General features: G+C 43.3%; 6 protein-coding genes across 10 annotated transcripts in view; 4 read left to right on the forward strand and 2 right to left on the reverse strand.

Annotated features, from left to right (window-relative positions):
• The first annotated feature begins 4906 nt into the window (after positions 1–4906).
• Positions 4907–28995, forward strand: FBXO32 (F-box protein 32). The gene is made up of 9 exons (XM_084223049.1): positions 4907–5178; positions 8252–8364; positions 10076–10125; positions 10795–10887; positions 17717–17810; positions 18633–18817; positions 21747–21929; positions 23107–23250; positions 23909–28995. The coding sequence occupies exons 1-9, from the start codon at positions 5063–5065 to the stop codon at positions 23996–23998; spliced, it is 1068 nt and encodes a 355-aa protein (XP_084079175.1). The 5' UTR covers positions 4907–5062; the 3' UTR covers positions 23999–28995.
• Positions 28996–37065: 8070 nt separating this feature from the next.
• NTAQ1 (N-terminal glutamine amidase 1) lies at positions 37066–54144 on the reverse strand. Of its 2 annotated transcripts, XM_084200944.1 has the most exons (7): positions 53868–54144; positions 53591–53690; positions 52877–52927; positions 50768–50916; positions 50311–50435; positions 41969–42103; positions 37066–37202 (listed from the first exon to the last, which is right to left on the reverse strand). In XM_084200944.1, the coding sequence occupies exons 1-6, from the start codon at positions 53939–53941 to the stop codon at positions 41970–41972; spliced, it is 633 nt and encodes a 210-aa protein (XP_084057070.1). In that variant the 5' UTR covers positions 53942–54144; the 3' UTR covers positions 37066–37202; position 41969. The 2 variants fall into 2 exon arrangements, with proteins under 2 accessions (XP_084057070.1, XP_084057069.1); XM_084200943.1 differs by lacking the exon at positions 37066–37202 and having other exon boundaries at positions 41801–42103.
• A 78-nt stretch (positions 54145–54222) lies between these two features.
• Positions 54223–84433, forward strand: ATAD2 (ATPase family AAA domain containing 2). 3 transcript variants are annotated; one of them, XM_084200908.1, is made up of 28 exons: positions 54223–54539; positions 58563–58702; positions 59204–59253; positions 60674–60836; positions 61857–61953; positions 62380–62428; positions 62752–62862; positions 63342–63420; positions 64361–64453; positions 65355–65463; positions 65692–65807; positions 66517–66691; positions 67325–67413; positions 67748–67907; positions 69269–69359; positions 69785–70099; positions 71032–71137; positions 72372–72555; positions 74008–74193; positions 75453–75588; positions 75740–75936; positions 77155–77314; positions 77675–77797; positions 77893–78033; positions 79117–79473; positions 80146–80270; positions 81995–82123; positions 83532–84433. In XM_084200908.1, exons 1-28 carry the CDS (start codon positions 54333–54335, stop codon positions 83568–83570), a joined length of 3927 nt encoding a protein of 1308 aa, XP_084057034.1. In that variant the 5' UTR covers positions 54223–54332; the 3' UTR covers positions 83571–84433. The 3 variants fall into 3 exon arrangements, with proteins under 3 accessions (XP_084057034.1, XP_084057035.1, XP_084057036.1); XM_084200910.1 differs by lacking the exon at positions 54223–54539 and adding an exon at positions 57837–57961; XM_084200909.1 differs by lacking the exon at positions 64361–64453.
• Positions 84434–85518: 1085 nt separating this feature from the next.
• Positions 85519–113179, forward strand: ZHX1 (zinc fingers and homeoboxes 1). Of its 2 annotated transcripts, none has more exons than XM_084220334.1 (3): positions 85519–85802; positions 86603–86708; positions 102515–113179. In XM_084220334.1, the coding sequence occupies exon 3, from the start codon at positions 102752–102754 to the stop codon at positions 105374–105376; it is 2625 nt and encodes an 874-aa protein (XP_084076460.1). In that variant the 5' UTR covers positions 85519–85802; positions 86603–86708; positions 102515–102751; the 3' UTR covers positions 105377–113179. The 2 variants fall into 2 exon arrangements, with proteins under 2 accessions (XP_084076460.1, XP_084076459.1); XM_084220333.1 differs by lacking the exon at positions 85519–85802 and adding an exon at positions 86329–86504.
• Positions 113180–119490: 6311 nt separating this feature from the next.
• Positions 119491–128518, forward strand: LOC311153840 (uncharacterized protein C8orf76). Its single transcript, XM_084205908.1, has 6 exons — positions 119491–119622; positions 120019–120114; positions 122657–122800; positions 123601–124118; positions 127005–127137; positions 128237–128518. Exons 1-6 carry the CDS (start codon positions 119509–119511, stop codon positions 128441–128443), a joined length of 1212 nt encoding a protein of 403 aa, XP_084062034.1. The 5' UTR covers positions 119491–119508; the 3' UTR covers positions 128444–128518.
• An 8567-nt stretch (positions 128519–137085) lies between these two features.
• Positions 137086–141519, reverse strand: part of FAM83A (family with sequence similarity 83 member A) — a gene marked incomplete at both ends in the record, with an annotated part of 10116 nt that continues 5682 nt past the window's right edge. Inside the window, one exon of the mRNA XM_084210279.1 lies at positions 137086–137629. Within this exon, the coding sequence (XP_084066405.1) occupies positions 137086–137629 (544 nt within the window). The remainder of the gene's footprint in view (positions 137630–141519) is intronic.

Below are 141519 nucleotides of genomic sequence, written 5' to 3' on the forward strand. Positions count from 1 at the left end.
GCCCTTCTGCAAACCAGTGCTGCCAGGTTTTGTTCTGCACTGCCCAGTGCAGCATCCTTCACCCCCAGCCTCAGTGCCCATTTTTGCAACCAGAGTTGATTTGCACTGTTAGCTTTCACCTCTGGTATCTGTATGTGCTGACCACGAGTCTATAAAGGTTGATGTTGAGATACTGCTGGAATAAAGTCCTCAGCACCCTCCCATGCAGAGTGGCAGCACCAGGACCGTGTGCACCACCACAGCTGCAACCTGTGGCCACTTTGCAATGCCACCCTGCACCAGCTTGGCCCAAAAAACAGGGGCTTGGGGTTTTTTCTGGAACTGTGGTGTGGGAATTCCCCCTGGCTCCAACCAGCACTGGGCAATGGCAGAGCCACCCTGAGCCATTTCATGTGCCCTGAGATATAAAACTCATTCCTTGGCAAGAGGAGCCCAGCCTTGAAGGGGTTCAAGGTGGAGGAGATGGGTTGTGTGTTGGACTCTAGGAGGGCATGAAGGGGCTGCTTTGAGGTCTGTGCAACACTTGACATCAGCACACACACATGCACAGCAGGCAGCTCATGTAGCTGGCTTCCACAGCTGCCAGCTGTGATGGACATGCTGCAGCAAGGGACCCACACAAGCCACCACACTGGTGTAGGGTGGGATGTTCTTTCACAACTAAACATGCTGCTTTTAATCCCTCTGCTGCCAATTCCCAGGTCTGTAAATACGGAGCCATGATTGGATACAGGTGTACCAGCTTTGGGCAAAAACTGAGGGTGATGCCTCCACCAGTTCCTTTACAAATCCCTGCACCTTCCCAGGAAAGCACATGGGTTTGGCCCTGCTCGCTAACCCCTGCATACCAACAGTCTGTGGAGGACTGAGGGCAGTGTTCGAGCACCTGTGGTAGCTGCTAAGTGAAGGCTGAAGTAAATAAAGGAGGCTGCTGCCCTGCAACACACCAGTGTGGAAGCACGCTGTCAGAGATGCCCTCAAGAAAGCCACCCCTCCATGACCTGCTCCTTGCAGACCATTGCTACTGTGCCCAGCAGGAGGAGGAGCAGAGCAGCTCAGCCATGACAGGATCTATTTTACCCTACAGGAAAAGGGTCTGTGCTCTGGAGCAGTGTCAGAAGCCAAGGGGCTCAGAGACCTTGGCACACAGCCCAAGATGCCTATGACTTTGATTTTGACCCATGCAGCAAATTATCACCTTTATATGAAGAATTACAAGTCAAGAGAGTTTAAGTAGAATAATAGTTTGTTTGTCACAGGGTGAAAAAGCGATTTTTGGGGTTTTAGAATGGAGGAATTTGGGCGTACCCTGTCCTTTCTTCTTCCTAGCCTCCATGTTCTGGGTGATGCTGGCACTTCTGGATTGGTTTAAGGTAGAAACTCATTGTCTAACATAGGTGATAGGTATTGGGAAGTTAATGTAAATAATGTACATGTAGTTTTTAGTATAAAAAGATAACACAGCCCTGAGGGTGGCCAGTGTGCCTCAACCCAACCTGCCAGACAGACCTGCAGTGGGTTGGAGAAAGAATGTTATAGATAACAGCAAATAAACAACCTTGAAAACCAGAACAGAAGAATCCTGACTCCTTCTTCAACTGCCAGGCTGGAAAAAGAGATTTGTACGTATCTCAGAGTCACTCTTACCAGCAGAGATTCTGAGAGAGCAGTATCTCCAGTTTCTTTCTGTGACACCATTTCTACAACATCAGTACCTGCAGTGGGTCCAGCCTGGCCAACTCTGGCTCTGCACCTGTATGTCTGCACAGTGAACTTCACTCTGGGCTTTTTTTGTTGGGTTTTTTCAGCCATAAAAATTTTTACCATTGAGTCAGGCTGCACTACAGTGCCAGTGGTGGCAGCTCTCCTGCCACAGCATGTCCAAATCTCTAAAGGTTTTAACACACCACCTGCTCTGTTGAACCTGTGGCTCTCACTGGGTCCTGGTCTGACACGGTGCTTTCAGTCAGCAGCTGACCACCTGAGCTGACACCCTGGCTGCTCACAAGGGCTGATGGTGTTTGTGGGTTATTCTGACAGATTACAATGGCTTTTTAAAAGACAGGAGAAATTAAACCTTGCATCTGCCTTCCCTAGCACTCATTTCTCTCTTCACCCCCTTCTGCAGAACAGACCCAACTGCACTTCAGAGTTGCCAAGTGATCCACATTTTTTATGATGTGTATTTTCAGTGACAGTGACATGTGACAATATTTTCAGTGACATGGATCTGCCTGGCTGAACCCACTGTCATGGTTTCACCCCAGACAGCAACCAAGCTCCAGGCAGCTGCTCACTACTCCCCCACCAGCCGCATCAGGGAGAGGATTAGAATGGTAAAGAAAATTGTGGATTGAGACAGAGACTATTTAATAAGGAAAGCAAAAGCCAATTACACAAGCAAAGTAAAACCAAGAATTAATTCACTGTTTCCAACAGGCAGCCAGGTGTTCAGCCATCTCCAGGAGAGAAGGAACATGGTTCCACAACAAAAAACAGTTATTTGGGAAAACAAACACCATCACTCTAAACATCTCCCCCTTCCTCCTTCTTCCCTCCACTTTATTTATTCATCATGAGCATATGGTTTGGAATATCCCTTTGGTCAGTTTGGATCACCTGTCCTGGCTGTGTTTCCTCCCAGCTTCCTCACCAGCGTGGCCGTAGGAAAAGTAGGAATGGCCTCAGCTCTAAGTCCTGCTCAGCAATAATAAAAATATCACTACATTATCAACCCTGTGTTCAGCACAAATCCAAAACACAGCCCCAGACCAGCTACTGTGAAGCAAATTAACTCTAGACCGGCCAAGACCAGCACAGTCATTCTGCAGGGCAGGACGTGGTGACAGGTGACCACAGACATTCAGAGACACAAGAGGTGGCCTCACCCCAAGCATCTCCACTGTTGCAGATCTGGTCTCCTCTGGAGTCTCCTGATGTGTGGAGGGTGGTGTCACCTTCAGAGATGCAGTTGAAAGATGCTTAGGGCATTTAAACTGCAGGAGAAAAAAGCCAGAGACGATTTTGCAGCTCAAAGCGCTCTTGCAGCTCAGGTATCTCCTGACACTCAAGAAATAGCTGGCACTGCCTGAAAGAGAAGGTGAGACCACTGCTCTGTAGGAGTGGGTTGGCTGGGCAGAAGGGAGACCTCAGCCCCAGGGCTGTCTTATCTGGATTTTAACTTCCACATGCACTGTGGCTCACCACTGCTCTCAGACACCCTCTGTACCATGGGGCAGCCAGAACCCTTCAGATGTGGCTGCTTTTAGCTGCTGGGTTTTCACTCATCCTACCACTGCCCTCTTTAACACCCACACAGGTGAGCCACAGCAGGACAGGCACACGGGGTGCCCGGGGCAGCAAAGCTCCTGGGGGGAAGCTCCCAGCATCAGCAGATGCAGCCTTCCCCACGCCTCCAGGACCTGTTTTTATTAGGGTTTTTCTGGTTTTTTAGGGTAAACACGTAACACTGTCACACCCGAGCAGCAGATGTTGCCGAAGGCCCCGCAGTGGCGGCAGCACAGCCCAGCAGGACGGGATTAGCAGAGCTTATCCCCCCGCTATCCCCCGCTGCCCTCAGCCAGGCCAGGCCTGTCCCACAGCCACCCAGCCCTTCCCGGGGACCGGGGCTGCTCCAGCCACCCAAACACCCCATGCACTCCGTCCCCGAGTAACACTGACTTGGCAAAACCAAAATATATGTATTGATATGCAGGCACCATAGCACAGGGCAAATAGGGAATAATCCTAATACAAAATGTCCTCCATTCTTAGCTGGGAAGGTACTCCCTCAGCCTGGGCTTGGATGCAAAAAACCCTGCGTTTTTAATATTCAATAAATAACAGTTTTACTAAAAAGTGCTGGTACAGGCAGCAAATAAACTATGTGTAAACAGCATGTATATTTCACATATAATACTGTCATATATATTTATATAGCTTTCAGTCATACATATTTCTCTATAAAATATGAAAATAAATAGCACTGAATGTAAAACCATAGTACATATAAGCCCACGCGAATATATAAAACAGATACATAAAATGTTATATATACATGAACCATTAAAAGTATAATAAAAATACATATTAAGTGTTCATTATATGCTTTTAAATATACATTTAGAAAACATTCCCTAATATAATTTTTTATATAGCGTTCTCTATATAGAACCAATATATAACATTATATTTATTCTGTTTGTTTTCACAACGTTCTAAATTGATGTCTTTGAAAAGAGACAGGAGAAATTCTATGTCTGCCTTCCCTAGCAGTTCTATCTCTCTTTATCTGCTCCTGCAGATCGAACCCAACTGTGCTGCAGAGCTGCCGAGTGATCCTCATTAAAAGGATGACGGTATTTTCAGTGACATGGATCTGCCTGGCTTAACCCCCTTTGCAGAGCAGGACTTCGATTCCGTGTGCTTCCATAAAGATAACTTTCCAATACATATATTACACTAAGATATATACCATTATACGGTGCAATATTGCAACACGTAAATACCTAAAGCATATTTATGAGCCTAGGGAAGCAGGCCTGCATAAATATTTATATCTTTTTTACCAATAACTCGAATATGGGAGCCATATATGGCATTCAGATACGCATAAAACACTGTTTTTACGTTTGTTTGTATTCCGCTCTCAACGCTGTCCACACACAACGCCGACAGCGCGAAGGCGCCGCGCACGCGCGCGAGGCTCGGGGGCGCGCTCAGCCGGGCACGCGCAGCGCCGCTGGCCCCGCCCCCACCCGCCCCGCCCCCACCCCGCGGGCGGGGCCTGCCCCGATAAACACGGCCACGTGCGGGGGGGCGGGGCCTGCCCGCGCTTCCGGCAACACGCGCCCGCCGCCGCCACATAAATAGCGCTGGAGCGCGCCCGCAGCCACTGCACCGCTCCAGCCGCCGCTCCGGGTTCTGCCCTGCCCTGGTCTGCCCCGCGCTGCTCCGGGTACTGCCCTGCTCTGCCCCACACCGGGTTCTGCCCAGGCCTGCACCGCTCCAGTCGCCGCCGCCGCTCCCAGTCCCGGTGCTGGTCCCGCTCTGTGCCGTCGCCATGCCGTTCCTGGGGCAGGACTGGCGCTCCCCCGGGCAGAGCTGGGTGAAGACGGCCGACGGCTGGACGCGCTTCCTGGACGAGAAGAGCGGCGGCTTCGTGGGCGACATCAGCAGGTAGCGGCGGCGGCGCGGTCCGGCCCCGCTGCCGGGCGGTGCCGCCAGGGGGCGCGGTGCCGGGGCGGGGGGAGCTGTGAGGGGCGGACGGGGCCCCTCGCCCCAGGCCGGCTCAGCGCCCGCCCCGGTGCCGGCGGAGCGGGGTCGTTGTCCGAGTGACCCCGGCCCTGCCGGCTGAAGGGCTCGGCGGCCCCTCCGGGCCTATAGGAAGCTCCGAACGGGGGTCACTCAGCCCCCGGCGGGGTCCCCACGTCCCTACGGAGGCTGTTCCTCCCCAGGTGGCCGGGCCGTCCTTATGGCTGCGGATTGTGGCGAAAAATCGAGGAGAAGATGAAACATTCACCTGGCCCGCGGCCAGAGGGCTGTGCCCCCGGGGAGCCCCGCCGGGCGTCTCCTGGGAGCCCTGGGGGTGGCTGCCCACCCTCTCCCCCAAAACAACCTTTCTTGGGGCTTCTCGGGCTCTGAAGGATGATGTATCTGAAGCCATAAATCCTCCCCGGGCCATGAGTAATGTACCTTACGTGCTGCTTGACTAATCTGGCTGCAAAACATCAACAATCCCCCAAGATGGTGCGGGCAGGAAGCTTTGCAGTGCGTGGGTGTCATGGGCTCCGGCAAGATCGCTTCTGTCAAAAGCAAACTTTTCTCACAGAGCTCCATCTTCTCCTCAGCTGTGTGCTGCCAGGGTTGGGGTTGCTGCCACCTTCCCACTGCTAGGAAAGGATCAGGAATGCCCATGACAAGGGGACTGGGAGTAGGAAGGAATTTGCTATGAGCTGCTCCTGAGATGTTATTGTGCAAGGAGGCTTATGTAGCAGGTATCTCCTGCTTTCTTTCATGTCAGCTCTAAGTAAAAATCAAGTTTAGGTTTGTAATTTGTAAATGGACATAAAAATGCCTGGCTGATCGTAGTGTGTTGGGAATACTGAATTTAGCATGGGTTTATACATCCCTTTTCCCAATTAAAAGTGAGGAGGTAGCATATTGACCCCGGGCTGAGGTCCTTGCAGTGCTAGGTCCAGGTACCCAACTGCTTAACCTGTCAAGATGCCGGGGAGAATTGTGTGGAAACCTGGCAGTACATAAACAGGGTAATAATCTGCCTCCCATGCTGGAGTTCGTCCACTGCTGCTGTTATGGTGGTTTCAGATTACAGAGTCATTCAGTAGGAAGTCAACAGGCAAGCGTGTGCTGTTGACATGTGAGATTTAAAGCAGATCCATCTTGTGCTCTTGGGCTCAGATTCTGCCACTGCATGGAGCATGTTAACCTGACCCCGTATTGATTTTGTGCATCCCTGATAAAGTATGAGCTTGGATATTCCAAAACAGCTTCTTCCTTGCTGCCATATTCTCTGCTCAGGTTTTGGTCCCCCCAGCAGGAAGCAGCATGGATGGGGTACCTGAGCAGCTGAGATGTTCTGCTCTCAGGTTTAGGTGGTTCTGAGCAAGCAACAACTGGCAGAAGTGTCTGGTTCCTCAAATTGTTGTTTCTGTGAATATTGTTCACCTTCAATGCTGCTGCTCTTCCCCTTCTGCAGTGCTGGGGTGGAGCCCATGGCAGTGGTGCCTTCTCCACAGCTCGGATGCCCTGCAAGAGGCATGCAGAGTAGGAAGGGGGAGCCGAGGGTCAGGGTGTTCTGAAACTGGGAGAGGTTTCTTCTACCTCTGGGGCCATGTGCAGGTGCCAAACCAGAACACCCATCTGGATCATGCCACAGGGGATGTGGGTCCCTTCTGGGGCTGAAACTCTCACTTGACTTTGGCATATACTGGTGGTGGGATCATGCGGACAGTCAGTGAACAGTGGAAACAAGAAGTCTTGTCACACAGGATTCATTCCTTTGCAGGAGACTGTGCTGAATAGCTATCAGAGGTGTGTTTGGTATGGTGCTTTTGTTTGAGACTAAGCAGTGTAAACACATGGCCTGTACAGGAAGCTTCCTGGCTGTGTAAGGGTCCTTGTGGGTGTCTCAGAGGAAGCTTGCCTGGGGCTGTAAGCAGCAGCAGCATGTTTTGGCACCTGTCAGAGGTCCAGGGCTGTTTGAGCCACAGTAGCTGAGAGGTGCAGTGGGGTGCCTGGGACCCTTCTTTGAGTTTAGGCCTGCAGACAGCCACGCTTCATCCCTTGCGAGCTGCTAGAGCAGTGGAGATGGCTCTGTTTTGTTATCTGGGATGCATGGCCTGTCTTTTCCTTGGCACCTATGAGGCACCCTGCAGGTCTGGGCAGCAGGCTGTGTGCTGGGCCTCTGCTGAGAGTGCCTGGAGGTGCTGCCCTCCCCTGCCACCCCCAAGGACCTCTGCAGCAGTGCCGTGGCTGCCCAGGGGCTTTCTAGTTTCGAGTTGTGGCTCTGACCTGCTGATTTGCAGGTCTGCAGTATGTGGGGATGTTGATGCACAGCCTCTTTATAGCTAGCCTTTCATTGCCCTAGAAGGAAATAAGGGGTTATAGCTCCCTTTGCTAATAATACAGTTACAGCAGAGCTCCAGCAGAAGCAGGCAATGGGCAGTCTTGGACAAGAGATCCTAGCTGTTAACTTGTGTAGTCACTACTATGTGGGGTCTGGAAAACCATCAGATAAGTCTGAACCTCAGCTAAGCTTTTCCTGTAAGCTTGAAATAGTATTTTCTGGGAAGTCTTTTGTTAATAAATATTTTGAGTACATCTATATGTCTTCAGGGTTGTCTAAATATGTCCTTCTGTAGCAGTCTGACTGGCTCAGAGCAATCTGCTACCTACACTAGGAGGATATGGTGTTACTTAAGGATAGAAATAGGTTAAACAGTGGAAGAGAACATTGCTCAGCAGTGTCCCAGCATGAACTGTGTAATCTCTGTTACCTGCTCCTGTCATGAGTATCTTGGCTAGCCCAGAATTGAGGCATCAAAGGTCCCTTTAAAAATACCAATACTGGATGCTAAAACTGTGTGCAGACTACTTCGCAGAGGCAGCCCTGCAAGAAGGCAGCTTTGGAGGCCCCAATAAAAACCTATCTGTTTTTTCTCCTTGCAGGAAACATAGTGTTCAACAGAATGCAGAAATAAACAGAATCCTTGCTTTGTGTCATTCACAGCTTTTGTAAAAAAGATGATCACAACAAGGAGAATCTCTTCAACAGCATAAACTATGATGTTGCTGCCAAGAAGAGAAAAAAAGATCTGCTGAATAACAAAGCCAAGACTCAATGTAAGACATCTTTTTGGACTCCTTTTTAAACAAAAGTTGCTGCAGAAGAATGGAAAATGCTTCATATCTATGTTTTTTGCACAGCGCATGAAGAGCCTTCTAGAGCCTTGAAGGGCTTTGCGCCCATGTTTGACCTAAGTAGAGAACTTGGATACAGTTTAATGTGAAGATTTATGCCCCTGTTAGTAATCCCTGCTCTGAGGAGTTGTGCTTGTTGTGTTCAGATTTTTGTCATTTGTTTGTCAGGAGGGTAATTTTTTCCTATGGTACATTCAAATGAACCAATTCCAGTCTTTTCCCCCCGTAGACTTCCTTGTGCACAACAGGCTAAATTTATTCTTCCTTCCATATGCATGTTGAGCACTAATCTACATTACTGGAGGCTACAAGCCTGAATGTAAGCTTTGATCCTATCTCTGTGTGCGGAGTGCATGAAAAATGAAATAAGATTTCAGCTCATTCAAAACAATAGAAGGCTTGAAATCTCTCTGTGTGCACAGCGAGCAGCCGGGGTCTCGGATGGGGCCCTGGGGGAGCAGCCGGGGGAGCCTGCAGGGACAGCACGGCCTGTGTTGGGCTGACTGCAAGATAGGTACTGGAGTTACATGTGAAGGCTACAAATGTAAACATACCCAGAGGAAGCGACTTACAATTCCCACACTGCTATTAACTCATTGTGCATCCCTCAGGATTTTGGAAACTGTTGCCAAAAGTTGGCCCCTATGTGTATTCAGTTCTCAGAACAAACAAATGTTACCATGACATTTTTTGGCTGGATTCTGCTGTGACCTACCATTGAAAAGGGCTTGCTGCAGGGTGAGCATGCCTGTAACTGAGACTGAGTCTGTCCTTGGACTTACAGTACTAGGCAGGAGTACATTCCATAGCTTCAGTTCATTAATTTACAGGTTGCTTTAGGAGTTCAATATTTTCTTTATGGAAAGGAGCCCAGCAGGGTGGGGAGGAGAATTTTTTTATACTAGCAGGTAAATTGCCAGTGTGTAGTGGAAGTAGTGTCAAAGGCCTGTGTGAAAATGAGGTAGGAGAAGGACTGAGCAGCATAACTGCTTATAGTACAGGCTCTTCTGCAAACAGATCTAGCAGTGTGTGCTGGGTATTGGGAAGTTATTTTGGGGAATGGATGGGACAACTCCCATTCTGAGGGAAGGGAGGGGCAATTAGAAATAGGAAAATTTTGGTCCCACATAGTTTTTTCTTTTTTAGCAAGTTAGCTGCAAGCATAAGCATGCTCCTCTGAGCTTGACCTCACTGCTAAAAGCTCTCTCTTACATGCCTGGTGTCTCATGACATTTTTGCTCAACTTCAAATTTGACATACAATCCCAAGCCTGTAACCAAGGTAATAAATAGTTAATAAAATCAATAACAACAAAACCTGGCTGTCAGCCACACTTACTGTCTGGGACCAAAGAGGCGGTGCTATGGTATATCTGTGGCTGGCAGATTAAACATTTACAGTCTTGAGCTGTGTCAATGAAACAGAAGCCTTTTCTGAGGCTTAGAGCTACAGTCTCAAATGAAACTGTATAGAAATAAAGCAGCTCAGCAAGTTGCTAGATTTGGTTTCAAGTGTGGTGGTGTAAACAAAATAACTTAATTTATAGTAAAAGACAGTGAATGTTATGAGCAGAACAGAGATACAGCTCTCTGAGGTGGAAGATTAACTGAGTGAAATGTCTTTGTCCAAACAGATTTCCACCAGGAGAAGTGGATTTATGTTCACAAAGGAAGCACAAAAGAGGTGAGTGCCTCTACAGGTTCTTTGTTCTCTTTTCTACTCATTCTTACAAGCAGTGGAAGATCCTGTGCTGATATAAATCAGCAGAAGCTCTTAAGAGATAAGTGGAAGATCTGGCTTGTGGCTGGAATTTCAGTAATGATTTTAAGCCCCTATCAGGGAGCCAGAGCTTGCTGTACAAGGCTTTGTACATGTGTTTAAAATATGACTTGTTTGCTTCCCTCATTTAAAAAAATCCAGCCATTTGCAGGCCAAGCCATAATACTGTTCTTGGCTTTCACCCAGTACAGTCCTAACATGGAAAATCATTGGAATTTATCACAAGGGCTCGCTTGCACTCATGGAGAGAAGTGGTTGTAGGAGACTGATCTGAACTCACAGTGTATATTGAACCCCAGGAATGTATGGCTCATTCTCACACGTAAATTCATGGGTCATGAGCAGAGCATGGATCTCTCTTGGGAAACTACCATAATCTACATTGGGCCATGCCCACTCTTGATGTCAGTAAGTGCAGCTCAGCAGGAGCCAAGCCTGCCTCCTCTGGCTGTGATTTCTCCCATGATTTGTACCCATCAGCTTGCTAAATTGAGTTGCTCTGGGTCAGGTCTACGTGGTGCTGTCTGGACTCAAGTCTGCCAAAACATGACCCAGAGTGTTTTTTCTTCTCAGCGCCATGGTTACTGCACCTTGGGAGAAGCCTTCAACCGCCTTGACTTTTCCAGTGCTATCCTGGATTCCAGGCGATTCAACTACGTTGTCAGGGTGAGTCAAAGTCCAAGGTGTATTTTGATGTGATGGTGGTGGAGGAGGCTCTGAACTGAGACCCAGTTGGGTAATGGGAAGCACTGGCAAAGAGTTGTCTGAGTGTGCAAGTGGATGTATTAGGCTTTTCTGCATGAAGTAATTTGTGGAAGTTTTGTGTGTGGATAGATGCCCAAATCTTGTCTTTAGTTTATTAAAATGGAAAGAAAATGGTGATAATGTGGAAGATGAGCTCTCCTTAGCTTAGAATTCCTACTACTTTTCAGTTGTCATTCACTTTTGAAACCCAGAAAGCTTGGCTTCTAATTCCTGAGTTTTCAGTTCAGCTCCTGAAAAAGAACATGGACTGTCTGCAGATGCCACAGGGCACTGGAGACCTCTTTGCTCCAGAAGCTCCCGTCCAAGGTCTGTGGAGCTTTATCTCCATTAATGTGATACAGGAGAGACTCAGGAGAGCTAAGCATTTTGGCAATCAGGGGATGGGCTGAACCTCTTGGTGGCACTGATCTTCTCTGTTAAGGATCACGGTTGCTCTTAATCCTTTGTGACTGGCAGTGGTTTCAGTGGGTTTGTTTAGTCCTGACAACATTAGTTAATAAAGAAGGAGTCATCTGCTTCAAGTTTCCCATGCTCTGGCATTGCATAATAGGTCACAGCTTGGCATGGAGGTGGTAGTGGTTGGGGGACCTACTGTCCTGGGAGCTGTGGACACTTGTATGTTGATCTGCAAATTGATCTTGAATTTCAGAATGCTTAGGAAGATAGGGAATTCAGTAAGGTTTTTAAAAAAGTTATTAACTTGAGGCTGTTTATGAACAGCTTCTTTTCATGCCTTGTGAGCAGCTGATCGTTGGTGAGGGAACAGCTGTTCAGGTGTTAAATTCTGGAGCAAGCAGCAGTGGTATTGCTTTCCCTTTGAGTGAAGTGTCATGAAAAGTGTCTAAGGAAGAAATTATCTGAGCAGGCTCACCTTGATTTGTTCACCTAGGTTGTCAAGGTGACAAGTCACCTGTGGAAACTTCTGTCACCCTGGGAAGGTACAGGCATTGGGGGTGATGACCCACTGGCTGTATAGGAAGGGCAATCACTTGGTTGTCCCACAACAGGAGTGGTAGCAGGCAGTGGGGACTCTGGGGGAGGCAAAGCAGAATCCAAGTCATGTAAACTCAGGCTGTCCTAGCTCTGCTGATCTTGGGACAACTTGTTTTCCTGCCTGTTCAGAAGTGATCACCACTGCTGAGGTAGTCGGTGTTTCCTGATGTTGGAGATATATATACACACACAGCCGTGTCATCTTCAGGGGGATTACTGGAGAAGGAACAGTTCATGCCAAGGCCATAACCCTTTAGTCAAATATAAAGAAGGAATGTAAAATAAAACTTGTTCAGTGCTGCAGATATCCCTTTGGCAGGCTTTGTTATGACAGTGAAGAACTACAAAGACCTCTGCTAAGCACGGCCTCGGGTCATGCTGTGCCACATGGGCTTCTGCTGCTTGGCCCAATGTGATAGATGTCTCAAATGGGACTGCAAAGGTGGAACAGAAGTCCCACTAAATTTTTTGAAGAGCAAATTTAAATTTTCAGTTAAATCACTGGGGTCTGGTAGGGGAGCTCAGGCTGACCTTCTCTCTTTTTCTCATGAGGACTTCATACGCAGCACATTTAGGATGCTTTTATCAAAAACAACAGTTTTGAAAGCTATGGAAGCTGACATGTGTCTTTGTTTTTACAAATTATCTCTCTTCTGAGCTTTTAAGAGTAGCTTTCCCCCAGTAGTTTTATAGATATAGTGCTACTGAGAAGTATGAAGGTTTCTAATTGAGGTTGACTTGTGGTTTGGCAGTTTAAAGAAGATATTAAACCTGGTACCATGGATTAAACTGTAAAATTGACTTCTTAAAATGAAAGGCTTGTATCAGCCAAGTCTCCAGAGGATAGTAGCTCATAAAATGCCTTATAAGCCAGATTTACTCATGAAAAGCTCTGCCTAGATGTGGATCATGTTATGGTCCTTTGCAAGTCGCAGACCTCCTAAAGCACATGGATGGGCCATCTGTCACATGGAAAATGCCTTGAATATTGGCAGGCAAAACATTTTTCCCTTCCTTCCCTCTCCTTGTTCTCTCTAGTTCCACTCCTTCCTCAGGGTACCTGATCCTAATGTCATGCTACTTAATTCATCAAGCACATGCTTTTCAAGGAGGGGAATTTGGAATTGGAGGCTGGGAAAGAATATGACAATGTCTGTAGGGAAAGAAAGGAGAACAGCTGCAGGTTTGAGGTTCTGCTGGCTACACCCAAGCTTGCTCTATAGAGACGTAAGCTGCATCACTTGCTGGTAGCAAAATGGGCTCTCAGGCTTAACATGAACTTACCTTTCTGAATTTCTCCAAACTTAAATGAACAGTCTTTAAGTGTTTTCAGTGCCTGCTTTCTTGTCACTGAAGTTTCTGCTCTAGATACACCCAAGCTAAGTACTTGGTGTTTCTAATGGTGCACAGATTAAATGGGCACCTCCTTCACATGGGGTGGAGGTATGAGCTGCAAGAAGCTTGGCAAGTATTTTTCATGGGCAAATACCATCAGCTGGAGCCAGTAAGTCCATGTAAGTGAAGCAGAATAAATTTTCTTCTAACATCAATCTTATCTTGATGGTCTGCTGGTACAGCTCAGCTCTTGCAGTGCCAAGTTATAGGTATTGGTGTCATGACTTGGTCCTTGCTGATCCTTCAAATTAGTGCATCTGCTTACATGTTACAGAACAGTCAGTGCTCCCTTTTTAGGGCTAATAAGGAAGTGTGTGATTGACCCAGAGGATCCAAACTGTTGTTGGTCTGAAGCAGCCCTGGTTTCTCTGGTCTTAGAGATTTAATGAAAAGACTGGAAGCATTCTGTAGGCATAATTAATGGAAGCAGAAACAAAGGTGCCTGCAGCCCAGAAGTTGGTTTTCCTTCAGGAACACTGTGTTCAAATGACAGGTTCTGCTTCTTCAGAAAGGGATTTCTCATATGATGGTTGTGTAGTCTCAAAGGGAGGTGCTATTTCTGGTCATAAAAGCCTAGGCCATGTTAAGCAACCTAAGCACAACTCTTGTAAAATAACATGATCTAGGTTGTGTGCAGCCTTCTAAAGTAGTCTCTTAAATTTGCTTCTTAAGTTATAATAGAAGTTAGCTGGGAGTCCTGGATTTATGCTGTCCTAAAAGAATATCAGCTAGATGCTGTCTCATGGACATCTGTCAGCACCTGCACTGTAAATCATAATAACTCGCCTTGCTCTGGCTCCACCTGTCAGCTGACAGCCAATGTGACGTTTCAGCCGCCAAAAGTGAAGGGCTGTGAGAGCAAGGTGGGGCTAGAGGAGGAATTTTTCATTTCTCATTTTTTCTAAGCAGTCCAGATGTGAGGAGTCACATCCCCAACCATCAGGAACTTATGGATCCCCACAAGCAGTCCAGCTTTCATATAGCTGGCTTGAGGTATTCAGTGGGGAATTTACACTTCAGTAGTTTGAGACTTGTGATTTTAATCACTACAGAGCTTTTCCCTTTTTAAGTCAAGGTTGTAGTCTCCTGCTCAGCACAGCAGGATTTTTTGGCTCTTTGTGCTGTAAGCCCCAGCAGTGGTTATTTGGGGTGTGGATTGCCTGCACCCCCCTAGGTTGAACCAAGACTGTGGCCAAAGTGCCATCTGGCTGTAGCAGGTCTAAGCAATGCTGCACAGTAGTCATGGGTGCACAGCAGTGTTTTCATGGCCCTGAAACAGGGGCCCTAGTTCCCTGCCACATGGCACTGTTCTGTTTGCTTTTTTTTTTAATCTTGTGCTCATGGGAGGAGAAGGATCTGCTCTGCTGCTGAAGCTGAGAGACTTTATTGTGCTGCTGCTCCAGACGGATGGCTGGTGGGTTTGAGCAGGAGCCCCACTGCACTCAGGGGAAGTGAGCAGGTTACTGCCATGCTGGGTAGGCTCTGGGGTAGCCTACTGCATCTCTTGCCTTTTCTCTATAGTTCTGGCAAATAAAATAGGAAAGGACTTTTTTAGTGGAGCTACCAGGTCAACTTTCTCAAATTCTGAGGAGCTGGAAGAGTGAATTTGGATCTAATGTCCTGTTTTCCAGAGGTATTGCAGACTTCCCAGCTCCAGTTAAAACTGGCTGGAATGCAATTACTTAGTGTATTTGAAAAGCAGACCTTTTAAAATTGCTCTTAACCTTTCCCTGTGCACTCTCTCCTACCATCTGTCCCTCTCAGTTGAGCGTGGGCTGGACTTAATGCAGCCACATCATAACACAGGCTTGCAGCTCTCTGGTCTTTTTACCCTACTCAGCATTAATCTGAATTCATCTGTCTGCTTTAGTCTGTATTATACAAGTGGCAACATTAGTTTTTTTTTAATACTGGTGTAGACTGCAATTTGGCAATCCATTAACTGAGATCATACTTGGGGCCTGTGCCAACACTAAGACCCCCAATGCACTGGAGCATGTGGGGCACAGATGAACTGTATTCCTTACCTGGTTTTTGTGTATTATATGAGCCCAGGAGAATAAAATATCTTTTGATTTGGAGGACTAGCTAGTTGCTTCAGTCAGTGGTCCCTGGGGAGTGGAGTAGCCCTAGAAGTATTCACAACATAGTTTTCATATGGAATTTCATCCTGTGTTTATTGCTGTAGGAGAAGGGAGGTGACACATGATATCTGAGCTGGTTCACTGAACATAAATTGAACCTTGGTAAACACAGACAGGGCAAATTTGAATCTGTTCCTTTGGCTAAATTAATTTTGTACCAATTTAGTGTTCTTCAAGGAACTGAGATTTTTATCCTCATTGTTCTAAAAGAGCAGCCCTGGTGTCCAACTCCTCTGGTATTACATTTCATGATGCTTATCGCTGCATGCATTTTGGTGTTTTTAGTAAGGGGCACAATATTGCTAACACCCAGCCTGGAGGAAACTGTCTCTGTGCCAGCTCCAGAACAGTGCAGTCTGGAGACAGCAGTTGTTTGTGCACAGACAAGCTGATCTGGGTGCATGTGTGGCCAGTGTACAGATGGAGTCTGGTAAATTGATCACTATAATCAAAGGTCTGAAGGCTAAACAGTTTAGGGTAACAGAGTATTACAGACTGCTGTGGGACATTGGTTGGGTTTTTTTCCTACTTATTTGTCCAGTATTCCAAAAAATAAAGACATTTTATAAGCTTTTCAAACATCTTGCAAGCTGCCTTGTATTTAGTTATTGTGGTCTCATTTAGCTGATATAGCCAGAAAATCCGCTCATGCTTGTGCACCAAATATTACCCAACTCTCCTGCATCTCTTGTTTCCTCCAAACAAGCCAAGAAAACAAGCAGCCTGCCCTTGACAGGAGTTAGTGCAGGCCTTTTTTTCATCTTAGGGGTTGGGGGTTTTTTTTTCGGTCATGTGAGGTGCAAGATATTAATAGAATGTAAACTCAAAGCCATCTGATGGTGGTGTTGGCCTGGATATTAAACAGAAGAAGAGATTGGTCACTGAGGCGACTTCACTGCTCCTAAGTGGCAGTCACATGCCAGTGCCCCAGATGAGCAGAGCAGGCTGCAGTAATACCTCTCCCTCAGCTCCTGCTTCATGGCAAGCTGCCGGTGACTTTTTGGATACATTCCTGTCATTCTTGTAGCAGGGCAAACAGTTCAGCTCATGACTTATCAAGTCTAGTCAAAAGCCATCTTAGTTACTTGACACAAGTAGTTGCACCTTCTCTGGACTCTCTGTGGTGCCAGCAATAGGATACTGGAGCTGCAGATGATAAAGGATTAATAAGCTGGTCATGTGGCAATGTGTTGATTGATTTGTAGCATAAAAGGTTTTTCCTTTCCTTTCTAAATTAAAACAGAAGTCTACGTACGGCCAAAACAAATGGACTGACACGTGGGCAGTCTGTACGTTTATATAATGTTGGGGGAAGGGAGAAAGGCTTGTAAGATCACAGGCCACATGTTCTGCAGGGCATGTTCCATCGGAAATTTCCCCAGCTGTTCTTGTGGCACAGAAATGGGGAAGAGAGAGCATCCTTCCCTGTGGGAAATGCTTCCGTTAACAACTGCAGCCCAAATTCACTGCTCAGTTGCTCAAGAGTCAGGAGGTCAATGATGGGAAGTAAATTCTAATTGAAAGTAAAAGATTTTCGTTAGGGGAGGTTAACAAGTAAACAGGGCAGACAGGGAAAGGCAGTTTGTTATTGTCGCTGTTAGAGCTAAACAGGGAAGGAAACTTTGGGAGGGAAGGGGTTTGTTGTAGGGAGGATTTTTGTTCTTCCTACAGTACTTAACCTTTCTGTCGTGGCGACAGCGCTCTGACAAAGCCCAGGCAACCCAGGAGTTGACGTAAATTGTGGAGTCTGATTCTCATTAATGGTCTGTCAATAATATCCCCATGCACACAGGCATTTGCTCGTGCTCCCTTATGACACTGCTTGTTTGTGCCCCAGTGCGGGATGGTGACGCTGGCCGATTGCTGCTCCCTTGGTGTGAGGAGCGGCTGTCAGTCCAAGCACCACTGTGGTTTCTCTGCATCTCTGAACCATGAAATCAAGTTCCCTCTCCCCCCACAGTGCAGATAATGAAAATGCCTTTTTCCCCCCCCCCCCCCACCTCTTTTGATGTGAGTTTAATTATTTGGCCTCTGCTCTCCTTCCCTTTTGTGTTACTTTGCTCTGTTGCTCTGTCTCCTTTTTATTTTCAAGCAGCAAACAAGTCTCTGGACTGTTTTGCTGTGTCATGTGACTAGGAGTCAAGATTAGAAAGGTATCTCTGTGCTCGAAGGCTTGCAACTTCTATTTTTATCCACAGCTGTTGGAGCTGATAGCAAAGTCTCAGCTGACGTCACTGAGTGGCATTGCCCAGAAAAACTACATGAACATCTTGGAAAAAGTGGTTCAGAAAGGTAAGAAATGAAAATGGTGAGGGGGAGTCTGATTTAATCTGATGTACTTTTGTGAACCACATCCTTAACAATAGTCAGGCAATGCAAAATGGGTGAAGAGGGGCTCCACTGTTTATTTCTGTAGTGCAGTTCTGCTTTCTTTTCCCTCAATGAGGGACTTGGTGGGAGGGGAAGGAATGTCTGTAGTCTGGTAGGTATCTGAGAGGTGACTCCTCCTTTCCCAGCTTTGCTCACTACCACCCCTTTGGCATCCTACTGAGTCCTATTTCTGACTGCAGAAGATGTGGCTGCTCATGCCCTCAGCCAGGCATATCTGCAGTCCCTGCTGCTGCCTTGCTGGCATTGTGCTGTACCTACTGCTCCCACTGCTCTGGAGGGGTGTCTTCACCTATTCAGGGGAATGAATTGTGGTTGAGATGTGGCACTTCCCTCATGGATGTTTAGGTGCCCCAGAAGCCTGGGCATTGACAGCAGCCTGTTATATGTAATGAGAAATGTGCATTAGCTGGGGTAGATGGGGAAGAGGTGCACATAGATAAACTCTTGCATAGTATCAGAGGGTAAAACTGGCTGGCTGCCAGTGGCTGGAAATGGGAAGTGCAGCAGATCTCATCTGCTTATCCTGGGAGGCTCTCTTTCCTTTCCATCTGCTGTCTAACCTGCTGTGACTGGCTAACATTTAAGTGCTTTCCTCTAAAAAGAAAAGCACGGGCTGGCTCTCTTGGCCTGTGAAATTACAGCAAATAACTTGCCTGAGAAACATGCAGATTCAGAGAAGGATTTTGACAATTCCCATTTTTAACCTTTCCTGTTCTTCCAAAGTTCTTGAAGATCAGCAGAACATCAGGCTAATAAGGGAATTGCTGCAGACCCTCTATACATCCCTCTGCACGCTAGTTCAACGGGTTGGGAAGTCTGTCCTGGTTGGAAACATCAACATGTGGGTGCACAGGATGGAGAGCATTCTTCACTGGCAGCAGCAACTGAACAACATTCAGATCACCAGGGTAAGCACAAATCCTGAAAGCTAAAAATACTGTCTCCATCATGAAACTTTTTCTTGTCAACGGCTCTCATTTGGGTGACTGCTTCCCACTCTACTCCTAGTGCAAGCTTGGAAGAACCTGGAGCTGCCAAAATAACTGGATGCTTTCCTAGCATTACTTGATTCCCTTAATTCAAACTCAGTGTACATAACCCAGGATCATGCTTGAGGTTAATGGTCACAAACTGTGGCTTGACTCTATAATGGCTATGAAGTGCTGTGTGAACAGAGCTGGACAAAAAACCCTCTCCCCCTCTTCATTCCTTAGAGGCCAGGCCTCAGTGTGAAAAGTCAACTCAGGCTTTCTCAAATTGAGCAATTGCCTTCAAAACTTGTTCATCAGACAGCTGAGGCTTTTAGATTTGTTTAAGCTGTAAATTAAATGCTAATTTTCAAATTGCTGCATAACTTCATGCTTCCTGGCTGAAAATACCAATGAGTCTTCCAGTAGTCTGGAGTTACCTGTTCCAGCTGGATGAGTCCTGCTTTTACAACATCTGTTTTTTCAACAGCATCTGTGGGGATGGGAAGGATGTTTTAGATGATAAATTTCTAGACTGGCTTTACATGGGAATTAAGTCTGAACTTTTTTCATGTCACACAACCACAGCAGGTTTGGTGTTGGACTAGACCTCTGGAGGTCATCTGGTCAAACCCCCTCTGCTCAAGCAGGGATACAAACAATAAGTTGCCCAGGACTATATATACAGCTTTCCCCCCAAGCTGACATGTGTTGGTGTTCTCCTTGTAATCTTGAAGAACTCTGCCTATTCAGACAAAAGTGCATCAAAATATTGCTTGTGAAAGGAACTGCCTCTTATACATACTTGTGTAGGTTTGCAGACACTTTTTCTAAAGTAAATAAAATGTGTAGAGCATGCAAAAAAAATCATACCACTGAAGATAACTTCAGTTCAAGCTGGAAAAAAACCAAATTAATTCAGAGAAAGTAAGAAGCCCAGCTCTGTGCAGCCAGTTACTTATGGTGCAGTGAACCTGTGGTGTTTCTAAAGGGGGAAATGTTTTACAACACCCAAGACCTAAATCATTAAAAAAAAAAAAAAACCCAGAAAACCTAAAACCAACCTTGAAAAATGTTGTGTGTGCTATAGCTGCTTCAAAAAAAAAGACAAACTTCTGCCCAGAAAATGACAGCTTACTTATCTGTTCTGGTCTAATCTGTGTTCTTTCTGCAAAAAAAAAGGAATGCTTGAAAAGTTCTGGAAAAGAGTACTGAGGGAAAACTAGCAGCAGATAAGCTTTCGGCCTGAGCCAGAAAAGGATCCAAAAGAGGATTTGCTTGAGTCACATAAGTTTTTGGTTTTTTTCAGAAAAAGATATACAAGTGTGAGATTTGTTTGGGATTTTTTTTTTTTTTGACCCAAGAGTCTCTTGCCTGTTGTGCCCTAGCAAAGCTTATATGTAGACATAGTTCAGAAGAATGCAAAATGCAGCCTGGCAGGGAAGAGCAGCGGGACATGATCCAGGGATCCAGTGCATTCGTCCTCCCCCAAAATATGCACCAAGCTGTCATGGAAAGGAATGTCCTCCAGACACTGTAGAGACAGTTCACTCCTCCTGGAGTGATTGTGTCAGGTCTGCCTGGCAGGTGGTGCTGCAGAAATGGATGTTTTGGTTGAGAAGCTCAGGTCCTTGCAGGTACCGGGCAGTGTCGCTGCTCTGAGCGCGCTGGCACTGAGGGAAGGCAGGAGCTGCTGCTGTGCAGACGTACTTATTGTTCCTTAGAGTCTCCCATGCCGTGGGATGGCTGGGGATGGGACCACATGATTAAAAGCAGCCTCATGCAGTGTTTCCTTGCTGCTGGTGGGCTGTGTGCTGGTTGTTTGAAACAGTTAATAGCTCTGCCAAAGATGAGGCGGGTGCTGTGACTCTGCAACTTAAAATAGCAGCATCTCTGTGCAGGGTAAAGGATGAACTTGGCACATCTGTCTAACATTGTTTCTTTGTTGGAGCCTAATCCTAGAAGCTGCTGTTTGCCTTAATAAGGCTGGGGCTGGTTTTGAAGCTGCAGCTGGTGCCCAGGTTGTGGTCCTTGCTGATGCCTTGCTCCTGTGTATAGCTTGGATTTCCCCTGAGTGCAGGACATGCAGATCTCTTGTGGTCAGTTTAGAGCTGTACCCCAGGTGGACTTGCAAAATAATCCTGCACCCTGTGGAGGCTAAGCAGAAGTGGGTGGGGGTGTCTTTTGTATCTTTAGGCTAGGATCTGCTTTTGTATGGATAGCTTGGAAAACCAGGCCTGAACAGCCTGGAAAACCAGGGTTGCAGCCTGTGGGAAAGGGGCAGGTCCTTCAAGTGTTCCCAGAGGAAAAGCTAGCCCTGCCAGCAGTGACCTGGGAACCCATGCTGTGAGTACTCACCAGCCACTGCTGTGGTTGCAGCAAGATCCTGTGATGATATAAGCTAAAACATATGTCAGAAGAGCATGGGATTCCCAGCAGTGCATGTAACCAGAGCTGCACTTGAGAAGTAATGCCCATCTGCCTGGTGGTGGAGAGATCTAGATGAACAATAGCTGATACCACAATACAGCCAATGTCCTGCTATAGTGAAAGCTGATGGTGATACTTCAGGGAGCAGAGTCTCACAAGCATGGATGTAGGGTGGACAAAAAGGAGAGAAGGAGGCTTGGACTGCAACTCTCCTAATTATTGTATTACAGGTACATGTCCTCTTCCTTGAGGTTATCTCAAACAGTTATGGGGCAGAAGGTCCAATATTTGCATGTAAAATGTCTCCTTTATTTGGAAGAGGGAACTGCTGCTTTGTTTTCTGTGTGAAGAAGTTTTAAAAAAGCAGTAGTTATGCTGCAAGCTAGGATTTCTTAGGTTTCCAGCTTCCTGGGAGCTCAGTTCTGTCTGTCTCTTCCAGCCTGCCTTTAAAGGAACCACTCTCACCGACCTGCCATTGTGTTTACAATTGAACATCATGCAGCGACTGAGCGATGGGAGGGACCTGGTTAGCCTGGGTCAGGTGGCTCCTGACCTCCAAGTGCTCAGTGAAGACAGGCTGCTGTGGAAAAAACTGTGCCAGTACCACTTCACAGACAGACAGGTATGAGGAGAGGTGCAAACTGCCATCAGTTTTTGGTGTACCCCCTCCCCAGAAAGAGTGTCTGCCCTGCATGTTCTCTTACTTGGCTGTCTCTTGGATATGAGGACAGTGCAGCAAGCTGATAATATAAGCTGGCATGGATATGGCTGTGAAGATGATTTATATAGAGGGTTTTACATGCCACAGCAATGATTCCTGAAATAGGAGCTTGAGGAATTAATCATCCACTGAATTTCAATCCTAATCCAGGTGGGAACAACTGCATGACTTGCAGTTGCTCCTTGCCCCACGTGTGCAGGGAAAACGTGCAGGCAAGCTCTAGCAATCACCCTGATGTCCCAGGGACTGACAGCCTTGCAGAGTATCTTTGTGGATGTGGTCCATGAGCTGTTCTCCCTTGCCCTTTAGAGCAAGAAATCCCCTCTGAGCTGTTCTGTGAGTGATGGGATGATATGTGGAAAACAGCCCTGCTGCTGCCCACTTTGTACCTGTGTAAACATCTCTGGCAGGCTGGGAATCATTTGGGATCATCTAAACTTAAAAGCAAACAAAAATCCCTCTCTGTTTATAGGTGAATGTCTGGGGTGTTTGTACTAGACCTCTGCACTTCAGGAACCATGTGCCAGATTTCTCTGCTGACCTGGCTTTATTTACTCACTCTGAATCTGACTTTGGAAGTGACTCTGGAGGAGTTATTTCTTTTATTAAGTAAATTCAAATCCAGTCTCTGCAACTAATGAACCCTAAAAGAGAAATGGGTGTGATATGATATGATAAATCACTGTTTCTTAGAGAAAAATACCTCAACTTTTACAGCTGTTAAATGCAACTCTACTTGCTGCCTGCCAGAAACAGTGGTCAAAGTAGTATGAGAGAGCTCCCAGGGTTTCAGGCTTCCTACAGTGAAGCTGATGAAGGTGGAACAGACCCTCATAATGGTATTGAGTGAGGCTGTTCCCATCAGGAAAATGCTTATAGCTTTTTCAGCTATAAGTAGAAAGTAAGAGCTTCTTAGCTCAAAAAAGCTGAGAAGTTTTCAAAGTAAGAGCTTTCTCAGTGTTGCAAGGGAACTGTTATGGCACTGGCAAGGTTGACATGCGAGGGAGAGAACACCATGAGCTGAACAGAACAAATCAGTTTTTTGACCTGCTATAATTGGGTGCATCTTTTCTTTAAGATTCGCAAACGTCTGATCTTATCTGACAAAGGACAGCTGGATTGGAAAAAGATGTACTTCAAGCTCATAAGGTGTTACCCACGGAAGGAGCAGTATGGTGACACGCTGCAACTGTGCAGGCACTGCCACATCCTTTCCTGGAAGGTGAGGTGCTGGTGGGACAGACTTGATTGGGGCAGGAGTCATGGGGCATACAGCGCTTCCTCCTATTGCAGCTGGCTTAGGGTGTTGCACTTCATTTGCCTGCATAGCCCAGTGAATTCCTGCATCATAATTCTTCCTTTCTTCTCTGTGCTTCAGAGATCCCAGCTTTATCTTGAACATGAGTAGCGTCCATTGGGGCCAGAGGGTTGGAAAATGGGCATGTTTTAGGGCTGCCTGCAAGAAATCATTTTTGCACTGCCAGCAGCTTCCTCTACCCATTATATGCAAGTGGAGGTCTTGGCAACAGGACTAGCTGGAATGAAAGCTGATGGCTGCAAAACAGCTCAGGACAAAAATCTGCTGACCACTGTGGTGATATGCAAGGCATGTCTCTGGAGTTAAACTCCAGTAGCTGATGATAGGCTCTAGCCTCTCTTTGCTCAGAAGAGGTGAACAGAATTAATTGGATCCTTGCTGCTTCTTTTTTCGATGACTTGCCCCTAAGATATTAATTCCAGTTCTGAGCTGTCTCTTATTCTGGGCTCTGCTCTACCTATTTGCACATGGGATGTCTGGCAGAGGGGCAGTGCTAAGCTGGCTGATGCTTTGGCAGCCTTTCTGCAGCCTCTCTAAATAGAATTGTTTTCTCCTTTCCCAGGGTACTGATCACCCCTGCACAGCCAACAATCCAGAGACTTGCTCCACCTCTCTTTCACCACAAGAGTTTATCAACTTGTTCAGGTTCTGAACTTGGGTCAGCGCAGCTTATGCAATTCCTACAGGACACTGTCACAGAGCTTGGACACTCCATTTGTAAATAGTGTAAATATTCATGTTAGCTTGAAGCTCCTGAGTCAAGGAACAGGAGGATCTCGGAGAAGAAAGGTGAAGTTGCTCACTGACAAGCAGCACTTAAGGAATACAGACTTCCATAGGAATGGTGTATAAATACAGCATGTTGTACAGAGTCCCTTTTTTATCATCAGAGTACAAGATACAGGGCAAAAAGACCTTCATTGCTTGTTTTTAGAAGTTAAAAATGAATTTGCCCCGCATCCATTTGAGAACTCTTTTGGTTTGTTTCTAATAGAGAGAAAGCAATATGAGGCTAGGACTGTTGAACTGTTCCTCCATCTGGTTTTATTTAGCATACATATTTATAAGTATGACATTTTAGAAATATTTATGAAAAATATCCCTGTGACAAGTTTAATAATACTTTTGTGTTTTTAAAAGGACACATTCTGAAATACTTAGGATAGAAATCTAGCCTACTTGTGAGACAGAATCGTAACATACCACTTTCTACCTCCAACAGATTGAGTACCTTTCAAACAAAAATCCAGTGTACAATGTGAACTTTTGTATTTTGTACAATGATTTAAAGGGAAATGTTTGTGATAGTAAGCATCTTTTCTTGTATTAATGCTTACCTCTTTACATTAGTTTTCTTGCTCTACTCAGTGCTTGAATGCCTAGATGATAGGCACCATACCAATACCTAAGAATTTACTCCATCCTCTTTTAATTTGTTGGTTTTATGAAAGACCATGCAAATGTGAAAAGAGAAGACAGAAGGATGAGCATTATCTATAAGGGAGGAAGTTCTATGATAGGGAAACAAAGGACTGGATTTAATCTCACAAGGTAAATTCTTATCTGCTTCATTAGGTTAATTGCACTAGTTGAAATCCTAGGTGAGGTTAGAATCTGTTTTTTCAAGCCCATGTTTTCCAACATATACACTGCTCTGTATTCCCACTGCTGTCAAGTGAATTCAGTCATCTTGGAGCTGGTAAAATATAGGGGGAACTGGGCCACTGAATCTCATTAAATGATGCGGTTTTTATTCACTGGAAGACTGGCAGCAAATGTTTTGTTTCAGAGCCCTGGAGCTTAGGGAGTGATTAGCACTTAGCAGTCAGGGCTTGGGGAAGCAAGGGATTTCCAACATACTGATATCTTTGGTTCTTTCTCCATGCCAGGGGTCAAGACCCAAGGACCCTAGTCCCTTCTGCTTCCAGTGCTGAGCTGTTTTATGGGATCTTCTGACCCTAACCCAGAGCTAAATTTTCAGTCCTACAGAGTGAGTGGCCACTTCACCATGGCTGTGATCTGGTTCACTGTCTCCTCTGTTGCGTGCAATGCTTCACTTTTCTCTACAGTGGAGCTTGAAGAAGCCAGCTCATACATAGCAGTCTGAAAACCTGCAGTGGAAAGTTTTTGCTGTTTGCTAGTAGATTTCCTGTATAGCACTTTCTCTGTGTATGATGTAAGCAGGATACCTCGTAAGGATAAATATTTAGTGGGTTGTGTGTGACTATGTACAAAAATTTTGAGGAAAAGGAGTACTCAGGACAATTCAGGAAGAACTACTTGAGTTAATTATTGTTAAATATGCTGTTCCTTTTTTTACATTTTTATAACTGACTTTGAACACTTTTCTGCAGCTGTTTGTATTTTAAAATGACAGTATTTGCATTTTTGCAAACTAAATCACTTTGCATATTCTTGGAAGAGATGTGAAAAGGGAAAAAAACTGCCTCTAGATGGAGCAGTGGGAAGAGGGGAAGAAAATGTGGAAAATGCTGTCAAGACATGCCCTTCTCCAGCCGCCTAACAGCAAATCCTGAGTTTTTGCTCTTCCAGAGAGTTCTGTGAGCCTGCACCACCCTTACCCATGGCCCAGAGCTTGTCACTCTCCAGAGATGAGGGGAAAACACATGCAGGATAACAAGCTTTATCTTGGTGTTGATGCCCCATTCATCAGTTTGACTGCTGGTGGAAAGCATAAGCCTCCTGATCCATACCCATGTCAACTGAAAGTGATTTAAAAACTGCTACCTTGGAAAAGCACACTTGTGCATGTTTGGGGGATGTTTGTGAGTAAAGGAGGCCAGTTTCTGTTTTCCTTCCTGCGTTGATGGCAGCGGGTAGGCAAGGCTGAAATCTGGCTTCGTGAGTTGAGGACATTAAGGAGTGAAACTTGCAAGTGAAGTGAGTGAAGCATTGCCACTGAATTTGGAGAGTCCTGTAGCTCCTTTTTCCAGCAGTGAGAAGACCTGTTCCTTTGGCATCTTTTGTTTCCAGCTCTGACTTGGGGTTGGTTTGTTCTGTAGGTTTGCCTATGCCACCCGTGGTGAGCCAGCCTGTTGTGATGGGGAGGCAACAATATTTTGGTATGAAATGCTGCAGCATTCTGCCTACTCTGCATCTGTGCTTAGCACTTGCCCTCTGTGAGGTTGTGACACTAAGTGAATTTTAAGCTCAGATTTGAATCTGGCCTACTGCGTTCCTTGCATAAGAAGATGGAAATTCTCAACGTTGAGCTGTGATTTGGGAGGGTCTTGGCTCCAGCCATTGCCTCTATCAACCCTTCACTGGCCTCCTCTACCCACCCAGTGACCATGGGTCATACTGACAACAGATTGAATGTGCAACTGAGGCTCCTATTTCTAAAACTTCAATTACTGTGTATTTTATTTCTTAGCACTGTAAGGGTCAAAGTGCTGAAGATGATTTGTTATACATAGACACTTGTCTGTTGCTTGTGTGAGGTCTTGGGATATTGCTGTCAGTGTCCAAACTAGCAGCAAACCAAGCAACTACTGTACAGAACAAAACAGACTATACAAAAAGAAATAGAATAAGCCTTATTCAGTTACTGCCTCAGTCATTACCCTCCTGCTGCAGCAATTGTCAAAGATGGCCTTGGTCTCTTTGGGGACCCATTGTTTGAGTGGCTGGTACAGGGAGATGTTGCAGTGAATTCAATACTCTTGGTTTGTATTTAAAACAAAATACTGTTGCATCCAAATACCTCACTCATTTACAAACAAAGCAATCGGTATTTTAGGGGTGCAAAGGCATCTGCTTGGCTGAGGGTGGCAGAGTAACAAAACTGACAGTGATATCAGGGGTTTCCAGGCAGGATGGTCTAAGGTTGCTCTCAGGCAAAAAGGACTTCTTTATTTTAAGACAATTGTGGCAAAGCTGTTGTGAAGGGAAAAACAGACTTTTGCTTGTGTTTTGGAAATAGAACGTTCTTTTCAAATGACATTTCACTTTCCAGTTAGTTGATGCATTTCCATTAGATGTGCATCAGTTCTTATACTAGGAAAGGAGAGTTTTTCCTCTCTTTGGGGTTTTCTCTTGCCAACATATCCAGGGAAATCTCATTGTCTTTAGAGGATGTATTAACTAGTGCAACAGCATAGAACATGGTGCTGTGAAGAGGAAAAATAATAGATCCGTGCAAGAGAGGAGGCTTAGGAAGGGAGAGATCCTGGAGATCTCTGTTTCAGCTTTCTAGAAGAGGCCAGTTTTTGATGTGGTGGCCATTTCAAGAGGCGCAATTTCAGCTGTACATACCTTAAGCCATTTATACTAACTATGGTATGCTGAAGTTTGATCATAAAGTGTGTGTACCTCCTCTTACGTTTTTTGGGTTTCTTTTTTTTTAACTGTGGGAGTTGCTAGATCCTTAATTATGTAAAGTGATTAGGAAAATGTGTATTGCTCTGAAGACATTGCTTTGTATGTAAACATTTAATTGCACCCTGACACTTTCTGTATATGGGAATATATTTTATATTGTTTTTCTTTGCCCCAGGTTTTAAACTGTTTGTATTCCCATTTCTGTTTGACTTCAATTATTTTTGGGAAGTTATCACCTTATAGAACATACACAGGTACTAAACCAGCTTTTCTTACCCAGAAAATTCCTTGTCCCTTAGTTGCTAGAATTTCATTTAGAGCAGGAACATTTCAAATCCTATTGTGTAGCAAACAAATCAGATGTGCTTTTCACATCTGATCTCCTGCTTGGTACAGCAAAGCAGCATTGTCCTCTGCGGTTGTCCTTACAAACGTGTTGCACATCTTCCCTGTAGATCAGCACCTTGCCAAAAAGACATAGCTTTAAATTGAAATGCCCCTCTTTGTAGCTGGCCTGTTTGCACAAGCACAGGCCCTGTGGAGCTGATGGCTGATCAGGCTGCTGTAGACTCACTCCCTCCTTCAAGGGACTCTGGTGTTCTGCTTGTGCTGCTTTCTCAGCTCTTTGCTTGTAGTGATGCTGGTTCCAGGCTCTGAAGCTGTGGTCAGCCATTCCACACCGCTGTCAGCCTGTGGCTGCTGGGCTCTGAGTCTTTACCAGCACCTGGTTTCTATCCAGTGTCTTCCTCCAATGATTTTGTTGGTAGCAAATCAGCTTTGCAGGATCTGGCCCTAGGAGAACAAATCCATCTCGCCCTTGACACATGCAGTCTCAAGTATATAGATACTCTTGACACCAGAGAAATTCCCTCTCTGTTGACCAAGTGTTGCTGCTTCTCCTCCTGGGAGGGCAACTGAGGGTGGAATTTGCCTTTCTTTAGCCATCCTGTGCTGCACAGAATGCTGACATGTCAGCTACCAAGAGAACATTTTAATTTGAAATAGAAAATATGCTTATCTTTAGGAACTAATCTACAGTAATTATAAACACTTATATATGGAAGAGAGAGTGTGTTGTTTTATTTTTCCTTGAAGTTTTAACTAGAGATGATATGAAGTGAAAGGCATCCCTTATATAAGACTTCTGTTTAATATTATTGTGTGGTTAAAATCCTTCCATTATAAATTTGCACACTTTTTTCCTCTTTCCTTGCATGTTCAACTGATTTTTATAGCTGTTCTGTGCAGACAGTATTTTTGTAAAACTTTTTTGACACTGAATTGCAATAAATGTTCAAACAATGTGAACCACAGAGTTGGTTGTCTCATTGCTTCCAAGGTGGTGACCTTATCAGCCTTGAGCTCCTGATGACTGTAAGCAAAGACTGTTCTGCAGGAACATCCAGACCTTGGCTTGGTGTCACAGTAGAACACCCCAGATAGAGCTATTGCTTCATCATATCTCAAAGGGAAATGAGCCCTGGCTTCCAAGGAGAACCTGTGCTCATGAACCTTGCCCACAGCACAGGAGTGATTGCTGCCCCAAAGGAGATCACCAGTGCCCACACTGATCTGAGGCCTTCAGCTCCAACTTATGGCTTATAAAATACTGGGTTTTTTTTCTATTCATATTGCCTGAGTGATTATTTTTTAATCTTTTTTTGGGGTGGGGAATGATTGTATCTTGTTATTGTCAGAACTGCCAACAGTCTGACCCAGGCTCTTGCTCAGAGGGAATGTGAGTAGGAGCCCACTGAAATGATTCCTAATAAACTGGGGGAAAGCAGTTGAGAAGGCGAATGAAATGTGCCTCTGGTTGGAACAGAAGTTATCATGATAAAACAGGATTAATTGTCTTGTGAAAGCTATGCCAGCTATGGAAATAAGCACAAAATGCAGATGTTTTGTTTTCAGTCTCATTTGCACTGTCATATAAGGTATGTTTGAGTGGTTTCCTAAGTCTCTGTAGTTATGCTGTGGCTCGGATCTGCAGTTAGAGGGTTGCCCCCCCCAGACACAAGTCTCTGGAAACACAGTAAGGAACAGGATCACAAAGCCTTTTAAACAAGAGAAAGCTGTTGTTAAGACATATTTCTTATTCAAAAAAATTTTCAATAGCAAGCTCTACTTATTTTAATAGACTAAATGTGCAAAGACTAAATCCTTAAAGGGGAATAGTGGACCTTTTTAGGAGTATGTTGGGCCCCATTTTAATGTTATTGCTGCTACCACCTCCACCCTTTTAAGTGCAGTCAGGGATAGAGGGAGAGGCATCCTGAAACATGGATGAGGGCCTGCCTTGATCAATGGTAGCAAGTCATCCTGTACACTTCCTTGGAGTGCCCTCACTGTCTTAGAGCCTAATAAAAGAAGTACAGTTTGGCCAAAAAACATTTTGAAAACCTCTTACACAATGAATATTAAAATTGTGACTCTGCTTTGCCCCCCCTTCCCTAATCCTCATTTCTGCTTCTCTGCTTTACAGAGGGGAACCCCAGTGAGCCATATAATGGATTGCTTTATTTTTGACAAAACCTGAGCTGTTCCTGTGATCAAAATTGCAGAAATTGGAAAGAGCTGTTTTCTAAAAGTCTCTATAAATAACTCATGTGGGTTCAAAGGCCTTCCCTAAGCTGGAAGGACTCCAGTTCACTCCTCACCATTCTTGATGCACGGTATACTGCATTTTTTAGTTGAAAACAAGCAAATGTCTTTTTAATATGTTTTCCTTGGGTAATTTCAGTTCTGGTCAGAACACACCTTGAATACGGACAGCAGCACACACAGGTTTGCAGCTGAGGTGCCAGGTCCAGTCCAGAGCTCCTGATGGTTCTGCTGTTTTCATGCAGTGGCTGGAGGTGGGTGGTGGGACAGGAAAGACACCCACTCCCAACTTCACAGGATAAACACACAAACCACCCCACGGGATTTGTGTTTGTAGACAGAGAAACGCAGGCAGTGCAGGAAATGCAAGTTCCTCCTTGTCACAACACACCGGGAATTTTGACTTACTTTAGCAGGGTTTTTAAGCATTGAGTTAAGCTAATTCTTAGGAGCATTTATTTTTATTCTTGAAGTTCATAAAACATGATGTCTCTGTGGGTAATCTTTGATGTGAAAGGTGTGTGTAATAAACTGTCAGCCAAGAAGCTGCCTCACTCCCTGTCTGCACCCTGTGCCAAGCTGGGGTGGGCTACAGTGTTGTTTTTTCTTGGTTCCCCTCCACAAGCAAAACTCACTTTTGTGAGGGATTTAGCTCATGTTCCAAGCCAGAAACCTCTTTCTCTCCTTCCTCCCACTCCAGTGTGGCAGCCCAGCTGGTGGGAAGTGTCAGAGGAGGCTGCACACCCACGGGGGGCAATTGCCTGGCTCAGCCTGGGGCCAGCCTCCAGCCCGAGCTGATGGAGCCCCTCTGGCTCTGCTCATGGCTGCAGGCATTGCAGTGCTGTGCCAGGCTGGCACCCTGCACTCTGTGGCCTTGCCTTCCCAGCACCAGCTGTCTCGTGGTACCATGGCCATCACTTTTTCCCCTGGAGTTTGGGGCACATTTTGTCTGTGGGTCTCCCACCAGAAGCTGACCAAGGTTTTCAACACTGGTCCTCTCTTAATTTACTTTCTCCCAATCTTTTTATAGCTCTCCGACTGAAGTGGAATTTATTCTTTCTTTTTTTAATATAGCTGGAGGTGTAAATCCAGACAAATATAACTCCTGAGGGGGAATCAACCTGTCCATGCCACAACTCAGCAGGGCCTGTGTTACTGCTGGTATATATAAAGCAACCAGGAGCCTTTTTAAACCTCTGAAACTGAAGTAATTTTTTTTGTTACTTACAGCTAATTAAATGGTTCTCATTCAAAAGCACTGTCTCTTGGTGGTAGGTAGAAACCTACAATCTTACTTTTACCACACCCTTTTTATATTTAAAGCCTCTATTTTTAACCCAATGGTGGGATTCAGGGTTAATGCTCGTTAGATCTGTGTCTAGACAGTTGTGAAAAACAGGAAATGAATTACATTATAGTACGAAAGGAGAATTTAACCTTTTCTCTCCTCACTAACACATGTGACTGAGGAAAATATGTTACAGCAGAGTATTTTGGAAAGTTTAAGGAAGTAGAAAAATGAGAAGAAAAAAAAAAAAAGCTGGGTTTCCACAGGGCCTCATGGGAATTATTTCACAGAAAATAATGTGCCAGACTCTGTCCTCAGCTACCCAGGCAGTAATTTGTTTCCTCTGGTCCCTGTGGAAAAATTGCATTTTATTATTCCCTGCTTATGCTGAACATTCAGAAGAAGGAAAAGCCAAGTTAGCCCATTTCACACACATGCACCAGCACGGGCGGCAGCTGCAAGAGAGCAGCCACTACACAACATCCTGCACACCCTGAGCCAGGCAGAGAGCTCTGAACACCCCTGGGCATAACAGCACCTTGCACCCCTTCTCCTCAGGCTGCCCAAGGCCTCACGGTATTTTTAAAATATTTACAAAGTTATTTTTTCTTCTTTTGGATTAGACACTGAAAAACTGCAAAATTCTCTCGCTTGGCCCTTGAGGAAAGTAAGAGCCCAAAGGCTCACTGGCCCCAAGCAGCAGCACAGGGATATTGCTGTGGCTGAGCATGAACAGGGTACGGCTTTAAAAAATTGCTGTAATGAACCCAGAGCATGAATTAAGGCTGAACCAGTGCGAACAGCCGAACAGCCGGGGGTGCTCTTTACCCCCTTATTGTCCCCATTCCCTGCAAATTGGCCGCTGTTCTGATGCAAAACACACCGCGGTCAAGATCGGTGCTGCCAGCATCTTCCAGATGCTCTGGGCGCTTTCCCGGCCCCCTCATGTACCCCCAGTGGTTTCTTAACCCTCCCGGGAGCCCGGGAGGCTGCAGAAGCATCGAGCAAGTGCCCGCTCCGCTGCAGAAGCGCTGTCCCTCCCTTGGTGGCATCCCCCTGTGCCCTGCCCGTGCAGAAGCGCTGTCCCTCCCTTGGTGGCATCTCCCTGTGCCCCTGCCCGTGCAGAAGTGCTGTCCCTGCCGGACGGCATCTCCCTGTGCCCCTGCCCGTGCCCGCTTCTCCCCGCGGGCGCTGCGGGCCGTGGCCAGCCGGACCTGCCGCAGGGACCCTTCTCATCGTGTGCACAGCTTTGCCTCCCTCGTCCATCGCTTTGCTGGAGCCAAATGTTTACGTTCGCTGACATGCTGTCAGCTGGCCAGGAACATGAATATCCCTACAGCAGAGCAACAAAGCCTTCCCAAGGTTCCTCCGTGCCGCTCAGCCCGAGCGCTGCCATTCCTGCCCTCCTGGGATCCTCTGCCTTTGGTGGCTGCTGAGAGCGTGGAGGAAAGGGATTAGCCCTCTCCAGGCTATTTATTTGCTTAGTTTTATCATGATTCCTTTTAATTTTGAAAGCACATAAACGTGCTGTGTACAAATCACTGGAATAATAGTGTAGTTAATTTTATGGCGTCTTTAGCACTGTCCAAAGTGGAAAAAAAAATACCAACCCAACCAACAAACAACTGTCCCCGCAATGGAGCAATCTAAATAAAGTTCTTTAAGCAATACAATATTTCCCTGTATAGCTGTCAATGTTTCCACTGCTAGTTTGTCTTCATAGAGGAACCCAGCTTTGGCACAGCTTATATCAGAAAAAAACATCTTTAAGTGTTTCCAAGGGGGTGTGGGATAAGGGGGATTATGGAAGTTAAACTCGCTAGAAGAGCTGTAGAATGTTGGCCTAAGGGTCTCAGAAAGGAAAGAGCCTCCATTTATCCAGATTTACTTGCCCAGGCTTGTGCCAGGGAGGGAGGGAGTGGAGCAGGAGGCCTTGCAGCATTTGCACCTGACCAGGCAGCAGCAGCCGAGGTGTGGATCCTCCTCAAGAAGAGCCAGCTGCTAAGGGGAGTGTTGAGGAAATAATTCAATGTTGCCCATTGCTAATGCCAAAGTAAGCTCAGGAGCCAGCAGCCTAAATGAGCTGCTGTGGAAGGAGCTGTCTGTACCTCTGTATCCCTGGGGAGGCCCAGGGGCACGTGCATGCAGATGGACACACAGAGTAAAAGCTGCCTTTCAGAAGTCCTGCTCTGCAGCGTAAGGAAGGTCAATAACTTTCCTGTCAGCAGCAGCTTTGCTTGAAGGAGAGGCTTTAGAGCACAGCTCATCCTGGGGTGGGGGGTGGGAGTTTCTGCATTGATCACTAATGTCTTTTCTGTTTTTTTTTCATTAGCATCTTCTGCTTGATGTCAGTGTAGCCTGCTTGACAGTCTACTGCTGCCAGAAATGGTGTTTGATTTACAGAAGAGGTGGAAAGCTAAATAGAAGAGGATACAGGTATTCCAAGGATCCTCACTTTGGTGTCTCTCCATCTCACTCCTGAGGTCTCCTGGCACTGAAGACTGATGGAGAAACCCCAAAGCTCCTCTTGCTGGCCAGGATGGGTTGCTGTAGTGCCCTCTCAGGCATCTAGGAAGGCACATTTACCTCAGCCCATCCTCAGATTACCACATGAACTGCATGCACTGAGATCCTGCATCCCACTTAATATTTAATCACCCTTTGCCCTCATTTTCTTAAGTGGGCAGTGAAACCCTAGCTAGACTGTGTGCCCCAGCAGCATGGTATTTTATTACAGAAAACTCAAAACAAAGCTTCCATTTGCTAATCCAGCCATGCCAGCGGCCATAGCACTGGAGGTCCATGGATCCTCTCCCAATGGCATTAAGCAGCAGCAGGGAGCAGTTCTAACAGTATTTGGGAGCAGGCTCTTTTCCACTGTGCAGGCCAGGCAGATGACCTTACTGTGAGACACAACAATGCCGGCTCAGATGAGACCAAGTGTCAGTGAAGATGGTGACACCTCTTTTGCACCCCACACGTGTACTTCTGTCACGTGTCAGGCTTCAGAGCTCCTCAGCACTGGGCAGTCTCCATGTGTGATTTGTTTTTGGACTCCACATGCTAAGCCAGGGCATTTACTCTTTGAATGACCACAAATAATCCCCATTTCTGAAGATGTCTGTAAACCAAGCAAGCATCCTTACCAGATTGGATGGGGGTCTGAGCAACCTGGTCTAGTGGAAGGTGTCTCTCCCACAGCAGGGGGGTTGGAATTAGATGACTTAAGGTCCCTTCCAACCCAAAGCATTCTATGATTCTATGATCATGAGTGGGGTGAAAGTGTCCTGCAACCTCCACTGTCTGCCTTGCCCCTGCAGGCAGTGAGCAGAGGGGACCCCATGGTCCCTGGCAAGGGCTGGGGACCTGCACCCATGTGGCCAGGACCAGGCTGAGCCATTCCACAGCCCTGGATGTCCACAGCAGCTCAAGGCAGTAGGGCCACAGAGAACACTGGCAGAAAGATTTCATCAGGCTCTATGCCTTGGAAAGAGTGCCCCTGCTCACACAGCACCAGCTCAGAGGAGGCTGGAGCTTTGTCTCTGTGCATGGACCTGACCTCCATGCACCATGGGAGCATGGAAAGGCTGGCAAGCAGGAGATGCAGGGAACGTGAGTGGCAACTTTGCTGGCAACAAAGTCCCTCACTTAGTCTTTCAGATCTCAAAAGCACCTAACCTGGGGTGTTTTATTTAATAAGTACCAAATAAGTTAAATGAGAATGACAAGTAAACAATCTACCCTGGAAAGGATCTCAGACAAATATGGCAGGCAGGGCACTGCAAATCTCCCTTGCTGGGAGCAAGGCAGGGGGAGCACCCTGCTGGTGACACCAGCAAGGAGAACAGCTGGACCCCACAGCACTGGTTATTTTGCATCTCAGGACCGAGCGTATCGATCTCTGTTTACTTTATGGGAACTCCATGGACAATGCATTTGAAAACAACTCCTGGCCAGACACAGACCGTAGCATATTAAAAGGTATTTTTAGTACTTCTGGCAAAGCAGATTGAACTCTGCTTTTAGCTGTACTAAGACAGCTCCATGGAGTTTGCTGGCAGCCCTGCATATTTGTACCGAGGTAGCAACTGGTAGAGGTTACTTGACTAAATAGTTGCATTTCCTTCATGCAAGACAAAAACACAAGTGCAGATAAATACTGTTGGGTTCCTGACTTACAGTGGGCTGTATTTTCTTCCTATTTTCTGCCCAAAAGAAGTTTGAATTGCTGAAGAAACAGCGTCACATAGCAAGGAAAAATTACTCTGAATGTCGCCGCCTCGATTTGTGACGACTTTGTTTTTGTACTGGTATAAATATAACTGTGACCATTTCATACAGCAAAGTGCTCTGTGATGAGTACAGTATAAATAGTGGAACTGATTACACTTACTGTAAACAAGGACTGGCAAGCCTTGCTTCACCCCAGCAGTTAGAATGGTGGAAGCAGCGGGAGCTTTACAGCTAAATGGTTAAAAGCCACAGCAGAACATTTTCTCGGGATGGCTCCAAGCGTGGAGCTGGTGCGCTGCCATTTCAGCAGCCAAGCTGAGACAGGGGGAAGCACGCCACCACAATTGCATACTAAAAAGAAGGGAAGGCTGAGATAACTACCATCTTCTTACTGTGTAGGCTGTTTGAAAAAAAATAACATATAATGATTCCTGCCTTATTGCAGTGTTTGGGTTCCAGATATAGCCTTGCATGGGAAGGCTGGTATGATGCTGAACCAAGCAAAATGAGCATTTCCTGCTTTTAAGTAATATAATGTCAGGAATCCAGCTCACTGGAAACATCCCGCTCATCTTCCAGAGCAGGAAGCAGACATTCGTCGCAAGTATCAGGTGAATAATGTCACTTCATTTGGACATTGTGAGTGGCCGTTCACAGCCCAGGTCCTTAATGCTTATTTTTATGACTATAAAATGAAGCTTGGTACACCTCATGCCTAGGAAGTGGCTTAGCTCACTCAGAAACTCAGGGACTTGCCAGAAGCCTTAGATAACTAAGATTTGTTTTAACTGCCCTCAGTATCCAAGGTATTTCCTACTGTAAGTATAAGGAAACATTGAGGATACTTAAACAACCATATTTGTTTATCTTAGGTCAAACTGAAGAGATTTTCCAGAACCACTACTGCAGCTGCATTTAACTGGCTGAAAGGCTGCATTTGTATAGAGTGCTTCACTTCTGACTCCGTGATCATAAACGAAGAGGTGAACTCCACAGGGAAACGCGCACAAACCTGGGCAGATGTCTCCAGACACTCCTTCCTCGGGTGTGCTCCATTAACCTCGGCCTCAACTGGGCCAAGTCCTGCATAAGGAGGAAGCCAGAAGGCAGAAGAAAATCACCAGCATTCTCTCCCTCAAATTTCTGAGAAGGTAATTACCTGAAGAGAGACAGATGTCCAGGCAGGTTTCACCTTGAGAGGAGATGAGATTCTCCAAGCCTGAGAATCCAAAGTGTCATAGGAGGGCAAGCTCACCAAACCTGGAGCCATCTGCTCTGCTGGGTGACACATGAAGTGATGCTCTGCAGGTCCTTCCCTCCACAGTGTGGCTCATGCCAGGTGTGGGGGACAGCCACCACCTGGGTCAGGGACAGTGTCTCAGTAATGGTTCTGCAAGACACCCAGTGCAAGGTAACTGGGATTACTGAAGGGACATGGTGGTATTTTCACACCTCATTCTTACTCCTTGGTACAGTTTTCTCAAGTAATTTAGTCTACAACCCTTATTTCCTAAAAAGGTAGGGGAAAGAAATGTGAAAAATGAGAAAATTTGTATCAAAGGAATTCTAACAAGGAAAACCTGACCAACCAGAGATGGCCATTTTACAGCAGAAGCTTGGAGAGCAATGGTGCTTCAGAGCCTGCATGAGGCTCTGGCTGGACAATGAGGGTATGAGGAGAGGAGGCCACATATATCAAAATGCCCTGACCAAGGCTCTCATCTTGGAATTTGATTCATACGAATTCATTGCCTCTTTGCTTCCTGAATTGCCCAGATCAGATTGCAGCATCCCCAGTTATCTAAATATAAACTGATAGCAAACCAATTGGTCTGACACCCTAAGGTGTCACAGGCCTGTTTTGGCAGGAACCGTGACCAGATATATTTGGGGGATCTGCCGACCAGATCCCCCAAACTGGTACGTGGTGTGACAATGCTGCCATATAGCCCCTGGTGTGCAGGATGGGCTTGCACTGACGTGACAGGCTCAGGCAGTTGAGGGCAATACCTCAGCCTTCAGCTACAACCTTGCAAGATACAAATCACCTCTGCAATGATGTCAGAACGACTCATTTCTAACTGTAACAACTGGCAGGGCTGAGTGTGCAGAGGACCACCTCTGTCCATGTCCCAACCTGCACCTCCACTGAATGCTGACTGCTCTCTCTGCTGGCCAACCAAGAAATGGGATTTTCTCAAGACAGACCCGGTCACATACAAGTTTGCAAAAATGCACTGACCTAATAAATGTGTGCCAGAAAAAAGTGTATATTTTTCTAAAGCCACAAAGAGCTGAATAAAAGAGGTTGTTTATCAAATAAGCTATATTCTTAGGTAAAAAGCAGCAGAAAAGAAAAGAAAAAGGCAGGAGAGATGTGGGTGCTCCATCTTGTGCTGCAGCTTACTGCTGCAATTGCCTGCTGGAGATGGGAGGAAGCACTTGTGACATGGGATATGCCCCCAGTATAAGACTATCAGAGTCTCACCCTATGATGTCTAGAAATAAAAGGCTTGGAGAATTTCCAGCGATCAACAGAATGCAGAAGTTGGGAGACAGTAGGATTGTGAGTAATTGACCTGAGAGCAGGAGGGTTTCTCCTTGCTTTCTTCAATGCCTTACTCAAGGACCACCTAGTCCAAAAAGCCACCACTTAGGGGTTCTAAGCTCATAAAAACTGTAATAACTGGACAAAAGAAAGACAACACTATGGAAAAGGACAAGGTAAAGAAGGCTGAAAGGGATTGGCAAGCTAAGATGCACTAGGATATCATTGTACTGAAAGTGCATAAGCAGCACATCTTTGTCCTGGACACAGTGGGAAAGCATCTGGACACAGCAAAGATTAAAAGCCTCAAGGGCTACGGAGAGCATGGAGTGTTAGTGAGCACAGGCTGATCCTGTTGTGCCAGTGCACCCCAGACAATCAGCCATCAATGCTTTCCTGTTATTTCCTATCTCTCAGCGGCATGAGCCCAGTTCCCCTGCATCAAGGAGTGAGGCTCTCCCTCAGCACCACTTCAGCTGGGTGGTTGCACTGGAGCTGCACCTGAGGAGCAGCAGTTGTGCTCTGCCATACAATGTACCCCACATATGTACCTATCACTGTGGTAGGAACTTGTTTGAATCTGAGTTGTTTAAATACATCACTGGTCACAGAGCTGACAATTAGTGATGTCTGGCAATGAAGTTGCCTCCTTACCATCAGATTTACAGTGGAAGGTCTTTGCTTGTACTTCTACAGGTACATGGTAAAGTGGCTCTCAGCAAACTGCTTTTTTGTCTGCAACTTACTGTGGTGTTCAGTGGGGAAACCACACTGGTGGGGCCACCTCATGCATCAAATATGGGTTGACAGCAGAGGTTAAACACAGCAAGTTCCACAAAATAGTAAGGACTAGGGTTACCTGGAGAAAGGATCAAAGAGGGGAGGGAAGTCACTTAGTCCCTCTGATGGGATACTAGGACTAATCAGCACCAGAAAAGAGCTAGTTTCTGATAATTACAGTGAAGTGATACAGTGAAAAATTACAGTGAAGCTTTTCTTTATATTTTGGGCCCTAAATAAGCACTTGATATATTCCTGAATTCTCTCCTTCTGATACCATGCCCACCTGAAAGGTGATGAAATGACCCCAGACTTGATGGGCTAGAGAGACAGCACCACACTATCACCATCCTCAGCACTGAGTTAAATAATTCTCTGGCTTCTACTGATCCCTCTGGAACGACAACTTTTTACAAGAGCCATGGTTAATTATAGAAAAGCTATAATCACAAACACACAGCCTGCTACATGTAAAATTAAGCACCTGTTCAAAATGATTACAGAGGAAAAGGACTAACTCTTCACGTTGGGTTTTTTTTTTAACTTGCATAGTCTGAATAATGGTTGTGACTGTTCTTCTTTACAGCCTTGATGCTGAAACTAGATTAAACCAGGCTGACTCTTGTGTCTTGACCCCCACTAAAGGGAGTGTGTCACAGATTTCATGCACCGGAAACCAGCTGAGGTTAAATCAAATGACATACTCAAGTAGGGAGGAATGAGAACCTCATGTTCTGTAACAACTTAAAGGGTCTGTTGAGCAATGCACAGGAACTCTGTATCTATGAGACTCAACCACTTGAAGGGTAAGAAGTGCTTAACACAACGTTCATCTGAAACGTGGATCTTTGCATTCTCACCTCTGCTGTGTCTAACCCAGTGCACTGGCAGCTACAGGGAGCTGAGCAGGCAAACTGCTGCTGCCCTGTACTGTCACAGCCAGCCTTAACATCACTCACAACCAGTCTGTACCAACATCTTCATTCCCTCAGAGCGTGCCTGCTACATCAGCATCAAGAGCTGCCATTTCATCCAAACATGGATACATCAGACCTTTTACACAGGAGTATCTGGTTAAATCCAGCTGTCCCCTCTCCGGAGGGTTCGCGCACCAGTTTATCACAAATCCCGAGTTCCATCGCAGTTTCTTCTGGTGATGCTGATTCAGAGTGACAGAAACTGCAGATCAACTGTCCCACTCCAGAGGGGAGTGTCCCAACAACTGGGCTTCTAACCAGTCCATGCTGGCACTCAGGGAATATGTGTAGTAGCAGCCTATCTGCACAGGCAACCAACTGTGCTGCATCTGGCAATACAAAGTTTAAGCTCCTATGTTCAGCAGCCCTTATGATAAGGACAGAGATGTCTGGATGAAGTGAATCAATCCCACAGTTGTTCAATTGGCTGTCTCTGCTGTTAACATGCTGAGTCAATTCTCTAGAACTAATGAGAGATACAGTAATACACTACATATGTAACAATAAACCTAGGTAACACATACAAGATTCTTACAAGTTTTGATAGTTTTCTTTACTTACAAATAAAATGATCCCTTAATATTTAAAATCTTTACTGTGCTTTTCTTCACAGGAATGAAATATATCACAAATGTTTATTGTAGTCTCAATCCCAGTAGGTTTCCAAGGCCTGACTGGCTAAAGCCCTGAGCAGCCTGGTCTGAGCTGATTTGAACAGGAGGTTGGACCAGGGACTGCCTGACCCTTCTAACCCGTGTTCTTCTAGCACATCATAGTCTGTGAGTCTATGATGTGCTAGGGTATAAAGTAGAACAGGTCCAAAGCTGAGAATTAAAGACCTCATTTTAGCCTGTTTCTGCAATTCCATGTTTAGGAATTGCACTCTTCTAAGTGTGAGACTGTTCCAAACCCTCAGTCAGTGTGATGGCATTCCTGGGATGCCCTGCAGGGATGCAGCTTGGTATCATCTCTAAGCATATTCAGCAGCAGACAACCCTGAACGGGGAGGCTTTCTCACTCCCTTCCCCCCAGCCATATGGCCCTGCTGATTCCCTTACACCAGCAGGAGCAGCTGTCTGACCTCAAGGCAGGCCAGCTCAAGGAACCAAGAAGCAGGAAAAAAAAAACCTCAACAAAACTTCCTGCTTTCTCTCAGAATTACCCTAAATTACCACAAGGCCAAACAAACACCAAGTGCAAGAAGATGGGAGCAGGTGAGAATGCACAGCCAGCATGAGAAGCAAAAATAGCAACTACTGCTAGGAACTGTCAGCACTAGAACATGTCACTGAAATGGCAGGACTTAACTCTCCCCTGGTACAGCACAGAAACCTGGATACTTACCTGGTTTTACATAGTGCATAGGAGTTCACAACTGAACTACAAAATCAATTTTCCTTTTACACTTCTGCTAAATAAGGACTAATCAGTAAATCTAGTCAGGAAACTGAGATGCACTGTCTGTTTACATATAATTGACAGCAATCACAACATGAAGAAAACCATATCTCACTTTTAAAATGTGACAACATGTAGCAATTTAGGCTACAATATTCAGTATTTTATGCATATATTTTTCCAAAAGCTTTTTTTGCAGCTCTATTCAGTTTCAACACAGTAGCTGGAAAAGCAATATGCCTATGGTGGCATGTCTGCCTTTGATTTGACATTAAAAACCAAGTGCATCCTTACATTATTAAAATAAAGGTTTTTATTCAGTTCATGATATTTCTGTCTGGGTGTTCTATTTTTCCAAATATCTATTGCATGTACAGAAATGTAAACCATAAATACAATCTAAGAGCAGCAAAACAAAACACATCCATTCAGAACCAGAGGAACTTTGCTCACTTTACTGTCCTTCCAAGGAATAGCTGTAATCAGTCTGACTGCCAAATCGATGCACAAAGTCTGAAAGGGAGAACACTGAGCCCCATCCCACTTCGGGATTCATACTGATGAAATCATCCAAGTTCATCCTGGAATCTAAGAAAGACCAGAAAAGGGAAATATTTAAGTTCCTGATGCAGGTTCTGTAGCACAGGTATACATCTTTCAAGAAAACATTCCAAACCCCTCTTCAACAGTTCCGCTCACTCCAGCAAGATTCTGCAAATTGTAAAGTGGTACAGAAACATCTATTTCCAGTCTCTGAAACTTTGCTTTGGCCCCCATTCCCCTCTCTGCCCAAGGCAATAATCACATTACAGGATCAGTAAGCATCCAGTAAGTCACTAGAAACTAGCATGTGTGGGTAAGATTTTTCCCTACAACAGCAGCCTAGAAGGGTTGAGAGTAGTGTCAGAGAACTGGAGGGCAAATAACAACCAACACAGGGAAGAGCAATGCAGTCTTCCTGCATTCACACAAATGGGTTGACTCAAAAGAGGAGATATTATTCACCCATTTAAGTTCTGAACCAAAGTAAATGGAGTCAACTTTTGCACTGAGCACAGAGGAACAGGCTCACATCAGCAATCAGAACTGCAAGTTGCTCATTGTCTCTCAGAAGTGATTCACCCCTTGGCAAACCTGCAGTTTGTTACTCTCCAGATTACAGTATTTGTTTTCCCTCCAGCCCTGAACTTTTTCCTTGCTGAACACGGGCCCACTGCAGGGCCAGAACATGCAGAAGGGAGGAGATGTGTGACCTAACCCAGTCCCCAGCCTAGAGGGATGTTCAGGTGAAGAGGAGCACAAACTAGGCTGGGGGAAAATACTTATTTTTTGTGAATCCTGAATGACAGAATTAAGTCAGGGGAAAAGTTTAACTGACACGGATTCAAGAGAAACATAACCATGACTGCTCTTTGCCCGTATTTAATTTGCTCTGTTCCCTGCAGGAGGGGTAGAAACCATTCTGTCCCATTTGTGGATCCCAGAGAGCTCACTGAGAAAGTGCTGCTGTGCAGTTTTGGATTTAGGTGCCTTATACATCCTTTTTCCGGAGCTGGCCTGGTACAAGCTTTGCTGACTCAGAACCATGCTGATCAGAGGTTCAGTTCTGATGACAAACATCTGTGGGCTTGTTGTTTTGACTTCTTACCAATGATGTGCACAAATAATCTTTTTAAATGACCATTACAAGAAAACTGGCTGAGAATGAGTTTAAGGAACAGAGTGGTAAAGCCACTGTTACAGTTTTACTTTACAGATTTACTGTTAACAGCTCTTCCACTATATTAAGTATTTACTTTACCAGGGATGATTCATGTGTGCATTTAAGGATTAAGAATCAAACAAGAGGCGGCACTAATAAATAGGTTATAAAATCCAAAGGATGGAATTTGCTTCAGCTGCAAAATGCTTGTGTAACTAGGCTTACCAATATGGACAGTGTAAGCAAGGAAAGGAAGATGATATTCAGGAACCCCAGACCCAGGAGCACCAGGCATAATCCAGCCCCTGAAGGCTTCTGTTTGCACCAGGTCTACTCTACAGCACAGCTTTGTGATTTGCCTAATCCCAGCTCTCACCCTTTAGAGATCTCACCCCTAAATCTTTTCTTGTTAACCTGTTTGAATTCTGTATATGGAAAATCCTTACGTCCAGCCAAGCATGGTCCTACTGAAGTGAGTCTGGCAGAACAGAGATCATTTCTGCCTGTGTGGGAATTTAAAACAGCACAAGCTCAGCAATTCACTGTCATAGCTCAAGAACAAATTAGTAGTGGGTAACAGCTCTTGCTTGCTCGTGGACTGTTAAGTCTGTTTTCCAGTTTCAAACTGCTCTTTTCCTCCCAGATGCTTTTTCAAAATTAATGCGATTCTTCATATAAGTTAAGATTAAATAAATAATTGATAATTCTCTGCTTTATGTGCATTAAGCATACTAAAATAATTCATAAAACTGTTCTGTGAATGGGAAAGCAGTCCAAAGGAGATTGTTCCAGTAGTTACAAACACAACTGCTGTTCGCAACTTGGAAGTTGCTGCCACAATGCCTGCAGGAAATGAAATTTTTTTCTAACTTCGGAAGGATTGTAGCAGATTGCTTTACCAAAGCAAACAAGTCCATTCCTGTGAAGAGCGATGGCCTAAGAACCTGACGGTAGATGGCACTGGAGCAGCACGGGAGGTATCCGTAGGGAAAAACTTAGTGAGACCTCTCCCGTTTTATTCCTGTAATAACAGCCCCTCTATGCTGCTCTTTCCTCCTGGGCTGTATCTGAAGGCCGTGCATGTCGTGTTAGACCTTACAGCGTTAGGAAACATCTCGGCAAAAATGCATGAGAATACCACAAAGTCCTCTTCCCGAAGCAGGTAAGCGTGACAAACATCAGACTTTTAAAAAGATATACCCAGACGCTACAGCTGGCAAACCAAGATGGAGATGATCTCTCCACAAAAGCACGGAGTATGTATCCTACAACATTTTTACAAGACCAATAGTAGCAGAATTATTTTATTTTAAGATTTACATTACCCTTGCAGTCCCCCTCAGGTGCAGTGACTGTTACACTAGCTTGCATTTGTGCAATGCCTAGAGCTCATCTTCCTCTTTGACCAAACTTTGTTACACACCCCACCCCCACCCAAATGAGACCTATCTGGCCCGTTCTGGGATTCCTGCATTACTTTATTTTTGTTTAAATCAAGTCTGTCACTTTTACCCCAAGCATGGATGAAATAAAAGGCCACTCACTATCTCAGGCATTGTTAGCCACGATACTTGTGGCTTCTGCCAACAGTAGTTAGAAAGCAGAGTTTAAGCCAAGCCTCAGCTTGGCTCACAGACCTTGGACTAACTCGGTGTAACAACAGCTGCCCAAGGGCTGCTGGAAGCAGGGAAGTCTGGAACAAACCCTCCAAGATCAGTTCTGCTAATGCCTAAAAGCTCAGGGACAAGCAGAAGAAAGTTGGACTCTTCACAGACTTGTGTAGGTGTTTACAGCTCTCTTCAGATCCTCCTCCCTCGTCTGAGCAGGGAGATAAGGCAGAGGAACTCTTCCCACTCTCAGCTGGGGGGCTGCTGTCTCCACCCCTGAGATATAACTGACTGTGCAAACCATCCTGGCTGATCCCAACGTAAAACACAGCTCACCACTTTAAATTATATTTTACAGAAAGTGGTGTAACTTCAACAAGCCACTCTGACAATTTAAATGCTTTTTAATTGTGTCTTTATTGTATCTATCTGACTTATTACTTCCACAAAAGCTTATGAAGTAAGGACCTAACTTTACAGACTGGGGTTTTATTCTCAAATGAGAACAGCAGAAGGTTCCCATGGAGTGCATAGGAGCTATTTGTATCCCTATCAGTGCCTTTTTACTTTCACTAGGATCCTGCTGCCCCTTCAGAGAGGAGATACAGAAAGCAACTGCAGACATCTGCTGGGTCTCTGTCTAACAGACTTCCTGTCACATGTATGTTTAATACACAGTGTCTCCAGAATTTCTCAGCTGTCCTATTCATGCTCTTCAAAATAAATTTAACAAAAACCCCAAGTAAAACTCCATTATTATTGACTACCAGGGATTTTATTAATAGTAAAAAGAACAACAAGCTTTTACAAATCAATCCAGTAAGTGTGTTACTGAACACCTTGGGAGAACTGAAATTCAAACCAGTGCTTTTCAGTGTTAGAGCTGCTGCTAACACTTGCACATAAGCCACCCAACTATCTGTTTGGAGTAATTTTGAAATGCACTGTGCAAGCTGCATTTTACACAGGCTTGCAGTAAGGAGGCCTGATCTCATCCTAAGTCATAAACTAAACAGAATCAGACCTCATTAATTTGTGAAAAGAAGATTTAAAAGAAAACCAAAGGTTGGGCTCACCAGCTCTAGAATAATGAATCTACTCACCAAATCTCATTTTTTATTATTTGAACAAAATACCCTGTTTTCTTTCAACAGGAAAGAAAGGTCACTGACAAACAGGTGGGACCAGGGGAATGTGCTGCAGCTCAGGTATGTTTATTCCAGCAGAGCAGCTTTGAGGACAGGGCAGGGTGAGAAAGCACTGTGCAGCCAGTTAACCTGGCCAGCCTCTCCTGCAATCCATGGCAGCAGAGCAGAACAGAGGCCAGAGCAATGCCAGTAAAAGACACAGAGGCCTAACTCTGGGAAACAGCTAGAGCAGAGCAGATCCAAGAGACTAATGCCTAGCATGTAAGTTCTGATGAGATACTGATGAGTCTAAGAGGCTTTTTGGGTTTTTTTGTTTGTTTGTTTGTTTTTTATTGTTGTTTTATTGGTTGGACTGGAGTTGTTTGTCTTTTAGAAAAATGTTTTTTAAAATCACCTTGTGCCAGCTTTAATTTTTTTAGGCATAGACTGGAATTTATGACTCCATGTAAGCTTATTTTTGATTATTTATTTCGCAACCCCACGAGCAGGACAAATACAGTTTAAGATTTATTCTCTTTGAGTTACTAGTAGGAGAAAAATGCCAAATTTGCTAATGATCAAGACGGCTCAATTCGATTCCAAAAGGTTTTGGTAGCAGGGGAGGATTGTAGGGCTGGCTCCTCTAGAAGCTTCCCCCCTGTCCAACACAGCCAGTGCGAGCCAGCTCCAGGATGGACTCAACTCTGGCAAATGCTGAACCCACCAGTGATTGTTGTAACATCTCTTCCTTTAAGAAATTTTTAAAAGCCATTGCACTGAAGTAATTGTGGCCAGGGAGGAGTGAGAATATGTGGGAGAAACAACTCTGCAGACACCAAAGTCAGTGAAGAGAATAAGGGGCAGGAGGTGCTCCAGGCACCAGAGCAGGTATTCCCCTGCAGCCCATGGTGAAGATCATGGTGAGGCAGCTGTGCCCCTGCAGCCCATGAAGGAGCCTCAGGCTGGAGCAGGTAGATGCCTGAAAGGAGGCTGTGACCCCTATGGGAAGCCCATGCTGGAGCAGGCTGCTGGCAGGGACCTGCAGACCTGTGGAGAGAGGAGCCCAGGCTGGAGCAGGGTTGGTGGCAGGATTTGTGACCCCGTAGGGGATCCATGCAGGAACAGCCTGCTCCTGAAGGACTGCACCCTGTGGAAAGGGAGCCACACTGGAGCACTTAAGGAAGATCTGCAGCCCATGGGATGGACTCACACTGGAGAAGTTCATGAAGAACTGCATGAGAGGAGCCCACACTGGAGCAAGGGAAGGACTCCTGTCCCTGAGCAGCAGTGGCAGAAACAACCTGTGATGACTGTGACCCCCATTCCCCGCTGAGGGGGGAGGGAGGAGGCAGATAATTGGGAATAAAGCTAAAACTGGTAAAGAGGGAGGGGTGGAGGAAAGGTGTTTATAGGATTTGTTTTGCTCCTCATTATCCTGCTCTGATTTTGATTGGTAATAAATTCAACTAATTTCCCTAAATCAAGTCAGTTTTGCCCATGACAGTAATTGGTAAGTAATCTCTCCCCATCCTTATCTCAACTCATGAGTTTTCATTGCATTTTCTCTCCTCTGTACAGCTGTGGTTGGGAGTGACTAAGCAGCTTTGGTGGGCACCTGGCACCCAGGCAGAGTCAAACATCAAAGAAGACATATAGAAAACAGAAGGAATATAAAACCTTGCATCTTCTCAAAAGCTTAGAAATTTGGCTACTCTAAATGAAAAGGGAAAAAAATCCAAAAAACAAAACAAACCTACTCTGATAGAAATGTGCCTCACAAATAAATTGGTATTAAAACAATATGGGGTCAGTTCTGTCAGCCATTATATTGCAGTCACCTATAATATGAAATATATAAGTAAATTAATCTTATGCAAACACAAACCAACATGGAAAGCAGAATGTTCTATCTAAGTGAAACTGCAGGGAGAAAAAAGTTATCTGCAATGGAGTTTGGCACGGACATGAACATTAACACCCCAGGCTCTTTTATGATAACAAAAGGTCTGCCACCCAGTTTTACATCAAGTTAAAAATAAGGCAGCTTTATGCCTGATAAAACTGTGCTGAGACATTACAGCTGGAGCCAGACTCCTCACAGACTCACAGCACTGTGCACATTGAAGCACACATCATTACAAAGTATCTCAGTGAATACAAAGGGAAGACAAAGTAAAGCTGGAGGAACTGGTACTAAATGAACCAAAACTTGAACTGGACATCCTAGATCTGAGCCAATCTAGTCCTGTTCTGACTCAGACCTTGAAGCTCCCTAGTGAATGACTTTTCACTTTCAGTGCGTGCAGAGTAACAAGTTTCTTTCAGTCAACTGATCAGGAGATGAGAGCACATCAGCACAGTGCTGCAATACTGTGTCCTTTTGGAGCTCCTCAGCACAAAAAAAACCCCAAAAAAACCCAGAACATGGACATACTGGAGTAGGCCCAGAAGAAGAAAATCAAGTTGTTTGGTGCAGGACAACATTTATTCAAGGAGAGTCTCAGATTACTGGGTCTCTTCAGTCTTAGGAAGAAAAGATGAGGGGGAGACATTATTACTCCCTACATCTACCTGATCAGAGGTAGGACAATGGAGCCAGAGTCTTCTTGGAGGAGCGTGGCAGCAGGACAAGAAATGAAAAATGCAAGTTGGAACATCTGAAATTCAGATTATATGCTAGGATTTTTTAATTAATTGCTTGCTTGCCATGACAGTAGTCAAACATTGGAACACTGTCCAGAAAGTGGTGGAATCACCATCTCTGGAGGTGTTCAAGAGCAGACTGGACAGAGCCCTGAGGAATACCCGTTTTGGGAAGATGTTGGACTGGATGACCTATGGACATTTCATTCAGCATGGCAAGGTACAGAGCAAAGAATGAAAGCATAAGAGGAAGTAAGAGATACATATCCTTCACTATCTACCAGCATCACTGGATCTGAGGCTGACTGAGGCCTGTGGCTGCTGCTCACCAGTGAGGTAAAGCTCAACCAGACACAACAGGCAAGGGGAGAATTACAAGGTTTGCAGCTATGGAGTCATGCACTCCAGGTAGAGATACATGTACACATCTGCAACTGAGTCATTATGTAGCTTACTACCCACAAGTAATGTTTTTTACTCTTTTGAATTTTTTGCTTCCCTGGTCTGACCTCATCTATATTCCTAAGACTTTCATTACCTCTCAGCTATCAAAACAACAAGGTTTCCATAGACAAAAAAGTTCTCAGCACCTACAAGGCTCCAGCTAACAGTGAACCATTCACTGTAGTTCATGAATCCTACAGTCCCTACAATACCTTTGCCTAAAACTCTGCTGAAAATAATAACCAAGAGTTAGAATTCAAGGTGCTTCATAACCCGGATTGTCTAGAAAACACCTAGAGCCTCATAACAAAGACTACATCTTTGTTCCTGCTCACTCTTATAATTCATTTCTACTCTCATGTGAAACACCAAGCTTCCTTAGAAGCCAAAGCAAAGACTGAGAATTAACTTCCCAGCTTAAAACCACTTGGAACTAAAGACAGAACCATGTTTCTTTGGTTCTCTAATCCTTCTCTAACATAAACACTTAGCAGTACTGCATTATTAAAAATCAAAAAAAACAAACATGCAGAGCAATAACATGAAAACTCTTTCAAAGTCTTTCAAAGCAAAACATCACCATGCTTTCCTTGGAAGAAAATGAGAGAACAAACAAACACTCATGGCAAATGTTACTCAGCTTGCAAAACAGATAATTAGAATAAGGTGAAATGCTGTGTGATAAGAATGCTTTAAGCAGCTCTACAGAATAGACGGCAAATCTACGTCTCTCTGACTGGCCCAGAGTCTATCAGCTAGGCTATCATTTACACAAGGCTTAAAGCTTAGGGAAGAACTTGCCAACTTGCCAGTGACCTAAAACATCCTGGGTTCCATTCACCTGGTACAGAAACCTCAAACATTTCATGCAGGCAAACCCACCACACTGAGCAGAGTGAAACTTTCTCCTGCAACACTACTTTGCCAGAATAGGATCTGTGTGCTAGAGTGTGGTATAATCACTGTGTGAAAAATTTTGTGATCCCTAAGCAAGTTATTTGGCCTGTCTGCTTCAGTTCCCTGCTGTAACAGTATTACTTACCTCTCACTCTCTGCTCAGTCTATGAATATCAGTAACTAATGTTTGATACCAGTTAATGCCAGAAGGCATGTTGGACTGCGTGTTCAAAAAAGAGTGCCAAATGCTTCATAGCTCTATTTTTTCCCATATGAAGTAATAAGCTGTCTGGACAAATATTACATAAGTTAATTATGTGCATCCTGGACTACTTCATTCAGCACTGTAAGCAGGCAGGAGTTCTGGGAGCTCACCTGCAGTTTCAATGCAAGGGTATGGAGGAGGAGGTTTCTGCCATTTTCCATTGGCATCCTTCATGTGAGATCTGTCTGAAGCAAATGTCTTCAAGTACAAATCTGCTCGAATCATTCTGATTTTCCTAAAAAAAATTGCAAAACTGTATAAAAAGATACATGTACACAATACTGCACTAATCACTCAGAAGTGCTCAGAGAGCACTTTCCTCTCATCAAGGAGCACTAATGTTTTAAAGTACACAAACCAGCAATGTTGGGCCGAGTTGTTAACATAAAGCTAACGTAGGAAAGAAAAGGGCTTCTGATGACTAAGGCAAAGAGCTTTAGAAAAGTAACACTGCATTCATTTTACTGGAGTATAGTAAAGAAACCTCTGTCACTATGCATATACAAAGAGAACTTCAACTTTGATTTCATGAAATAACATCCATAGTCTTACATTTCATGTCATTACCTGTGAAACTCTGGACGAAGGCTGTCATCCAACCTGAAGGCCTCCACACTGTACACATCGAAAGGACAGGGAAATGGCAGTACTGTGTCAAGATCATAAATGAAGTTCTGCTCCCCACTGGAAAGATGAAGTAGAATAACATGGTAGTCCTGGGAAGAAGGGGAATTGCCATTAGTTCAACAGCAATTAATAAGAAACTGGTAAAGAGAGTGGAAAAAAAAAAGATCTTCCTAAAAGCATAAGTTCAGATCCATTTTTTAAAGCCTGCTTGCTGTCCTTGACTATTAAGCCTGTGGCATTTCTGGCAATAGGAGAGAGATTTCCTAATGTCCATCTTGCCCGTCTGCTCTTCCAGAAACCTTGCTATTCTCCCCATTTCTTTGCAGCCTCCTTTGATTTAAGCCAAAACAGCAAACTAAAGTGTACGCTACTCCTAAGAAAGCAGATAATCTCTCTCATGTTCCACACCAAACCACAAAATTGTTTGGTTAAGCATTTTTTATTAGACTCAGTCATAAATAAACTCATGAGATAAACTGATAGGTTAACATGAAATTTACCTAGTGATCTCTTCTAATAAGAGATTTTGTACCTGTTGCAGTAACACGGTCTGTGAATTTGAGTGTCGAGTGTTCAGCTGCCAGAAGCACCTGAAAAACCAGCACACCACTGAAAAACCAGCAAACAGCTCAGATCAAGAGGACCACAGGAGTGAGACAATTTCCTCTAGCAGCTCTTGAAGCTGGGAAAAAATATCTACATCACACTTTTTCAAGGCAACTATTTTATCAAGACTTTTGGGTTATGCAATGCAGTTTTACTCCTTACCTTGTAAGAAACACAGGAGGAGATTTGATGACACTGCAATTACTGACATTACATATCAGGTATGTGCACTGCTGTTTTCCAAAATTAAATTGAAATTAGCCCTTAACAACTTTAATTTACATTGAATCCACTCACAAAAAGGGTTGAGCACTGTCTTTTGACACTTTCAATATTAAAACCCCAAAGAAATTTGAATGAAAAAGATTTGGGCAATCTACTTCACCAGACCAATATACACACACAACTGTATTCAACATTATTTAGAAAATCCTATTAGAGAGTATAAGAAAAATTAGTTTACAAGCTTCATACAGCCTATGATCCATTGAAATGTCAAAGTTAAAAGACTTTTGAATCCATGAATTCTTATGAGGAATCCACATTCTGCCATGGCCTTTCCTGACTCTGCTATTCCCCTTTCAGGTTTCTCTGCAGCACTCGGATACCTTTTCAAACCAAACTCTTTTTTTTTTTTTTTTGGTACTGTAAAGCTACAAATATTTTGGAAGAAAGTGATTGGAAGAATGATTCAGAAATCTTCACAAGTTTGCAGATTACTCTGCAGAATTTCAGAAACAGAAATTGCCACAAGAAATAGGAAATACTTTTTTCTGTGCCAGATAACTGAAAGGAGTCTATAATGATACCAAGGAATTCTGCAGCAGCAATTACTGAACTACGTTAACTGATCAAATGACACTTCAAAGCCACTGTTTATGGGTCAGTTTAACTGCTGACACCTGAATACACATATAACTTACACTCTTCTATCATCTGGCAGGCCTACATAAATATATTCATTCATCTACTTCTTACAAATACAGTCATCTCCCTACAACACTACAGAGCTGGCAGCCTCAATATCCAGATAATTTTCACAAATCTGTTATGCATTCTCACTATAATTAATACTTGTCACCTATGGGTTTTACTGCTATTAATTTATGCTATTAATTTATGAGGGACAGTGCAAAGGAACACCACATTTAGGCTATATATGAATCTATTGTAAAAGAATTATAAATATGAATGCAAAACTATGTAGTGTGTGCAGTTAGAAGGGACTTCAAAAGGTCATCTGCTCCAATCTGTTGCTCAATGAGACTCTCCTAAAGCCAACTGTCCAGGACTGTGGATAGCTTCTAAAAATCTCCAAGGATGGAGATTCCACAACCTCTCTGGGCAACCTGCTCCAGTGCTCCATCACCCTCAGAGTAGAAAGTGTTCCTTTATGCTACAGAGGTACACACTCAAAATTACTGAGAGTAATGAATGCCTTACCCAGACAACAGGCTCATCTCCATGTCCAGATTTCTGCTTCCAGAGTGGAATCTGAAAGTTATAAATGAACCTGAAGTGAATAATATCTTTCAGATTAATACAGATTAAGTTCAGGTAAACTGGTTAGTTCTTTGCTAACCTATCAATTTCCACAGCTTACATCTGTGCTGCAGTAAGAAAGTTTTTTCTAGTTTTTGTCTCAGGAGGATGAAATTGGAGATACTATTCTGGGCCACGTTAAAAAGAAGCGTGATGGAATCACCATCCCTGGAAACAATCAAAAGACTTAAGGATATGGTTTAGTAGTGAACATAGTGGTGTCAGGTTAACGGTTGGATTTGATGGTCTTAGAGGTCTTCTCCAACCTTACGGTTATTAATGGTTCTATGATTTTATAAAGACAACTATTTTCCCAAATTGACAGATTACAGACAGAGTTACTCCCACAGCTCACAGGACACCATGCCTCATTTCACTGTCCTAAATGCAGAGCACAATTAAAAGATCTCACGTGGTGTGGTTGGCACACCTCTGAGCCAAAGTGAGCTACAGGACGGGTTTGGACGGTGTCTCACCGACAGGCTGGGCTAAAGGCTGGCTTCCCAACACTGGGCTGCGGTCGAAATCGCTGGGACCATTCTCACCTACACTGGGCTGCGGTCTGAAGGCCCGAGCCTTTCCACAGCTGTCGCTGATCACATCCCATTGACTCACCATCCTCCTATCATTGGATATGAAAACAGCATAAAATTCTTCTAAAGGGTATCGATCCTGACTCCTGATGTAGTCACAAAGCTTCCACACATTTTCTTCGCTGCAAAACACAAAATCAGATATTTATTTTGTTTTCCTCCAACTTCATTTTCCGTGACGAGAGACGAGCCCAGGAGTGTGACCAGCCCTCAGCCGCGCTACTCCCGCGGTGCCTCCGGCGGTCCCGGCGCCTCACAGCCGTACGAGGGGCAGCGGCTCGCCCGGCCTTCTCCCTTACCAGTAGCAGCTGGTGTAGGTGCAGGCGGGGCGGGGCGGCACCGCCGCCTCATAACCAGCCTCGGGCCGCGCCATGGCCGGTCAGAACGGGGCTAAGGGCGGCGCAGGAAGCGCTGGGCCCGGCGGGAGCAGCCGCTACACTGTCCCCAAGGAAAGGGCGGCCATCCCGGCTCGGCGCGGGCACTCCGCGGGTTCGGCCGGAGCGGCGGCGAGAGCCGCAGGTACCCTCAGGCGGGCGGGACAGGACGAGGCGGGGCCTCGAGGCAGCCCCGCCCCGCGCCGCCGGCGCAGCGCTCCGAGTTTTCGGCGCCAAACGTCTGCGGCGCGGGGAGCCGCAGTGCGCCGCGTGCCCTTCCGCCGTGCGCGCGGGCCGGGAGTAGCGGCCGCAGGGAGCGGGAGGGAGCGCGGCGGAAGGATCCGGGCGGCGCGCACGGCCGGCGGGCGCGGGGCCGCGTCCCCCCTCGCCATGGTAGTCCTGCGGAGCAGCGCTGCCCGCCCGCCCCGCATGGCTGCCCGCGACAGCCGCTGTCGGCGGCCCCCCTTCGACCTCCTGGACTCTAGCTCCGAGTTCATTTCCTTGGAGGCCCCCGCGCTCAGAAGTCACCGCGTATGGACGCGCTCCGGGTCCGCCAGGGCCGCGGTATCCAGGGGCGCCAGGAGAGCCGAGGAGGCCGTGAGTGGCGGGTGGGGGTGGGGTGAGCACGGCAGCACTCGGCTGTGGGCCCGGAGAGGCGGCGGGGGGAGCCGGTGCTGGGCGGGAGCTGCTGGGAGGAGCGGAGACAGCGCTGCGGAGTGGTGTTCCGTGGAAGAGAAAAGAGGGGAGAACCAAGTGTTTGGGGCAGGCGGCTGCGGTTGGGGTCTGTGAAGAAGCAGCCGGCCCGCCCTCCGTTCCCGGGCCCCCCCGCTAAAGGGGGCTCGGCACAAGCCCTGGTCCGGGGGCCGCGGCAGCGACCTGAGAGCCGGCCTTTGGAGATACAAACCTTCATGGCCTCACTGTTTGCTGTGTTTTATATCATTCCCCATCCCCGTTTATTTTGGTTCAGTTCCTTATCTGAAAAAGTTACCTTGAGAAGATCTTAGAAAGCTCTTTGCTTTAGTTGCAGTAATGCTTATGGAGCGCTCTCGGTTTAGATGACAGAAATGCATCAAAACCGGCGCGACACGAAATATATGGGACCTCTGAGGGCGTTCTGGTTTGCCCGAAGGGCCTGCTAAATACTCCTTAGTCAAGTGTATCCAGATAGTACTTTGGGTGCTCTAAAAAAAAATGTGTAGAAATCAGGGTTTATTTGTACTTAATTAAAGTGCATAACCTAAACCGGTGAAAATATTACTTGAGCTTTCTGGCCCTGCCCTGCTAGAAGAGAGACAACTTGCAGTATTTTAAAGGATATCAAGTGGCCTGTGCTCTCTGCATCTCAGCATTGCAGATACAATAAGTGAATCATTTCACTTTCCATTGTTTTTAATATAGCTTTCAAAAAACTAAAACTTTCCTCTGCTATTTCCAAGTCAGGCTCCACTCTGCAGGCTGTCCTGCATTTCTGTGACAAATAAAGGCAGACCAGATCCGACTTGGAAGTGGTCTGCTCTTCAGGGGAGCCCTGCCTTGGAATGATGCTTCTCAAAGATTCTCTTTCCTTCCAGCAGAAGTCTTTTAGGAGTCTCAGTTGTATGAATTAATTTTATATTTTTATATTTTGTGCTATTTTTCACCCCACTTAAAAAGAGCCATGGAATCTTTCTAAAGATCACTGCTTTTTTTTTTTGCAGTCTCCACTAGAAATGGTTGTTGGGGGCTTGTTCAGCCTTTGCACAGGAGGGAAGGCTGTGAAGTGTTAGGCAGATAATCCTGTTGGCATGTGTTCTCAGTGTGGAAAACAGGAATGAGGAAGCTAAATGTAAAATTATTCCTGAAACTAAAGCAGAATCATTGTTATGAAAACAGTTGCAAGGTTGTTCTTTAGTTTGGGGTTGTTTTTTCTTTGGGTTTTTTTCCCCTTCCTTTTTGTAGACCTTTCCTTTACTTTGAGCATGAAGCCATCACCCCATTTGTAGGATGCTGGGCTCTGCTGGGGGTTTTAATTGTAGAGATAATGTAGAAGTGCTCCATCTGACAGAGATCATGAGAACTGGTGCTAGCTTCATGTTCAAGCCCTGGTGCCTCTTTCCTGTCTTGTTGATGTGCAAGGACCTGGTGGTGGCAGCTCTTGGTTTTTTTTTCTGATATCAGCATATGGTTTATCTTTAGTTATACAGCTCATTTCATCCGTAGACAGTAGGAACCATACAGCAGGAGATCTAAGGTAAACAGATATCCACTGGGTTTATTCTCTTCCAGGTTTCCAGTCCCAGTAAATTTCATGCGTGAGTCTCCCAGTGAGATCCAAAGTGGCTGCTATCCCTTTGGAGGCCATGTATCCCCAGGTCCATAACCCTAGTTATAGGGTTATAATTCCCAAAGCTGAACAAGTTTGTTCTTGTGGCCTGTATTTGAAGGCAGTGTGCTCCAGAGTTCCCTTTTTGTCTGGGCATTCTCACAAAATTCTGATTTCTGGGTGTCAGAAGCAATGTGGCCAGGAGGACCAGGGAAGTGATTGCTATGCTCAGCAATGGTGAGGCCACACCTTGAATCTTGTATCTGGTTCTGACCTCTCCTGACAAGAAGACATTGAGGTGTTAGAGTGGTTCCTGAGAAAGACAGCAGAGCTGGGAAAGGTCTAGGAAGTAATGTGAGGAGCAGGTGAGAGGGCTGGGGGTGTTTTACCCTGGAGAACAGGAGACTTAGGGAAGACCTTATCACCCTTAACAGCTACTTGAAAGGAGGTTGTAGGTCATCCTCTTCTCTCAGGTAACCTGTGACGGGCCAAGAGGACATAGCCTCTGGCTGCCCCAGGGAAGGTTCAGGTTGGACATTAGGAAGAAATTTTTCACAAAAAGGGTGGTTAAGTCTTGAACAGGCTATGCAGGGAAGTGTAGAGTCATCACCCCTGGAAGTGTTCAAGAAATAACTGGATGTGGTGCTTAGTGCTGTGGTTTTGTTCACAAAGTGATGATCATTCAAAAGTTAGACTCAATCTTGGAGGTCTTTTCCAACCTTAACGATTCTATGAAAGTGACTTGGCAAGCTCCTCTGCCAGCTCCCTCTGTGCCCTTGGGTGGGATCCCACTGGGGCCTGTAGAAGTGTGGGTGTCCGAGTGGTGTAGCAGGTCACCGACTGTTTCCTCCTGGGTTATGGGGGCTTCATTCTGCTCTCTGTCCCTGTCTGGGCACCATGAGGACTGCTGGTCTCCCTGTTAAAGACTGAGACTGCCTTTTCCTTTTCCATTGCCATATGTTTGCCTGTGCATCAAGTGAAGGATGGTGATTCTCTTTAGTCTTCCTTTTCCTGCTGAGGTATTTGTAAAAATGTTTTGTGTCATCTTTTATGGCAGTAGTCAGATTAAATTCTGTTTGGGCTGTAGCCCTTGTAATTTTCTCCCTGCCTAACCTCTCGACATCCTTGTGGTCCTTATTCACTCATCATCTCCATCAATCAGTGGAATTACCTCTTGGTAACATTAGTGTGAGAAGTAAAATAATGTGGTCTGGTTTCTGCCCTTCTTAGTATAAGATTTAATTTGGCATACCCACAGTGAGACTTTGGGTTGTAAATGGAACAAGTGCTTCCTGTGGTCATTGCAGCTTTCCTCACACAGTAAAAGTCAATAGCATCCTCCTTGCAGAAACACCAATGTGAACAAGATCAACATCCATGAAGAACTGTATCCTGAGTTCCCTTTGGTTTTCTGTGGATAAATGCTCCCGTCTGGAAGGAAGTCTTTTTATATCCCTCTGAATGCCATTATAAATGGAACAGAGAGAGGAGGAAAACTCTTCCAAAAAGATTTTAATCCCAGTACTAGGAATTTTTCTGTTGCATTAAATATATAGAAATCTAACAGAAAATGAACCCCCTTAGGTTCCAGATGCTCCTCAGAGATCAGAAGAGCTGGGTGCAGCTGGGCCTCAGTTCTGATTATAGCCCATTGGACATTATCTGCCTGACTGAGTTCTGTAGGAACTTATAGGATCCGGATTCACAAATAGTGCAGGTAACTGAAGTGACAGGAGAGCAGATTCTCAATTGCTGGTGGCAAATGCACCAGCTGCAGAGTGTTAGTATGTGCTGTTACCGAAGGAATAGTGACAGACATCGATGAGCAGTAGATCTAAGTAAATATTCCCAGGTCTGTTCCAAGACAGTTGGGAGACACAAAGCTCACCTAAAGGTGTCCCTTCAGGGACAAGGAGTGACACAGTCCATCAGCTGATCTAAAGCAAGTAGAGGGGCTTTCCTCTCACTCTATTGTTTTGCTTGTTTGTTTGGTTGTTGTTGTTTTGGGTTTTTTTTTTCTCCAAACTCCCAAAGCAGTGTAATTTTTGTCTCTTCCCAAAGGGCTGGAACAATTGAATGTTATAGGTGAGATTTTGATTACTGGGGTCACTGAGCCAATTTTGAAATAAAAGATTTTGGGTTTTTTCTTTGAAATCTGGTGTGGTTTTTTTCATCAGAGCTACTTCTTGGTGCAGAAGTGGTTTGAGGCTTCCCTGCCATTGGTTGCAACTCTCTTGAATTAGGAGTGTAACAGACTAAACTTAATCAAATGAGGCAATAGGTGGTTCAGATAAATACATTCTTCCTTCTTTTCCTAGAAATTTTCCTCTGGCAACATTGAATGTTTCAATGGACACTGTTTAAGATCGATGAGAAAAAACATACCGCGCTGCTCAGAGTCTAGCTTTGACAAAAGCATGGAAATATTAAGTGAAAATGTCAATCGACACTTTTCGAGGTATTGTATTTCTAGGTGTTCAATCTCCGTTTAAGTCATAGAATGAAAAGCAAAAGTGAAAGCATGCACAGTGAGTCGCATCATGATAAATCTACAGCTAAAAACCCACAAGGGAATGTGACTATGTGCCAGTGTCTTAGAACTAGAAACACTCTTCTTAGTAAAAGTGTTGCGCTTCTAGAAAAGGCATGTATCTCTTCCCAGGTCCTTTGAGATCTCTCCTTCACTTTTACTGAGATATTACCTGCCCTGTTGAGACATCAAGATGAGCATACTGGGAAATATCTGTCCTTAGAGAGCTGCGTGCATATGGTACACAGCAGACTCGAGATCCAAATCTTCCCTGGAGTCTACAGGCTTTTCTTTGCATGACATGGAGCAGCAGATTCAAGTTCCCCAGTGCTGAGGGGGAAATGTGCAATGCAATGTGATTCAATACTTGTGTACAATACCTCTAATACAAGTCTGTTCTCCTTTCTTCCCTTCTCTTTCTTAATGTAGGCAGTTGGCAAAGCCAAAATCAGGCCCAAAAAAGGAAGACTATAAAGAAGGTAAGTAGTGATAATTCCTTAGGAATCCTTTTTAGACAGATTTCTGAGAAGGATTGCATTTGTCACTTTGTCCATTTAACTTGGCCCCAAAAACTTCTGAACTCATCAGCTAAAATCACCTGAAGTTGTGAGAATAGATACAACAAAGAAAGGAATTTCCAGTGAGTTTTAAGTAAAGAGGTCGGTGCATATAGGAGGAGATGCTATTAATTCCTTTCAGGCTTGGGAAGAATACATTCCTGAATATTCCTGAATATTTAGGCCTTAAAGAGTCTGTTCCTTAGCTCATGTTTCTTTATGTCAGTGATTTTCTGGGGTCTGCAGAGCTGGTTAACTTTCCAGGTTAACTGTAAATCGGTCTTTCGGGTAGGAGGGGATATTGCAGTACTGTTCACAAGTCAGTTATAAACTAATTCAGTCATGAGATGCACACTGGCATGGGAAAGGTGTCCCTGAAGTTGACCATTTCACCTTTGAACCAACTTGTCTTGCTGAGTACACAAGCAGGCTTGGTGCTGTGAGGCCACTTTGTGGCAGCTGAGAAAATCCTTTAGCTCCAGGCAGCATTGTGCCAGCTACAGGCTGAACCTGGGAAGGGACCCAAAATGCACTTTGTATGTAGTAACTTAAGTTCCTCTTGGGCAATGTAAATTATTATTTACTGAGCTCAAAGTTAGTTTTGTAGTTGGTGGTGATGAGCTCAAACCTACCTATGTTTAAAATTACATGGTGATACATCTGTTACTCTCTCGCTGACCTCTCTTAACAGTTGTAATGAACCCAGAGCAAAGGATGCTGTCTGGTAAATATTGGGCAGATCTCTTTTAAAGCAGCGAAGTTCTTGCTTTAAAAGTTCATGTGTTTTTGAGTTCTTTATATTCAGGAGTTTATCTTGAGGCATTCCTTGCCTTCTAGGGTTTTTGTGTCATGCTGCAGAAAATGAAAATGATGCTTAGACAGTGTACCAAAACCAGGCATCTTTAGAACAGACCTCTCACACAAGCAGTTTTTAGAAAAAAACTATTAGATGCAATTTTACTTGACTTGACAGAAAACACCTTAGAGGTAGGCATTGGTTGTTTTCATTTTACCAGAGAGGGCTAACTGGAATAAATTTGCCTCCTACATGGAACAAAAGCTGAGTGTTTGTTTTCATCAGCTTGGCTTTCCAGTCTGCTAAAAAGCTGCTATACAGATCAGACTTTTAAATATGTAGTTTAAATAGAAGTACTTGAAGTTGAATGCTGTGATCACAAAAATAACTTTAAATATTTAAATGTTTAAATCACAAAAATAACTTTCAGTATTTAAATGTTTAAAATAAAAGGTGAGGGGTTTTTTATTTTCCTAGAGCAAGAGTGAAATAAAGGGACTGACATGTTTTCCATCACAGAAAGTTTTACATATTATTGCATTTTAGTGTCCAGAACACTGAAGACCAGAGCTGATGCAAAAGCTGCAGAGCAAGTCCATGAGGAAAACGGGGATCTGGAGGTTCGCCGCAGCTGCAGACTTCAGCAAAGCCGACAAAGCCGTTATGCCACTACAAATGAATCTGTTTTGTTTGACAAACTTATAACAAAGTAAGGAGGTTTTTCTCATTATCTTGCAAAGCTACTACTCATAAGCCTGATTAGCAACCCTTTGTACTATGGCAAAATATTGGCTAGGGACTCTCTCCTTCTTTTGACAACAGGAAAAGGTATTGTTTTTCCTGGCAGCAAGAGCTATTTGCATTAATTGGTCAGGCTGAGACTTCCTATGAGCTGCTATGTATGTGCTATATCTGAGTGATCAGATGTTAGGAAGAGATTATTTCCTGTGAGGGTGCTAAGGCACTTAAATAGGTTGCCTGGAGTAGCTGTGAATGCCCCCTCCCTGGAAGTGTTCAAGGTCAGGTTGGGGCTTTGAGCCACCTAATCTGGTATGTATGGGCTGGGTAGGTTTGTATGTTGTGAACCAAAACAATTAGTTATGTTGGACTTTTAGTAGATTTAACTTAAGATACTAAGGAAAGTTGGATACTGGCAATGTAAAGCAATCCAAGTGTTTCTGCTTGTCTGTGGCTTAATTCCCTTTGTGAAGCCCAAGCTCAAATTTGTTTTCTGAAAGATTTGCAAAGTGTAACAGCAGTAAGATGTTGTGTCTAGCATACGTAGTCATTGAAAATCAATGTGAAATTTAAATAGCAGTGTAGAGAAGCAATCTGTTGTCTGAAGAAGGCTGTGAACCAAGTGACTCAATGCTATTATGCAGAGCAACCTAAGTGCTATGAAAAACTGCCATAATTTCTTTGTTACTTTATTGTAATCTTCAGAATTCTTTTTTCCTACTAAAATAATTGGGGTTTTGTACTGTGTTCATCAAGATGGGGAAAATAAACCTAAAAACAGTTTATGTTTGCTTATACATTTGTTCTTAATTCTCTCTATAAAAAGGTAAACATATGACCTAATTTTTAAGTAGCATTGAAAATTTGGCTAAGTGTCAATGCTTTGCATTGTGCACACTTTATTAAAATATGATGATTATGTGTGCTCTCCTAAATGGGCTTTTTCTGTACTTGCCTATTTTTGCTTTCATATGTCAACTTTGTATTTTAGTACTGCAGAAGCAGTCTTGCAAAAAATGGATGACATGGAGAAGATGCGTAGACGGCGAAGGATGGGAGACCTGGAGGAGTTCCATGACACAGAAGAAGTAGATACTAATTTATTTTGCTGGTTTTGTATAAGTAGGGTATTTAACATAGGGAGATGATTTCCCTTCCCCAAGAGGAGCTTGTGGTTAAATAATAGACAACAATCATTTTTCTTCTCTTTTAGTTTTGTTTTATTAAATGAAGTTAGTCCACTGTCACTTTGTTTCCTAAACATTGTCATAGCCTGCTTTCATAGGTTTTTTTTGTTTGGATCTGCATTCCTATTTTAGAGTGGAAACCCTTATTGATCTTATTAATCCTGGGTTCCAGAATGATGTTCCTGTTCTCTCTTGCTGTACAATAATTAAATCTTCTGTGTATATGGAGTGCCTTGATAATGATACTGTATAGGCACCAAATATGCCCACAGGTTTTCTGCTTATTTGTGATTGGTCTTTTTTTTTTTTTTTCTTTTTTTTTTTAAGGAAAGCCTCGATATGGAAAGAACTGATGAAGAAATAGCTGATAATCAAGGTAGCATTGTTCAATAAGTCTGTTTTACGTTTTCATGACTATGTTCTAGCCAAAAGCTTTGTCTTAAATAATTGAGATGGGATGAACTACTGGGTATTTTTCATCTATTGAAAAGAATTTGCGATGCTACTGACATTACAAGCCGCAGTCACAGACTCTAGGGCTGTACTATGGTGAGCTCAAAACAGGTTTTCCGAGGCAAAGAGGAGCTCTTACAGAAGGAAAGGTTGTGGACTGGTGGAAATACATGTCACATAGTGCATTTTGAATTTAATATAATTTGCAACAGTACTTAAGCAGTGCAATGTAATGTTGATATACAGGGGGTTCCTCAGAAGAAAGTGAAGCCAAAGAAGACGATGGTGAAGACAATCGAAAGCGTTACTCCTTTCGTCAGAGGAAAACTGTTGAGCGCTATCAAGCTCCATTGCAAAGTAGGTTATAGGCACAACTTCTCTGAAGAACTAATTTCTTGCATGGAAGTTAGTGTGTTATGGGCTTTTTTAAGAATGAAAATACGTACACGCTCAACTTCTATTCAAATATCTTACCTGCAGTTTTGTTGAATTCATATATCCTCTGCACACTCTATTTCTTTGCTTTCTAGCATCTTTACTGTTATTTTTCAATAAAAATACAACCTATGTAGTATTGAAATACTGTCCTTGAAATAATAGTAAGTAAACAGACTTGATGACCTTACTCTTGTGGTTATCAGTTCTTAAAACTCTGGTGTGTATGTTTTTGCTTTTATTGTGCACTGATTTTAAAAAACAACCTCTTCCTCCCCACCCTTGAAACTTCCCTAGAATTTCAAGATGGATGATACACGTCCCATTCTCTGCCTCTTTTAGTATCCTGCTTTCTCTTAAACTTGTTTGTAACATTGTTCCAATTTTTTTACTTTGAACAGAACCAAGACAACGTAAGATGTATTTTTCAGACCGGTCTTCACCTGTCAGACAGAGAGATTCATGCAAGGGAACTAACAGGTATGAATTTGGTTAGTGATAATTCTTTCTCAGTAGTGCTGTCAGTCACATGACTGAATACTGCTTTCAAGGGTTTTTGAACTCTCGGTAATTAGATATTAACAGTATGGTTATTGCTGTGATAGTCTGAGGAAATAAAGAAAGCAAATATTGGAGGAAAGCCCATCTGTTTCGTTGGCCATTAGATTTTATTAGAAAATGCAGTTTTTTGTGGTGGTGAGAGTTACGGCTGAGATTGTATAACTGAATTAATTTGTTCTGGAATTGAAGCCAAAATCTCCCTCTGAAAATCTCAGACTGTTTTATCTTGAAGGATGCAAATAATTTTCTTAAAACTAAAACCAGTTTAATTAGAGAGTATGGAAATTTTAATGAATTTTTTTTTAGTCACTCAGGTACTGATTCTGGTTTCAGTTCCAGTTTCTGTATGAAACTACACTTACAGCAAGAAAAATGATAAGTGAAATTCTAAATTACAAATTTCAATAGTAATGCCAAATAGGTTTAGCATCCTGCAAGTGTTGAATGCCATTCCTTGCTTGATAGGAGTGCTTTATTTAGCATCCTTGAAATTAGGCAGTTATGGAAGGAGGGAGTTATGAAACCAAATTCTGAAATTAAGAGGCTGGTGTTTCACAGAGTGGATACATAATGCTAAGTGAAACTTGATTTGTGGGTGAGAGCACGTGGACAAAAAGTTAACTTAACTTGGTTAAGAAATTTCTTTGCACACTGGTTGAACATTTTACCTTCCTAATAGAAATGAAATTTTGCTGTCACTGGGAAAATCACATAATGTAGTTTGAAATCAGATTCATAAGGATTACAATAATTGGAAATTTACTAGATCTCAAAGTCAACTGAGACACTGTTCACTTCAATTCTGATATTACTTACTGTTTATTTTAATTTTTAAAATTGTTTGTTTGAATGTTTGCAGACGGAGACACACAGTCCCCAGCAGTGATTCCTCTTCCTCATCTGATGATGAAGAGGATTTTGAGAGGCAGAGGAAGAACAGAAATTTAAGAAGGTTAATGCAGTTGGAGAACAGGGGAAGGAGGAGACTACTTGGGAGGACTTTACATCTTCCCAACTGTGCAGTGCTACCATCTTCATCTTGTTCAGTTTCTAAATTCTGGCAATCCTATCTGTTGATACAACTGTAACTGGACTCTCTACAATTGGATTTTTAGAATGAATTTTAATAAGCAGTTTGATTTCTAGGTGGGAAGAGGTGATAACAACACTGATGAAATTTCGTAATGTAAAATTCTGCTGCTCCTGTGCTTTACAGTAGCTGATTCAGACAGAAAGCCACTATAACAGGGGATGTTATAAATAGAGGAAATGACAGGGATTTGGTTTATTAACAAATGCTTTAGAAAAACTATTTTAGTAACAGTTTAACAGCCTGATGTCTCAGATGTCTTTCAGAGTAGTCTATTGGCACACAGGTTCCAGGGCCTTGGGAAGGATTGGCAGTAATAGGCAGCCTTTAAAATGTTAAAACCAACTGAAATAAGTACTGGCTTGGGCTGTGACTTTTTGAATATAGGAGTTAAAAGTATTTGAAAAGTATCAGTTTGTTTGGGGTTCAGGAGGGGCAGTTTTCTTCCTCACATGAATCATTGCCAAGGTCTGCAAATAAGGAATATCTTTTAAGCTTCTGTTCCTACGTATGATCTGTTGACTGGCATGTATAAGTGCTAAGAGCTGTTAAAATAATTAACTCAGTTTAATATCTGGAGTGACCATTTTCCTTTCTTTACTCATGGACATTAAACATAAAACAGCTGGAACGAATATTTAACAATTCAGGAAGTTTACACTCATTTTTAAGGTCTTCTGCATTCACTTTCTATTATTAGAAAATGAAAAATCCACATTGTAAGTTAGAAAGCACCTTTCTTTTTCTCCTTAATTCAAATCAGGTCTCTTCCCGTCAACTTTCGGAAAAGTGACTTAAAGGGAGTTCACAAAGATCGCATGAAAATCGGAGCGAGTCTGGCTGATGTTGATCCAGTGCAAATAGATTGTTCAGTAAGTATTTTTACTTCATTGTGTCACTGAAACATCTTCAGTAATTATGAAACCTTATAGACAGCACAGTAATGTACTGCCTGTAACTTCCTTGGCTTACAGTTTTGTTTCAAGCAGTTTGAAAATTGGCATGAATGTTTCCTTTGTGCTGACATCTAATTTCTGATGGAACTTTATCAAGGTTGCAGCTTTAACATCTAAAATGTGTTCTGTTGTCTCCATCTTTAGGTACGTTTTGATGGCATTGGTGGTCTTGCTGACCACATTTCTGCTTTAAAAGAGATGGTTGTTTTTCCATTGCTTTATCCAGAAGTCTTTGAGAGGTTCAAAATTCAACCTCCAAGGTAATGGTTGCCATTTAAAACTGTAAATTGTAATTCACCTATTTTCAGGAAAATATTCAACTCTGATGTATTATGTTTCCGTGCTTCAGAATTTTAAGTGTTGATGCTTTGGGGTTCTTTTAGCGTAGAAAAAAGTAACTTTTTTAAAAAGGACAGAATCCAGCATACACGTAGGTTCAAAGATTTACGGTATGTGAGACCATGTCTTAAAAGTGTCTTGCCTTCAAAAAGGGGATGGTGGGGAGGTTTTGAGTTCTACATGCAAGTGGACTTGATCAGCCTGTAAGTGGTAGTCAACTGCAGTTTTGTTTTGGGGAAATCCAATTGTCTGTCCCACCAACTCTTTTTTTCAAGAGTTCCAGTATCACCTTTACAGTTGTGTAGACTGTGGACTTGTAACTAAAACCTTGCAGTACTGGCTGTGCTTGGGCTAAAAATGCACCTGTCCACTTCTTACACAGCTGAATGGGTTCTGTGTTATAAAATGAAATTATTAGAGATTTAATTGTTAGATTTATATATTCTAGGCCATCAACACTCAGTAATATTGAAATAGGACTTCAGATTCTTTGTTTTCAGTAACTTTTAAAATATAACAAACAATGAAGAAAGCTTTGTTTGAGAGAATAGTTTTGTGCTTCAGGGATGAGGGTGGTCACAGGTACTTTTCTATGATATTTTTCTTATGTGAATTTTTTTTTAATTGCAGAGGCTGTCTATTCTATGGCCCACCAGGGACTGGAAAGACATTGGTTGCTCGTGCACTTGCTAATGAATGTAGCCAAGGTGACAGGAGAGTAGCCTTTTTTATGAGAAAAGGTGCTGACTGCCTGAGTAAATGGGTTGGGGAATCGGAACGACAGCTTCGTTTGTTATTTGATCAGGTACAGTTGAAACATGCATTATGTTCTGTCTGAGTAGTAATTAACTTTCTGTGGTCAAGGGGTATTTTTGTTTTTTCTCAACTCCTTCCATTGAAGTGGGATTGTCAGTGTTTCATTTTTCAGTAACATTTTTAGAGGCTGGAAGTCTTGAGAGCAATTAGGAAAAATTAGTAAAGCAGTCAAGAGAACCTTGCAAAGCAACACACACCACTAACTCCTTGCCTCAGGAAAGAAAAATCCAAACAGCTGCAAAAAAGGTTTCAAGAGGTGGTGACTTCTGATCAGAGGGAAACAAATGCGGGCTGAAAGCATGGTTATTTTAAAATTGGTAACAAAGGTTGCTTGCAGAGCCTGTAATACGGTTAAGTCCAGGCTCAGTTCTTGGTGGTTGCCAAACAGCTGTTAAAACCAGTGATGTGATTTGTTTCCTGTCACCCATCTCAGTGGGTTGACCTATGTTCCTGCCTTCTGTTACTCACAACATTTCACTACTTGAGATCGATAAGTAGAAATCCCTGATGATGGTCTGAAAAATCTACTTCCAGTGACTTTGCAACCACAGTGTTGTTTGTGCATTTCTCCTCCAAACACTGCTGTTTTCCTGATATCAATATTCCTGTGTTTTCACTGTAGGCCTACCAGATGCGACCTTCAATTATTTTCTTTGATGAGATTGATGGTCTTGCTCCTGTACGGTCGAGTAAACAAGACCAAGTTCATAGGTAGGGCATGTTTTCTATCAACATGGAAGCTGCTTGATCTTTGTGAAGACCACAACCTATTTGACTTAATGTGACACATTCATTTATCCTGAAAACTAGTAATTCAGTACTGCTTAATTTCAGATAATCTTTAAATAGTAATTAAAAACAATTCACTAAACTTGATACCAGCACAAGGTCTGTGTTACCTTATCTATTTTGTTATATCTTAAAATTATTTGTCTTTTTCTAGTCAGCATTTTATCAATAAGAGCTTGTCCTTTGATTGAGCATTGGTGATGATGTAGAACTGAAGAAAATTAACTGCTGAGTAAAAACTGTATTCTTCTCTTAGCTCTGTTGTATCAACACTTCTGGCACTTATGGATGGCTTAGACAGCAGAGGTGAGGTTGTGGTAATTGGAGCCACCAACAGGCTGGATTCTATAGATCCTGCTTTACGAAGACCGGGACGCTTTGATCGAGAGTTTCTTTTCAGCTTGCCAAACAAAGAGGTCAGAACTTCAACTCAACCTCAGTGCTTAATGTGGCAGAGTCCATCTTTGTAACAAATCCCTGCAACACAGCAGGATTGTGGAGCAGTGAAAGTCTCCTCAGTATTGTACTGCTTGGACAAAAGAGGGCTCATTGGAGAGACTGTGCTGTACTGTGGAGGGCAGACCTAGCAATGAATATATATCATTAAGGTGATTGTAATAGTCCTCTAAGTGTTAGTTTTGGTTTCTCTGCAACCAGTGAAGAAAATGGGGTGCTGCTACTCACCAAAATGTTTAAAAATTACTTTATGAATTAGTTAAGAAGAACTGCTGTAGCATTGTGAAATTGAAAGAAATGGTGTGCAGACAAGAATTCTTTTTTAGTAACAAAAGCTTTGATCCAGGCTGGTGCTGGAACCAATTAAGTATGTTAGGAACTAGTGTTCTTACTGGTACTCAGTAACAGGGAATTGGATAAAAATGTGAAGTCACTGCACAGGTGCAGGGCTAGGGAAGCTTCTAGTTTAATGACAATAGGCAATGAAAAAAATATTGTAGGTGGGGGTAGCAAGCAAAACTGGAATGCAGGTTTTGTGTTTTCTTTCTGGCTGTTGCTGTTTTTTTTCTTAGCACTTTCTGGAGAGTGCTGAATTGAATGCTGGTAAAAGTGCGCTGAACAGTGCATTTAACACAAACCTTTTTCTCCAGTTTTTATCTGCTGTCAGGAACAGGAGAGGAGGTGCCATGAAAAACAGATCTAATACACACTTCTCACTGTGGAAGAATTTTAGAAATCTGCCATAGTTAGTCTTGTGTGCCACAAAATAATGCCATGAAAGTCCCGCTAAGATCAGAGATGGGGATAGGCAACATTTTACATTTTCTGGATGAGTGACAGTAATTTGAGTCATAATTATTTTTCTACTTGATAGTAACAGCAGCAACTGGGAATGGAGTGCTAGGACTGTTTTCCTTGCATGAGCTGTCAGAAGAGCAAATTTGGTGGACTAATGAGACTGCAACCATGAAATCTTGCTGAATTTGAGAGAATTTTCTGTAAAAATCTGTTTGGAGTTAAGTTTAGGGTTTTTTACTACAGTGTTTTCTTCTGGATCTCACACTTGTGAAGACTCACTTTTTAATAGAAGATGTAAATGCCTTGTACTTCATTGCAGCACCCAGCAAGATTTTAATGTAACAAATTTAGAACTAGGAAATTTCCTGCTTAAAAAAACGGCATTTCAACTGACCCTTAAAATACTTCAGAGTTTAGCAGATAAGAAAAGTATTTGTATTAGTGTGAGGTTTTGGGGGTTTTGTGTTGTGGTTGTTTTAAGAGAAAATTTAGGGCAAATTAAATGCAAGTGTTTTGTTTTCAGGCAAGAAAAGAGATTTTCAAAATTCATACACGAGACTGGACCCTGAAGCCATTGGACAAATTTCTGGAAGAGCTGGCTGAGAAATGTGTTGGTGAGTTTGAAAACACTGTACATTGCTGCATGGCTGAGTCATGGGGACCTGGAGCTTGTTCCAGGCAGTACTTGACTCTTGTGCCTTGATGTAGAGCAAGGCAGTGATGCTTCTGGCATGTCTTGGGAGCAAACCAACACAGATGCTGCTTTCAGTTTTCTTTTTTCTCAGAACACTGAAGGGGTTTAGGCCCTCTTTCCCAGGAGTAAAGTTTTGACTAGGGGGCTGCTTCCTTAGTGCAAGCTATCAGGCTGTGAGGCACATGTCAAAACTTCTCTGCCGTGCAGTAATTCTTTAAATTACCTCTTACTCTGTTAATTTTTGGCTGCATGCAAAGTCTTTCATTGTTGCACTTTAGAATTCTTGGCCTTAACTTTGGTGTTGCCTGATCAGACATAACATTTGATTCTTGTTTTGTTCATTAGGGTACTGTGGTGCTGATATTAAAGCCTTATGTGCTGAAGCTGCTCTCTGTGCTTTGCGCCGCCGCTATCCTCAGATATATGAAAGGAGTGAGAAGCTGCAGTTAGACATCTCTTCAATTAAAATAACAGCAAAGGATTTTGTCATGGCCATGCAGAAGACTGTTCCAGCTTCGCAGAGGGCTGTGGCTTCACCTGGGCGAGCACTATCACCCATTTTAAAACCACTGTTAGAAAACACGTTGGAAAGAATTTTACGTGCCTTACAGAGAGTATTTCCTCACGCAGAGCTTGCACTGAAGAAGGACCAACAGCAAGGTATAACAAACATCCACGTGTTTAAAATTCTGCCAGAGCAAAAGCTTCTGATACACAATAACACACATAAACCCCTCAGCCATAATGACAGTTGAGTTTTATAACCTGGATGTGCAGAGTGCTGTGAGTGACTTGCAATACCCAGTGTTAGTTGTTGTACTTTAGGGCTTGGCTTCCATAGCATGGGTGAGCTCATGCTCCTCACTGCATTGGCCTTGATCAGGTTTAGTTTGACAGTTGGTGAGAACAAATCAATATTGATACTCTCTCTTGATTAATGGAGGTCTGAATAGTTACTGTGCTAATCTCTGGAGAGTGTTCTCCCAGTATCACTCCTGGTAGAGTTGGGATTGTTTGCACTGATGAAACAGAGGCAGAGACCCACTTACACAGTGAAAGCACTGGGGCTGGGAGATGGATAATTGCACCCCCTCTCTGTTGTCCACCTCCCATTATCCCCCCTTTTGTGAGCTTCAAGAAGCCTCGCTTAGAAGTTGTGTGGGTCTTCATACTCTGACTAGTTCTCGACAAATGGAAATCTGTGGTCATTACATGCACTTAATTTCCTCACATCTGGTGGGAGAACTGTTTCAAAAAGCAGTGGCCTCATTAGATTTTTCAGGTGTCTAGGAAGTACAGAAGTGGTTCCTAATGAAATTTATTCAAGGGAAAAAAAACTCCCAAGTTTTTGTCAATGGAGAAACCTGATGGAAATTGTGGGACATTGCACAGTTTATACAAAGCTGTCCTATCTCCTTACATCTGTGGTAGAATGAACCCTTCAGAAAATAGCATTCAGTTTATGCCTTCAAAAAAAATACAAGAGAATGGTTTCCTGCACTGATTTCAAAGGTGTATTAATGCAAGAGAGAGATTTGAAGATTTGAACTATTAAGGAAAGTCAAAGCTCTCATCTTTGAATCCTATTTTAGGAAATTATGTGATTGACAGTGAAGAGGAATCGCCATCAATCTTTGAAGAGAATCCAACTCACAAAGTACCTGATCGTGAAAAGTCAGAATTCCTCACTTTAAACAGGTTTCATTTGTCCCTTTTATGTTTACATTTTTAAGATGGTTTGGTCTGTAAACTGTTCTGTTGTGAGGGGTGCTGGATGAAGGAGTGATGGGTGTGTGGGGGTTGATCAATATTTGCAAGAAGTAAGTGTGAAGATCCACCTGGGTACTAATGTTCTAACCAAATAAACTGCCCTGGCCCATCAAACGGACTGGCCCTGCCCTATTTGCCTGAGTCAGTGGTCCACAGATTATCAGAACATGTTGATTTAATCCAAAGGTTTAAGACCCAAAAGATGTGCTGTCTGCCCTTTTAGCTTAAAAGAACCCTAAGGATTTGTGTAGCCTTCTTCTTCCCTTCTGCCTTCTGATTGTTAAATCAGAAATAAATTGAGAAATAACTTGTTAAAACTGTGAGAAAAATAATGTCTGCATTTTGTACCTTAGCCCACAGAGTTTGTTAAGCTTCTGATGTTTTATTGCGGAAGTTTTAGAAATCAACAGCTGAAGCAGTAGATTATTGTTGTCACTGTTGGGTCAGTTATTCTTCTAAGATCTTTGACTTCAGCAAGTGAAGGTACAACAGTCTTGAGGTAGAAAAACTCACAAACCTCTTCACAAATGTTTCAAGCTCATAAAACAAGATGATTAGGAAATTAATAGACAATTCAGAGAGGAAACCATAGAAGTAATTTAGCCAATCCAATTGTGTGCTTCTTCAGATACAGTTAATGTGTTTCAGTGCCCACATTAATTTTTTTCCTAGAAATGTTGGTATGCTTCTTCCTTACCACCATCTCCAGGCACTGCATGCAAATTTTAGCTAAACTTGGAAGGTGTAGAGATCTCAGTTACCTTAAGACCCATTGAAAATAGTGAACATGGGGTGAAAAGACACAGATTGGTTTGTGCTTAGAAAATAAAGAGTTGCTGTTCTGCACCATATCAGGTCACTGACCAGTTTTGTGTGTGTATTTGGCTGGACAGCTTCCCTGAAGGATTTAAGAGCTCTTACTTAACCCAGCTAAAGGAATGGCAGACATGCTGGGGCCTGGCAGGATTTCTTAGTGGAGGCATGGTACCAGTTCTTAAGAAAATAGGCTTTGATAGTCTTCCTGATCAGTCTAGCTTATTATTTCATGGAACATGGGGTATATTTACAAAAAAAAAAAGAAAAAGGATATAGGAAAAAACTTCAACATCTGCGGGCCTATTAATCACTTGTTTTTAAACTTGTTTTCTTCTTACTGTTGTAGAAATCCTCGTTGCCAGCCAACATCTTTCAGGCCACGGTTCTTATTAGTTGAAGATCCAGGGTGTGGGCAGGCTTTTCATCTGGCACCTGCAGTAATCCATGCCCTGGAGAAGTTTCCTGTTTATACACTAGACCTGCCTGCTTTGTTTGTTAGCATCACATCCCCAGAAGAAACGTGTGCACAGGTATCTTTTTTCTCATTAATCTGGTATGACTCATAAACTGAATAGAAACTGTATGTAAATTTGTGAAGTAAGCAAAATTCATTGTTAATGGAGGATGCCTGGCTGGAATAGGCTTTTATGTTTACTTCTGTCTGGAAATCCACGTTTTTTCTAGATGGAATGATACTGTATAAGGATGGTATACATAGTCATGTTTTCCTTTTGAAAGGAAGCAGTGAGAGTGTTGCTAGCAGCTCTGGAAGATGGGAGGTGCTGCTAATAAAGCATTCTCTGTGGCAAAAAATCTTGCTGGTCTGTGTTGGATCCAGGAAATTTTCATTGCTTCTTAAGGCCCTGTGCTCTCAGTAGATGGCTCTGCATCAGCCTGATGGCATCATGCACTTTCTGAAGCCCTGTTTATTATTATAGTCATAGGACAGTCAAGGTTTGGGGGAAAAGGGTTTCTTCTTTTACATAGACAGCTTGCAGCACTGCAGTACATGCAGTAAAGGAATTAAAATTCATATAACACTAAGATGGTTACACTGGTGTGCTTTCCTTCACTAGGAAAATTAAATGTAACCACATTAGTGCTGGTTTCCTTCTTTTTTAGTTTTAGGCAGGGAATACATGTTGTTGGCATTTCTGTATTAAAATATTTTTACCTTCACAGAATTTAGTAGCAACATTGGAGAACTGTAGGAGTCAGGACAGACACATTCCATGGCTCATTTGTCACATAGGAGGAGCAATTTTCTTTTTGTTATGTGATGGCTACATCTGTGGATGAGTGACTGCCTGGATATACCATGTGTGCTTCCCCACCTTTTGACAGGAACTCTCTGAATATTGTTAATCTGAGAAGGCACATAGAGAAATTTGTCACTTCCCTCTGGCAGTAGATGCATTTTGTCTCCTGTCATTGAGGTGCCATCTGTAAGCAGTGGCTTGTGCTCTTCCAAAGCATATCATCTACTCTGATGTGTCCTTTGGTAGTAAGATGTTGTGAATTAGCTCTTCAGGCAGACAAAAGAATGGTCACCTCTTATAAAATGTGCTTGAAATTATGCATTGTAAGCAGGCTTCTCACATAGGTCTTTGAGTCTGTGTGTGCTCTGAACTGAAACGGGTGTAGTTGCACTTGTGTGGCAATTTCTTCAGGCTAATACATCTTGCTGAAGGACTGGTTGTGTTTTTTTGGGTGCACCACCAGATTGGTTGAGGGCTGAGGCTCTTTAGGAGTTCTATTACACATAAGAAGTTTTGAAATTGGGCAGAGATTCAAGTCTGTTTCGGTCTGTGTTTGAATCAAAGTGAAAATTTTACCTTATTGTTAAGGAGTAGTAAATTTGTTGGTTTGTCTTGATGTTTTAGCTTCAGGTACTCCCATTTCATAAGACAGTTTGATGTGTAGTTATTTAGTATCCTGTTATACACGATGTAGTTTTCTTATCTGAGCTTTCATTTTGCCAGTTGATGCGAGAAGCTCAAAGAACAGCACCAAGTATCATATATGTCCCACAAATCCCCTTGTGGTGGGACACTGTTGGACCTACAGTGAAAGCTGTTTTTACAACACTACTGCAGAACATTCCAACGTTTGCTCCAGTCCTGCTCCTTGCAACAACTGATGTAAAACATGGAGATCTCCCAGAAGAGGTATTTATCAATAGTGTTTTTACTCTTCCTTTTTTGTTTGTTAGTTTATAACTCCTTTAAGCATGGGAATGCTACACCACACTAAAGCAAATTCATGCTGTTACTATTTAGGCACCCAAACACTCTTAAAAGTCTCCTAAAATTTGCTTAGACAAAACAATGGTGTGAAAACATTTGTCTAAAGTGTTTTTTGAGTAGAAAGATTGACTTTAACCCAACTCTCTCACCCTTCTCACACACTGATGCTTATTAGACAGATGTACAAATTTGCTTCAGGCAATCATTTTGGTGACTGCAAGATGGTGAGGTGTGTGCTTAGTGAAGAATATACAGTGCTTGAGATAGGAAAAAGATTGTTTTACTGAAAAGTGAAAGTTTTTTTACTGAAAAAGTACAGTGGTCACACTGTTATTGATGGAATGTAATTTTAAATTTAAATAATTTCATTATTAGTTCAATTTCTTTTTACATCTGGTAGGTGAAAACTTGACATACTAGAAAAATAAAGTCCAACTTCCATTTAAGTAACTTGGAAATCAAATTTTAGTTGTATTCCTTCACAAAATTCAGTAAGACTACCTGCTGAGCTTTCTAGACATTTGTGGTGGTAAAATTACCTCCCCAGTCCTCTCAAGCTGCACTGGGATTTCAGAAACAACGTCAGAGAGTGTTAAAGGAAGGTGTTCAAAATGTGAATATGATGCTCTAATTATTTTGTCTTGGTAGCAAAACTTATTGTGATGTTGTTAAATGCTTTCTAAAATAAGGAATGAAATTACTTCCATACCCTTTGGTAATAGAGATGGAAAAACTGAGTACAACCTGGAAATATGCATCTTTAGACACTTCATTTAAATTAATTTAAAAGTCACCTTAACAAAAAGCTGGCACTTGTATGTTGAACCTTGCCCATTCCCTCCATAGCCATAAAGATTTGAGCTGAAGAACAGAAAGGCAAGTAAATACAAAATAACCAACCTTGGAAGTGGTGACTGTCAACTCGGTGGTTTATCTCATCTTTTTTTCATGGAGCCTAAACTTTAGAGGGTATTATTCCTCAGAGCATGTGCTATAATTTGCCATGCTATGAAAATTTAGCCTTTCAAAGCCAAGAAGATGACTTTACGTAGCTTATCTTACTCAGATGAGTATTTAGTTTAGTTTAGAAAGGTACTCAGCTTTTTGGAATAGAATATAATAAAATTTAAAAAAATATGTGTGGCCTTATATCTGAAATATCTTTTCTCCTCATGCTTTAGATAAAAGCTTTATTTAATAATGATTGTGAAGAAGTTTTCAAAATCCAGTGGCCTACCTCTGCTGAAAGAAGAAGTTTTTTTGAGGACTTAGTTATGAAGCAAGCTGCCGAACCTCCTGCATCAAAAAACAACTCAGGTGAGGATATTCAAAACATAAAACTTTGCTAGCAGTAAGTTAACAGCTAATACAATACAGTGTTTCCTTTGGGGTCGTTTTCTATCAATTATTTTTCATGTGTTTGTATTTGAGTACCATTAATTGACTAAAATGTTCCAAATAATTTAAGCTCGGCAACCACTGGAAGTTCTGCCTGTAGCACCACCCCCAAAGCCTCGACAGCTGTCAGAGGAAGAAATCAAACAGCTGGAGGAGCAGGAGGAGGACACGCTGCGGGAACTGAGGATTTACTTACGGGACGTGACTCACAGACTTGTCATTGACAGACGTTTCAGGGCATTCACAAAGCCTGTTGACCCACAGGAGGTAAATTTAGTGTTGATCTGCAATATCATTATACCTGTGTGTATTTACAATTTCTCTGTGTTTGTGTGTTCCTTCTAGGAAGGTTTATCTTTGTCTTTAGGATCATAGTGTAATGAATCTCGAGGATATGGGAAGTGAAGTTTTGCTTTTACTTTTTTTGACTCTGGGTCACTTAAATGTCTGTTATTTGTTTGCTGAAGTCCCTGTGTTTCTTATAAAACCTCTTTAAAACTTGAGATTATTTCCATTAGAAGGGTCATCCAACAGGGATCATTAGTCCAAGTGCCAGTCATATCAAATGCCAACACAGTTTGCTTGTGAAAAGGCTTTGATATATAGGTGTATTACAGCACTAAAAGGGAGATCTCTCTGTTTCTCTGTAATTATAAACGGTACTTCCAGGGCTGTTTTAATAAAGCATGAAGCACTTTAATTGTCTGTCCATAGTTTCTGCAAGAACAGGAGTAGAAGCAGCAGTTTGTCAGATTTTCAGATTCTGTTCTCAGAGGGCTTTCCCTGCTATAAGATCAACCATAAAGGATGTGTGATTTTTTTTTTCTTCCTCCCATATGCTTCTCATTTAATTCATTAAATAAGTGTAGGCTGGGGCACATACTTCCAAGTCAGCTGGAAATTTGAGATAGTTTTGCATTTCCACAAGGTCCTGTTTCCCCACATGTCCACTGACTTCTTTCCTTTACTTGTAATTTCTAGATCTGAATAATCTAAACAAACATAGATGTCCTCATCTGAAATTAGTCATTAGGCTCCTTCTATTGTCAGAATAAACAAATTGTCACCTCTGGGTCCAGCTATCTCATTCTAGGTGCCCAGGACAGGTACTTCAAAGGTGCAATTCCTGCATCCTTTTTCTTGCTGCCAAAACCAAAGAGAATTTCAAGTGACTTTACTGAGAAATGGTTTTTTGCAGTTATTTTCTGAAAGGAAGTGAAACAAGTTCCACTCTGGATGCTGGTTCCCTTCTCTGCCCCACACATTCTTCTCACCTCCCTGCTTCTTTGTTTTCCCCTCTGCTAGCCTGTCTCTTCAAAGCCAGCTGAAATAGCCTTTCTGTTTTCAAGAAGCTAACTGAGTAATTTCTGCATCTTTGAATCTGTCATACTGGATTTTTAACAAGTCCTCTATTTGACTTTATGAAAGTAATTATTTTTGGTGGCTGCTATGTTAAATCTCTGAGCATGTATATTTCCTTTGTAGGTACCTGATTACAGTGCTGTTATTAAACAACCCATGGACCTCTCCACAGTTTTGTCCAAGATTGACATGCACCAGTACCCAACTGCAAGAGACTTTCTAAAAGATATTGATCTAATCTGTAGCAATGCTTTAGAGTACAACCCAGCTAAAGATCCTGGAGGTGAGGAAGTGGTTTTAATTTACTAATTTGTAAAAATTTTAAATGTACAAGTTGATAAATGTCATTTGTGTACAGTAGATGTGGGATTAGATCATTTAGAAGATCCCCAGAGAGCATTTCTGGCCAGGTTGTGAATGTTGCAGTATCAAATAAACTTATTTTGGCATGAAGTTGTGATAGATATGTTGATTGGAAGCTACTGCTTTTGCTTTAAGAATTAACTTATCAGTTGGCATGCTGAAAAGATTGACTGAGAACCTTTCAGAACCTGCCTATGACAAAAGAAAAAACTTTAAGTAAACAAAATAAAGGGATTCATTGGCTGGTAGCAAGTACTCAATTCTGACTGTAAAATTTCAGATCGTCTCCTCAGGCACAGAGCCTGTGCTTTGAGAGACACTGCCTATTCCATAGTGAGGGAGGAAATGGATGAAGATTTCGAACGCCGCTGCCAAGAAATCAAAGAATCTCGTAAGCAGAGAGGTATGTTTTTTAGCACTGAGAAATTAAAGACTTATCTTAGTATTTGTAACCAGCCATGCAAGACACCCTTCTTTTGCTCTCTTCTTTCTTGTAAGGTTCAGACTGTGCTTCCTCTTACTTCTGTGTAATGCCAAAGGAGGACTTTGTTCCTGGGTGTAAGAAAACTGATCCAAAGTGTAATGAAAAACTGAAGATCCTAGGAGCGCCTGTGGATGTCAGTACCCCCTGCTCTAAAGGCAAGTTGTGTTTTACTCAGGCTTTCCTGGAGAAGGTGCTGAAGCCTCTGTTCTTGTGACTTAACAGGTTCCTGTGATCCCTGGTCCTTCATGCCAGAGGCATTACATTTTTTAATATGCTACAAAACATGGGATAAATCCAGAGGTCATTCATTCAGTATGGTTGTAAAGTCTAAGTACAGTGGCTGGTTGACATTGTAAGACTGCCCTTGGTGGCCCAACTGCTATTTAATGGCTCCTACATTGCTACCTAAAGTCAAAAAAGTTGTACAAGGCAGTTTCTGAATGCTTACCTAGTTTTTAGTTATATGCAACAGTGTTTTCCCCTTCCCTGCCCTCAAACATTAAACTCTATCCCTGTGATTTCCAATTGAAGGGGAAAGGGTTAAAAAAAAAGGGAGCAATAATCATAGACATGTAAAGGAAAGATCATTATTCAGTTTTACCATGAATAGGACCTGGTGGGGAAAAAAGGGCTTAAAACACATGACATGATGTGACATTTCCTGGTCTTGCTGGCATGTCTGGGAATTTTGCCACTGACTTGACCCATAGGCCTTGTGTGGTACTCAGTGAGTACAAAGGATGGTGGGATTCTCTGAAAGGGAAAATTACAAGTTTGTATTGAATCAGAAAGCTTGAGGTATAAATCTCTATGGAGGATTTTTTTCTCCAGCAAATACTCCCTTAAAAGTGCCCCTTCTGTTCTTCCAGTGTGTGTCTAACTTTTTTGAAGTTTACAGATTCTGAGGGTTCATCTCCAAATATGTTTCTGTTCACATGTATTAGATGACTAAGTCACTTAATCTTGCTTTGCAGTAAGACTTCCTGTCTAAAGTAAGACTTCTGTTTTCATAACCTCTTGAAGCTGTTGGTTTTGTGAATTAAATTCTGTAGCTGGATCTTTTAAAATCTAGTAGCTAACTGACCCCAATAAATTCCACCTTTTTCTCTAGACATGTCTGGGGAGATGGGCAGTGGTATTTAAGCTCATTTGGTCATTTTCCTTGTCAGACAAGTAAGATGAGCATGCTTCTTGTTTTGGTAATGTTTTGGATTACTTTTGCTTGTATTTCTTCGTAGAGAAGTCAAAAAGAAAACGCAGAAGGAATAGAGAGTCTTCAAGTATTGCAGCAAAGAAGAGGAATGTTCAGTTCAATAAAGAGAATAAAATTCCCGAAGACCAAAATGAAGTGGAGAGCAATGAAGAGTCTAACACAGATTGCACTGAATTTGCATCCTCTCAGGATACTCCTGTCGAGGAACATGAAAATGTACTTCAAGAACGACAGAAAAATGGGACAGAAAATGAAAGAGAGAGAGTTCTCCATGTGGGTAAATCTCCTCCTGGAAAAAGGAGAGAACATTCAGACCTTAGAGAGCAGAGTGAGATGCCAGACTGTCAGAAAGCTGGAACTTCTGAAGATGGACGTTCAGATGGTAAGTGAGAGATCAAACAGGTCATTCACCCCCTTATTCTTCCTGAGGAGGGTTACACTACCTACCAGGTTTTAGCCTTCCTGATTTCTGTTCTCATTTGTCTCTCACATTGGTGCAGTTTCTTGGGTAATGGTGCTGCCCCTCAAGTTGTGCCAGCCAAAGTTGTGTATTTCTGCAGCTGCTGAGTTTCTGATTCTGCAGTTTATTTTTCAAATGGTGCCTAACTGAAAAACAAACATTGGCTTTCTTTTATTGCATGTGGATCTTGCCAGCAATAAGAAGCATAAGTTAAAAAGCTATACTTCAAACAGTGTGCACCCAGGGTCATGTGTGGAATAGCAGAGTTATGTCCTAGTGTAAGATGTGTTTTCTAACCTAACTTTGGAGTTTTACAGCGCAGTACTGTAATGGCAACAGTATTTTTTTCCTCTGGTTTTCCCCTGCCTTTTTGTCTAGTGTTGGGGTTTTTTTTTGTGTTCAAGTCTCTAGTTTTCATGGAGCAGAGATTTTTGCCAAAAAGGAGGTAAAAGTGTCGAGCGTTTATCAGTGAAAAAGGGTAACAGTTGTCTCTGTTGTTGTGGAGAGGTTCTCTTCTCAAAGTACAGGGTACTTCACTCACACTGTGTTTCAGAGAAAGAGAAATCCTGACTTCAAAAATTTGTGTCGTTCCAGATTTGTGGGTACACCGTATGACTCGTGCAAGATCTTCTCAGGTGGAAGAGAAACAGCTGGGATGTGTTGGGAAGGCAATGAAAATTGGCACACAGAGAGTGTTTGTGGATTACTGTGAGCTCAAAGTAAGTTTAAATTTTAATTTTGTTAATACTGAAGTAGGACATTTTCTTGCTACATACAGAGTTGTAAATTAAGTCAGTTGTTAACCAGTGCCAATTCAGACAAAGTATGGGAGGGATATATAGCTGGTGAAATAATTCAACCTATAATGGACTATGACTGTTGTTTCCACAGCTACTGTAGACTGCTGTTCTTGCTTTTGGTGAACTAAATTTCAGGAGACTGGATTATCTCCTATTGTTAATGTAAAAGGGCTTGTTAGATTTTGAAACAGCCCACTGACAAACTGGTAGTGCTGTTGGTTATTAGTGTCTAGGCAGTTTTTATGATGGACTGGGAGGTTGTTTTGGCTTGCTGTTTGCATGTTTTCATTTATTTGGAACTGAAAGAGTACCTTGGTTTTTAGCAGAGATTACTTTTAAGACTTTGAAGTTAGCAGGTTGACTTAAAGGTCATTCTGGATAAAATACTAATATCTGCTCTTCTCAAACACTTTCAGAATCCAGTGATAGAATTTTACATTCATATAGGTACAGTGTTACAAGGTTTTTCCAGTCCCCTATAGGAGAGAAGTTGTTATACTACAATACAGTTTGTGAAAGGGTCAAAAATGTGCCTAGTTGCAGGGGGTCAAAGAAGTTCCTTTGCATGAATTGGAGAGGGTAGATGGACCTGGCCTTTTCCTGGAGATGTTGCAGTGAGGAGAATTCAGGAAATTGCCAGGTTGAGGTCCTGGAGGTGGGTCAAACCAGAGGGGGCTCTGTTTAACTGCCATGATAAATGAAGTGAGAAGAGAGAAATTAACTTTTCAAGACAGGCTTCCTAAGCAAGCAAATTTTATGGGGTTGTGTTCAGAGAATGATAGAATACCCTGAGTTGGAAGGGACCTAGAAGGATAGAGTCCAACTCCTAGCCCTGCATAGGGCACCTCCAACCATCCTGCCATGAACTTGAGAACATTGTCTAAATGTTTCTTGAGCTCTGTCAAGCTTGGTGCTGCAGCCATTTTCCTGAGGAGCCTCTTCTACTGCCTGACTGCCCCCTGGGTGAAGAACTTCTTCCTTATATCCAGCCTAAATTCCCCCTGACATAGCTTCTTGCTGTTCCCTCGGGTCCTGTCAGTGGTCACCAAGGAGTAGAGATGGATCAGGGCCTGCCTGTCCACTTCCCCTTTGTCTTGTGTTGTTCATGTCTGTGTAGGCAATCCACATGGGTTTCTCTAGAGTCAGGCTGTCAGCAGCATGGGCTCTGAAGGTACTGCCCACTGGAGAGATGATACCATGGAGCCCTTACAGAGGTCTCAGCTGTGAGGACAGAGCTACAGTCATGAAATGCATCTTTTGGAAAACTTGATTCCTTAACAGGGTTGCCACTGGAACTTGGCTGCTTGTGTTGGAGAGCCTCTTTGGAATTCACTTGCAGACAATAAGCTGGGTGACCCTCCAAACTGTAGCTGCTTGGTTTTGTTTGGGCTGTTTGGTTTTTGGTGGGGTTTTTTTGTTGTTTTTTTGGGGTTTTTTTTGTTTGGGTTTTTTGGCTTTTTCGTTTATTTACTTGATAATAGGCCTAGAAGTCAATGAACACATGCAAGAGTGTGCAGTCACTTCTGTGGCAGCAATTAAAAAGTTTCACATGGGAAGTTGGCCATACACCTGTCCTACCTCTTCTGTTTGCAGCTTATCTTGTGCTGTTCTGAACTCTGGTTTCCATTTTTTTTTTTCTTCAGCAAGTGCTGCATTCTATTGCCGTGGTAACTGAGAACGTCAGTATATTTCGCATGGAAAAGCTATATGCTGTCCTTAGCCAGTGCATTTACCAACACCGGGAAGATGGTGACAAAAACGAATTAGTGAAGGTAATTTTTTTTGTCGTGTAGCACTTTCTGTCATTATTACAGGTGTGTGTGTTATGCATATGCACGTGTGCCCTGTGAATGTCGTGGTTATTTAGTATTACTCATTGCTGCTTAGTTGCCTGTGTTACAAGATTTGTTCATTACAGTCTGGAAGACATTTCTCCATATTGCAAAACTATTGTTGCGTTTGGCTTAGCTGTTGGCAGTTTCAGCAGGAAAAGGTTTGAAGACGATGGGTCCCCCCCAGAGCCCTCTAAAGGCAGTCTGTCACCACTCCTGCTCCAGTACCTTTTCAGCACTGGGGGGGCTGTGACAGGAGGGTGCTTTTCTCAGTCTGTCACTTCCTCATTCTCCTCTTATGGGCAGTCACACATGGTAACACTTGTATAGCAGTCATTCCATTCCTGAAAAGAAACTAAGTATGAGGCATAACAAGAAGATACTTCAGTCTCACCAGACTTCCTTTTTAGCTAGAATGGCTCAAGCATCTTTCATTTCATTTATGGGAGCTTCCTGCCTATGAAGGTTTAATGCTAACGAGTTGAATTCTGTAATCTCTCCTTCTAAGAGAGGATTTCAGAACTTGGCAGAAGTACTCCACAGGATCCCATGGTCCCAGTCTGACATTTGCAGTTTTGAGATGGTTTAGATAGGTTGGATATTCAGTCTTCAGCTTCCCTTGAATCCATTTGTCCTCCAGGTGGTCATGCATAAGAATAGATAAATTTTTTTATGCATCTCAGTCTTCCTTAAGAAAGCCAGGAAGCCTGTTCTCTTGGGTCCTGGTCATCTTGATCTCTTCTTCAACATCTGATAGAGAGTCAGATGTTCTTGCTCTGATTGTGCAACAGTGAGGATTACTTGGATGCAGGGGTGCCATTCCTGAAAAATGCACCCTGCTTTCATAGTGCCATGATTTATCATGTTTGTTATCCTGGTACTTGTGAGCTTTTGTGACAGAACTTGATTTCTTTGTTTTCTGCTTCTTTGACCTTTGACCAAAGAATATTTCCTATCCAGAGGGATTGCACAAGTCAGTCCAGGAGTAAGTTCTACTGTACAAAAACAGAGACTTTAACAAGTATTTATTCAGAGTGCAGAAAAGAGCAGTTCAGCTTTTAGCTGTGGCTCTTTGGGAACTGTCTCCTCTCTAATTGCTGAAAGCACCATTGATCCACAGTCCCTTGATACAGATCCCTGCAGTTTTCCCAGCCTACTCTCTATTTTGGGTGCATAAGGATGTGTTGGAGCCACTGAGTACAGAACAGTGATGGTGGTAGCACATGTATTGGCTAAATCATTACTAACAATTGTGTGCAGGCATTCTTGCTTCTTCTGATGAAGTAGTAACCATGGTTCTTAAGTTTGTATTCACACTGACTCCTAATTTGTCTTTTTTTCTTCTTAGGCAATGAAGAAGGAAATTACAGCTTTCAGTTATCCATGATACTTGATTTCAACATACTTGACACACTCTGTAATGTTTTCATTTTATTGCATGCTATTTTTTCTTTGCATTGTTCAATAAATACTAGGTCTACATATATATTTATACAAATATATCTTAAAATTTATTAAGAAAGCTCAAATAAAGTCATTTAATGACTTTGATATTTCCTGTCTAGATATGTATATTTTAATGTGACATATTGCTGTGATTGCCTTTTGAACTCAGCAGGTCTGAATAATTTCAGTACCTCTCTTTAAAAGAAAACCTAACTTGAAACACAGCAAGATTGACTACTGTAACTTTCTAAGGTAAACTTTATCATGCTTGTAATAATGACAATCTTAATATTGGAGAAAAGCATTTTAACACAAATCGTTAGTTCATCAGATGGCTTGTAGTTGAATTCAGTTGTAAATAGTTTTCTAGCTACCTGGGAAGAATAATATCTGTTTATTACATAAAGTGAATATATTGTTGGTGATAAATATAATGAAGTAAAAGCAAAGCAGTACCCTGTTTTGAAGAAGTATTTCTCTTCAAACCAGCAGAGAAAATTTATGTTAATTTGATAGTTATTTAAAAAAAAAAGATAGATTTAACTATGAAAATAAAATTTTATATAAATCATGATAAAATATGTGGCATGACCCTTCACTCTTCTGTTCTGTCACCTCACATACACAATGTGTGGTGATACTGAATGCCAAACTGTGCAATCCTTCTTTGTGTTTGGTTTCTTACCTCTGTCAGTAGTGTTCTCTTTTTGTGTCCTTCTGCTGTGTTTGTTCAAACATTGGTGTGCTGTGTCGATTTTTTTCTCTGTATTCTTTGGTGGGTATTAATAAATTCATCTCTTTTTAGTGGTGGGTTGTCTGCTCTATTTTAATCACAGAACAATTTTGATCATTGATAATCTTGCATTTAAGACACAAGGACAAATACTATGATTATAAAATAAGAACTGCATGTGATCAGCTTCTTCTCCACTCCGTGTATGGATTATACAGCAAAGACAAGCTCAGGAGAAAAAAAAACTGCATTAAAATGTAGATTTTCAATTTATGACATTGGCAATGTAATAAATGAACTAAAGCCCTTAACTTGATCTCCTTCTTGGCTGCCATTGCGAATTTCAGTGTGACTCGGGGCAGGCGGCTTGTTGAGTGCATCTCCTAAGAGCACTATTTCAAAAACTGACTGTGGAATTCAGGAACCAGAAACATTCCTGGGATCAAAACTTCTGCTTTGAGCACTGTCACTAGGCTCGACAGGATCCTGTACCTAAGCAGATTTTAAAACTTCCCAACTGTGTAAATCTTCTATCTTCTGTGTCCACCTGTGAACAGTTAAGGGTTCCCCATATATTTCTTTTTTTTTCTTGAGGAAAGTGTCACATTTTACTGTCAGACCCAAAATAGCACACAGTGATGAGAAAAATAGTGTAGGGAAACAACGTTTTTGAGAACTGAGCAGTGAAACCCAAATATTGATTAAAATATTTTGTACGTAGTAAAGGGAGAGAGGTCTCCGTTCTCAAAGTTGTCTAGCTAACAAAAAAACCCTAACAACTCAAGATGTGGGAAACGTCTTTTTCGTTAGAGCCGCTCCTTCTGTCTTCACTCGCCCAGGTTTGGGACCCGGGACCCTGCGGCCGCGCCCTCCCTCGGCGGCAGCTCCGGGCGGGAGCGGCAGGAAAGCCCTTCCCGAGCTGGGGGCGACGCTGTCCCTAAGCCCGTCCCGGCTGCGGCGGGAGGGCCGAGCGCGGAGCCGAAGTTTGCCAGCGGGGGCGCGGCTGCCGCCCGGGAGCTCCCACCCCGCCACCCCCGCTCCTGCCCGGGCCGCCGAGGAGCCGCCGGTGTCCCCGGGCTGCGGCGCTGCGGTGCCGGGGCAGCCCCCGCGCCCGGTGTCCGCCGCCTGACGGGCGGGGCGGCGGGAGCGGCTCCGCCCCCGCTCGCTGCCAGGGCGGCTGAGGCAGCGGCCGCGCCGTCCGCGCTCGCCGCGCTCCCGCTCCGGGGCAGCGCCGCGCCGGGAGGATGCGAGTGGGCGCCGCGGGGCGAGGCGAGGGCGCGGGCGGCCGCGGCGTTGGGAGCTCCCGGCCCATCCGCCGCCCCCCCGCCCCGAAAGAAGTGCAGTAGTTTGTGAAGCGCAAGATGGCGGCGCGGCCGTGAGCGCAGGCGGCGGGCGGGCGGCGGCGCGGGCTGAGGGGGCGAGGCGGAGCGGCGCCGGCAGGTAGGGACTCGCTCGGGGGGCTCTCGGCGCCGGGAGGCGGGAGGGTGACCCCGCTGCCCGAGGAGGCGCGCCCTGCGCCCGCCCCCGCTTCCCCCGGGAGCGGGCCGGGCGCTCCTCCGGTAGGGACGGGACAGCGCTGCCGCCCCGGGGCGGGGGCGGCTCCCGGCCAGGGGCCGGGCGGGGCCCGACGGGGACGGCGCCCGCGGGGTGGGCGCGGTGGGGCGGCCGCGCCCTCCCTCCTCCCCATTGTCTGGCGGAGGCGCTGCCCCCGCGGCCGGGGGTCATCGCCCGTCGGGGGCGGCGGGCTCCGGGAGGCAGAGCCGGGGCGTCCCTTGGAAGCGGACTGTGCGTGCCCCCCACCCCCGACCCGCCTCGCAGTGGGGTCAAACCCCTCCGAGGACGAGCTCCTCTCCCCTTTCTTCCTTCCTCCACCCCGTACCGGGAGCCTGCACGGGGCTTTGCTCGCCTCAGGGCGGAGGAGAATCCGTCTGACTCGTCAGTCAGAAAGGAGAATCAAGAAGTTCAATCCCGGTGCGCCCAGAGGAGCCGGCGAGTTCCTGCCCGCTGTCACCGCTGGCGTTCCGGAGGACGGACGGACTGACTGACTGACGGCAGGCAGCGAGCCATGAAGTTCTGGCTCCAGAGTTATCTTGCATCCCGTGGCGTTGCGGTGCGGGGGCGAGCATGAAGGAGCAGTACAGTGTATGTGCAGGCAAAGTTGGGGAAGATGTCTGGTTTACTCCTCTGGGGGTGCCTGGGTTTTGGGGTGCGTTCTGATGCTCAACTCTCCCCTATACCAGGATGTACAGCACTGGAAACCAGCACCAACTTCAATAAACCTTGTAATGGAGGCAGTTCTGGATCTCTGAAAGGGCTCAGAGTATCTGCAGTAGTGATTATTATCTGGTAGGTACTTGCACTTTATTTCTGAGCTGCTTGGTAGGTTAAATAGTTAATGGAAAGATGGGGAAGTTTACTGTGTAGAAAGTGTCACGTAAAATAGCAAAGGCTGAGATGTCTTGGTTTGCAAGCTGGCATAGGTGCCATTTACTCTTAAAATAAGACATACAGAGAGTATATTGAGCATTTCAAAGTGCATATAAGCATTGTGTAAATAAAAAGTGGATTTTGTTATGAAACTTGGTACATGAAAACAAATATTCCCTCGAACATAGGAATGAGAAGGGAATTTTAAAAGCTGTGCTGTTGGTTTTCACCAGCGGTCTGTTTTTTGTTTTTATTCAGAAGGATTTCATGCCAAAAAAAAGAAAGCTTGTGAGTGCTTACAGAAACCCTGTTTAAAACAACCTGTGTGATGTAGACTAGAGGACTGCCCTAAATTAAGACCTCTTGGAGCAAAAATGCATAATTTAGAAACCCTTTTGTTACTTTCTTTAAACATTGCCAGCAAGGCAGTCAGTTCCGCTGGTGGTGTTAAATGAATTCCCCTGAGCGGATTAGAAGTAGATGCCATTTTGTATAACTGAAATTATTTGCTTTTAAATTTAGGCTAGTGGTTCTTGTTTCTTGGCTAGACAGAAAAGCCCTCTGCTCTGATATTTGGATAATGCTTACTATGATTGTCCCCAAACTTGGCTGGGGGAGACATAGTACTTCGAGGTAGAGGTTTCCCTTTTGAGGCTTACTTTCCTACTTTCCTAACGTTTCTTATGGCTCTGTTCTGGATTATTTTGTCTCTTGCAGCAGCTCTCTTGATGTGAGTGCTTTAGCTGGATCCAGTGTCCTGATACCTAGCCTTAACTGCTGTTGTTTGTAACTTGTTTATTACAGGAATAGACAATATTTATCACAAAGTTTGTCACGATACCTACCTTTGGAGACTTAGAGCTATGTGTTGGACGGTTCTCCTTTTGTAGATTCTCCACACTGAAGAATCTGTCAAATAATGGACTTTGTAATAGTGCTAGGATTCCTTTTGTTCCTAGTGTACCCAGAAGGCTGTTTCTTGTGTCTTTTGCTTCACTGGGCCGTCTGTAGCATTTCAGTTAAGCTTATTGCTGTGGCTGAGATTTTCCCCTGGGTTTCCCACGATTTGTTTATAAGTAGTCTGAGGGAAAGGTTTAAATTTTGGGTTAACTTTCTCATCTAGTTGTGATTGGTGACCCGTTTGTTTGTATGTAACTTTAGAAGAGTCCTGTTTGAAAAACAGTCGTTCATCTTTGAAGTCAGATTCTTTCCTTGAGTCTGAATTCAGGATTTTTTGCAGCTTTATAAAGCTGGAATTTTTAAAGAACCAAGTATACATTACCTGTGGGTTTTTTGTTTGTGAATAATAAATACAACTGAGGGACAATCACTTGCAGCTAAGCTATGGCTAACCTTTATTTTGGGGATCAGTTTCTCTTTACCATCAAGCTGAGGTCCTAGTAAAGATTTCACAGTATCAAATTCAGAATTTTTATGTTTCTAATTTTTATAAATCCTGAGCTTGCTGTAAATTTTTCAGAATGATCCGTTAAAATCCTGTCTGATAACAGTTATGGAGTGATGGCGTGAGGGAGTGTTCTGGATGTTTTTAGCTGAGTGCATGGACATGCTGTTCTCTTCTGTATGAAAATGGTCAATATTCCTTCTCCTTGTGCTTTAGATGCAGGGTCATTGATCCATAAATGTCCAAGATGGTTTGCTTCTGAGTTGTCAGGGACTTGTAAACAAGTGATGCAATTTCAGTTTAGTCCCATTTTCCCTTTTGTTTTCTTCCTATTTCCTAAATAGGCAGCAGTAGTGAGTGTAGTGTTCTACTTGTGTAGCTCTCCACTACCTGTCAGTCTTGTCACCTTTGCTGAATATACACCTCTAAGAATGCAGTTTTCTGTTATTATTTAAGTTTCTAATATTGTCAAATTAGGCATTAAAGGGATATGACTACTTATGTTTTCAGCAGTATTAGTTCTATTAATTCGAATTTAGTGTCTTCTATTCTTTTATTCCAATTCATCTTTTCTCTTTTTTCTCTCTTTTCTCTTTTTTCTCTTTTTTTTTTTTTTAATTTTCATGGCTAGTTGAGGACTTTCCCAAATAGTCAAGCCATTTTGCTGCATAAACAGTTCTTTATTTTTCTGTGGAGGTGGAAGCCACCAAAATGATACATTTCCTTATCCTGTACCAACCAGATGGCATTTCATAATTCTATGCCTTGCACCACTTTCACTGGTGGTTCATTTCCAGTTCTGTGGTCTTTCTGTCAAGGAACTGGTTGGCACTTCAGGGGGTCCACTCAGGTCTTTATGATATCCTTCAGAGTTCAGTGAACTGTAATGTATTTCTTAGAACAGTGCCTGTACTATCAGTGGATTCTTTCTAACCAGCTTGAGATCAGCTCAAACTGAGCAAAAGTTGGCTATTGTCATTTGTTAGAAGGTGTGTACCACTGTTTTATCCTTAAGAGCTTTGAGATCATAGGAAGTGTTACAGTTCAGTATAATCTAGAGGGGCAGAACATAACCTACATTTATTGTACCATTAAGATTATAAGGCACATTGTCATGCTAAAGCACAGAAGACAGGAAAATTGCTGAGGACTAAAGGAGGAGCAGATGTAGCGTGATTGGAGAACCTTCAGGAAAAATTGTAAAGAGCTGTCAATATTGCTGCTGTTTGCACTTTTAAAAGATCTAAAAGGTAGCAAAGAACTTAACGTTGCAAACATTCTTTGGCATAATCTCTGCTTGTGCCTGACAGGTCTAAAGGAACTTTATGTATTGTACTTCAAAAGAACAGCTTCTGCATGATGTTTGGAGCCATTTAAGAAAGTGATTTTGGTATTCTGGGCTCACTGCATGCAACTTGGCCTTCTCTAGTGGCGTTTTGCAGTGTGCTGCTCACCTTCCTTGTCTAATGGTCTCACTAGGATTTGGAGGAACTTCACATGCCTTGAGGGCACCCACAGTTTGAAAGCATTGCTCAAGCAAGGCTTGAAGGCTGCCGGTTCTGTTGAAAGAGTGGGCAGACAGAGCTGTGTAATGAGGCGCGTGTAACGCCAGCCCTCGTGTAACGCCAGCCCTCGCTGCTTGGCAGAGCCAGCATCGTTCTGTCAGCACCAAATGCACCTCACCAGACAGAAGGACACAAATGAGCTTTTGAACTTTCTAATGGTTATGGTAAAAGCTCCACATGTTTAGTACTCTGAATCTTCAAAGGATCTTCAAACCACGTTTATTAGATGGAAAATAGCTGTTAGCTCACAATGAATTCTGTGAATGGGTAAGCATAGAGATTTTAGGGCTTGAATCATTGTTTATAGGTTAGGACTGGGATTATTTTAACATTGTTTTAGTTTAGAAAGGTGCTCAGAACTTCATAGATGCAAGTGCATGTTTGTATAGTCCAAGGCAATCTTGGTAGAGGTCTCTAATCTTGCCTTTCTTAAAGCTACGAAATTGATTAACATACACAAAATACGGTACTAATGTGATTACTTTCCTCCCTGTGTTACAATGGAGGAACTTGGTTTGTATGTCAAAATACTGTTGATTTTAAAACTCTCTTATTGGCTCTGTGCATGGGTGTAAGGCTCTGTCTTGGTAATTAGATTAGTTGAGGTCTAGGAATGTTGCGTGTCTGAAAAAGAGTAAAGGGGAAACAGTGGGGATGGAGTCAGGAGAGAACAATTTCTGACTACCTGAGTGTAGAAGGCTGGAAGTAAAATGGTAGTTACAGCTGTAGGCTTCCTCAAAGACTCCAGATTGCTAGTCAATCTTTAGAATATCTTCAAAGTAGAAATATACTGCCTTTTTATACATGGATCAGATGCCCTCAGCAAATCAGTGGAAGTTGAAATCCAACTTGTATGAAGAGGAGTTGGGCCCTTGGCAGCAATTGCCAAGTGAATTAGATGGAGCAGGCATGAAAGCTCAGGAGTTTCTGTTACACAGCAGGATTTCATTTGTAGATGCAGTAAAATTTTTGGAGGGTTCAGCACTGCGCAATGTTCAGCCTTGTTTGCTATGTTGAATACTTAATAGTTCTCTGTCCTCCACACTTCTCAGGGGGATCTGGTCTCACAAAAGGTTCACCACACTTGGAGTGTCATGTGAGTTTGGGTTTTTTGTTCATGGGTCAGTTTGAGGAATTGATGCCCATACAAGGTCCCTGCTGGCATTGTAGGTGTCTGCTTAAATATGATGCAAACACACACTGCTTCACTACTTGTAGCTTATTAGCGTTTTTCAGATTTTACTTATTAATACATTTTACTTAAATTTTTTTGAGAAATTAGTTGGTGAAAAGAGAACTAATTTTTTTTATTGCATTTAAAGTAGTAATTTAGCATGAAAGAGACTACTTTTGGTGAGGTTTTTTGTGAGATGCCTACAACTTTGGGTGTTTATCAGTCCAAAACCATTCATTTTAACTCTGATTCTTGACAAGTAGCTTTTTTTTTTTTAAACTCTTTATTTCCTTGGTTCCTCCATGGGAAATATAAGGCCTTGCTAATATCAGCTGTTCGTTTCTTTAGGGGGAAAGGAGGGAAGAGATGGGAGAAAAAGAGTGGTATTGAAGAAGAGTAAGTTTACTCTTTCTACCCATAGTAAAGAATTAATCACAAGCACACACCCTTAGAAAGATATATTAATCATTGTACATAAAGTCCAGAGAGGGAAAAATTTTACACCACTTTGTAAACTGAAATTCAGATTCCTTTGTTTTGAAAGCTTTCCACTATTGGTATTTGCATGGATGATGACAGTGTGAGCACCATTCCCTGATGTCACACTCACTGACAAAGAGTGAATACTTAGACTGCAGTTTAAACCAGATGCATATGGGCACAAGGTAGTTCTAAGTTTAGAATTTGCAGCTATATGCTGCTTTCTGTGAGTGACTATCCTATTTCCAGATGTAATGCTCAATTACAGATGTAATTACTATCTGTGAATTACTGAACAGGAGCCCTCTTCTTCACCAGGCAACGTTTAAGCCCTGTTGCTGCAGAGAGCTGGCAAGAGAGAGAGGCTGAGGGTGAGAGCTCACTGGAGGGTTAGGACTGAAGATTGCTTTGCACCGGAGCAGCTTCTTCAGCACTACTTTGTGTGGAAAGATTCAGTCATTTCCATCCAAAGCAGTGAAATAAAAAGCTCAGTCAGCCATTTCATCTTGAGATACCCCGCCCTCCAAAACAAATATTAAAAAGAAAATGTAGGTTTTGGTCCATGCATATCCAGTGATTTCCAGTTATTAAGTTGATGCTTGTAATTGGGGTCTAGACAGGCTCTGTTTTGCAAAATATAAGTATCTTTTTAAAATTTCTTTAGAGAGAGTTACAAGATTTATGTAATCCCTTTGATATTATATTTAACCCAATAACAGCTTGAAAAGGAATCTGATTAGCTTACCTTTGTCCTAGATTCAGTTTTAGTATCTAATGTTTAAATGGAGGGGGGATTGATCTTTATTCTTAATGATTCGTGCAGCCTCAAAGCACAGTGGTTTCTAGTTGTGTGCTGCCTTTCCCACTGGGGGATGCAAACAAAAGAACAATAATTTCAGACTCCTCCTTCAGTTTCCAAGAGAACCTTAGCTGCTCAGGGATAGCTTTGAATTTTAAAAGCATCTTTCTTCCAAATTATGTATTGATTGCACACAAAATAGCAGTGCTCTAATATGCAATTTAAAACAAATGCATGATGGTGCTCATTTGTTTTTAATGCTGCTTTTTCCAGCAGAAAAACAAAAAGAGGGTTCTATTCCCATAAACCAGTCTTGCAAAATCCTTACAAACATTTATTAGTCTAGACACAAAATATTCTCACCCAGCCTCAGCTTGATGATGACAAAAAAAAACGCAAGCTAATATTGTACTTGGCTGTCAAAAAAGGAAAAGAGGGAAAAAAAGAAAAAGCTTGCCCCAGGCTAGTGAACCAGTAACATTTTTCTGGGGCTGCTTACAACAACAGATGCATCTTATTCCCATGGGGTTCCCAGGCCTGCCTATTTTCTATGCTAAACTTGGACACTCTTATAAACATTCTCTTTGAGTACCACACCCCATTTGTATCCTGGGTTCTTCTGATTTGGTTGATTTACTAATGATAGCAGACATGTTCATCTTACCTCTCCTGACCTGTCTTTGTATTTCCCTCTCTTGCCCAGCTATCATTTAACTAATGCATTCATTCAAAACCAGTCCTAATATATGGAACCCAGAATAATGGGAGTAGGTGATTTGATCGTAGCTTGAATCTGAACCTTCACCTTACAAACAATTCCTCCTAATTTTGATTTGAATTTATGCTTTCGATACCTTTCGTAAATAGCAAGTGATTCTCATTGTTTGATATCGTGGTAGTTTGCAAAGGTTTTTTTGTAAAGGGATAAATTATATCAGGGATTGTTACTTTATCTCAACATACACTCAGATTATTATTTTTACTTCTGTCCTTTTCCTAGAAAACAGTGAATTATGTTCACTTATATCTTGTTTTTCAGTTAATGAGTAGTTCCTGTTTTTCTAAATTTATGTCTAAAATACATTTGATTTGGAAATTAAAATTTAACTTAATATGCACCTAAATGGCATAACGTCAGTATTATTAAACTACTGTAAATATGTAGCTTATCTAAGAGTACATTTATTTAAACATGACTTTTTCTTTTAAAACTACTGATTTGAGAGACAAATTATGATACCTTTTTAGTACTCCCTAGAGTAAATTTATTGTTTCTATGATGATGTACCCATGTCTGTTAAGATTTTAGCCCTGGCAGAGTTTATCCTTAAACCTGAATTGGAGGTCTTCTACAGAAAAAAAACCTGTCCTGCTTTTTAAAGTTTGAGGCAGGAACTTCTGTCATTCAGGAAATAATTTCTACCTTCACTCAGTGCAGATGTCTACATAGTGAATTTCTGTGTATAAAGTTAGTTGTTAAATGCCAATAATTCAGTGTTTTCACAGAGAATTTCCACCTTAGTTAAGTAAAAAAGTAATGACATAAACTAAAACTATCTGTTATAATACTGATTTTTTTATTCCATTATTAAAAACTTAGCTGTTTGCTACTATAACAGAACTTCCAGCAGTAACTGGTGCTTTTAATGATTATGTCTGGTTTGATGTCAGTAAATAAGATAGGTGTTTCTCCTGTGAGGGACTGTGTTCAGTGTGTTCTTGAAACATTAATGTAAATTAACAAAATCTTTCTGTTTAAAACTTACAGTCTAAATAATAGGTGGTTTAAACATAATACTGATTCTTCTCTTCCTTCCCCCCTCCCCCAGCTGTCATGCTGTTTTGTGCTGTGTAATGTTTTTTAGGCTTTTCTGTTACCTCTTACATATGTTATCAACACATACGGTATTCCTTTAAAAGTTTTACTGCTCATTCTCATTTAAATCAGTGAGAGTATGATTTTGACCCTAGGATATTTAGGCAGCTTTAAGCTACCTATATTTTTTAAAACAGAACTAATCTGTTTTTCCTGTGGTGTTTAAATCTAATGCAAAAAAGAAAAGAGCAGCTCCACAGCTACTAAGGTACACTGTTTTAGTTAATTCCGTATTTTCCACTTAAATCATGTTGTGCTAATTTTCCACCCTTATACTTGAGAGACACAAAGTGAAAGAGGGCAGTCTGTTTTCGGTGACCATCTCTCTTACTTCCCTGCCAGGACTGAACATGGGAGGTTTGTGTTTCTCCTGCAGGGGTGACTCACATGACAGGCAGCTCCAGCAGAGCAGGGCAAAAGGTGCAGCCTCCAGCTTTCCTCAGCCAGTGGCTCCCAAACTGGGGATTGTCCTCTCCAAGGCGCTGAGCAGTGACGAGAGGGGTCACGTGTCTGGCACAGAGTAAGTCACAGAGGTCAGGTTCACAGTCAAAGTTTAAGAATTTAGCCTGGGAAACAGTGGAACAGGGAGCCAGCCCGGTGAAAGACTTGTTGATTTTTGCTGCTGCATTGAAGGCCTTTGTTCAGGTGAGCTGGGAGCAGCGTGGGACTGCTGGGTGCCAGGTCCAGCAGTGCCTGTGAAATGCTGTAACTGCAAACCTCCTGTTCCCTGTGCCACCGGCCGAGACGCTTGTTCTGATCTACTGACTCTTCATTACCCCATGGTAACCTGAGTACACAGTCACCTCTCAGACTTCTGCAGTGACTGTACTTGAGATTCATCTTTCCAATCCACACATTGTACTTGAAAGCCTCTGCAGTCCCCTGTCTTTTACTTTTTTTGTCACTGGACTGATAGGCAGTAAACAATGTTTATCCACTCTCTGGATGAATGATGGGGGCATGGGGTGGGGGTGAGGGAATTGGTCTTGTCACACATAGAATAAGACATTATCTCCCACTGAAATCAGCAGGAGTATCTAAGGAGTACAGTACAGTACTCAGCAGGGGTGTGGAGTCACGTCACTGTTGCAAATAAAAATGCTTTGCTTTTCACAAAGGTTAACTTGGTACACAGTGGTATTTTACTAGATAATTGAGACCTGCAGAGAGTGTTTATGCAGGCAGCTTGGACTATCCTCTTTTTTCTTTGTTATATGATTGAACGCCTCAAAATCCTGAGGAGAAACATTAGAGTAGAAGGTACTTTTGAAGATCGTCTAGTTAAGCATCCTGCTCAAAGCAAGTTATCTGTGATGGTAGGGTTGTTCAGGGTCTTGCCAAGTTTTAAAACTTGCAAGGATGGAACTTCCTTAAAAATCCCAAGCAGATTATTACAAACTCTCCAGACAACTGGTTGCAGTTCCTCACCAGTGCTGAAGTGCTGTTGCTCCACCATCACTATGCCCCTAAAATGTTCTGCAGCAGTCACAGAGTATGTTGGTGTTGCGAGGAAAGACAAGCCTGAGCGAACTTGATAGTCTCATCCTGGTCCTGGCAGTAGTTTAGTGCTGCACTGAGACTACTTACACTTATACCAAGTACTCTGAATACAGAGACAGGAACTTGCATGTTGTATTTTGACTTGTGAATGTGGTGTTCCATGACCAGCATTGCTTGGATCAGGTCAGAGGACAGCATCCTGGAGAACTTCTATAAGATCAGCTGTACTTGCAAGCATGGACATAAAATTCTTCTGCATTTTTCCACTATGGAGGAGTCTGCCAGTAGGTAATAGGTCAATTCTTTGTTGTGTCTGTTCTTACTGATTCAGTTCACAGTTATAAAGCTGGAAACATTATACTGCAAACATTCTGCAGCACCTTAAAAAGAACCTTATAAAATACCAGATCCGAAGTAAAAATTTTTGCATCCAAAGTGGAAATGCAAATCATATGCCATTGAACGTAAAGGACTTCTCATGCACTCTGCACTCCTTGGCTTTCTCACAAAGTGGAAGCAGACCTGCAAGGCTGGGGGAGGCTTTAAGGAGCACATGGGGTAGGAAGCAAGCAGGTGAATCCAAGGCACACAGGAAAGGTTCTGAGCAAGCACATTTGAGCAAAAGTTCATAGTGGACCAAGTGGTAGAGAAGATTCTAAAGAGCAGTTGAAACCTTGAAAATGTGCCTTGCAGTCTTCACCTTAACATGGGATTACTTAGGTTCATGCAGTAGAATTGATCTTTCTGGCTTTTCAATTGACACTCCCAAGTCCTTGTTTTTTCCTCATTCATAAAACACTGGCTCATACAAACACTGTGTTTATACCTTTGTTTGAAGTATTTTGGGATCCTTTACAAGTTGTTTAAATCACAGGTCTGTGTTCTGGTGTATGCATGTGTGGAGCACGTAGCAGTATGTATTAGTGTCACCTGGTCAGTTCACTCCAAGTCCATTTTCAGTTTCTTACAATAGATGGAATGAGAAATTTTCACATTGTTTCTGTCTTGAGGCTGCTATTATTCCCTGTTCATTGAGTTTTGGGGGAACATAAGCTGGTTCTTGAGTAAAATTAACAGAGTGAGGAGGGAGGCAGGGAGAGGAAGACAGGCAATCTCCATATAAAAGCTGTATTATCTTTCTTTTTCTGGGCAGCTCTGTGCCTCAGGGGTTTGACATGGGAACTTGAAATTTGGTATGGATCTGGCCTTGAGGTCTGAGAAATGCATTCCACTGTTAAAAAAAGAAAGGTAGAATTACGAATCACAATGTATCACTACCTTTTTGTATCCATGGTAGAATTTGCAGGATGTTTTATCACCTGCTCTTGATCATACTTTTATTCCTGTCGTGCACATCTGCAGACTGCTTTCAACCACCTGTATTTAATGGATCCTCCTTCTCTGTCTATCTAGGTTTTGTATTGTCATGCACCAGGGTAGGTCTTAACCTGCTGCAGCTCTTTGGGCTTCTGCAAATACCACTGGCCTAGCAGAAGGTACAAAAGCATTGGGAGCTGTACGCCCTGAGACCCAGTCCTACTTTTTAAGGGTAAAGTGCTACTAATACTCTTACTTGCTGTTGAGAAGTACCATTTTGAGTGGTGACAGCCAAATATTAATGAAAGCAGAAAGCAGCCAATGTGAAATCTGGTTTCCAGTGTGATGAGGGCTCGTGCAGTTGGTCAGAATCGGTAGAGAGGGGGAGAGGAGAACGAGACAATCTGTGCTGGGCTGTGAAGTAACCTCGAAATCGTGGGGGTTCCTGCTCAGCACCAGCGATGACTCGGGGATGAGCTGGGCTGTCTGGTGAGGAGACCATCTGCAGGGCTGCAGCTTGGGTCTCTGGAGGAGCTGAGGGCTGTCAGGGGACATGAACTCCAGGAAGTCGAAGGAAGGGCTTGTACTTGCAGCACTGGACTAAGGCCTGGGAAAAGGACTGGCTCTAGAAATTTTTCATCTGGAAGAAAAAAAAAAAATGCAGAATGAAGTTGAAAGGAGCATTTTGTGGAGTTGAATGTGTGCCAGATCATTTCTTTTTAAAGAAGGAAATCTCATGATAATAAAACCTTTTGTTTTGGTGTTTTAAGGAGAAACTTTTTTGATAAAGTTTTTTAAATTAATAATTTCTTACTGTTCTACTTTTTTAAAGCCAACATGAAACATTTGGAGGGTTGAATTAAATGTTTATTCAATGCAGAACACATTAAAATTTGTCTTCATGTCAGTAATTTATTTCTTCATCCTTTCTGTTTTGTATGTAACAGCACAGCAATTAAAATAAAATAGAGCTGTAACTGTGCAAAGAAAAAAAATTCACTGACTCTGCTGCCATTTTATTTGGTATGATAAGCATTTACACAAGTCTGATACTTTCAGAAACAGTCGAGCAGAGATGTCTGAAATTAGAAGGACTGAGTGCTCACAGTTTGAGTTGGGCACTTCAGTCAATAAAATAAAGGTCTGCCAAGGTGCTTGTATCACACAGAAAATACCTGCCTGTGTGACTGAGGAGCAGAGACAGGCACCATTCCTGCTCTTGGTCAGTGTACCCCTGGTTTTTGAGATGTTTGGTCATTAGCTTTATATGGTCAGACACAGAACCTGGTTATGGCTTTTTATATCAAAAGTGGGGGCACAAGTTCCTGTGCTCTCTGCAGAGGTACCTGGCGAATGTGCTGCAACAGAGAACGATCCTGTCGGTCACCAAGCGGTCGCATCTGGCACGGAATTCTGACATTTACTTTGATGGAGCTGTTTGTTACCCATTAAAACCAGCACTGAGAGGAAGTAACTGGGAAAGCCCAGTCACATGTCCTGTGGCAGGCTCCCTTCAGCCACTGCTGGGCTTTGTGTCAGCTTTCCAGTGCTCCATCACGGGTCTGGCTTTGGCACAGCCTGGAGCTCTGCATGGGCACTATAGTAGCTTTTGGTACTTGCCTCCCTCATTACCAGTCTAATGCACAAGGACCCTAAGTGAGCCTTGTCTTTGTAATACGGGAGGACTTCTGCTGAAATCTGTTTGATAAGTTTCATTCCCACGTTGGATTAGACCTTATTTTAAAAGAGGAATCAAATGTAAATATTGCAGGATTAACAGAGATGTGGCTTTATTTTGTAGTCATAAGCAGTAAGGCTCTCTGAACTTTGCAGATAAGGAAGAAGTGAAGAAAATGGCACTGCAACAAAGTCTTTCACCTTTCTCACTGAGAGGCGGCACAGATCAGAGTGTATTAGCCTACACTGAGCTCTGCAGAATAGTTTCTGCCATAGATAAATCTACTCTGAATAAAGGGTCATAGAAGGAGGCTAAACAAAGGATCAACAACTGCATATTGTCATGGGTTCTAAGAAGGCAGCATTTTCTGTGTGAAGTGCTAGGCAGTTCGTAATCTAGGTGGATTTAAAAGTTAGAAGCAGGTTCTATTGCTTCATCTTCTCCTGAGCTGCTCTCTGCATATCCCTAAAATCACATCACATGGGGCTGGATTTTTTTTGGCATGCTTTTCCTGCACACTGGATGGAAGTGTCATACAGCAGACAGGGAGCAGTGCCTTTTCAGAAAGCATACACCCTGAACACACAGTGAATGTTTTATGTAAACTCATTTATTTTTCTTGCTGCATCAGGTACTCCTGTTTGGGGGAGGGAAGGAGGAAGTGAGTAAAAATTTTTTTCTGGAAGCAGGTTCTTTCATGTGTGTTTTCTGTTATCAACTCTATGTCTTTTCCTTCTCAAACTGTAATCAAATGGGCAGAAGGTTTCTGCCTCCGTTTAGAAAATACTTATATAAGTCTTCATACAAATCTGCTATCAAGACAACTTTTAATGCTGAATTCCACTCTGCAATGAATCTGTCTTAATATAATTATTAATTAATTGGGATTGCTAACTGCTCATGTTTTTAAAGAACACTGGCCTGAGAAATTGCCTGCTGAAAGATAAAATATCAGATTCTGGACTTTCAGAAAGTATGCTTGCACTTGCTGGTTTATGTTCCTAGAAAAACATCTGTTTTGTGGGCTGATTTGCTAGGAATGTCAATTCTGTTAAAATCTGAGGTGAAATTACAGAAGGGGATGCAGTGTAAATAAAGTTTTCCTTCAGATTCCTTTATTAAAAAATGCTGCTTTTGACATAAACACCTGGCTTGTTTAATTGCAAACCAAATTACACAATACAATGTCTATATTCACAAGGAGGGATAAAAAGAGAAAATCTTTCACAATATTTTGTCATATATTTGACTTTAAGGTGTGTAAGGGACAAGCAGAACCTTTCACTGAAGTGATGACCTTTCGGAATTCATGGAACATGAGGGAGGTCTCAGTGCCCTAAAGACAGGCAAGCACAAGACTGGGCACAAGACTGCCCAGTCTTAACCAAGGGAAATGCTTGAGCAGAGGAGAACATATTGAGTCTCAGGTCAGTTAGAGGGTTCTTCATTTCCAGCTCCATACCGGAAGAACTTACTAAAAGGAACAGTCTATAAGAGCCTCGAGAATTGTAACAAGGCCCCTAGAATGGTGGATTTGGCAAAACCACACTGTTACTTCATTTTTTTGGAGTTGTGGTGCAGAATGTTGCAGACCTTACTGAAGTCAAGCTATGTGGCAAGGTCCCACACATTCTTGTAAGCAGAACAGGAGAGGTATTTTAGAGGAAATGAAGAGTCCAAGGATGATGCATAATTGGCTGGATAAACTGCTCAAATGTGAGTTTTAATAATCCCCTGTTTAATTGAGAGAACATGTCAAGCAGTATTGCTACAGGTGGAATAATCACATTAGCTCCAGGCAGGAGGGAATGGAGGTTTCTCTAAAGTCTGTAGAGGAAAGAAGGCTGGGAAGGGTTGCAGGCATCTCACTCTCTTGAGATTTTACTGAATGATGTTACAGTCTTCATAGCCATGAATTAAACAGGGTTTTGACATCACAACATCGTTTAAAAAGAAAAAAATTACACAGTATAGTCAGAAGAAGAGAGAAGCAGCTTTTTTTTACTGAGACCTGTTTGCATCAAAGAAAAGTGTGGCTATCTTGGTAAACAGAGGAGGGACACAATAACCTGCTTATGCACCATAAGCAAAACTGAAGCACAGCAGAGATGTGATAGAGATTTAGCTAAAAGCCTGCAGGTGCTGCAATTGCACATAGACCTGTTGGCTTACAGGCACTGTGAACGCTGTTGGGTGCACGAGGAGACTGGAGAAGAACATTTGTTGATTTGTTGAACAGGTTTTCCATTTTATTCCTTATCTCCAGCCTTTCCTTCAGCATGCTTCAATATTGCATGTCAGATCAAATGTTGCTTTTACTTGCAGTCCAGGCCATCCCAGAATGGGACCCTTGGCAAGCACCTAAGCTCGCTCAGACTGCCCTGTGTATAGATCTATGTGCTGTGCTGGGGATGAGGTAGTGCAGAGTACCACGATCACTTCTCAAAACACAACTTCAGCCAGAAAAACTAGCTGTTAAATTGCTTTTTAAAATAGGCATTTCTGACATTTCTGAAATTTTACTCAAAATCACAGAAACATTAGGTAATACCACCCAGCTCTTCCCCCAGAGCATTGCTCAACGTTGTCTTGGCAGTTGTCTTCCCTTTTGTCAAGAGCCCTCCAGCCCCACAGAGAAGCAGCACAGTTAATAATGCTCTACCTCTTGTCCCTTGGGACACTGAGACAAATGGATCTGGTTATCTTTGCTTCATGGTTCCCTCGCTGCAAAGAGAAATGAGGTGGCCTGCAATAGGTACTTGGTACATACATGAAAATAAATATCTTTTGCACTTCTGTGCTCAGTTTTATAGACTGCAGCTATTAACTTGTGGAAGAAAGATATCTTTCTACTCCAGTATCATTAAATAATTGTAACCCTGGAATGATGATTACCCAAGATTAATTGAGCATTTTCAGTGTCCTTAATGCCATGTAACCATATCCTTGGCTTAAAAAGCATATCATGTGAGGCTCTGCACTTTGGATGTAGTCACAGATGTAGTGCAGAGGGTGGCTGTTTAGAACATTCAAGGAGGATATTTATGAAGCAGTAGGTGACACACAGTTTCAAAAACAGAGCTTACAAGCAGCACTGGGTGAACTGGGATGAACACTTTCATCTTTTGCCTAAAGAAAAAATGTGAAGCTAAGGCTTCTGCTTGGGATATCAGTCTTTAATGTTTTTTCTCTCTCTGTTACAGATTACATAATCAGTCATGTCTCTGTTAATGCATAGTGGCATGAAATAGTTAATTGCCAAGTGCTAGCAATCACCTTTTATTGGTTTGGGGTTGGTCTTCAATTGGAGAATGACATTTGGGAAACTAGGAAGAAAGGATAGTTGTCTTTTGTCTGTCAGAGTGTCTTAAAAAGACATTGTTTTGCCTGTTTTCAGACGTGGAAGAAAGGTCTTGCACATGGTTGTGCTTGCATGTATAATGCAATAGAAAAATACTGTAAACCTGCCTTTTCTGGGACACTTCACAGCCTGTGACATGAAAGACATGACAGCCAGTAGTGGAGATTTCATACTGGGCTCAAGTAAGTGATAGGAAGGACTTGAGCTCACAGAACGGTCGAGAGACATTGTCATAGCTTAGGCAAAGCAGTCCAAGGGCAAGACTGACCTCAGCACTGTGCCAAAAAAAAGGCTTCTGAAGCAAGGGAAACAGTCAGGAAGTTAACCTGTTTTACACCATTCTGTTGTTTCATGAACTGAAACAAATTTCAGTCTGTAGTAAGTGGATTGGATTTTGCCTTTCTTATCATAGATTCAATTATCTCTTCTTGGAATGGGTCTGCTGGTTTCAGGGGATGAGCAGTGGCACACTAAACCCCAAAGGACTGAATTACCTTAAACTGTAATATGTAGCAAAATAGAAATTATTATTTAAATTAAACTAATTCCACTGTCTCTTCTTTACTACAGGTGGTGGATGTGGACTTTAAAACAGTGTGTCTCAACATCTCATCCTCAACTATTTTTAATCTGATTGCACTACGAAAGAAAAGCTGCTAATGGGATAAATGTTGAGACTTTACAAGAACTGACTTGAAGTACCGAAAGCCATTATTATTATTATTTTATAATAACTATTATTAATCAAGAAGAGCTTGAAGCTAAGTCTATATCTGACCAGTCGTTATCACTTTCAGAGTAACAGTCATGGCAAGTAAACGAAAATCAACAACACCCTGCATGGTCTTAGCCAATGAGCAGGATCCAGATCTAGAAATGGTGTCAGACTTGGAGGAAGGACCACCTGTGCTCACACCAGCAGATAACCCCACAGCAGAGGGTGTGACAAGTGATGAGGATGTACACGAGTATGTGGATTCAGACAATAAGAAAAACACAAATAAAGTAGAAGGTGGTTATGAGTGTAAATACTGTACTTTTCAGACTCCAGATCTCAATATGTTTACCTTTCATGTGGATTCAGAACACCCCAACGTAGTATTAAATTCATCCTACGTTTGTTTAGAATGTAATTTCCTTACCAAAAGATATGATGCCCTCTCAGAACATAATTTGAAGCACCACCCTGGAGAGGAGAATTTTAAATTGACTATGGTGAAACGTAATAACCAGACAATCTTTGAACAGACAGTAAATGATCTCACTTTTGATGGTAGTTTTGTTAGAGAAGAAAATGCTGGACAGGCTGACTCTTCTGAGGTCCCCTCATCAGGGATCTCCATTAGCAAAACTCCTATAATGAAAATGATGAAAAGCAAACCTGAGGCTAAACGTATTGCTGTTTTCCACAATGTAGTTGATGACATTCCTGGTGAAGAAAAGGGAACTGAAAATGAGCCAAACTCTGAAGAAGTTGTAGAAAACCCCCCACCGGCAGTTTCTGAATCAAAACCAAGCCATTCAGTTGTGTGCAGTGCAGCAGATGTGGCTGGGGCAGTAGTGACCCCGGCACCAGTGCTTCAGCCTGGGGTGGCACAGGTTATAACAGCTGTTACAGCTCCACAGAACTCAAACCTGATTCCAAAAGTCCTAATACCTGTAAATAGCATTCCAGCCTATAACACTGCTTTGGATAACAATCCTCTTTTGCTTAACACCTACAACAAATTCCCATATCCAACCATGTCAGAAATCACTGTTCTTTCCTCTCAAGCAAAGTACACGGAAGAGCAGATTAAAATATGGTTTTCTGCTCAGCGTCTGAAACACGGAGTGAGTTGGACGCCAGAGGAGGTGGAGGAAGCAAGGAGGAAACAATTTAATGGCACAGTGCATACTGTGCCACAGACCATTACTGTTATTCCAGCACACATTTCAGCCGCTAGCAATGGCTTACCTTCAATTTTACAGACATGCCAAATAGTTGGTCAGCCAGGACTTGTTCTCACTCAAGTTGCAGGTACAAATACGTTACCAGTAACAGCCCCAATAGCTTTGACTGTAGCAGGAGTCCCAAACCAAACGCAGTTACAGAAGAGTCAGATTCACAGTGCTCAGCCTATTGCAGAAACCAAACAAGTTGCTGCCATTCCAGCCCCTCAGCCTATCAAAAATGAATCCACGCTGATGAATCCTGACTCCTTTGGCATCCGAGCAAAAAAAACTAAGGAACAACTGGCAGAATTGAAAGTCAGCTACCTTAAAAACCAGTTTCCTCAAGACTCAGAAATTGTTAGACTTATGAAAATAACAGGCCTCACTAAAGGAGAGATCAAAAAGTGGTTCAGTGATACACGCTACAATCAAAGAAACTCAAAGAATAACCACGGGATTCATCTTAACAGTGATTCATGTGCCACCATTGTTATTGATTCAAGTGATGAAATGAATGAATCTCCAACAGGAGTCACTCCACAGAGCAAGCCATCTTGGGGTACTTTTCCTGATTTCACCCCACAGAAATTCAAAGAGAAGACTTCTGAACAACTGCAAGTCCTCCAAGCAAGTTTTCTTAATAACCCTGTCCTTACTGAAGAAGAGATGAATAGATTAAGAGCCCAAACAAAACTGACCAGAAGAGAGATTGATGCCTGGTTTACAGAAAAAAGGAAATCAAATGTCTTGAAGGAAGAGGGAGCTGACATGAATGAAACCAATGCTGGCAGCTCAAAAGAGGAGTCTGGAGAAACATCTGTGGGAGATGGAGCAGCAGGAACAAAATCAGGGTGTTCTACTTCAAGCAAAATAGGCAAAAAATCACCAGAGCAGTTGCACATGCTCAAAAGTTCCTTTGTCCGTACTCAGTGGCCATCTCCACAAGAATACAACAAGCTGGCAGAAGAAACTGGGCTTCCAAGATCAGAAATTGTGAGCTGGTTTGGAGATACTCGCTATGCCTGGAAAAATGGTGGATTGAAATGGTATTACTATTACCAGAGTGCCAGTGCAAACAGCCTGAATGGCCAAGGCTTTGCAAGGAAGAGAGGGAGAGGAAGACCAAAGGGGAGGGGAAGAGGGAGGCCTCGGGGGAGGCCTCGGGGAAGCAAGAGGTTAAATTGTTGGGACAGAGGTGTATCTGTCATAAAATTTAAAACTGGAACAGCAATCCTGAAGGACTATTATATGAAGCACAAATTCCTTAATGAGCAAGACCTTGATGAACTGGTAGCCAAATCTCACATGGGATATGAGCAGGTCAGAGAATGGTTTGCAGAAAGGCAAAGAAGATTAGAACTTGGAATAGAGCTGTTTGATGAGAATGAGGAGGAAGATGAAATGCTGGATGATCAGGAGGATGAGGAAGAAACAGATGATAGTGATACTTGGGAACCCCCCAGACATGTTAAACGTAAACTTTCAAAAACAGACTGATGTACAATTTGGAATTTGGGGCAAAAAACCTATGAATTAGGTTTGATGTTGTGGTGAAGAGCCAAATGATTTTTCATGGCCTTCAGTTTAGCAAGCAGTTGCTCAGCATCTTCCTTCCACCTAAGAGTACATGGGCAAGATGCTGCCTGTGCAGGCAAGAACTGTTTGCTTTGTTGCTACAAGAGATGAACATCTTCAGGCCTGGCCTGGGACCGGCGGTTACAACCCAGATCAAGTTCAGCTCCTCGTTTTCCACGCTACCGATGGGAAGGTTCATGTTCATCATACACCTGACTGCTTCTCAATATTTAATTGCCTTATGTTGTTTAATTCCAAAAAAAACACACTTTTTTTTGTTGTTGTTGTCGCTGTAAGAGAACATTGCCTGCTTGTGAAGGAGGAAAACACAAAAACATTAGATGTCTTTTTGCAAACATCACTTCATCTGAAAGGTTTCAAGGCCTGGGTTTATTTCTTAAGGAAAGCGTTGAAAACAAAAGAGAAGGGGAAAAGTGTGACAAAAGGAACCAATGAACCTAGGGGTGAGGATTGATTGGTTTCAGAAAGTAAGGTGATATCTGCACCTTTTGCATATCTTCAGAGTGTTTTGGGTTTACAGAACTTGGACTGAAGTGTTCCTTGTTGATAATTATGAGATAACTGAATGAGTCTGATGCTAGAAGATGCTTTTTGTTACAGTCAGTGTAATCAGTGTATCCCACATCAATCTAATTTAAATGCCTGATAGACTTGATGCAGTTAATAGTAACACTCACTTCTACCTTGTGCATTCTTTCCTTTGTTGGAAATGGTAAAAGAAGTAATTTCTTGAAATCTGACTGAGTTTTAAGGTTAAAAAAAGACAAAAACTGCCTAAAAGTTGTTCAGCGTTGCCTAGGGGTTTGTAAGAATACACAGACACAGAGATGAAAAACATCTTTGGGTACTAGTAAGAAAGGTTTTCCGGTAAGCTGTGGCAATGACGTGGTGTTTAATTCACAAACAAAATGAAGTTATATGGCTTTTAGATGCTTTGTAATTACAAACACGTTAGTGTTGAATTGTTCTTCAGTGATAGCCCAGTTGAGTGATGTGTGTGCAGGCTTAACTGTAAGACATCCTCATTGAACTCACCACTGTGCTGAGTGCTCCCAGGACTGCTGGATGAACACGCCTGTTTCTGGAGGTGGTTTGATCTACCTGAACTGAACTCCAGAAGTAGTTTAATCTGATATAAAACATTCCCATCTTAAATAGGTGTATATAAAATTATGAGAAAAAGCTATTTGGTCTCAATACTGTGAAGTTATAGTGCAGTTTGAATTAGCAACTTAAAACAATGGGCCAAATTCACACAAATTTAGTCTAGGCAGATGTTTGGCATTCTAGAGAACTATTGCTCTGAGGAAGAGTAGTTTGTATTTTTGCTACTGCCAGCCTGCATTTTTAGGGATAAGTTACTTTATATTTAGATGTCAAAAGATGCTGATGAATTGGTGCTGCTGTCACCAGCATTGTCTGCTTTTACATTGGCACTAATGGATACTAGCAATCTGCTTTTGCACATCTGACAGCATCTTCTCTGTAGGCTTCTGCATCTGATGACTAATGAGGACAGATTGGTGCAGAGAACATGGGACCTAATGTCTCCCCATCTCCAAGAACCTATGCTAGAATTCTAGAATTAGTCTTTCTTCTGGACTATGATAACAAAAAAAAAACCAAGAAAGCCCTTTTAGTCATCATTTTGTGAAGCAGAGAAGTCTGTGTTGGATCTGGTTTTCATATCTGATTGTGGGTGAAGCCCAGGCTAAAGTAAGAAAGGAAGTAATGTCTGACAAAAAAATATTATTAACCTCCCAAACCTTCCTCTGTGGATTCTTATAGCTGCCCTTCTGCTCACAGATTGAATAAGCTCCCTGAGTGTCAGGAGGATGTTTCATAGGAAAGCCATTTACTGGGTTACCTCTTCTGACTGTTTTAGGATTATTGAGGACAAAAAGGCAATAGCTTATGGTATATGTCATGAATTTGATGATGAAACTATTCCCTGGCTTCCAAGGCTCAAGTTGGTGAGACACAAAGTGGCCAGCATTGCTAGAGAGGAATAGCCAAGAATCCTTCATTTTAACTTTGGAGTGGGGCAGAAGCAACCCCATGTTGTCACCATATTTCACAGAAGTGTTTCTGACTCTGCATGTGAGGTGGTACAAGAGAGATCAAGATTTGGCCTTTTCAGCATGGGGTAGGGAGGGATTCTCATTTGTGTGGTAATAGTGTAGTAGTATGCTGTTGTAGATGCCAGCAGATAAAAGAAAGACTCACGCAAGCTTCAAGCTCTGTTGGGAATACAGGGTCAAAAATCTGTGCTTGCTGAGTAGGAAAGAACAAAGCCAGAAGGAAAAGATGCTATTTTTAAGTTTCCAAAAATATTAAACCAAATCCTTGGGAATATGCCTCTAGCAAGCAAAATCTGGAGTTGCCTTAATCCTTGAAGTTGACCCAGAATTAATTTTCTTTTAAAAAAACCCAAAAACCCAAAACAACCAAGCAGCTTGTCCAAATAAATATCTCCATTTTTGTTAGCAGAGACTTATTTAGGTTAGCTAGGAATTCTGTCTTTAAAAAATGGGGGAAAATACAAAGATCCAAGTTAATTACGTGATTGAACTGGGATATTTTCCACTTTGGCAGTGTTCTAGTAAATAACACTCAGCTACAAAGGTAGGCCTTAGCACATCTGGTCTGAAAAACACAGGAAGAGGAAATACATTGTTTATCAGACTAAATATAGTTGGATTGGAGGTCTTCTTTCAGTTGAATGGTCAGAGACAGTGGCTGATGCATTCTGGGCCAGATTTTTGGTTCTTGTAAATATTAGAGTTTCATGTATTCCACTGGTTATACCAGTGTTTACAGCCCAATGAGAAAATTATCTCTTTGCAGAACATAAAATTTAAATTAAACCATGTGCTGTGGATCAGCTAATGAGAGATGCAGAGTCCACACATAGCATGTTGGGCTACGTGCACATTTTAAGCCTTTCAGTTGTGCTAAGGATGAGGAAAATCTGGGTGGGTTTAGCCTGGAGACAGAAGTTGTATGCATTCATTATTGCCCACAGTCTGACAGTTATTTCTGTTTGAAGAGTCCATTAATTACCAGTGTGTTTCATGTTTACAACATATGTATATTTGCACTGACAGAGAGGCAAACTCCTTCCAGAGGCCTCCCATGTCAGGACTGACAGGGGTAGCGTTGGAAACTGCTGTGGTCAGTTGTACCTGTGATTTGTGGTCATGGCTGGTGGGAACTCAAAGCTGCTGGTAACAGTGGTTTAGCCCAGATTCATCTCAGCCACCCTTAGGCTGCTGTGGGCACTGTACAGTCACTGAGAGAAACAGAGATGGCCTGGTGGGTGCAAAGGATGGCACCTTCTCATTCTACCAGTCCCCTGGAAAGTCCCTGAACTTAAGCACATCAGCAAGTGTCTTAATCTATTATGATTCCAAGCACCTCTGTGCCCATCAGCAGTGCACCCCTGCAAGCCTGGCACCCTCCTGTAATTTATGCACACTTCCAAGGTGTTTTGGAAGCTGTTTGGACTGAGTTATGCTGGCAATGGGAAAGGAAGTGGAAAGAAAATATATCTGCCCAGGAGTGAGTGTCCATCTGACTTTATTGATTTTCCTGCATGGTAAGGACTGTGTCTAGATGAACCTGTGGTATGATTTCTGTGGAGCTTCACCTCTTAGGTTTGAGCTCATGAGCCAGGCTTCAGTGATTGCCACTGACACTGAGACAAAGAAACTCTGATCTGGCTTAGATCTTACCTCTGGGTGGCTGGTTTCCCAGTCTTCGTTGGGACCACTATGTCAGAATTCAGTTGTGAACATCAGTTCCTTTAGAGCTAAGCTAGTGCATTTCTCTTCATCTGCTGTTTGTGCCAGGACTGCCTGCTCTCATGATGCTAGTTGTGCTGTCTCTGGTATTCAGCTAAAGAGAGAATACAGATAATCCTGTGCCAGAATGGAGAGGGAAAGGCCTAAAAGACAGAAAGCAGTGTTACAGCCGGGGACCTCATCCACCATCACAGTCTCGTCCCACTTCATGGCATGTTTCACCCTCACTTCCGAGTGCAGTGAAAGAGCACAGTTCCATCTTAAACAGTGCTGTCTTCCCAGCATCACCTCTCAATGACCCCAAAGTTAGTGTTGGAAAAGAGAAACTCAAGCCTATATTCCCCTGGAGGTTTGAATGAACTAACAGTGCTGGCTTGTAAGAAGTGAACAGAAGGGAAAACACAGAAGCTTGAAGGTTCTGACTTTTGCTTGCCCTGCAGAATTTACTTTTCTAGAAGTTGATAAGCAAAACAAGTTTAACTCCTGTTCTGACAGAAGGAGTAAGTTATTACAGTCACTCCTTTTTAGCACATAGAAATCTGTCTGAAAGCAAAGAGGAAAGATACCTAGTACCTGATTATTAGAATTTAGTGTATTATCTCTAATACACTTTAGTAAGTGAGGCCATGCCTTTTTTAACCTTGTCTGGTACCATGTTGAAAACTGCTTTTTCTTTACCTTATGAACTGTAATTCATAATTCAGAGTTACTGATTGTAACTTCGATTATTGGGAAATTCATGCAGTATCCACACATGACATGAAATAATTTTCTAATGGATGATTTGCTCACCTTGAACAAAAGCAGATTTTCTTTTTCTCTCCAAGAAATGCTTGAGGCAGGCAAATGCAGTCCCCTCTCCAGAGCAAAGAAAGGATTTCTGGATCCCATACAAAGTGATTCATGACTGCACACGGTCCCTGTAGGCCAGAAAGCCCAAAGATGCAGACATTCTCCTCCTCCGTTTTCCTCTGAAATGAGAGCACAGCAGTAACTGACAACTGATCTCTGGCTGCTGAGTAACCAGGCTGTGGTTTAAGGTGGGGAGTGTTTTCCCTTTTGCACTTAATGGAGTACTGTGTATTCAGGCTGGATGTCAGTATTTGCTTCTGTAAATATGGTAGTACCAATTTGCATCCTCCACCTGAGTCCAATACCTGTCTATATTCATATCTCCCAAGGAGAGAAGATAATCTTTAAGCTTCTGTAGTGTTAAATATCCCTGCCCTAACCTGAAGGCACAAAGGTAGAGTGCAATTAAATATAGCTATTTTCTTTAATTTATTTTTTGCTTTGAAAACAATTTTGCTTGCATTCAGTAGTAATAGAGAGATAGTATCAATGACCAGAGAACAGTAGAACTTTAAGAATTGTTTATAATACCTGGAATGATGGTGTAAGTAAAAGATGGAAAGGGCTAGTAGAGGATTCAGTTCCCTGCACTGAACAGTGCAGGGTTACGTCTGAATTCTCCATCCAGTTTGTGATATCCTAGGATAAGTAGATTTACCAAGAAGCATGACACAAACTTATCAGGTCAAGTTACTTGAGGTTTGCTGATGTATTAAAATTCTGTAGGAAAATATTTTAAAATAAGAATTTCAACAGAAAGTGAAAAATCCCCTTAATGGCTATTAACACACAATAACTCAAATTTCTGCATTTTTTCCCCACTTCTAAAAAGGGATATTTTGAAGCACAGGTGGGTTATAGCCAGTATTTCGAAGTTCAGTGGTTGGAGTTCTTGGGGATTTTTCTCTTTCTGTGGTGAAGAGCATCTGCACCTTTTCAGTGAACAGTTGTTGCAAAACCAAGTCACACAACCTTACAAAATGTAGAGGGATAACTGAGCAGTCTGTAGCACTTTTCATGAATTAAGGTGGGATTTGTCTGATGCATGTTGATGTCTGCAGTGGGGCAAGACACTGTAGGTGGTCAGCACAGCAAGGAATGCAAACCTGGTCATCCTGCATGCCTGGAGTGGCTCAGGAACTGCACCCCAGCTCCACTGACTTACCCTGACTTGCAGGCAGCTGCTGACGCTGCAGACATCTGACATTACAGAGAGAGATCTGGCTGGATGGCAGCACTGATCTTTGTGTTGTGCTTACAAGTGGTACTGACCTCTGCTTCCAACTTGATGCTTGTTGGGAAATGAGGCTTTTTTTTTCTTCTTTTATTTAGAGCAGGTAGCACTACAGTGGTGGATAAAGTAACTGATCCTTGGTTATAATACTGTGGCATAAAAATGCTTTGGGTTTTCTCAAGTATTTTAGAGATAAGGTTACTGTGTGAACATTGGACTGTGCATAACCTGGAATGTGTTAGGACACATAATATTTGTGTCCTGGTTGATGAAAGTATTTCCTTATGTTTATTCAGTACTAGATACCTATCATGAAACTGTCCCTAAAGAATCTGCTAGAATGACAGAAGAGTCAAGTCCTCATCTATGCTATGAAATGATCAACCACAAGAGCTCTGCTGTGATTTCAGAATGTTCCCCCATCTTCCAATTTCTGCTTACAAAAGTATTTCCAACCCTGCATAGTTGGCTATCTGCATGTTTGCTTACAGTCTGTACAGAAATGCACTAAAATGAGTTGCCCTACCTGGGAAGGCTTTATATTGTACAGAAAATGTGGCACTAGGTACTGCTCTTCATGTGCACAGGAGAGTTAACAGGTGTCAGTCTCGTTTACAGAAATGATGGCGCTTTGCAATTTTCTATAATATATTGCAATATATTTAAATGTCCTGTTTGACATGTGAAATGAAATTAAGTTAATGCATTGTTATGTATTTGAAGTATGAGGAAGATGATTCACTAACAACCAGCAAGGTTTTTAGAAAGGTGTCCAGTATGTAGCTGTCTGTGTGATCTGTCTGGTGTACGTGATATTAAAGGAAGCAACAATACTGTCACTGTTTAGAATGAAGAGTTTCTTTTGAATGATGCAATAGCTTACAATGTCTTTCCTTTGTAGCTGCCCAGTGTGGTGAAGGGGAAGCAATTCTTGAAAAATTTCAAGATAACTGGTTAACTGTGAATGGGCCTAATCTTTCGTGAACCCAAGAAAATTTTTGGACACACACAGGACTTGAATACTCAAAAGGATTGGAACTTAGTGTTGTGCCAAAGTTAAACTACTGCAGTTGGCAGTTCTGCACTGTAAATAGAAGACTGATTAAAAGACAGCTTGTAAAAAAAAAATCAAATTTTAATACAGTATGTTTTTATTCTGATACATGATGGAAACATTCTGTTTTAAACCTTTTTTGAAGAGGCATCAGTGACCACTAGATTTTGTCCTCTTATATTTTGTTTGGCCTAATACTATATGTTTTAGTAAGATGGGCTTTATTGCCTGTGTTCTTTGATATGTGATTAAGCTTATAGCTTTGAGTGACCAAACATTTTACAGAGTAAAAGTTCTTAGAAACAGTATAATGTAACTGATATTTCTGTGTCTTATTTATCAGGCTCTGCACAAACTTGGAAAGTTGTGCTGGACTTGTACAACTCCTATATGGGAACGCAGCATACTTCTGGATATTACAAACCTAAGCCTTTGTGGCTGTATGGATCTTGTCTTTGGATTTATTTTTGTTATTTTTTTGAGGCAAAGAAACGAATGGATGCTGCTGTAAAATATTTGTAATATTGCCATTATTTCTTTCTGTAGCAATTATTGCTTTTGCTTCAACAGATAAAGAAAATAAATCAGAGATAGAAAAATCCTAAAGACGCTGATAGAAGAAAGGATCATGTGAGAACTTCTGAAAATAAACTTTGTACCAAAAATTTGAAAACAGAAATAATGGAATAAATGTCTCCTTACTGAGTGTGTGTGGTTTTAAGAGGTGGTGTGGAAACCAGGAATCATGTCTGTATGAAAATGTCACAAACCAGACCTTCTCAAATATCATTTTCCCTCTTACACAAAATGGAATTTCACCAATTCCTCAGATGCACTGAATTTGAAGAACTGGCTTGGCTGAGCAGCCAGTGTGAGGTCAGCTTCACGTGTGAGTCAGTACAGCTGAGCTGTTCTGCAGTGTCAGCCGCCCAGGGACGTTCATGTGATTTCTCTCATTAGGGCAGATGCTTTTTATTATGGCATTTAAAATATTCAGGGTGGGAAGAGTAGGGGTGAGTAGGAACCACCTCCTTACTGAAGTCCCTGTCAGTTGGACTGGCTGCTGTAGCATGTGTCGTTTCCTGAGATGAGAAGGGTCTGGGGGAAGAGCTGCTGTTGAGCTGTGTCCTTCTCCCGGGAGCCCAAGGTGCCATCACTCACAGCTGCTCCCTGCCAGAGGCCGTGCCACTGTCTTGCTTTGCTGTGATTCACCACACGTCTGTTCCAGCTGTTGAGCTGCAACTGGAGGAACTCGAGCCTGAGATTTTCCTGCAGGACCTGGCATGGTGCTTACACATATATCCCCAGCAAAGAAAAGGATGTTTAAAGCGAGTCGTTCCTGTGCTGTAGCTAATGTTAGTCTGAAAAATAACATCTCCAGCTGAAGTATGACCTAAGCACAGGACCAGAGATGAGCACAAGTTGTCACCATAGCTGGGTGTTTGGCCAGATAGTTTTACTCGTTTGGGTAAAAAAGAATGCTTTTATGAGGGAGTTAGAAGAAGCACCGGATTATGCATGCAGTCACCTTTTTCTAAAGGTATTTTTTTGTTTACAGTGTTAGCAGCAATTCCAAAATGCTGCAGTTCAGTAGATACTTTCACAAGAGATTACCTGGCCTTGTGAGTTTCCCCTTTCCAAGCCCCTTTTTCCCAGCATCTTTCAGCTTGCATTTGTTTTCACAATACTATCAACTACTATTTTTGCAAATTTAAAATACCAAACCACTTAGGGTACTGCCTTTTTTCCTTTGTATTGTCAGAAAGTCCCCTCTATAAATTTTTCCCTGTGGGCTTGGTGTTGCTTTGAAATACTGCTGGAGGAGGTCCCTAGTCTCAGATAGATGGTGATTTCTAACATTTTTGGTGGTTAAATGACTTGTTGCACTTCAAATATGCTAAAATGAAATATTTGAATATATGTTTCTACTGCTATTATTTGAACTACTAGCATTGTGACTAATTTCTCCCCCATGTGTGTTTCTTTACAGGTTCAGTGCTGAGCTGATCTTCATTATCTTAAAATATTTGGTAGAAGAAAGAGAGGATGGAAAAAGGGAATGCAAGTGTCTGTCACACCTAGTTGATTTGTGTCTTTGGGTGAAAATAAAGGTCAGTGTTGGCAGTAATTCTCTTCTTAGTGGTCTTCAGTTTTCCTAAATGAGAGCCAAAGAGGAAAAGCCATAACTTCAGCAAAGCCTGTCCTAACAGGAACTAACAAGGAAGAGAGCCCACAAAATAGTCTGTAATAATGACGTGTTCTGAACCAGAGATGGTACAAATAGTATTGCAGTTGTAACTGCTCTCAATTCTGGAGTTTCTAGCAGCTGGCAAGAGCTTCCAGATGAATTCCAGCTGCAAGAATTTCGGTGCAATTTCTGGGCATCCACAACATGCAGAACTGGAGCCCCACAGATGCCCAGTTATGGAAGGGGTTCATCATTTTTCCTGGAGATACCACAAAGTTAAAAACTGCATCGTTGATGTATGTTTTACAGTTTTCTTTGCTCTAAATGCATTTCATGCAATTACTGGGGGAGGGGAGCAATTGTGGGCAAAGTCCATCCTGGATTTCTGCATTTTGTTTGCATGTGTTCATTGAGCAGTGCTTTCCCTTTGCTGTGACTCACTTTCTTCAGGCACTGCTATTTGTATAAGGCAATAAGAAAACATAGAAGCTAAATTTAATAGCAGTTTCCACTAGTCCTCTCCAGCAGTGCAAAAGCTGTATGGGAAACAAGGCACTGCAGAATCAACAGTTTGGTTTTTTCCTATGTGGAGGCAGCATCCATATGGATAAACAGAGCCAGGCCAGAAAAAACCTGTGAGTTGTGAGGGTCACTGAAGTGCAGGCCTGAAGGCCTGGGTGTATTTATGCAGTATACTTTTTTTTTTCTAATTCTTTTGATTTGTTTCTCTTTCTTCTTGCTAGACAGCAATATTGTAATAAGTCATCTCAGTTTATTCAGTTTTGTTACAAAAAAGGTCTTAAATGATGTCCTAGAGGAGTTGCCACCAGTGTTGCTTGGTCCTGCCCAGTCCTGAAAAGTGCAGTAGGAAAGTTTTAACCTAGAGAAGTAACAAATCCACTGTGGTCTCTGTGGCCTGGTTTCATCATAAGTAGCAATTAAGCAACAAGCATAACAGTGGCCAGGGCAAGTTAATGAGTTCTCAGAAAAACTGATAAAACTGAAAAAAAGGGTGTAGAAAGAGGCATAGGAGCCTTACCCTGCTCAACCTGGGACTCTGCTGGCTGTTTTTCCAGTTAGAGAACTAGACTGGTGATACCAACCTTTGCCATAACTTTTGTATTCACAGACCAGCAAGGTACAACCTCAGTGCTTGTACTACATGGCTGAGTGAGGCAGTTCAGACACATGATCACATCACTACTGGAAATGTGTAAGCTTGCCTGGGAAGTTCACTGCTTTAGGATTCTTTCTAGCACTTGATCACTTTCTTCCTTCTATCTTTCCAGAAAGCTTTTTTTTGCTCTTTTCTTTTCAACAGCTTTCTGGTCAAACCCAAGGGTCTACTCATTCTGCTCATCATTTATCCTACTAGACAGAAAATAATTGCAAAACCCATTAATAGCTGAACACATCTGTGTGCAGTGCACCCTTTTGGCAATAACAACTTTATTGGGTTTTGTGAGGCCTGAGGGGGATGGATTATGGCCTAGTTAATATGTCTTGCCAGGGGCTTGAAAGGTTGCACTGTCTTAAGGTAGAGCAGGCAAATGAACCCTCTTTTGGGGGATGCATCTTCTCCTGTCTGTCCTAAGAACCCCTAAGAAGCTTTTGACTTCTATTAACAATGAACAGTTCACTCTCTTTGATTTCCACAATGCACCCCTCACCTCCCCACTCAATTTTTGTTGTGTCCAACTAGAACTAGAACTTACTGTCATCATGCTAGAGTTCATCTGAGCTCATCAGAGCTTTTTTTTGTTTGCAGTTCATTGTAGTGATAACCTCTGGCTGCCCCAAACCATGAAATGTTATTTGTATTACACTCTCAGTAGTCATGGACAATATCCCCTTATGTGTGACATCATGCAAAGAAGATGAAAGATGGTTTCTGCTATAAAGACCTTTTAATCTAAATAAAAGGTAAGAGACAAGGACACAGTGAGGCAATGTCAGCAAATAAAGGGCTTCTCTTCTTTTCCTTTCATGAGTGTGTTTAAGGAAGAGCATATATTATGACTATCCAACAAGAACACTAATCTTCCCTCAAGGTATGAATATTTCACAGTGTCTGGAAGAATCCACTTAATTCAGGAGCCACCCCATCCTTTGAGGAATGCTGCCTGTGGGTCTTACTTGGCCTCTTCATTACAGGCAGCTCTTTTGCCTTGAGAACTATTCTCTCTTCTGCTTTTTTCCAAAGGCAGCTGCTTTCCAGTATATTTTAATAAAGCCATGTGAGCTGCATTATTCCTGGCCAGTGTGTGTGGGTAGTGCCTACAAGATAGGGCCCTAGTTGCTGACTGAGGTTTCTTGCTTCTGCAGTGAGTGCTCAATGGTCTCTGAAGCCTTTGTGGTGTGTCTGTGCTGGCATAAGACCAATGTGGCTAGGACCCATGGAGGCTATCACAATACAAATAACAACATCAGTAATTAAAGAAACACTGGAAGAGGATTCTTCTGAATTAATTTTGCCTCAGAATAGACAGGGAAATAGGGAGAAGAAGGGCATTAGACAAACTGTCCTCCATGCTGCATTTTCTTTTCCTGGCCAGAAGATCCAGGCAATAGGACAGTGTGGAAAAACCCTGCCTGTTGCTGGAGTTGTGTTCACAACCTGGGCTGCCTCTGGGCACCCTGACTGCAAATTGAAGCACACTGGCCTACCCAGTGTGCCCCTGCTCACCCAGGGTGAAGCTGGGTCACAGCCCCTCACCGCTGGCACGCTCGTGTGAGCAGCCACAATGGCTTTGCTGATGCACAGAACTCGCCTGGAGGTCACAACTCACTGGAGCCCACTTTCATTGATGCAGTGCTCATGTGCCAAGCTGGTGGCTGGCACTGGAGTGAGACCTTGGCTGCCTTTAGGGAGAGATTCATCTAGAGCTTCTTTTTATCTCTGAAGCTGCCTACACAGAGCAGCTGCAGCAGCACAGGCTCTTGTAGGGCTCCTATACCTGAGCTCCCTCAAAGCTGCCTCTTCCAGGGATGAAGTCTTCTCCTCTGTGAAGCCAAGGCTAACAGCATCAGGGCAAATCATACCATGCAAACTCGGGCATACAGCTTTACTTAAGTACAGTGAGAATTTGTACTCTGGCAGCTACACTGATGACTTGGATCTTGGGGGAGAAATTGAGCAAACATTCAGTGCTGACAAGGCAGAGAGATTTCTTAAAGTTGCATTTTTTCATTTCTGTAACTAATATATGAGGAGCTTTTTAAATGTCTTGAGGGGAGGCAGGGGCAGGGAAGAGCCAAGGAAAGAAGAAATGAAGAAGAGAGGCAGTACTTAGTCCATGACTTACTGAAACCACAAGTCAGCTGCTAGGTCCCCTGTGTGGCACTCAGGAATTGTGGCTCTCCTATCACTGATTTACCAGACAAAGGCATTGTCTGCATTGCAGCACAGAGCCTTTTGTAGACCACGTTGGTATCCTCAGAAGAAATGATGGTCAAAACCCCCAGCCCTGGAGGAATATGCAATCCAAACTGGCAGCCAACCAGCTGTTGTGGGATTTGCCCCTGGGAATGCCTTGCTTTTTGTGTTTTCCTTTGAGCTGTGGCCACATTTCACTTTGATTATTCATGTTCCTTTTTTTGGATTTTCTTCTTTTTGATTTGTGCTTATTTGTCTTTCTGGAATTTTGTGCCTTGTTCATCAAACTGGTGTGTTGCAGCATGACCTGCAGTCCTGGAGGAGGGGGAAAGGGAACGTGTGTCCAGTGTATGTGAGGAGCACTACATGTGCTGAAACTGTTCAGACACTTGTGCCAGCCTCACAGTCCAACCCCCATGTGCTTTGCCTGCCTCTGCAGGCAGGAGGAAGCCAGATGGTTTTGATGTGCATATAGGACTGTCCTCACCTACCTTGTTACTTTTAACAGAAAGACTGAAGCGTGTCAAGTAAACTCCTGATTCTCTCAAGACTGAACAGTTTCCTCTGTGCTAGAGGGCTTGTTTGCCAAAGTTTACAAGCAAAAGAAAATCAATTTGCTCTTATTTTTCTGATCAAATCCAACTACCAAAGTTGAGTTTCTACCTTGACATTTATGCCAGGTCATTCTACATCCAGTCACAGCTCTGCTGGTATGGAAGAGTATTTTTAAAACATAAAAAGAAAAAAATCCTAACAAAAGCAAAGCACATGTTTTTACATGTCTTCTAGAAGGAAACATTTAAAATCATCTATACAAGCACTGCTTTGGCCTCAAGAGGTGTTTTGGTATAGACAATTTCATTAGTCCATTTTGCAGGTTAAGGAAGTACTTTTCAGCTCACCTTCTCCAAACCTGAGCGGTGATTAGATGGGACAAAATGGACCTTCCTGGATGGACCAAGTGGAGAGAGCAAACAGCCGAGTCCGGCAGTACCCCTAAAACACAGCACACTGTGCACAGCGGTCCCACGAGCAGGGCAGGCAGCGGGGGCATGCAGAGCTCCCAATGAGCAACCGGTGCCTTGGCATCCCGAGGGAGGGCAGGGATCAGCGTTCGCTTTGCTGTGTCCCCGTTTCCCATGGCACAGTGTCGGGTCTTCTGGGAAAGCCTGTCGTGGAAAGCCTGAAATTTCACAGAATCACAGAATTTTTAGGGTTGGAAGGGACCTCTGGAGATCATCTTGTCTACCCCCCTGCCAAGGCAGTGTCACCTAGAGCAGATTCACATCTTCTGCTTTGAGACAGAAGTGAAACCAAATGGGAAAGTTACCAAAGCAAATTCCCACTCACTCTATGCACAGCCACCAGGACAAGATGCTGACAGAGTACCGCCACAATTACGCGGTTAATTTAGCAAGGCGCAGGACTGCAGATGAGCTCGTTGCTGGAAGCACTTCCCTTTCGGCGAGCGGTGACCGAGCTCCTCCCCCCTGCGCCGAGCGGGAGCGGCGGCAGCGGCGGCGGCGATGGAGCCGGCGCTGGGCCCGGAGTTCGAGGATTCGCTGTTCGCGCCGAGCCGGGAGCGGCGGGAGGGCGGCGGGGACGGGGCTGCGTGCGGGGCCAGGCACTGCGAGCCCTGCGTGAGGAGTCGGGGCGGCGGGAGGGCGGGCCGTGACGGCTCTGTGTGTATGCTCTATGTGTGTTCTGTGTGTGCTCTGTGTGTGCCCTGTGTGCCCGCAGTGGTTCCGTGGCCCCTCATGGCTCTGTGTGTGCTCTGTGTGCCCGCTGTGGTTCCGCGTCCCCTCATGGCTCTGTGTGTGCTCTGTTTGTGCCCGCAGTGGTTCCGCGTCCCCTCATGGCTCTGTGTGTGCTCTGTGTGCCCACAGTGGTTCCGCGGCCCCTCATGGCTCTGTGTGTAGCCTGTTTGTGCCCGCAGTGGTTCCGTGGCCCCTCATGGCTCTGTGTGTGCTCTGTGTGCCCGCAGTGGTTCCGTGGCCCCTCATGGCTCTGTGTGTGTGCCCTGTTTGTGCCCACAGTGGTTCCACAGCGCGGCTGACACCGGGGAAGGCACCGGCGGGATCACGAGCAGCAAGTTCCGGGCGGACTGGGCGTTCCGGCAGCGGGACTTCGAGGTATTTCCAGGGCGCTCGCAGGGGCCGGGGAAGTTGTGGGGACACAGAGTGGGGCGGTCCTGCAGCACCAGGGTGAACGTACATTATGCACCGCGGCCTGCGGGTCTGGCGGCCGTGCCGCGGTTATCCCGCTCCAGGTTCGTGCTGAACGGGAAGGGCCGGGCCGCGGAGCGGATCTGCGTTCTGCCATGACTCGTCCGGGAGTCGGCCTGCAGCGAACCGGGCAGGAGCGCGGCGCTGCCCCGGAACTGATCCCAGGCAGGCGGGCGCCCCGCAGCAGCTCCGCCGGAGCAGAGCGGTGTCTGAGGCCGTGCTCGGAGTCAGGCGTGTGGGTGTCTGAGCGCCGGCGATAACGCCGGGTCCCACGAAGGCTGTCACATCGCTGGCACCGCGTGGCTCACCTTTCTCAGAGCTCCCCCCGCTGTCAGAGCAAAGCTGCAGTGGCCCTCAGGCTGCCGCCGTCGCGAAGCTGCCTCTGCGTGCCTTGTGCCAAGTCCCTGCCGCCCCCGCTGGCCCCGGAGGGCCCCGGCTGTGCCTCTGCCCGTTCTGTTCCTTTCCCCGCTCGCCCCGGCTGTACCTCTGCCCGTTCTGTTCCTTTCCCTGCTCGCCCCGGCTGTGCCTCTGCCCGTTCTGTTCCTTTGCCCGCTCGTCCCGGCTGTACCTCTGCCCGTTCTGTTCCTTTGCCCGCTCGCCCCGGCTGTCCCTCTGCCCGTTCTGTTCCTTTCCCTGCTCGCCCCGGCTGTCTCTCTGCCCGTTCTGTTCCTTTGCCCGCTCGCCCCGGCCGTACCTCTGCCTGTTCTGTTCCTGCCCGCAGTGGTCCCAGACCTCTCCTCTGTGTCCTGAGCCGCATTCCTCACCAGCCATGCTCTCCTGCAGTCCTAGCTGCAGGATCTAGTCTTTTGTTACCTTGTTTCCTGGTTGAAATCAGCATCTCCGGGCCTTGTTTCAGATGCTGTTTCCTCTTCCAGCCTGTGGTTTACGTTACAGGCTCCCTGATTTCAAAGCCCTCCAGCTGACTTCTGACTCTACTCCTTTCACTTTGCCCATTGGATTGGATCTTTTTGTACCTCAGTTGGCACTGATCCTAGTGTTATTTCAGCACAACTGCAGCCCTGTGTATACCTGACAGATTATTTTCTAGTGTCAGCTGAGATGCCCTAAAGGGATTCATAAAAGGGTGCTGATAGCAGAGCTGCCTCAGGCCGTGGTCAGACTAGCTGCTAAACAGAACAGACCATTGCTTCCTAACTCTTTTCTGTTGCAGTGATTCATGTTAGAAATATTTTCAGTTTTATTGCTAACCTAGATCACTGGTGGAACAAGAACCAGAGCTTGACTGCACATAAAATTACTGATTTGGAAGCATTGATCTTAGAAGGAGGGCTGGAAATATGTAAATAGGGATAGTAATCTCTTCTCTCATCATCATTTTTTTTTACTTCAGGCCACTTGTTCGGAAATGCAAGGACAGCAGTGATCTAAGCTGTGCCCGTTTTTTAGGATATAGACGACTGTAGAATCTGCTTGGGATTCATAATGCCTGAACCCTACCAGGTTATATCCCTTTGTCACATAACAAGGCAAACAGGGCTGTCCTCAGCCCTGTGATCCATTTTTGCCAGTGGCTGCTGCACGCACTGGGCAGAGCACACTGGGCAGAGCGGAGCTCCCTCTTTTGCTTAAGAATGAATGTGAGCTCAGCATCAGGAAAGAAAACTATTTCAGCCATTTTGCTAGGAAGTATTTAGGGTATTTAGAAGCTCTTTCTGTTAGAACCATTAAAGTTTGCAAGGAATAATTAAATACTCATTTTGAGAGATGGGAGAATGAGCACTGCTCTTTAGTCTTCTCAGTAAGCACTTACACAAAGGGAGAGAAATCAAGATTCCAGACTTAGCTTCACTGAATACTTAATTTAATGTATTTAAATGTTAATTGGAGTCCTGGTGAGTGCCCTGAGCATTAAGCTGCAGAAGTATTGCTCATTCTTGCCTTTTTCCTTAGCCCAATTAATATTTATTTCAAGTACATTAAAACCAGCCTACAGGAACGATGGAGATTCACCTTCCTTGTGGTATTCTCTGACTTACTGATTATTTGAGGTGAGGTACTTGCAGGTTGAAACCTTTCCCATGGAGAATGTCATGGTTTGAAAGAAGGTCCCACAGATTTAGGATGAGCACTCAGATCACTGAGCTGGGGGAAAAGATGTCTTGTGTCACTTGTTACCCAGGGCAGTAGATGATCCCCTCTGGATCAGCGTGGTGGGAGAGAGGTGGACAGCTGTGTGGTGAATCCTGCTTGGGCCTAAGCACGAGTTAGGATTGAGGCTGCTCATCACCATCTAGGCTTGGCTGGGTAGTGCTGGGGCCTTGTCTCTTGCTCACACAGGTGCTAGCTGAGTCTGGAGAAATGCAAATGTGGACTTCAGGTTCTGAGTGCCCTTTGTGACTGTAGTCCTAAAGAAAATGTGCTGTCAGGCTTGCTTTTAAATGCAAATCTCTCCCTGTTTTGTTGGCTTTTCTTCCTGTCACACTCCTAGAAAGCCCTGTGTGAATACTCAGACTGCCTGCTACTCTTACCTGCCAGCAACATTGCAATGAGGCGTGATGTCCAGGAGGGCCAGGCTCGGTGTTTATCTCGCCTGGGAAGGCACAAGGAGGCTCTGGATATTGCAGAAAAAATGGTAAATAGTGCAGTCTTTCTTTTAGGCTTTGAGCATGAAAATATTGCCAGTAGTTCTTTTATACAGACCATTTTCTGGAAAAATAATTTTCATGTGTATAATCCTTCAGGATGTTCAGTGCTCAGAGTATTTGGTAAACAGAGGGTAACTGTCACTGCAGATATAATCACTCTTTAGAAACTAGAACACCCTGTACCACAATGAGCTCCCTGTGCAGGGAAACTGGTAGTCCTGGAAGGGACTAAATATCATGCTCTGCCAGGCAGAATTAATGCAATGTAATAGGAATTATAAAAAAGGGAATAAATGAGTGCTTAAATCTTTCCACTATACAAGTGACAGTTCAAAACTCCCTTTTATTTCCATATACTTGCTGCCAAAGTGCCACCAAGAAGAGTCTCTAACCACAAATTGGGGTTTTCCCATAAAGGAAAAAGTCCAGAGGCTCTGAAGTCTGCTAAAATATTATTGATAATTTTTATTTTATGTAAAAGGTATTTATGCTGCAACGGAAGGCAGCTGTAGAACACTCTGAAGTGTTCTACAACAAATAAACAAATGACAGCATTTAGGACCTTGTTGCCTCTCAGACTGGGAGAAGAGATCTAGAGGGAATGCTGTCAGCTTGATTGTGCAAGATCTGTATCCCATTGTACATTTTAAATGAAAAGCCCCATTTTGTACAGTTTAAAAATTACCTTGTGATATTTGTATGTCATTATTGAGGGAGACATTTTCTTAGGCTCTGAAGCATAATTCTGTTCTACTCCTGGTTTTAATCTATTCTCTTTTGTTTCTAGAGAAACAGCGCCACTAACACAGATCACTTAACGACGGTTCTCAACCTGCAGTTTTCCATTTACCAGGGGCTGGAAAATGTAGAAAAAAAGATGATGTGTCTGCAGCAACTGATCTGCTTACATCCTTTCAATCCCTGGTTCTGGAAGTTACTTGCTGAAGCTTATATGAGCCTTCTATGGAATTTGTCTCCAATGGTCATTCCAGAAGCAAATCTAAATCAGTCTGAAGAGGTTTGTGTTAGTAATACCAGTTTCAAAACATCGACTGGCAGAGAGATTAATCTGCAGCCTCACAGATCAGAGGGCCAGAAGGAAGAGCCTTGGTTCAGCCTCACTGCAGAAACAAAGGGGGAGAATGCAGTGACTTGTCCCAGCAGCCAAGTAGTGAAAGAATTCCTCTGCACTTCAGGAGAACTGGAACGGACAGACAAAGAGAAATGTGCAGACTCCAAGGCCTGGAAGCAGAGCATGTTAAAGAAATTTGGGATAAAAGCATGTGCCTCGTTTATTAGAGCAAGGTAACTCTAGGTATTCTTAGAATAATGTTAAGTTCTCTCAGTCAAGAACAATGTAAAGCATATTTTTCCCAGTTTTTGTTTTCAGTTTGCATTTTCAATGTAAGTGTTTGTTTCAGAGCCGGCAAAGCTAACTTAAAAGCACCCTACTGTTGCTTCAGATCTAAAAAGCAAAATCTCCTTAGTGTGGTGGCTGTGAAGAGTCTGAGTGGAAAGAGTAAACCAGTGTCATGCATAGCTGACAAGTAAAGAGTTTTTTCATGAGCTTATAAATCTTTTCAAGAATTATATACAAAAGGGTCTGTTCTTCAACAAATGCTCCTGCTAGACCATTGCTGTTCCCTGGTCTGGTATTAAAGATGCAGTAGCAGAAGTGCCCAAAGGGAAGGCATAGCCAGTCTTCCTTCTGTGAGTGCCACCTGTCTTATTTGCTTGAAGCCTCATGCTTGAGTGAAAATGTATTTTATAATGATACCCCAATCTGCATAATGGATGAGGCTGGAAAATGAACTTTGTGACAACTGATTGACAGGGCTGCATTAAAATGTTCTTTCCTTTCTTTTTCCCTCTTCCTAAAACTCTTGTGTGCAGCAAAAATCCCCAAAACATAATCTTTCAAAGAGATAATTAGGAACTGGTTTTGTTAAAATAATCTTGGATGTTTTTTCCCCCCTCTTGCCTCACAGTAATGTATCAGTCATTGAATGTTTTTGAAGGCATCTTATGAATGTCCAGAAATGTTTATAGAGAACACTTTATAACTGCCCTGCTGGGGCAAGCTTTAAGAAATGAAAAAAAGTCCAAATAGCAGCTTTTAACTGTACTCCAGACTAAGAGATGAACTCTTTAATTGCTACTTGGAAGTTCATTGATTTAGTTCTGATATTGAATATTGAAGGTACATTTATGTTAATAATTTGTGTTGCTTGTTTCAGTGTGTATGGTTCAGAATGAGATAGTTATAAATGGTGGCATTTCTGTGCTTGGCTGCACAGTTTCACAGAGTGTTACTGTGGTTTATATTTGCAGATACACTTGCCCAGGATAAGCCTCTCCCCTGCCCAAGGCTTATGCAGGTTGTCTAATATTTTCAGGTCTGTTGGATTTTAATTGGGATCTAGATGTTGTATAAATATATGTGCAGGATAAATTGCACCTGGAAAAGGGATGTTAGCACTGATTTTTGTAGGAAATAAGGTTCTCTGTTGATGCATCATGAATAATTGACTCTCATAGTTCTGAAAAAAAAATTGGGAGTATTTTTTTGTTTAATTTTCTTTGAAACTTCTTTTTTTATACTACGTTGATGCAAATTTTGAAACAAAAATACTTTATAAATTAAAAATAATTTTCATTTTTGCTTAGAACCAACACACAATCTGAAAATTCAGTGAAGTTTTAACTGAGAAAATCACATTTGTAAATTTTGATGTTTATAGTGTTCAAATGAAAGTTTTCATCTCAGATCTTGAATCTTTTCCTTAAAAATGCACACCATTATTATAACACCAGTTTCACCTAACTTCAGTAAATGGGATAAATAAGTTTGTTATTTTTCTTTTTTGCATGAAGCTTGAATTAAACACATTTTCAGCAACAGCACTGCTAAGTTCTAATGGTCCCTTGGTTAAATATTGTAGAATGGGAGAATTCCAGGTTGGAAGGGACCTCAAGGGTCATCCTTTCTTGGCAAAAGCATGATCTGGGCAAGATGGCCAAGCACCCCAATCTAGCTGAATCTTAGAAATGTCCAACACTGGAAAATCCACAACTTTCTTGGGGGGATTATTCCAATTATTGATCTCATTGTAAAATACTTTCCTCTTGCATCCAGTTGGAATCTCCCCAGAACTAACATTTTACCTACTGTCCTTAATCTTTTCCATGTGGTTCCCTGTATAAAGGGAGTCTCCATCTTTTTTGTAGCTGCCCTTTAAATACTGAAACATGGTGAGGAGGTCTTCCCTAAGCCTTCTTTTCCCAAATCTGGCCAAACCCAGTTCTCCCAGCCTGTTCCCAAATGGCAGGCTTCCCAGGCCTCTGATCACCTTTGGGGCCCTTCTCTAGACCCTCATAAATTGTCTAAAACTGATTTTTTTCTCTGCAATAATGCCTGTTGTGAACTTCAGTGAGTTCACAGGAGATAGTGCAATGTGTCTCTAAGTTCCTAGAAGTGTAAAATAAGCATAATACCTTTAATCTGTCTGACAGTGGATTTGAGACAAACGTAGAGATACCTGGATATTACCTCTGCTGACCTGTTTTGCAGCCCTTGTATGAGGAGAACTCTGGAACTGCCACTGTTCTTGCTGGTTGAGCAGTTGGTGACAGGACCCTGTGTGACATAAACCCCTGCTGTGGGCAGAGTGTGTAACCTTCAGCAGGTCATGGTGGGCATGGACTTCTGGGGCACTGCCTGGAACATAAAACTGGTGAATGCTTTTAGAAAATAATCCAGGGTTGGCCTGGGTGGGAGGATGTTTGATATTTGTCCAAACCCTCACATTTGTAGCTTTTCAGGTTCCATAGGCACAAATGTGCTGCTGTCTTGTTAGGCCATAGTAAGGACATGATGACTCACAGGTCCCAGCCTCACTTTTGAATGGTGTGATAAATATATGGGGACAGAAATGCTTGCACAGAGTAACCAGAGCTGTTGGCACATTGTTTTTCAAAAATACTTCTCAGTAGTTCTATAGCACAGATATACAATATCCATGGTAGATTGAAACACATGTATTGACTTCTTTGCAGTAGGCAAAAGGCAGGAAGAAGACCTGTTTTAAAGTATTAAATTAATTAGAGTGTTAACCATTTTGGTTGTTTTTAGGTCTGCTGACTTACTCTTTTTCCAGCTGTGCCAATGTTTAACTGTCTTTCTCATTGCAGGCTTTTACTTCAGCTTACAGAGTCACAACAGTTGTCCTTTGTGCTAGAGAATAACAGAAAATGTCAGAAAGAAATTGATGACAAAGTGGCTCTACTTGGTTTTGATGAAAACTCCTTGCTGTTGATGACCAAAGTAAGAGGATATTTCATTGTGTGCAGGGTCTCAGTTCTCTGTGTGTACTAGTTGTGCTCAAAGCATGACACTCCCCTGAGCTCATTAAGTGTGCCAGGAAGCACAGGAATTAGCTGGGGCAGCTGCTGGCAGGGTGTTACCTGGAACTGCCAGAGGTGCCTGTGCAGCCCTGGCCTGCGTCACACAGGTGGATCTCTGATCTGCTGAGATTCTCCTTTCAGGAATGTGCAGCGTTGTTCAGTTTCTCACTGGACTTGTATTTGCAGATGCATCAGCACTGTGCATTTCCTGGGAGTTACATTTTATCTCAGGAGTTTTAGATGCCCCAAAGTGAATCACTAGTTTGAAATGGAAGTGCAGATTACATTGATGGCCACAGCAGTATTAAACACTTGCATTAAAAGTAGTAAGTATTAACAGAAAAGCCAGAGACTTTCTTTTGCATATCTTTGTTTTGTCTAATGTACTAGTTTAAAAAAAATAACAGAGGAGAGCAATATTGCATTTAATCTCTTCACAGAGATTTAACATTTTTAGTGGTATTTAAAGAGCTTCTGACTTTTATCATAAGGATCAAAATAAAGCCAGCTAGATTCTTTCTAACTTTGCTGTCAGCATTACAGCTTTAAGCTAGTTACAGCCAAGCCACTGCTGGGCTGCAGGCAGTCAGAGGGATGGCATCCATGAGAGGGCAGTAGCACACAGGCTAGCTCAGGGTTGGGAAAGGCTGCAAAAAGAAACTCCTCTCCTTGCTTCCCTTGCTCGGACATGCCCCAGGAGCAGTTCAGTGTTGATGCTGATGCAAGGTGAGCACCGAATGCAGAGCTGGCGTTGAGATTTCTGCTGCTGTTCAGAGTGAAACCCTCCTGTGCAGGTGCAGCCTGCAGCTGGAGGGGTTGTGCAGCGCTGAGCTTTGGTCTCAGCTCTCCCTGAACACACAATGCCAAAGCAGGCAACTTCATGATGGCTTGGAAACTTCTCCGGGTGTGGTTCATGTGACAAGGGCTTTGCCTGTAAAGATCTGTTATTAATGCCATTTTGATGGGTTTTTCTCTGCAAGTTATTTTCTTGATTCCCTTCTTTCTTACTCTTTTTGCAGGCTATGGGGCAGGATCTTATACCAGAAAAACTAAAAGAGGAGTTTCAGGGTGAGGTAAAATGCATAGGCCCTTCAGCACTGTCATCACTGGTAACTGCTTCAGCCATGGAATTTGAAATCAAATGGTTTGGTAATCTCCAAGATGATTTATGTCACTTTGATGGGCAATTTTATTCAGACATTTATCTCCCACCTTCAGTAACATAGACATTTTGTTGTATTTATTCTTGTATTTCCAAATTATTATGGCATGATACATGCAATAAAATTCACTTTACATTTTTTAAGAATTCTTATTGTATTTCTTTTAAGAGTAGCTATAAATCTCTGTATTTAAACTCTTAACCTTGCATCCTTTTCTTTGTTCACTGATTTGTTTGTATTTAAAATTACAAGGAACACAGTGTAAAATCAAGCTTTCAGCTTTCAGAGGTAGCTTTCCATCATAATCCTCACCAATTTGTGCTTGAAGTGTGTGTGATGTTTTGGAGGCCTGCAGTGCTGGTGAGATGGAAGCTTCCTTTCTGATGTCCAATCATGTTCTGATGTCTTGGTATCAAATTTGATGTTGTTGCATTTAGAGCCATGGAATTAGCCATTTTCTTAAGTAATTATTTTAATATTTCTTGATTAACATTATAGTGATTTCCTGTTCAGAGATAGCTAGAAATCTCAAATATATTTATGCTGAGAAATTGTCAATAACAATAATTCCATATCTTTTAGGAAGGAAATCTAAGTCATAAATATTTAACTTAAAACAAGGAGATTTCTCCTTTTGAAGCCAAGTGTTTGTTGCAGGAGTCAAACAAGCTGTAGTCTTGTGTTCAGTGTGCTCAGACGAGAAGGAGAAAAACTGACAAGGTTGTTTATATGTACTGAAAAGTGTTTAGTCAGATCATATCCTTTGTAAAAGCCTGCAAGGAAGATCTTTGCTGTGAAAACTGGCAGTGTTGTTTCTGCCTCATCCAGCTCCGTCTGTTGTGCTTTCAGTTGTCAGTGACAACCCTTCGCTTTGCTTTCTCAAGCACTGGTGCTGTGTGCTTTGGGCATCTAGAAGAGGGCAAAGATCGCCCTGTAGTTTCTTTCACTTGAAACAGTTTACATTTCAGACATACATGGTGTGCTCTTCCTTCATCTTCTCTTAAACTTCTCTTAAACATAATTTTTCTGTAGCTTTCTGTAAAAGTGTTCTATAATGGATATAGTTTAAAACTAGGAGTATCTTAGACATACTTTGCTGTCCCTTTTCTTCATGTGTTCCTGTGTTTTCTTTCTGGAGTAGTAAAGAGTGCCAAAACCTTAACTAATTGACAATTGAATGATGATTCACCATGTGTGAATTGTATCTGCTACTTTTGGATGAATTTTAAAGCTTTAAGATACTGATTAGGGGAACTGTCATGAGTCATAGAATGGTTTGGATTGGAAGGGACATTAAAGATCATCTAGTTCCAACCCCACTGCCACAGGCAGGAACACCTTCCACTAGACCTCTCTGGTCATCCTGTTCTAGTGTCTCACCATTCTCACAGCAAATAATTTCTTTCTAATATCTGAAGTAAATCTGCCCTCCTTAAGTTTGAATCCATTCTCCCTTGCCCTGTGACTACAGGCCCTTGTAAAAAGTCCCTCTCCAGCTCTCCTGTATCCTCCTTATGTACAGGAAAGCCCCAATGAGATCTCCCTGGAACCTTCTCCAGGCTGCAGAGTACCACTTGTCTCAGCCTTTCCTCATAGGAGAGGGGCTCCATCCCTCTGAACATCTTTGTAGCCTTCTCTGGACTCACTTCAGCAGGGCCATGTCCTTCCTGTGCTGGGGACCCCTGAGCTGGGTGCAGCACTGCAGGTGGGGATCTCACCAGAGCAGAGAGATGGAATCCCCTCCCTCACCCTGCTGCCCTCGGGGCTTTAGATGCAGCCCAGGATGGGTTTGGCTCTCTGGACTGCAGGGGCCCATGGCTGGGTCATGCCCAGCTCTCATCCAGCAGCACCCCCAGGTCTCGGCAGAGCTGCTCTCGGTCTGTTCCTCCCCAGCCTGGGTTGGTACCGGGGGTTGCCCCAACCCAGGTGCAGCATCTTGTACTTGGTCTGGTTAAATCTCATGAGTTTCTTGAGCTTGTCCAGGGCCCTCTGGATGGCATCCCGTCCTCCAGGTGTGTCAGCTGCACAACTCAGCTCAGTGTCATCTGCAAACTTGCTGAGGGTGCACTCCATCCCTTTGTGTGCGTGACTGATGAAGAGATTGAACCCTTGGTGTGGTTTAGCCGTCTGCTAAGCTGACTGAAACTTCTCCAGAAAAATGGAATATTGCCTTCAGCCACGTCAAATTACTTGTGATAGTTTGGTGAGTTAGTGTGATTGAAGCACATCCTGGGCAGCTGGTTACGAAAGGCGATGACTTGGCAGGTGCCTTGGGTGAGCGCTGCTGCACTCATCAGGTACCACAGAGACTGGGTTTAGTCATGCGTGAGCTTTGCTAGGCGGAACTTTGGTGTGCCTTTGTGCAGCGCTGCAGTCAGGTAGCCATGAAGCCCGCTTGGAGGGCTGGGGATGCTTTTAAGACTCAGAGGTGTTGTAATTCTTCAGAAGAGACCGTCCACAATGTGTTGTAAATTAATTACAATGTTGGCATCAACAGGAGAATCTTACAGCAAAGACAGCAAATGTGGAAAGCTTAATGCTAAATATGTCAGCAAAAAAATGAAACGTGGACATCTCCCACTTTCTTCTTGAACTGGAGGTCATGAGTAGCCACATAAAAAGGCTGTAATTTGTTTTGTCTCAGCTGTTAGGACATCAGAACACAGCTTTTATGGGACCACGTCTGTATAGACATTTAATGGAAACTCACCAAATTATTTGGCTTCACAAATAGCATTGGAACTGTTCTAGCAGCAAATTAAATACTTGCCAAAGGTTGTCATTTTGCGACTGAGATGTCTAAAATACACAGCAGCTAGCCAAGGTGATTTGGAAACTTTGTTGTCTGTCCAGATTGTTTGACTTGACATTGTCACTTAAGCTGGAAACATATAGGTTAACTCCCCTCTGGTTCCAGGAATTGAAGACAAGTGGTAGCTCTTAAGAGCAGGCAGTATTTTCTAAAACATAATAATAAAGCAAAAATGTTGATTTTTACTACTGCAAAGAAAAGAAGATGAATGCTATTCTGAATGTGTCACATAGTTACTGTTCCAAATAACCAGTGTTTATTGCACTGGGGCTATAAAATGTTCCTTTGTCCCATTTTTGCCTGGCTATCTCTCATCTCAGCTACTTCAGTTCTTCCTTTTTTGGCCTGCCTCTCCCTTTTTTGTGCCTCTTCTAACTCCAGTTTTCTGTTTCTGATCATGTCTCTAGAGGGGCTTTGTGTTTCCATTTTGCATTGAATGCTTCATTGTTTCCTCTACCTTCTGCATATTTTACATCTGCCTGTAATAGATTTCTTCATGATTTGGCTTTTATATTATTGTTGGTATTAGTACATGCATCACTACTCCATTCTGAGTTAAACAGCAAATTTTAGTATTTCAAATTGCAAGTGAGAATCCACTAACAGTTACTGAGGTTTGATTTTGTTATTTTAACACTTGTTTGGGTACAGGTGCTTTGGGAAGGACCCTCTGCTGCTGGTTCTGATGCTCCTGGAATGATTGCTGTCTGCAAACACCATTATGTGTCTTGCTGTTGAGTGTTTGCTGCTGGCTTTGAGGTGAGGGACCGTGTTAGTGCTGTAATTAGTAACGTTAACACAGTTTTCATCACAGAATCATCCAACAATTTTGGTTGGAAGGGAACTTCAAAGGTCATCCAGTTCCAGCCTTCCTGCCTGGGGGGTTGGCAGGGAACTTTCCACTCCACCAGGTTGCCCAAAGCCCCATCCAACCTGACCTTGAACACTGCCAGTGATGGGGCATCCATAACTTCTCTGGGCAACCTAATCCAGTGCCTCACTGTGATAATCATTAAAAAAATTCTTCCTTGTACCCAGTCGAAATCTACCCTCTTTCAAATGAAAACCTTGTACCTAGTCTAAATTATCCTCTTTCAAATTAAAACCTGTCATCCTGTCACTGGGTTGACCTTGGCCTACTGCCAGGTGCCCACCCCAGTGCTCTATCACCCCCTGCTCCCCAGCACCACAGGGAAGGAGGAAATAAGATGGATAGAAAAAAGATCTGTGGTTCACAATAAAGGCAGTTTAATAGAGAAAAAAATAGGGTTGTGACATGGAGTCCTGCTTGTGCTCCCAGCTTTGAGGCAGGCATCTTTATTGCTGGCAGTAGCAGAGGGGTTTTACGTAGTGCCAACTTCTCCTGCCCTTTTTCTGGTACACATACACAAGCTAGATGAAAAATGCAAGCAAACCCATTTTGATAGTAATCTGGGAGCCCAGGTGGGACCCTGTGGGCTCCCCACCTGGTGAGTGAGGTGATGGCATATGACCCAGCCAGTACTGGGTGAGTTCTCTTGATTGTCCTTGCAGGATCCACACTCCCTGGGAAAGTACTGAAACTGGGGACAGCATCAGTCATTGGAGGTTCAGTCAGTGGGGTTCACTGGTGACAGAAATTCTGGAAAACTAGACAAAAATGGACAGTACTTCGGGACTCCCATCGAGCTGGATGTAATTCTGTGTCAGGATGAGTGGCTGGAATGCTGGAGGGGAGACCCTCCGAGCACTGGCCCTGGGGAGGTTCCTCTGATATGAGTCAGTTGACCTTCCTGCCTCCTGTGTGATACATTGTAAGGCAGAATTGCTTCATACCTGCTCACTGTTCCCATCACCTTCTTATCCATCACAGGACAAACTGGAAACAACTTCCAAGATCTGTTGCTCTATCACCTCCCCAGGAATGGAGGTGCAGTTGGCAGGCCTAGTGAGGGCCCTGGAAAAGGAGAAGGAGTATGGTGGGCAGTGGCTGAGGGAGGAGTAACACCTAGATGGTCTTTGTTTTCTAGGAGGAATAACAGGGTAAGACCAGGGAACTGTCTGTGTCACAAAGGGAAAAAGGAAAAAAAAAAAAAAAAAAGGCAGCCTGTGGAAGAACTGGCAAACTGATAACAATGGACATGGAGGAGGCTGAAGTATTCAATGAATTTTCTGTCTCAGTTTTCACTGGCGACCTCTCCTCTTCCGCCTCTTGAGTCAATGGCTCTCAAGGCAGGGATTGGGGAACAAAGTCCCTCCAACTGTAAGAGAAGATCGGGGTCGAGAGCACCTGAGGAACCTGAACATGGCTGAGTCTGTGGTGAGATGTGTCCTAGAGTCCTGAGGGAATGGCTGGTGTATTTGCCAAGCCATTCTCCATGATACTTGAAGTCATGGAAGTCAGGTGAAGTCCCCAGGTGACTGGAAGCAGCCTGTGGAAGAAACAATCAGTGAAATGCTGCCAGGTTCACAGCAAGCACAGGGAATGTCCTGGAGCACAGGCTCCTCTCGGTGCCTCCAGCGTGAGCAGCAGTTGCCGGTGGGATCCGGTGGGAGTTTTATGTCCAGGCACCAGGATGCACATTCCAAGCCACCTTAATGGGCAGCACTTGCTCACAGGACACCAGCACAACAGCTGAAAGACCTGCAGGGCTAGTTCTGGCTGGGGAAGGGACATGGGGACACTTTGGAAAACCCTGGCCAAGCCCAGCCTATTCATCCAGCTTAGTGCCAGGGTGTGAATGCTGGAGCAGCTGCGGGTTCCTGGTGCCCTGCAAAACCTCCTTTCCTGGTGCATGACAGTCCCTTGGGCAGAGCACTTGCCTGCTCTCTGCTCCCCATAGTGAGGACATGCACAGAACCAGCCCTGACAGGAGTGTCCTCATCGTTGTCACCACCAGTGGTGCTCTGACAAGGCAGAGTTGCCCTCCAGAAAGCCCTGGGGCTTTTCTTAGGCTCTGCAGGGGCCCACATAGGGACTTAACTGACCTCCAGAGTGCTCTGAGGCCTCACCTGGGCTTTGCTGGGACCTGCTGGAGGCCCCTGCTGCCCTCCACAGGTCCTTCCACTCTAAAAAAGTCTAAATATCCCCCAAAAAATCACTTTTTATTAGAAATTCACTTCTGTAGATAAACTGGAGGTTGGTATAGGCTACATTTATTGAAGCTTTTTAGCCCCACTAAGATCATCTTCCTTCAAAACAGGACAAAACAGGACAAAATAGGAGGGCAGCAGGGGAATGCAATGGGCTCAGCAAAGCCCAGATGAGAACCTGAGTCACTTCGGAGAGTGACCAAAGCAGATGGGCAGAATCCCCTCCCTGGCCCTGCTGCCCATGGGGCTTTGGATGCTGCCCAGGGTGCATTTGGCCTTCTGGGCTGGGTGTGCACAGTGACAGCTCATGCCCAATAAACCATCCAGTATTCCCAGTTTCTCCTCTGGGCTGTTCTCAATCCATTCACCCCCTGCTCTGCACAGGTACTGTGGACTGCCCCAGCCCAGGTGCAGGACCTTGCACTTGGCCTTGTTGAACTTCATGGGGTTCATGTGGGCCTCCAGCCTGTCCAGCTCCCTCTGTACAACATCCCTTCCCTCAAGTGACTCACCTGCAGCACTCAGCTTGCTGTCATCCTCAGACTTGGGGAGGGTGCACGGTGTGGTAGCCGAGTTTATCGGAGCCCTTCCCTTGCCGTGATGGACAGGGCAGGTCAGCACCTGCCACGGCCTTCCTGACAGTTTCTGCAGCTGCCTAGGAACGTTGCCCTTTATCATGAAGTTGTGAGGGCCTGTTAGGATTTTTAGCATAACTCATTGCTGACATTGTAAACTGAATGTTTTCCATCAAAACTGAAATTTCATTCACTTGATGTTCAGTTCAGATGTTGTCTGAACCAACACAAGCTGTTTTCCTGATCCAGCTGAAATTAACTCACAGTAGTCCTTCTGGATTATTAGCTTGACCCCTACCTACTCTTCATTAGCAATGTTATCCAAAACTTTTGTAGGCAAACTGTCTTGCCCCACAGAGGTGAAAAGAGCTCCTTCATGGACTTCACATGGCCTGAGAAAATCAAGGTCTATGAACTCCTACACACATCTCCCTCTGTACCACCCCAGGTGGGCCACAACAGGATCAGTGAAATAAACCACATTTAGAAGGAAAATCTTAATTAGTCTCTTTGGACACCTTAATTCTATTCCTGTTGATTTCTTCTTCTTTCTGTTTCTTCTTCATCTGGGCTTTGATTGCACGGGACTCATTCAGCTTTTGAAAGGGAATAGAGTAAGATGAACAGGGCAGGCAATAGAATATGAAGAAAAAAGTATTCTCTTTTATTTGAATGGTTGCTATATTCAGATAATTAAGTAGAATTATCATAGGAATGAAAATCAAATTTCCCTTCTCCCCAAGGAATCCAAAAAATGTTGCTATGTACAGAATTTACAATTATATGCAATGGTTATTATTATTATTATGGACTCCAAAATTTGGTATTACTGGTTAAAACACCCATACTGAAGCTAGAGCAGGATGTTTCCATCCTGTACCTTTCATAATGTTCTTTAAACTTTATAGGTATGCTTCCAAAATGATTGCTCTTCCAAGGATGAGGAACCTTCTTCACCTGCATACAGTTATCATCATCCACAGTCTACATAATTAAATTGTATTCCTTTTTGAGCAGGTGAGAAGTCAGGGAAAACAGGCCAGGAGAGCAAATGTGTTTCGGGTTCTGTTTTCTCTTGGAGGCATATGAAAAACAATACAAAGCAGGTGTGGAACAAAAAATCTACTGATAAATCAACAGCTGTTAGGCATCTTGGTAACTTTGGATGGAAATCCTTTGTTTCATGAATTTTCTTACTTTTGCTTACAGAAGCTTCCTTAGTTTTCATGGATTATTTGGCAGAAAGCTTTTCTGGTTTGGTTCAAGCTGCTGAACCTCTGTAACTCCCTTTGTAACTCCAGTCCATGGGCACTACAGACACCCAGTTTATCTTTAAAAATTAGAGGCCATGAAGAACTCAGCGGTATCTCTAACTTCACCTTCAATCAAATGACCAGAAAAAGGATTTCAAAGATCCATGTGCAATTAAATGAATTGGAACTCAGTCCTGGTGTGTTACTAGTCGGACTTTGCTTCTTTAACTCAGCTTCATTTTCCAGTCTGAACCTTCACAGCCGCTCTGCATAAGGAAAGTTGCCCTGAGCTGGTAGGATTGGAGCTTTGTAACCAGGTGTGCTGGGACACACCCGTGTTGCTGATGAGTGGAACTGAACGTGGGGTGAATGTGTCTTCCACAACCGGAACTGTCGGTCTCAGTCCGTGTCAAGGGTACCAGGCTCCTTCCTAAGAATCCTTGGGAACAGCAGTCCTTGCTGTGCAGCTCAAGCAGAGAGAGCTCTAAGTGCTGTGGCAGGACCTGTGCTTCCCTGCCAGCCCAGAGACAGCCCCCCATAAATCAAGATTAAAGTTTGATGAGAGCAGAAAGGTATCCTGCTAGTCCCAGCTTTGTCTCTGTATGCCACAGAAATAGCAGCCTTCAGTCTCCTTATTCAATGCATAAAATGCATAGTAGTAAACTGTGCATTACCCCCTTTCAGTTTCCTGGACATAAGAAAAACAGTTACTGTCCTTCTATATGCCGCCAGGGGCAGGTGACAGGCAGCAGCAGTGTTGCACTGTGAGCAGCACTATTCAGATGTGCTCTTCCTGGGATCCCGATGCACCTGAGGTTCACACATTAGCAGCCTTGGCTTTTTAATCAGGGAAATGAAGCATCCATAAGCAACAAAACAAGGCTTGAAATCATCCTCATTTGTATTATACAGAATTTCTATATTCATCAGTACACAAGTGATTGCTAAACAGGTCCTCACTATATTTACTTGGATTTCCAAACAAGGTGGTTATTATGCAAACAGGTTAGCTTTGTGGAGGCATCTCCAGGATGAGCTTAACCCTGTCCTGTTCGGTTCCTCTTGCCTGAGCCTTATAGGTCTGTAAACGTTCATGTTGTTATAGGGAACTGTGGTGTTTTCGGCCATGTAGTGTGGCTGATAGTAGTTAGGCTGGATGGCCTTCTGTGGAGGCGGGGGAGTGAATGAGACATAGCTGTGGAAGGAGTTGACTCGCTGGAGAGGTGACTGGGGGCTGAAGTTGCTGTTGAACATGAGCGCTCGGGGGGTCTGCTTGCTCTGGTGGGCGCTCCCAGCTGAGAGGCTGCTGAAGTCGGACAGGGTGTTGGCGCTGCCCTCCTCGCTGTAGGGGAGGCTGCGCGGGGGGGCCCAGCTGCGGCTGAACAGGAAGGGGAGGCTGCGCGGCGGCGTCTTGGGGCCCCGCACGGGCTTGGACAGCGCGTACAGGTGCCGGAACTCCTCGTCAAACAGCTCCACAACCTGGCCCGTGAACTTGGAGAGGAGGTTGCGGTGAACCTGGCCACACAGCCACGTGAAGCTGGAAGAAGAGACAAGGTAAGGGTTAGAGTTAACACTGGCCATCAGGAACTGCAGATCCCCCGCAGGGGTGATGCGATAGGCAAATGTGTTTTACTGCTGAAGCTTCTTGTCTCAACACAAGATGAAGATGGTGTCGAAGTTGAATTTCAGGTCAGTTCACATCAGTGCTCTTTAACTTGGATCAATCTTTGTTATTGCAGCTGCCTCTAAAACCTTCAAGAAACCTTGCAACGTTATGCAACCTCCTGAAGGGAGTGGTGATCCAGATCCACTGCACGGATAAATGTCAGATACAATACCCAAGGTATGTGTGTCTGTTCCATGGAAAGGAGTTTAGACCCCTCTTTTGGGGACCTCTCTTCCATGCACAATGCTTAAATTCAGGTCTTGCCACATCTTATCTGCACACACATAAATTGTACCTTGTACCCTGCATCATGCTATTCCACTTGGTAACTCTCAGCCACTCCAAGTGTCATCATAAAGACTAGGAAAAAAGAACCATCCTTTGTTTTCATTTTCCAAAATCTTTCTGTATTGGTCAAGAGAAACACTTAAAAACCCAACCTTCCTGTCACATCCCATACCACAAAGGAAGCTGCCACACCTGACAAATGCTTGTTTTCTTCACTACAGAGAAAATGAAATTACAATTATTTCCTACAGCATTTCCGAAAATAAATGTACTACTTTGCTATAAAGTAAGGGAGAAACACCACAATAGTTTTAATTCTGGTAGTTCAGAGACACACCTTAGGATAACCCACAGCTTTTAAATCATTTTTCTTTTATGTGCTTCCCTAATCCACTCAGCAAATATAAATTTGTGCTTTTATAAAACCACAAGCCAGCTTGATTGTGTTGTGCAGGCTGCCGTGTCTGAGCAGCAGCAGCAGCACCACCACCAATAAAATGAGCATAGTTGAGAGAATGAAATGTAATTACTCCCTGAACTGACCAGGGCTTGAGCTGTGCAGCAGAGGATAGAGAGCAGTGCTGGATTTGAAGCTGAGATTATTCTGTGTTGGCAAAGCTCTGCCATGGTTATTCCTGTGTGACTTTATTAGCTACGCTGGATTTGCACAAGGGCTGCTGAGAGCCAGATTTGGCTGTAGGTGTGTGCACTTAAAATCTTGTCATGTTTTGATAAAACTCCTGTGAAGCTCAGTGGGACTGACAGCCTGAGCTGATACTGAGGCAGTAAGACAGACAATTTACATCTGCTTGTCCAGAGCATTCCTAAGGAGGGTTGGGTTTGAGGTATACAGTGATTTTATACTGTCACTTTAGGAGCAGGGGGAGGAGTGAAGAAATCAGTTCAATGCCACTGGGCACCCATACAATTTATACTGTACATTTTATGATTGGACATAAAAACACATAGTAAGTTACAAAAACTCAGGTATTTCTCATCCACTGTGTTCAAATCATTCTAAATGGACAAAACCTTGGGAGCCAAGGTAAAGAGCAAGCTAACTCCCTGCTGGGTGTGTAACATCTGCTGTGCCAGCTCAACATTGCCTTTATTCACTGAGCAGTGCCCTCTAAACCCTTGCATATCCTTATCTAACTGTTAAAGAGACAATAGGTCAGGAATAAATTTAAAATGCACACAATTTTTCTAGGATATCTATATTGAAGGTTACAAACTCATGAAAGGGCTGAGGTCTAAAGTATCATGTTTATACTTTATGTGCTAGAGGTAAACCTAGTTTATAAAATTTCTTTTATTAGACAGAAATAAAAATCAATTATACATTTAAATGGCTGTTAAAAGCCTAACAGAATCAGAGGAAGAAACCTGTTCTGCCCAATTTTGATAATTTACTCCCACATGTATCTTCCTGGAGTACTTAACAGACAGATACTAGATTGTGGGTCATTGATTTTACCTGTAACCCTTGTAAACAGAGAAAGATCAAATGAATATCAGTTCTTGAGATTCTCCAAGAACTGATGGCAAATGGGTCAGCTCAAAGTTGCAAGGTAAGATCTTTGTGATTATAGACAAACGCTTGTGGACTTGTTGTGTAGTGAGTCACAGCAATTTACAGCCTTTGTACTTTGCTGGAGAACAAAACAAAACTTGGCTTAAAGACTTAACAGGTTATCATCCAAGAGAAAATGCATTGTTTAGGTTTTAGGCCTTGTTTTGCTTCTTAGTTTACAATTCTGAGTGCCCTTTTGGGACAGGCTCAGAGAAGTCTGTTATTGTCACCACCTGCCCAGAAGGATCACTTTTCTCCCAGGTTTTTTTGGGTGAGGCCCATCAAAAGAAGAGAAAGCACAAAGAAATGATGTCTGGCTTGGGGCCAACACAGATAGATACTGCTCAGCCATCTTTCCAGGGCTGTGTCCTATGTCCTGTTACAGACACTCTCAATTATGATGGTCTCAGGCAAATCCCACCTCTCCTGTTCAGCACTGGACTTGTTTTATAATGGGTGTCCTCTGCACCGCTGGAGCTGCAGTTCAGAAGGGATGTTCTCATCCCTGTGTTCACAATGCTGCAGGCACAAGCAGCAAACACCCATGGAATCTGAAACAGCAGCAAGGACGGACTGGGCTCAGGTTTGGGTTACCCCAGATGTTCATGTTGCCTGCTGGTGGATAACCTGTGTTGGAGAAAACTGCCCCACCTGAAGTGATGCTCCTGGAAAAGCATGTCTGTGTTAGCTGTTAGATGCTGACTCTGAAGAGGCCAGTGGCTTTCAGAGTGGCAGCCAGGGAGATCCTCAGCTGCCCCTGGGGGTCAAGGTCTGTGCTTTCTGCTGTGTTCATTTTGCCTTCTTTAGGAATGGTGAGCTCATGCACTATCTAATTTCAAAGTCATTTAAAAAATGGAATAACAGTTTCCATAGGATGGGGTAGAGTGACACAGAGGCAGCAAAAAGCAATACTGCATTCTAACCCCTTACCATAGACACTGGCAATAAAAATTGAGAGTATGTCCTGAAGGGCTATTTTATTTCCTCAGCCTGTTCCCCCCACCATTATTACAACTACCATGCAGAGCTTAGCACTTTGGTGAAATTTGGTGTTGTATTTTAAAATCTTTGTATCAGTTTTAAGATCTACTCCAATGTGATTTCCAACAAATGCATTGCAGAAGAGTTTGAGTGTTTCACTCAACATCATTCTTGTTTAGACCCGAAGAGGTTGGTGGATAAGATTTAGGCATAACAAAAATCTTTCAGGTTAATAAAGTGAGAGCTAGCAAGAAATGCCACATAAACTGGTAGCCAGCTATAACCCATGTGAATTGCAAACTGGTGCTGAACGTGCTGAAGTTAAATAGTTTTTCATAGTTTTAAATACATTTGTTCCTCACCACCCTCTTTGTTTGAGTGCTAGATATGGAATTACATAGTTTGACAAGGTACTTGAGATTAGAAGGTATTCAGCACCATTAGAGAAAGACAGAAGTGACTGCACAGGACTTCAGGTGTTTTTAGTGTTTTTGGTATTGAAGAAAAGCCAAGAGGAAGCTTCTTGGTCAAAGAAAATAGATCTTCTGTCCTTCTCCCACACATCCTTCACTTCCACTCTATACGAGTCTTTTGTTGGATTTTAACACATCTTTGACCAGGGATTAAAAAACACCCAAAATAACAAGAAAACAAAAGAACAGTCAACTAAAAAAACTCCAACCCTGAGTGTCCACTGAGTTTTCTGGTGGTTCATTTGGAAATGGAATGAAAAGTGGGTGCCTGTGTTAGTGTACATCTGAGCTCCTGCAGCCCATCCCGACAAATTCACATTTTCCTTCATTACTGTAGTTCTGTAAACTTCCTGGTGGCACAGTTTTATCAGACCAGAGGCATTTAAACTTCCAAATTGTAAACTGGGATTAAGAAAAATAATCACATCCTTTTAATTAAATAATCA

The sequence above is a fragment of the Fringilla coelebs genome (genome assembly GCF_963513975.1).
Source record: "Fringilla coelebs genome assembly, chromosome: 1".
NCBI lineage: Eukaryota > Metazoa > Chordata > Aves > Passeriformes > Fringillidae > Fringilla > Fringilla coelebs.

Excerpts from the sequence above, each read along its gene's own strand:
- FBXO32 (XM_084223049.1), top strand. The coding sequence starts at position 5,063 with ATGCCGTTCCTGGGGCAGGACTGGCGCTCCCCCGGGCAGAGCTGGGTG. Across the intron at positions 8,365-10,075 it reads TAACAAAGCCAAGACTCAAT|ATTTCCACCAGGAGAAGTGG; the intron begins GTAAGACATCTT and ends TTGTCCAAACAG. Across the intron at positions 23,251-23,908 it reads GCCACATCCTTTCCTGGAAG|GGTACTGATCACCCCTGCAC; the intron begins GTGAGGTGCTGG and ends CTCCTTTCCCAG.
- NTAQ1 (XM_084200944.1), bottom strand. The coding sequence starts at position 53,941 with ATGGCGCGGCCCGAGGCTGGTTATGAGGCGGCGGTGCCGCCCCGCCCC. Across the intron at positions 53,691-53,867 it reads ACCTACACCAGCTGCTACTG|CGAAGAAAATGTGTGGAAGC; the intron begins GTAAGGGAGAAG and ends TGTGTTTTGCAG. Across the intron at positions 52,928-53,590 it reads TATCCAATGATAGGAGGATG|ATTCCACTCTGGAAGCAGAA; the intron begins GTGAGTCAATGG and ends TATAACTTTCAG.
- ATAD2 (XM_084200908.1), top strand. The coding sequence starts at position 54,333 with ATGGTAGTCCTGCGGAGCAGCGCTGCCCGCCCGCCCCGCATGGCTGCC. Across the intron at positions 58,703-59,203 it reads GTCAATCGACACTTTTCGAG|GCAGTTGGCAAAGCCAAAAT; the intron begins GTATTGTATTTC and ends TTCTTAATGTAG. Across the intron at positions 77,798-77,892 it reads AGAATCTCGTAAGCAGAGAG|GTTCAGACTGTGCTTCCTCT; the intron begins GTATGTTTTTTA and ends CTTTCTTGTAAG.
- ZHX1 (XM_084220334.1), top strand. The coding sequence starts at position 102,752 with ATGGCAAGTAAACGAAAATCAACAACACCCTGCATGGTCTTAGCCAAT.
- LOC311153840 (XM_084205908.1), top strand. The coding sequence starts at position 119,509 with ATGGAGCCGGCGCTGGGCCCGGAGTTCGAGGATTCGCTGTTCGCGCCG. Across the intron at positions 119,623-120,018 it reads CCAGGCACTGCGAGCCCTGC|TGGTTCCACAGCGCGGCTGA; the intron begins GTGAGGAGTCGG and ends TTGTGCCCACAG. Across the intron at positions 120,115-122,656 it reads TCCGGCAGCGGGACTTCGAG|AAAGCCCTGTGTGAATACTC; the intron begins GTATTTCCAGGG and ends TCACACTCCTAG.